The sequence below is a fragment of the Amphibalanus amphitrite genome, unplaced genomic scaffold (assembly GCF_019059575.1).
Source record: "Amphibalanus amphitrite isolate SeventyFive unplaced genomic scaffold, NRLGWU_Aamphi_draft 001487F_arrow, whole genome shotgun sequence".
Taxonomy (NCBI): Eukaryota; Metazoa; Arthropoda; class Thecostraca; order Balanomorpha; family Balanidae; genus Amphibalanus; species Amphibalanus amphitrite.
This window is the reverse complement of record NW_024882980.1, coordinates 1-141,349: the sequence shown is the minus strand read 5'-3', so window position 1 is coordinate 141,349 and position 141,349 is coordinate 1. Positions and strand designations below refer to the sequence as shown.

The 141,349-nt window shown below is 49.1% G+C and overlaps 7 protein-coding genes across 19 annotated transcripts; 3 read left to right on the top strand and 4 right to left on the bottom strand.

Annotated features, from left to right (window-relative positions):
* Nucleotides 1-283: 283 nt before the first annotated feature.
* Nucleotides 284-8,984, bottom strand: LOC122373400 (GPI ethanolamine phosphate transferase 3-like). The gene is made up of 4 exons (XM_043351403.1): nt 6,247-8,984; nt 4,783-5,021; nt 4,247-4,366; nt 284-2,192 (listed from the first exon to the last, which is right to left on the bottom strand). Exons 1-4 carry the CDS (start codon nt 8,594-8,596, stop codon nt 1,992-1,994), a joined length of 2,910 nt encoding a protein of 969 aa, XP_043207338.1. The 5' UTR covers nt 8,597-8,984; the 3' UTR covers nt 284-1,991.
* Nucleotides 8,985-13,128: 4,144 nt separating this feature from the next.
* Nucleotides 13,129-40,720, top strand: LOC122373399 (protein patched homolog 3-like). Its single transcript, XM_043351402.1, has 18 exons — nt 13,129-13,326; nt 18,050-18,246; nt 21,877-22,123; nt 23,899-23,969; nt 25,604-25,954; nt 27,158-27,323; nt 28,270-28,370; nt 29,167-29,287; nt 30,777-31,073; nt 32,312-32,560; nt 34,653-34,806; nt 35,173-35,331; nt 35,739-35,881; nt 37,411-37,519; nt 37,953-38,131; nt 38,499-38,765; nt 39,079-39,274; nt 39,615-40,720. Exons 2-18 carry the CDS (start codon nt 18,143-18,145, stop codon nt 39,674-39,676), a joined length of 2,976 nt encoding a protein of 991 aa, XP_043207337.1. The 5' UTR covers nt 13,129-13,326; nt 18,050-18,142; the 3' UTR covers nt 39,677-40,720.
* Nucleotides 40,721-58,640: 17,920 nt separating this feature from the next.
* On the bottom strand, nt 58,641-128,272 carry LOC122373394 (citramalyl-CoA lyase, mitochondrial-like). 3 transcript variants are annotated; one of them, XR_006255038.1, is made up of 8 exons: nt 128,000-128,255; nt 125,908-126,036; nt 125,376-125,570; nt 124,821-125,013; nt 124,292-124,405; nt 122,147-122,325; nt 121,625-121,786; nt 58,641-58,744 (listed from the first exon to the last, which is right to left on the bottom strand). XR_006255038.1 is itself a non-coding variant. In XM_043351385.1 (7 exons), the coding sequence occupies exons 1-7, from the start codon at nt 128,108-128,110 to the stop codon at nt 121,691-121,693; spliced, it is 1,017 nt and encodes a 338-aa protein (XP_043207320.1). In that variant the 5' UTR covers nt 128,111-128,272; the 3' UTR covers nt 121,182-121,690. The 3 variants fall into 3 exon arrangements, 1 of the variants encoding a protein (XP_043207320.1); XR_006255037.1 differs by lacking the exon at nt 58,641-58,744 and adding an exon at nt 86,205-87,422 and having other exon boundaries at nt 128,000-128,270; XM_043351385.1 differs by lacking the exon at nt 58,641-58,744 and having other exon boundaries at nt 121,182-121,786; nt 128,000-128,272.
* LOC122373396 (procathepsin L-like) lies at nt 62,918-64,926 on the top strand. The gene is made up of 3 exons (XM_043351389.1): nt 62,918-63,423; nt 63,733-64,139; nt 64,378-64,926. The coding sequence occupies exons 1-3, from the start codon at nt 63,343-63,345 to the stop codon at nt 64,853-64,855; spliced, it is 966 nt and encodes a 321-aa protein (XP_043207324.1). The 5' UTR covers nt 62,918-63,342; the 3' UTR covers nt 64,856-64,926.
* LOC122373395 (procathepsin L-like) lies at nt 67,166-72,274 on the bottom strand. Of its 3 annotated transcripts, none has more exons than XM_043351387.1 (4): nt 72,062-72,274; nt 68,920-69,010; nt 68,223-68,629; nt 67,166-67,757 (listed from the first exon to the last, which is right to left on the bottom strand). In XM_043351387.1, the coding sequence occupies exons 2-4, from the start codon at nt 68,998-69,000 to the stop codon at nt 67,274-67,276; spliced, it is 972 nt and encodes a 323-aa protein (XP_043207322.1). In that variant the 5' UTR covers nt 69,001-69,010; nt 72,062-72,274; the 3' UTR covers nt 67,166-67,273. The 3 variants fall into 3 exon arrangements, with proteins under 3 accessions (XP_043207322.1, XP_043207321.1, XP_043207323.1); XM_043351386.1 differs by lacking the exon at nt 72,062-72,274 and adding an exon at nt 72,028-72,052; XM_043351388.1 differs by lacking the exon at nt 72,062-72,274 and adding an exon at nt 71,963-72,039.
* Nucleotides 74,192-119,581, top strand: LOC122373397 (LDL receptor repeat-containing protein egg-1-like). The gene is made up of 5 exons (XM_043351391.1): nt 74,192-74,320; nt 81,587-81,781; nt 102,693-102,864; nt 109,195-109,440; nt 114,266-119,581. The coding sequence occupies exons 1-5, from the start codon at nt 74,263-74,265 to the stop codon at nt 114,471-114,473; spliced, it is 879 nt and encodes a 292-aa protein (XP_043207326.1). The 5' UTR covers nt 74,192-74,262; the 3' UTR covers nt 114,474-119,581.
* Nucleotides 128,273-128,813: 541 nt separating the features above from the next.
* Nucleotides 128,814-130,893, bottom strand: LOC122373398 (growth arrest and DNA damage-inducible proteins-interacting protein 1-like). 9 transcript variants are annotated; one of them, XM_043351395.1, is made up of 2 exons: nt 130,835-130,893; nt 128,814-129,750 (listed from the first exon to the last, which is right to left on the bottom strand). In XM_043351395.1, exon 2 carries the CDS (start codon nt 129,654-129,656, stop codon nt 128,904-128,906), a length of 753 nt encoding a protein of 250 aa, XP_043207330.1. In that variant the 5' UTR covers nt 129,657-129,750; nt 130,835-130,893; the 3' UTR covers nt 128,814-128,903. The 9 variants fall into 9 exon arrangements, with proteins under 9 accessions (XP_043207330.1, XP_043207327.1, XP_043207336.1 ...); XM_043351392.1 differs by having other exon boundaries at nt 130,769-130,839; XM_043351401.1 differs by lacking the exon at nt 130,835-130,893 and adding an exon at nt 130,748-130,817.
* Between the last annotated feature and the right edge of the window lie 10,456 nt (nt 130,894-141,349).

The following is a 141,349-nucleotide window of genomic DNA, read 5'->3' as shown; positions in this document are numbered from 1 at the left end:
AGGTGGGTGGTAACATATGCCCCCCCCCCCCCCCACCCCACTAGGGCGAAGTTGGCTGAGACCGCCACTGGGGCGCGGGTTAAAGTGGTTTCCTACGTGTATTAGGTGAAAAGTAACTCATGAAAATCGAGCATCGTTTGCAGTGAAACTTAGCGTCGGACTCCCTGTCCACCCCACGGTAGGCATTCTTTATAGTATCTATGTAGATGTATTTTTTACACCCTTCAAGGAAAGTTTTGCGATGCGTTTGGTTCGTGTTTATCCAGACAATAACACACGGATATAGAGTAACTAAAAAGTGTATTCGGTGTAAAACATCCATTCATCTATAACACGCAACAATAGCATCCACACTTCTAAGCAGCCACTACGGCCCCGGCGCAAACGCCTGGGGAGTGCACAAACTACAGAGATTACTCGCATGTGAACGGCTGGCAGACACGTATTCCTTGCTGAAGGTAGGAATCATGTGTCAGTGCCGTCCTATTCACATCGTATTGCCTTCTGCTAAGACACATTGAGCAGTATCTGCGTTAGACAGTCCCACTATCGTTCAGTCCGTAATGGCGAAGACTGGGGCAGTGAGCACAGCCTTTCCACTGCAATGCTAGGGGCAAGAGACGGGCTCATATTTCTGCTAGAATGTATCTAGATTTGAACACAGATAGCCTCTACGGAAAGATGCTGCATCAGTGACCAGCATGTGCAACGAACAAGACCATGAAGCGTTCAGGGGCAAACTGATCTCGAACTTTATCATTTCACATGAATTAACGTTAACAAAAGTTGAGTCCATCTCGGGCAGAAGTATTGAGCAAACATAAGGTTCTCATCGAATACATCAATCGTGTTCACATGGCACCTGAAACGGCAGAACACAAGCTCCACACATAGCCTCAATGGCACAATCAAATCCTGCACTACATATGATGAGCGGCTCGTTTCTGAAATGTGCAACGAACCAGGCGCAAAACAAACCAAACAGCGCAAACGCAAACTGATATGACACAAGCTCATGGGTGACGTCTCGCAATGGGTTTACGCACGTACGCACGTAACAAGACGTAGCATTCATGAAGTGAATGTGCAATTACACTTTTCAACGCAGCGCGGCAGCATGCCCATTGCCAGCTATCACTCGGGGACCACTAACAATGGGAGCCAAATCGCGACGAGCGACAAAATTATCTCGTAACCTTTTCCACTCTCGATTGGTTCTAAGCGCCGATCCTTTCAGAAGCTAAGCTGCGAGTGAATCAAAGGGTTACCCCTCTCGTTGATTTGCTTCCAAGCTTCACGACCAGCTCGCTGAGTTAGCGATACAATATTGCACGGACAAAGAGAAGCTCATGTGACCGCTATCTGGGGTCTCTGTCCCTACAACACCCCTGAAATCTGCGGTCGGAGACTAGGCAATAGTGCACAGTAGGGCAGTGCACACGGGTCAAATGGCCACGGCATACCACGCCTGCAAACAGGGTCAAATTACTAAACCAAACCAGCAGGCAGAGGCCTGAGAGTTGGCCGTACTCCCAACAAATGATGACGCCATCGGAGGCAACCCACGTTACCTAAACGCCGCTCCAACCATTGGCCAATTATCTGAGCTCCCATTCCTGAAAGTCGAAAGGCAGAGGTGTGCTCCACAAAACTGTACTAGCCCGTGTAGCTGAGACCGTATACGGCCGAGTGATCTGCCTCCTCCCTCATCACACCAGGATCAGGCTAGATCACTCGATTCGCCATCCGTCCCGGTTACTCTGGCCTGACGAGGACAAACCAACTCCACATCTCTCACACCTGCCAAGTGCCATGTCGTCTAATGAGACTTTCCACCTTGGAGACCACTTCCTTGGAGACCACTCGCAAGACCACTTTCCACTTTCTGACCACTTTCTGGCGAGCTTCTACAGTTACCACGCAGACAATTCCGGTCACACGATCTCATTACCGGCGAGTTGCGGTACCCACTCCACCGGCGGTCGCCTCCGTTACAAGATCTCCTTGCTGGCGAGCTGTTCCAGCCAGCCGCCGGCGTGGCGGACCACGCGTAGCATAAACGCGTGCGTGAGCAGCACCCCGGTACCCGCTACCAGAAACGAGGCGCCCTCGAACAGCACTTTAGGCGCGAATATCTTCCACACCATCAGGTGACGGCGCAGTATGGCCGCCGCCAGGCAGCAGAGGATCAGCTGAAAAGAAAGAGAAAGGACATCAGCATCGTGTCATAACGGATTAGTTCCATCGACGGCCAGCAACGATACCTTGAAAGTCACCCAAAGATGCCAGTGACTGAAAGTATCCCGAGGATGTCAGTGACCTATGACAGCCGAGCGGTCATACCAACTGGGGACAGCGACCACGGTAGCTGGTCCGGGAGGCGACCGGACTGACCCAACAGGCGGCGAGGGTCCGCCCATGACACCACAGCGGCATCGGCCGGCCAGCGGTCCATCAGGGATTAGCGACGGATGGTGATGGGCGGCCGGCACGCCACCGGTCCGGCCTCATTAACCGGGAAGGGGGGGGGGGCTGACAGGGACTCACTAAGCTGACGGGGACGCACCGCCACATTTGGGACTGATAGGGAGCTAGGGATGCAGTGTTACTCGGGGCTGACGGGGCCATACTGTCACACTGGGAACTGGGAGGGAGAAGCGACGCTCAGTCTGCCATACTGAGATATTATAGGGACGGATTGTCACACTGCGCTAGGGAATCAGTCTTCGGTGGGGGTCCAATTAGTCATCAGAGGCCAGAGTGCGGAGCAGGAGAAGAATCTGGTGCAGTGATGGTTTAGGCTAATAGGTATTGGATTGGATATAATAAAATAAGAAAAGGTCTGCACATGTCGCCATGATAATTAATGAACAAAAAGGGCTTCAACGAAACAGCTAATACATATTTTACAATTAATACAAGCTAGCAGAATAACGGCACATGTCATGTGGCTGTCAGCTAATTTCTTCGTGCAGCACAATTCCGTGCAACAGCGACAGTATACGCAGTAACGGATGGCATTGCACAGTATGTTGGGTCATGCATAAATGCATGGTGAATTTCTAGGGTCGAAATGATGCATGGAATCAACATATTTAGCGGCCGCTTTAATGAGACCCGGCCGATGTTGAAGCCAGCAGTGCCTACAAATGGCTATTGTTACTGTGTGGGCGCGTGGCTCGTAGTGTCACACAAGTGCCTGCTGTCATCAGGTCTGATATATGCTCATCCGCCCACCAGAGGCATATGAATCCGCCTTCCGTGAGGACCAACACCACACAGCCGGGGCCATAAACTGGGCCATCCGCTGCCAACAGACTGGCAATCAATGGCCTCGATCCAAGCCTGACACGCTACCGCCACGAACACAAACCAGCCACTTAGAAGTCCAGCGCGGACCGCAACTTGGGACAAACTTTGAAAATAAACACGGCTTCATAACTGGGTAGCACAGGGGCCAATTAACGACTTTATAGTGAGGCTATGTTCGGAACAAAGTTCTTGCCATTAAAAAGAAACCGAACTGAATTATAAAAGAATTGGAAATGTTTCACGGTATCATAATTACTTGAATAAGAAGTGGATGTCTTTTTTGTGTGATAATGGGCCTGTGTCGATATCACAACCAAGGCAGAGGAAATGATTCGCAATTTTAGTCCTTCCAACAACTGGAAAGACCATAAAACCACACCTCGTATGGCACAGTAATGCTTTCCCTAAGTCGCTTCAGAGAAAGAGAAAGCATGTGGGACTACATAATAAGTCTCCTGCACCAAAAGAACACAAGGAAGGGTGACAAAACCCAATGAACGAGAAAGCGCAAACAAAAACCTCATCTCCAGCGTTATCGCCCAATCACCGACCGTCCCCGGAGAAAGGAGGCGATGTCATAAAAGGAGTCACATCACGCAACCCTCGTGACCCAGCAGGTACGGGTCAGTGTCGAATACCTATGTCAACTTGGAATGGGGCGTGAGTGTGATGAAAACCAACTGAAAATAATAAATCAAACGTGAAACATCATCAATTTCTCGGAAACAATATTTTGCCTTCAATCATTCCATGTTCTGCTAATGACAAGTAACATGTCTGTCTTAATTTTTAATTTCCCACAACCATCCAGGTTTTCAGGTTGAGCTACCGGAACCACGAAATGCAAGCTAAAATGGAGTTCCAAGACAAGACAATCTTACAACCCGGATCAGACCCAGGTCTGCGCCGGCCGCCGCCGGGAGCCTCCACCTACCTTCACCGCCTTGGCCACCATGTAGAGCATATTGAGCGAGAGCAGTCGCTGCATGGTGGTGTCCGGATCGAGCAGCAGGGCGAGCTCGCCGCGCGAGCCGGTCGCCCGCTCCGTCAACACCTGGCGGCACGGGACAGGCGTGACTCACCACCGTCACGCAGCACGGGACAGCCGGCGGCCCACAAACAGCTACGCACACGACGCTGCGTGCCGGCGGGTCTCCGCAGAGGGCCCTTCACAGTTTCACACACGACAGTCAACAGCCAGAAACGGGTGTTTGCTTCTAATTAGGTCAAAAAAGCAAATCTTGGGTGGCATAGCCTTGTAACACAACGCAGGAAAAATAGTTCTCGGACGTTCTCGCACATACACGTTCTAGCACGCGATATGACGAGAAACTCGCACGTCTTAGGTTTATAATTTTCTTCATTCCAGCACCCGAAATCTTACCAGCCACCTAACCACCCTCCGCCCAGCACAATCTCAGCAGTCATCCAAAAATCATTATCCCCAGCCGGCCCTCACCCGGCACCTACCTTGAACAGGTGCGGCGCACAGAGCACCAGCGGCAGGGTAACAGCGGCCACCAGTTCTCCAGCGAACGTGGAGAGGAGCACACACAGACCGGGCAGCAGGGTGCCCTCCGGCGCCATCTGCAGTCCTGTCACGGCGGCGTCCCACTGAATGGACGGAAACGTCGCCTGGTGGCCGGTGGCGAAGAACTGGAACGACGCGAGCTCAGCCCACAAGACCGCTGCCGACCAGTCGCCGCCGGCTGAAAACGGGAACGGGAGGGAGGGTGAGCGTGACGGGACTCAACATTACGGGGAGGTAACATGACGAATGATGTGATGTAAAGAAAGTGTAGCTGAAGCAAAGACAAAAAACTGAGCACATGAGAAGTATTGACTGGTCGAGCTGATAGGGCGTGTCCATTGCCCAACAAATACAAACAAGATATACATATGATGAAGTACACAATACACATCCTTGTGATGTGTGTTTACCCAGGAATGATGAAAAATAAGTCGAACGAAGGCACAATGAGCCATATCGTGACAAGAATCCATTACAGTTGATGGTTTAATACATTAACCATTAAGATGATATCCACAAGGAATTAACGATCGCGAAATAGCTTTTCCACAACAATGCGCCATTAATAGCGCTTACATCTTTTCATCAGTGATGCATGGTGGAAAACATGCAACACAATTCACTGCCAGCAGCGGGCAGCGAATAGCGATCAAACATTCGAAAAGGTCACGTTCCATGGAGCGTGAGCGATCATACAGTCGAGCAAACCTTCAGAATGTAAGGTGATAACCAGGGCTGCGGAGTCGATGGATTTTCGGCGACTCCGACCCCGACTCCGACTCCGGCTTTCAAAAACCAGCTCCGACTCCGACTCCGACTCCGGGCAGAATTGTCGACTCCGACCGACTCCAACTCCCGACTCCGACTCCGCAGACCTAGCAGGGCTGCGGAGTCGACAGATTTTCGGTGACTCCGACTCCGACTCCGGCTCGGGTTTCTAAAATCGACTCCGACTCCGATTCCGACTCCGGTCACAACTGTCGACTCCGACCGACTCCGACTCCGACTCCGACTCCGACTCCGCAGCCCTGGTGATAACGATTGGTATTTTAGGGCACCCGAACTTCAAAGGTCGTTACTGAATGACGCCCAAGAAATAGGTACCAGGCGATTATTTCCAAGACAACAGCTGCTGCTGATGGCAGCTGCCGTTAGGAGATGTTCGGTAATATCCTCGTCAATCACCACGTTTCCATGACACGTCTAAATTGATTTAGCGAAATTTCACGTGCGTTTTTCTCGGAAACTATTTACCTTATCCAAAAAATAAACCTAGATATTATTTTAGCTAGCACCTAATCCTATATTTACGTTTTTTAATTATGCCTAAATGCTATGATAGAGAAAATCCATTTTTCAAAATCGGCTTAGCTTGTGCCATGGTAACGTAGCTAATATCTCACCTGTGACTCCATCAGCGCCGACCAGCACAGCTGCCAGCGCGGTGAGCGCCAGCCCCAGCGCGGCGGCCGGCGTGCGCCCGTCGCCCAGCAGCAGCACCAGCGGCAGCCAGCCGGCCAGCAGGGCCGTCAGCAGCGCCGCGCTGACCGCCGAGCCCAGCCCGAACACGCGCAGCTCGCCGGGAGCGCCGCTCAGCTGGTGCCGCAGCCGGTGGAACACGCGCGTCACCAGCCGCTGTCCGGCCAGCTCGGGCCGCACGTACACCAGCAGCGGCCGCGCCACCAGCACAGTCAGCGCCAGGCCGGCGGCGCCCAGCGCCAGCAGCACCGGCAGCCGGCGCTGGGCGGGCGCCAGCAGCGCCACAGCCGCCGGCTCGATGGCCTGCAGCGCCCAGCAGCCGAGCAGGCCGGCGGCCGACAGCCAGCCGCACCAGCGCGCCACCAGCTCCGTCACAGAGAAACCGTTCAGGTTGCCGCAGTGGCGCAGGAACGCCCGGTGCGCCAGCAGCACGAGCAGCAGGCTGGCGGCCGCCATCGACAGGCGTCCGTTCCGGTAGCTGTTGTCCTGGAGACTGGCCAGCGGCCGGTGCACCAGGCCCGGCTCGCACCACCACTGCTCCTCGCGACAGGCGAACCCGAGCCAGCCGAGCCGCACCAGCAGACCACTGCTGAACGCCGCCACCAGCTGCGGCAGTGAGCGCGCCACGCGCACACCGCCGGCCACCGGCAGCAGGTGCGCCAACAGAGCCGTCACCGTCACAAAGGCCGTCACGCGGTCCTCGCTGACGGTGAAGCTGTTGGAGAAGAAACTGGCCCCGTGTACCAACAGCAGCAGGGATGCGACCACGCCGCGCGGGCCTGGCCGTGGCCACCCGCGCCGTCCGACCAGCGCCACCACCGCACTGCGCAGACGCAGCGCGCACACGCCGACCGTGGCCGTGACGGCGGCGGCGGCCAGCAGCAGCGCCAGCACCGGCGCCGCCGCCTCCAGCTGCCAGCCGACGGCCAGCACCGGCGCCGCCAGCAGCGGCGTGACCAGCAGCACGCCGCGCTGGGCGCTCAGCACTGTCTCGGCCGGCAGCGCGGGCGCCAGCAGCGCCAGAGCAGCAGCCAGCAGCGCCGCCAGCGCCAACAGCACCACGCCAGCCGCCATCAGCCCAGTGTCGAATGTAGCCCATACCTGGGCGCAGCGGCGCCGCGCCTCGGCCAGGAACTGCTCGGCGACCGGCGGCGGCGCGGCGGCATCCGGAGCCGCCGGCGGCTGCGGCCACTCCAGGCGGCGCAGGTAGGCGTCCACTTGACGGACGTTGGCCGCCAGCGCCGGCGCGCGCAGTGCTGCCGGCAGCAGCTCCGCGCGCACCGTGCCCAGGTTGGAGAAGGGAATTGGCAGGCCGAGCAGCGCCGACAGTGTGGGCACCAGGTCCACCTGCGGGATGGCGTCGGGCCGGGCGGCGGCGGCAGCCGGCAGCGGGCGGCCAGAGACCACCAGGAGACCGGCGTCCACCTCCGCGGCACTATCACCACCGTGGTCTCCGGTACGCGTCATGCCGTGGTCGCCGAGCACGAACAGGATGGTGTCGTTGTCCAGCTGGTGGGTGATGTTCCGTACCAACAGGTCCACCTCAGCCAGCTTCCTGGCCATCTGCGGGTGGTCCGGTCCGAACGTATGACCGCAGTGGTCCACGCCCAGCATGTGACCGATCAGCAGCGTCCAGTCGCGACGCGGCAGCTCGCGCGCCAGCTCACGCTCCACGCCACGGTCCACTGTATCCAGATCACTTATGTCGAATGAGGGAAACGGCGCCGCGCGCGCGAACGCGCTCGGAAACAGTTGCATCCAGGTATCGTCGCCGGCGAACACGGCCCGTCCGCCGGCGGCGCCCGCCTGCCACAGCCACGTGTCTTCGGTGATCTCGTAGCTGGCGAAGTTGTCGCCGACGTCGACGAAAGTGGGCAGGGAGCCGGTGGTGAGCCCCTTCAGCCGCTGCATGGTGGTGGTCGGCGCATCCGCCACAAACCGATAGCGCGCCGTGTGGTTGGGCCGCTCTGTCAGCAGCGCGTGCACGTGCGGCATCTTGTTCTGGTGCGGAGCCGCGGCGGCCGCCGGCAGCGACTCGTTGTACACGAGGAAGTCGTGCCGCAGGGCGTCAACGATCAGCAGCACCGAGCGCCGGTAGGTGGCCGGCACGGCGCATGGGTCGGCGCCGTCACTGCCGGCCGACTCGCAGCGGCGCGCCCGGTCGGAGAAGGCATTCCGCCGCAGCAGGAAGCCGCTCAGGAACACGTACAGGCCAAGTGACAGCACCAGCACCGTGTACAGCAGGGCCGGCAGCGAGGCAGACGAAGGCCGCATCGCCGGGCCGCCCCCGCTACCGCCGGCTGGCTGGCACAGTCACCGAGTCAACTGTAAATCAGAGTAAGGATCAGCACTGGCTGACCATTCTTGCCCGACATGGTCTCGTGAGAGGAATCACAATGCACAAGTCAAAGATAATCAAAGTCTAAGGTCAGTGTCATGAGTTTCCATGGAAGTCTAAAATGCCTGTGGTTTAACGGCAGGTACTGAAGTCTGAAAGCATATTAGTTATCACTGACTTTAAATGCAAGCTATTCAGGAAAAATGAATGTTCCCTTTAAACCACTTCCCCTTATAGGTACCTTAGTTATAAGTGTGAGAAGTAAGGGATTCTTTAACCCCAGGAATGTTTTTTATAATGTGGATAAGGAAATCAACTTCAAACATCAGGGATATGGATATAGGAAGGTATTTTTCTGGTGATTGCTGGTGTGAGTTAAGGCCAAGGTAAGGCATGATGTAAACTAGGCCAATTTTACAAATAAAGCTTATTACAACCAGACATGCGCATGGATCTGAGAAAATGGCTCTGGGATTTGATCCCATGGTCCACGGATCCTGATCTCAGATCCGAGGGGATCATAGATCCAGCTCTTTGATTTGTCAAGAGATCCTTATTCCTTGGGGTTCATAGATCTAAGTCTAATTTTTTTGCTTAGAATCTATTGAGACAGATCCTCACTTGTTTTTTACCAACACAGAAATCCCAAAAAAAATCACGTTGCAGCTCACAAAATCCTGTTTAGTGATTGTATGTGATTGCACGTCAAAATCCATAGTTTTGACTTTTATTGGCTTAGAAACACTTGTAAACCTGGTTCCAAATGTTTTGCGTGGTGGACTGGTGGGATCCACTCAGATCAAAGATCCATTCCAAGTTCTTGGTTTACCGTCAGATCCCAATCCTATGAGATAGATCCATAGATCTAAGATACATTTTCACGCCGGATCCGGTGTCCTAGCCCGCAGTTTGCTCCGAGATCCAGTCAGATCCATGCACTCGGATCCATGCGGTATGCACCAGGCTGTCTGATAACAACTCCTTAAAAGTTCTCTACATACCGTGATACTAACAATATGACGGGACTGAATAAAAAACCATACCAACGACCACCAACGACAGCAAATTTCAATCAAATTTTTTGTCCGCCCCTTTCAAAGCCAGTTTGCATTTTTGTGGCTCAAGAAACCCATATATCAACACACCCAGTTGAACCCAAAGATTTTAAATGACGTATCAAGTATGCCTCATTTTGGATCATAATTGGGTAATTTTCGATCTTCTTCGTTTCCATTTGTGATATTTCTTATTTTCTATGACGTCATCAAGTCTTCAATTTTACCAAACTGTCCTAGTTCATTAGTGGCGCAGATGAGACAAAAGTTTTCAACACATTTGACGAAATATCAAATATACTTTGAAAATGCATAAGCATTGGTATTCAACTTATCTTTTATTGAAATAAAATTGGTATTTTGATAGATACTTTGGTCATTCGCCTTGGGAGTCATTTTCATAAAGGTAACTATTTAGTTACTTATTAAATCATTTCATTGTTGACTCAAAAGTGAAAATGATCGCTTCTTATTCCATGGGTTTGGCAAATTGGCATAGAACTTAGAAGTGTCAAAATATAGATTGTAGGTAGGAAGATCAGTTTTTTTATGAAATTTGGTGAAGAAAAATGACATCAATAACAAATTTGGATCCGGTTCTGTGACCTGTCTGTCTCGTAGATTGGTCGGTAGTCATAAAGCAGGCGTCACACTTCCGTGTTAAAGGAAATAGTTCACTTTTTAACATGGGTTTTGAACTGGAATAGCAGTTCCGTAGCCTGGGCTGAGACGAGCATAAATCAGGAGCTTTTACAGCCCAACGATCACCCTAGGCAAAGATATTCTATTTCTCGTCCCGAAAAAGGTGTCTTGCGTTGAGGATGTGTGCCTTGCATATATTCCAATCCAGTATGAAAAGAGCATGGGTACCGAAAATTCTTCAGAAACTAGAGAAATTATCTACGAGAACTCTAGAGAAATTCTCGTACTGATCAATAAGGACATTCAGCAGCAGCAGATCGCCCAAATGCCGGTGGCCGCGATAATTTCTCTAGTTTCTGAAGAATTTTCGGAACCCATGCTCTTTTCATACTGGATCGCCTGTGCCTTACAGAAACTGAAAAGTTCTTCTTATATCAAAATATAGAAAATAATCTTTTGTTATAAATAGGTTTTATTTTCTTTGCTGATCATTTTGAACATAAAAAATCATAAATCCATTGCAAAAAAAATAATTTCGTGAAAGTGAACTATTTCCTTTAACGGCCGGAGGTCCGGTGACGGGCTGTGGCCTTGAGACGGCCGCCGGTTTATTACGTCACAAACGTACTATCGATGCAGAGTTTTCTATCGATGTGAGAGCTTTGATTTACGGAGCGGGGAGATGAAAATGACCAGCGCACAGCGGACGCAGGGAGAGGAAAGGATAAAAAAAAACTTGGTCACAGCAGCGGACTCGCTTCGAATCCGAAGGTCACCGGTTCGAATCCCACCATGCCGTTCGATCAGCGGCTGACAGTCGCGAACTTTTTTGGATGTATGCGTGTTTGTTTTTTTTTTTTTGGTGTAGAGGGCTGGGATCGGCAGTGTTGAGGGTGCTAGAGCTCACTGACTCGACCCCAATGCAGAGATCCTGGGTTCGAATCCCACCACGGCGTTACCTAAGCGGCCACTTTATCCTAGGCACTTTTTTAGTTTTATAGGATTGGGATCGGCAGTGCTGAGGGTGCTAGAGCTTACTGACTCGACTCCAATGCAGAGGTCCCGGGTTCGAATCCCACCATGGCGTTGCCTCAGCGGCCACTTTATCGTACTAGAAAGAGAACGCTAAAGTCAGCTGCTGAGCCAACGCCATGGCGGGATTCGAACCCAGGACCTCTGCATTGAAGTCGAGTCAGTGAGCTCTAGCACCCTCAGCACTGCCGATCCCAATCCTATAAAACTAAAGAAGTACGATAAAGTGGCCGCTTCGGTAACGCCGTGGTGGGACTCGAACCCAGGACCTCTGCATTGGAGTCGAGTCAGTGAGCTCTAGCACCCTCCTCAGCACTGCCGATCCCAGCCCTCTAAAACTTAAAAAGTACGATAAAGTGGCCGCTGTGGCAACGCCATGGTGGGATTCGAACCCGGGACCTCTGCATTGGAGTCGAGTCAGTAAGCTCTAGCACCCTCAGCACTGCCGATCCCAATCCTATAAAACTAAAAAAGTACCTACGATAAAGTGGCCGCTTAGGTAACGCCGTGGTGGGATTCGAACCCAGGATCTCTGCATTGGGGTCAAGTCAGTTAGCTCTAGCACCCTCAACACTGGCACTGCCGATCCCAGCCCTCTACACACAAAAAACACGCACACACCCAAAAAAGTTCGCGACTGTCGGCCGCTGATCGAACGGCATGGTGGGAACTGGGATTCGAACCGGTGACCTTCGGATTCGAAGCGAGTCCGCAAATCAAAGCTCTCACATCGATAGAAAACTCTGCATCGATAGTACGTTTGTGACGTAATAAACCGGCGGCCGTCTCAAGGCCACAGCCCGTCACCGGACCTCCGGCCGTGAACACGGAAGTGTGACGCCTGCTTTATGACTACCGATTGGTCCAGTGTTTTTATATACCTTGGATTGGTCTTGTATTTTGATCTGCATACCTACATTTCTGTAATCTGTATTAATTAATATTTGGTCAGGTTGAGGTGGCAATTAGCAATTTAAGGTCTCAAGTTTTAACTACTTATGAAATATTGTCAATAAATGATGCTGCCAATGCAGCCAAACAGTATGAATGGCTGTTCGCAAAAAAGTGCATGCTTGGATGGGGCAGGGCAGGGTGGCCGCTGGGCCTCCGCGCCACCCGCCGGCCGCTGTGGGGAGCATATAGTTGCTCCCCCTTCACTTCTGCGACGATATCGTCGCAACTTGAGGAGATAGAGAAGTGAAACTTTGCACACATCTTCCTGAATACCTAGCTGAAGTTGTGTCCAAATTTGGTGTCAATCCCATTTGAAATGATGTCACAGTGACATCATAAGTCAAATTATAGATTTGCGACTCTCAGTTTCCTCATGATATATCTGACATATGAGACCAAATATAAAGGACCGATTATTCGTCAGGAACTAGTTGGAAGTGTACTTAGATGTTTTAGGATGACAGCAGGTGCTGTCTGGTTCATTTGCAGTAAGTTTCATGCTCAGCGACATCAGAAACAGTCCGTATCGGAAAACGACAAAACTTTCTGACGTTACTGTGACGTCATCTTAAGTGCTACAACCACCAAACTTTCCTCAAACATTGCCTAGGTATTCAGTTGAAGCTATGCCACGTTTCACGTTTGTAGCTCCTCAGGTTTCGGAGATATTCCACAAAACGTAATGGGGGGGCAACTTTATGCCCCCCCCCCCCGCGGCTCGTCGGTTAAGTGTGACAAATGTATGGCTGAGGTGCTACCTACTGGTTTCATGGGTCTGCAGTTGCATGCCTGACAAGTTGAAATGGATGTCAGATTCAGTGGTTTGCAGGCCTGACAGAAAGTGTTTAAAGTTGAATCTTGTATGCCATGCACAAGCACAACAAAATTGAGCATCTTAGCAATGCAAGCTTGGCAACATTGAAGAGTTTTCAGCAAGATGAAGAGACGCACTCAAAGTCAGCCAGCCAGCAAAGTTTTTGAAGGTAACTTAACCCTCACACCTACATCCAGACAAGGGGTTGGATAGACTTACTTGGTTATTGACCTTGGTTGACTTTAAGTTTTATAACCTACTATTAGGGTAGCTTTAGGAGTTGATAACGAACCTACATAAAATGTGGCAGAGACATCATATTTTGTGGTAAACACTGACCAAGAACATCTGTCAAGACACATGATGGCTGAGCTGAATTGACCACGCCTATCTCAAATCCAAAAACACATCATTTTCAAAAAAAAAAACTTGTGTGAAATTCAAAATCAGGACCTCAAAATACCACAGAGGCGGTTCACTTCAAGAAGTTTTAAGTAAATCCCGATATTCCAAAATTAAAGGCATTGACCTCACCTTGAAAGTTGGCAGATGAACAAATACCTTAAAATTGGGTACCTTTGGCTTCCTCTGGTCACGAGCAATATGCCTGCTTTTTCTGCGAAGCACTACCTCGATCAGGGCTCAAACGGCTGAGAGAAGGCCGACTGGTCCTCTACAGCAATTTTCAGCAAATCGGCGCACAGCTCGGAAACTAATAAAGCTATAGCGCCGCGGAATAGCGCATTTGATAGCCCTATTCACGCTCTTTCTGAGTAATTCTCTCATATTTGACCTACCGTCAACGGTTTTGCCTGCAGGGGGCAAACACTGCCAAAATAACCGATTTTTTTTCGGAAACCGTTTTTCTGCAATTTCTTTTGACTCAAACCTTGCACGAACTTCCTTTTACCATCATCGTGTTCCTCTCGTCAAGATGCGTCGAATGAACTATCACTTGACCTTGAAGGTCAATTTGAAAATTTGACCTCGGGTCAAGGTCATGAACTGACCGGTAAGGGTCAGGTTGCATATCAGTCGATCCGTATCTTCGAGCCAAACACAACTAAGGTGTTAACCAACTAAGGTCAGATACCATTGGTGACCTGAGATGACCTCAGGGGCATAAAAGGGGTCACGGGTGCCATTTTCATGTTCAGTGTGTCTAAGATACTAGTAATTCAGCATTTTAGAGTGTTTATAATGACTTCAGTCTAAAAAAGGCGACTTTCAGTTTTCTCCCATTGACTGATTATAATGGGAAGGTTGCAAAATTGACCTGACCTTAGCTCATCGATATCAAAATTCCCAGATCTACATTTTGTACATATTTCTGCTCTTATCAATCTCTGAAAGTTTCGAAGCGGTCGATCACTCGGTGTAGCTTTGGCAGACATTGAAACTTTGTATGCAGTGAGGTCTTTTGACCTGACCTAGTGACCTGACCTTTAGTGACCTGGGTCTGAAATTTTCACAACATATGTAGAAAAGATGTATTATAATGTGTACCAAAAACGGCGGCGCTTCCCGCCGCCGTTTTTGCGATATTCGCGAAAAAACATAAGGGGTGCTCAAACACCCCCCCCCCCCCCGCCAGCAGGGCGCGGGTTAATCAAACACTGAAACGGTTGAATAAAGCAAAGAAAATGTGAAAATGTCATCGAGCTGCGACGTTGCAGCTCGATGACCTGACTGTGATCAGGCGTGGCCCTTGGGTCCCTGGGTCGTGTCTTACAAAAGCTGTTTTAGTTTGTTTCGGAAATCAAACAGTAGCGCCCTGAATGGAGGAATTTCCTAATCGTATTCGGAACCAATGCATAGCAGGGTTTGCTGGATGGATTCTAGTCTCCGCTGCCGGACACCTGATCAGAAAAAAGTGTGTTCAATGTCCATGTTGAATGCTTAACGAAGCACACGGAACGGAGCAGTCCCCCGACCGCCTCACTCGTAGATTTCACCTGCGACCACTGTCACTGACCGCGGGTCATGCCCGCCAGGAGCAAAAAGTGGGCGCTGCAGGTTTCAAACCGGGCTCTCGGCCACCTTCAACTCAAGAGCTGAGGGAACTGTTCGAATCGAGATACTGGAGCTGACATAGATTTGGCCTTTGGGTTATGAACGACAAAGGACAAGCTACTCAGTAGCGACGGAACACCTTCAATTAAGGGGGGGGGGGGGGCACTGCCGACTTTTGGTCCCATTCTTTCCATGCAACGCCCATAGGGCTAATGTTAAAATGCCAAAATCAAGGGGGCACGGTATCGCGGTGCCCTCCCCGTTCCGCCGCCTATGAAGCTACTCACATTCATTGTTCCTGATCGTTATTTATTTTTCCAAGGTCGATATTTAGGGCGTCGGCACTCGGCAAAGCTGAATAGCTGCCATAGCCTGCATCGCTCGGCAGGCCTCTGGTCTTATGTGGCCTCTGCCGACCGGTACTGAACGGGTCTGTAGCATATTTATGGAACGTAGGTATGATTAATGATGCTTAAAAATAGATAGTCGTTTTGACAGTTCAGTACCTATGCGCGATGTTAGGTATCTCAGTTGCCATAGCCCATGAGCCAGGATCGCACAGCGCGCGACCACAAGCCAATCCCGTTGGGATGGCCTGTCTATCTCTACATACCAGCAGGGCAGCAGCAGGCTGTGGTCTTTTCTCGACCGACATACTGTGCTGAGCACGAGCCACGCTCGCTGCCGCTCATCCGTTTCCGCGGACACCCGCTGCATGGTCACACTGATATCTGCAAAAAAAAAAACGTTGACAACTCTGCCGTTGCATGGGCCACCGCCAAACCGACCACCGCGTGGAACGTGGCCTAGTATGCCGCTGGACTTTGCCTTCTTCGCCGTCGGCCCGCCGGAACGTGCGAGGGCTGCTGGTTGTCGCCAGGTCTACGGACTACGATTGATCCATCCGTGTACTGGACGATGCCCCACCCAGGCTGCGACGACGCGTGTTTCGTGTTTAGTCACAGACCCGCGGCAGCGTTACTGGAGTCTGCAGCCGGCGGCAGCGGCACGGATGGTTAGGCCAGCCGCCGCGGTGACCGGAGGGCACTGACAGTGACCGTCCGTCGCCCGGTCTCGACTGCCGCTGTCGACTTTGAGATATGCAGCCCTATGAACGACTTCTACAGACAGCGGCCGACCTGAGGCGTCCGTTCTGGTCTGAGTCGGCGCCGGTGGTAGCGTTCTGTAACTGTCGGCGGCTGGCCGGCACGGCACGGACAGTGGGAGGCAGAAGAGAACGTCTCAGGCTGCATTCGGATAGTCACCTCCTTAGTTGTAATTGGCTGCTCAGGATAGCTACTTCTTTATATGCAACTGGCTGGTCAGATAGACATGAGCAATATTATTACGAGACAGTACAGTCAGATCCTCGGATGGACATTGGATGTAAAATATAGCGAAACTTGTGTGAAGGGACATTGCTTTTTCATATTGTGTATTTCCCATGCTAGTCACGGTTTGCTAGTATCATCACAGTGCCTGTTTCAGAGAGATTTGTATTGGTTATCATGTGCATGTCACGTTCAAGAGGCATGCGATTGAAAACCGAAGTGACTTGGCAGCGTGGGACCTGAATGCATTGTGGAATAGATTATCTTTGCTGTGTAGCGTTACTTTGCATTGAACTTTTTACTGTTCCGGATGTCTTGTACTTGCGGGCTGCGATGTCCTTTGAAGTTGAAGCACTTGATTATGACGTCAATACTGCGTTAACAATAACAGCGTTTTTTAGTTGTTATTGCAATAAGTTTATGAATCACTTGCCGCTTTGTTTGGTCACAGCACGAAAGGTTTCACTTCAGTCAATGATATTATTGCAAAGCATGTAAGAAAATGGGAGATGATGTAGGCCATTAGAGAACCATGGGATCGCGTGTAATTGTATACGTACGGCTCTCGGTAGGTTTTGCCCTTTTACATTTCCGGCTATATCTCAGAAACTAATCGGCGATCAACGATGAAGCCATTTTAAACGATCATGGCAGGCTTGTGAACGAACAAGTCTATTGCATCTTCAACACTCAAAAGCTTAAGACGACCAAGATATAGCCTGAAGTATACTAAATTTCATAGGTGCAAAACCTGCCGCTAAAACCCGCGAGACCTGTACATGTAGACTGCTCGAACCCAACTCATGGTTTTGCGGCTGGTTGAGACTACAGCTGCAGAATGGCTAGAGGGGTGTAGAGAGTGAGGCATGTTAGTTATAGTTATTTGCGTCTTGGTTGTGTCCGTCCGTAGGAAAGCTGTGATATGCTTTGCGATTATTTGTTTGTGTGTTTTGTTGGGTTGCGCTCTTTCGGCCTCACGAGACTTTTGCAAAGCCAGACAGATGATAGGAATTATAAGGGAGACATTGGTCTGGGCGGGCACCCTGGTGAACCGTCGGGGCTGAGCCCATCACGAGGACAGGCCACCCAGCCTCCTGACAGTTACCGCACCCGACTACAGCTGCCTGCTCCTAGGGTGGAGCTAGACGCATGGGATAAAGTTGACCGCCCAGCCCGGAACGTGTGGGTGGTTGAGGGGCGGATGAGAAGGATTTGACTATCCTGAGGATGGAAACGACGGGACGGATGACTGCGATGAGCTAAGCGATCTTAGTTGACCTGAGCGAGAAAAGCTGAATTAGGGCTGGAGCTAGATAGTGGGACGCTTGCGACCTGCTTACAGACACTTTCAACGCCCAATTTTATAAACTACATATATCACGTGCGCTAAGAACTGAACAATCGGAGCAGAACGTAACACCATGTCCTCTCCTCGTGTCCTCTCCTCGCTAGGAACTGGACAATCGGGGCGGAACGTGATACAGTGTCCTCTGCTCGTGCCAAAGATGCTCGTGCCGGCCTACCTGCAACTCCCCGTCCCTCCGGCAGATGGCAGCCGCGCGGCCACCTCTCAAAGTCGGCGGCCGCCGCTGCGTGTAGTGCAGTGGGCGTCGGATCGCGTCAGGGGCAGGTGGTGAGCGGATGGCGCTCGAGAAGGCCGGTGCCAACCCCGAGATGAAGTCGCCCGGTCTACTGCGGAGAGTCTCGTCCCGGTTCATCGGCGGCTTCGAGTACCTCTTCTACCAGTGAGTGCCAGACGCCGGGGCGACTGTGCCAGACTCGTTTTATCGGTGTGAGGGACTCGCATTAGTTATCCGGTTTTTGTGAGCTGGGAGTTTCGTAAACATTCACTGACCCTGACCTCACCTGAGCCGTTTAACCTCCGCTGGAGTACGCGTCCACCGGAATGTTGTGTGATTACGAGCGAGCGCTAAGCGAGTCTTTTCAGTATGACTGAAAACGGCCCGGCCGGTCTGTAAAGCCTTTGAGAAGCTTATATCTTTGTAACCGCAAGTACGTCTGACAAGCGGTCTTCTCTGCTCCCTGGGAAGCTTCATCACTTCTAACCCGATATAGACAACTCTCGATGCATCCAGGTGACCGTCGCGGCACGTGCCACGTGTCAAGTCAGGGATATCAAAACTGTTCCGGTTACGTAACGATTTGGGGAGGCTCATATCTTCACAACTGAACATCGGTTTGACCAACGGTCTGCTCTGTTTGGAAGCCTCATCCTTCTTATCCCGATGTTGATCTCTCTAGATGCATCTAGGCTAGCGTCGTTGCACATACCACGTTCTAAATCAGGATTGTCAGAATTGTTCCGCGTATACAATAACTCCGTAATGGTCGGAGCGGTTGCGACGAAACTTGGTCGATCGGATGGCATCCACCGGGTAATGCATTTCCATGTGTCCAGGTTGGGGTTTCACTGTTTACTGTTTGTTACTGTGTGTTACTGAACACAGATTTACTGTTGGACTATGTGTGGGCCTATAATGTTCCCTTCCCATGGCCGCCTGTGTTTCATTGAATGGATTGCAATGCTTCCGCAAGCTAGGCTGGCTCGCGGATTTTCTTCCATGACAAAGGGAATCTAAGTAAGAACTACCTTTGCTTTCGTCATCTCTACCAACCCGTGCGTGATCATATTCCGTGTTGCTGGCTGTCTATAACCCACCAGACAACCGGTGAAGCCCCAGAGCTCAGCTCCGGGGGGAGGGGGGCGGAGGGGGGGAGGGGGTAGCGACTGGGTGGCTGTTCTACCGAGACACTCCTTTCCCAATGGGATGGACTCAGCCACTGCGGCGCACGCCACTGCAGTCGGTAGTCGAATTAACCCAATATCTCACCTCCCTTTGATATGAATCTTAGCTGGTATCAATGTCTAAAAGCCTGCCGAACCTCCATCTCTCTGAAAAATTGGCATAACAGGGACAATTATAAACTATACCTATCGGTGCACAGCTATCGTAACACTTTTGCTATTGATTCGAGGACCCACAAGCACGCACGTCTGATTACGGGCCAGCGCGATATTCTAAACGAGTGAAAGGGAGCGGTTGTCGTCACGTTTTGAAAGATTATGTCACGGCAGCCGCGATGAAATTGACTTCCGATATCGTACACTGGTTAGCTCCATTCATTCCCTTCCACCACAGATTCTAGCCCTGATGCATCTAGATGAGCTTCAAAACATTCGTAACGTGCGCCCTGCCAGTTCAAGGCCATTCGAGTTTTTTCCCGCCTACAATATAGCCCCGCAATGGCTAGGCACCGATTACGTTTGAGCTCTTATCTCGCTATCTTTGGACAGCGGGCTCTCATCGGGCGATGCATTCACATATGTCACGGCAGGGCTGCTACTGCAGCCTGCACGTGCACACGTGCAGTTGCACGTGCAGTAGGGGTAGGGTGTTCTACGAGTGCATCTAAAGAACGGCTGAGCTGACTGCGCTCAAAGTTTGTACCAATTAGAGGCCGTCTTAGTGGATGGCCGCACAAGTCAGTAAGGCAGTAGAGACCCATTTAGCACGAGCTCACGTGCACACAATACCACATGAGTGAATCTTGCGTGAATAAACTCTATGGCGTTTTTCAGTTGATCACCTAAAAGTCATCTCACTACTTATCAGTGCGTTATTTGTAACATGTGACCTACAATTACATGTTACATAACAAGCGCATGAAGTGCAACTGATTCACCGGCTAAGTAGGTATTAGTCTTCCTAATCTGTCATGGTCAACTAAAACACCGGTCCTGCACTCCTAACCAGGCCTATCTCTTCGAAACTAGACTGCAGTATTGTTGCGCCATCGCCGGCCTCCGATCAGCGATGACGTCATCGGTGGGAGCGTTCCAGCCATGCGCGTAAACTGTGCTAACTGCCTGTCAGGCCAGCCGGCCGGCGCGCGGCCGCCGGGCCAGCCAGGGAGCTCTCATAAAGCGTGCGCACGTCGCTCGACTACGGGGGTGAGCTACGCTGGGGAAGGCGGCGGCACGTGAATCACAGTACTGAGAGGTCCCTGAGAAGTAGCACGTGCGTCATACTGTTCATGATATGGAGCATGGCTCACGCACAGTGTATGTAAATAGGTTAACGATTCGTGACTTTAGGAGACGGTAGCTGGTGAGGGCTGTCGCTAAGTGCCTGACCTTTGGGTATGGTCCATAGCTGAATGGGACTCACGGCTTTCTATTGTTACCCTGTGGATGGGGAAGGTGTCTGTCCTTAAAGCGGGCGATCAACCGTTTGCCAAATATCTCCCCTCCCCCAAGGCGTATTGCGTCTCCGCTCCATTTGTGCTTAACGTAAGCGCCGCCCAGCTGTGCCCCAGTGCCATCTCATGAGCTGCGTTCCAGTCCCCAGCGTAGATCTGTTTGACCTTGAGGCGGTGGTATTTAGCCCGAGACAAGTCTAGCCAGCTTTACGCAAGCACCAGGATTAGCTTTGTATCTCGCGTGTGTCGGTTAGCTTGGAACCGGTTGCATTAAATACGAATATTGACGAGGCTGGTATTTATGGCACTGGAATTGACACCAATGACTTAAAGCATTATTTTTTTTTTTTTAACTCGTCCGTCAATGTCTGTGAAACATCATACTAAATCTCTTCATCGGGATATGACGTGTCTCAGAGGGCACTTACTCTTGCTTACTCCCCCAGATAATGCATTAAAGTGAATGTAATGCAATTAAACACAATCATGACTCACTTGTTAACACGTCTTTAGATATCCGTACCTATGAGACACTCGTGATAACCGTTTTTTTTTTTACTCTTTACAAGTAAATTTGCTCGTCACCCGAGTATATACCCGGTCGGTATCCATACCAATAGACCGTGTTTTTGCTATATACCAGACACTCGTACCCATACTTGGTACCCAAACTCACACCTGGTACCCATACTCACATACGGCACCCGCACGTATATCCGGCACCCGTTACCCGTACCTGCAACCAGGGGCGGAGCTTCCTATAGGTACAGTTGGTGGGGCGGCTGCCCCACCAACTTACCATTTTGCCCCACCAATAAGCGTTTTTCCCCACCAACTTTAGCTGATTTGCAGGACTTTGTTGCTTTACAATCAATGTTTTTTTTTTGCATTGAGGAGCTTTGAAATATCTGTGTAATGCAAAATGTTGTCTCGGTAATGAAGTGAATTGATTCAGTGTTGCATTTTATTAAACTTAACAATTGGTCATTTTAGGCTTGACGACTTTTTGCCCCACCAACTTCCCTGGAAAAACTCCACCCATGCCTGCAACCCGTACCTGCATCTCACTGTCACCCTCCCTGTACCCCACCCACACACTAAATCCGGCTTGTACCTAGTATGTACCCCGCTGACACCCCCTCCGTACCCGGCAGGCACGGGTACACGGTATGCCGACACCCATACCTCTACATCGTCTCGGTTCTGGCCATTACCGTGGCCTGCGGAATCGGCCTGCTCAACTTCCACCAGGAGAACCGGCCGTTCAAACTCTGGATACCGCAAGACTCGGACTTTGTCAAAACGTACGACTGGATGCAGGACAATTATCCGAGAGAGTTCCGTTTCGAGAACGCTATCGTCACGGCTGAGAATGTTCTGGAGCCGGCAGTGATACAAGAGGTATGAGTTGGGGGGGGGGGTGAGAGTAACACGGCTAGACTGACTTCCGATGGGAGGGGTGGCGGTGCTCTTGGGAACAGCGGGTGGAGAGGGGTGTCTGGTTTGACTATCTGAAGTGGCCGATAATGACTAGAAACTTCGATCCGGGAGATGACTTGGTTGTTTGATAAGCTGTAACAACAGGTGATTCGGTACACACTTCGCAGGATTACACGTTGTGGGAATGAGGATAGTTCGATAGAGAGATAATACCAGATATCGACAGGGAATATGTATTAGACACTAATACGCGATGTGAAGTGAGCAGCTTATGTACATTTAGGTGTGAAGAGCCTAATGGGCTGCATAAATGTGATATTCATCGGACATGATCTATAGCTCAAGCACAGATCCCAGCGAGCATTGACTGAGGAGTCATATGGGTCTCTATGTCATCTCTTAACCCATGTGTGCGTCACGTTTACTCTATACTGTTTACTTTGTTTACCCCACGAGCGATGGATCTACTTACACCGTTTCCTGGAGCTCATCTGCTGGTGACATTGGAGCGCCGGTGGTGCAATAACCCCCATATCAAAACCGCTGCGTCACAGTGCTCTGCTCAGCTGCTCAGGGTCCCGCTGCTGAAAGTAGCGCGTCATTCGGACACTTCGTACCAGCGTGGTGTCTCGTGCACCAAGGGCTCATATTATTATTTATATCCGATCATGGTCGAACTCTGGAACCTTCCAGCCGGGGGCTCGGTGCCATAACGAGCTTACCGGCATTCCATAAATATATCTTATCTTTCCAGTTGGTCTTGCAGGCCGTTCGTTGCTGACCTATCACCGGCTTTTCTCGTTGCGGCCGCTCCAAACATTAATAGCAGCCACTCACGTCAACATGCCTGTCGGCAGGGATGCAGACGGCTAAATGAACTGGCCGGCGCCGGCTGTGCCGGCGCTGCATGTTGGCGGCCGTAACCGCGTCATATCTCTCAACTGCCGGTGATAAACGATGCTTGTTTCTGGCCGCCGGCTGACCTGTTTATGAACCCATGGGTGCAATCAAACTGTTTGTTTGTACCTAGTACCTTGTACCCATGCATTGCCGTTTTGGAAGTATCTCCCTGAGTTTAAAGTGACCATCCCACCTTAATATTAGTTTTGAGTTGAAATAGCCAAATTGGTGGCCAATATGGCCTGAAAATACCCGTTTGGGCACTCACAGCATCGAAAAATGCTTTAATTCGGAGATATGGAATTTTAAACTTGTAGTTTTCGGATTCTAAGGGGCTAATGCATTGGAATGCCCTCTTAGACTTTGTGACGTCAACGCAGATATAACGATTTTAAATCTTTTACTAAAACGTTTGGTAGCACGCGGTGGTATATGCCGCTTTGCGCACAACAAGTGCCGCACTTTCAAATAAAGTCGCTAGGAACAGCGGAGATCCCAAAAAGTAAACAAATGTAAAAATCTTATATCTTGAAAACCGGTGAATATTTTTCGATGAAATTTGGTAGATATTCGTTTTCGCTCTTTCTGAACCGAGCGACATCACTTTCATGGCAATTCATTAACTTTTTTGAAGGTGGGAGGGTCCCTTTAATCAGTGCTAGTTGGCTATTGGTTCTCCCATGCTCCGTATAAAAACGCTCGTCCGTTCTCTCGTCTGTGCTCTCATACGGGAGAATGTTGCGGCAGCACCAGTAGGTGTGTGCTGTAAACCGTGGATCGGTCCGGCGCCTCTACCGTATCCTTACCGTGGCCTTGCCTCTGCTCTTCTCTCGCAGATGCTGCGGGTGCATCAGCGGGTGTCGGCAGTCCCCGGTGCTGGCCCGGCGTGGTCGGACGTCTGTGCACGGTAAGTACCAAAGTAATCTGTTCCACTGTCGAAACACGGTCTCTGCGTATACTCGGTTCCAATGCCCTGACTCGCTCCCCCTATTAGTAAAGTTTTCTTGCCCCTCCCCCCCTCCCCCTTCCATCCGCACGAACCACCCGGTTTCTCTGACGGCTTCTCGGAATGGTGTCACTACCAGTGAGTCTGTAGTCAGTCCGGTATCGTCTCTGATTCTCACCATCCGCTTGTTTCATGTCAAGTTGTTTTGGACCTTTCCTCTCCTCACTTGAATGTGATCGCTTTTTGTTTTCGTGTTTTGTGGCTTTGTTAGGGGTGTCTTAATTGTTTTTATCCTCTGTGTTTAACCACCTTATCATCATACCTGCACATTGTTTTTCGTTGGTCTCCAATTCCTCGATTCCCTCTTATCGGCTGAAAAGTCTTCTGAGAGATGTGCTCCCGCGTCTGGTGTCCGCGTGATAGGCCATGGAATCTTCCAAATAGTTGACAACTTTGACAGTGTCCAGTTATTCGCTACACTTTCGATCCAAAACGATATCGAACGAGTCCACTGATAAAGTGTCGACTTTGATCCTGCTGACTGATTATTAGACACTACTTCTTATGGATTACGAGTCACTGACCCCTTGTTGGCACGAGATCGACGAGTCATAGGCTACATTGCTGAGGGATATAGTAACCACTCGTTGGACAAATTTGTTTACAAATGGGAATGACATCGGCTGAGTAGAGCTCTCATGCCGTGGTAACGACTTATGGTGATTCGGGGCTTCATCAATCCGCATTGCGGTAGCCAGGTTGTATGGTCAGCTAGGAAAATTCGATAGCTTTGTTCGTCGTTCCTCATTACACCCGGACGGCACGCTGTATATGAATCAGGTATAGCCTGGGTCTGATACACCCTTCCTCTTTTAGTCTGTCGGAATTTGATCATATCCTAGTTTTGCTTGTCGTTAGGTATATTTATTGGGCTGTTAGCATTTTGCAGCTTGAAATGGTCTTGCAAGTCGAATTTTGGCCCGTGAAATTAGCACGTGCCGCAAATAACACCATGATCGGATCAAAGCAGACCCAAACAAGCCCGATGCCGTCTCCTTCTACAGTCATCTAACGAGCCAATAACTCTGGTTTATCTCGTAAAGCAACAAGCACCAAACATAATTTATAATCTATGCAGATGCGTCGTTGTCTTCTTTGTATTGAGCGTAATGGGCTGTTTTTGTTTTACGAGAGCCGGTAAGAAAGCAGCCAGATCGTCTGAAGGCCCCGCCCTCGGGACTTGTCTTCATGTTTGTCTGGTGTGAGCACCATACTTCGTGCTGGGTTGTGAAGGCTCCAGACAAGGAGAAACCAGGCATAAAATGAAGTTTTTATTTCATAAAATATAAATTTACTGTTGTTTTACTGGAGGGTAATGCCTTAGTGCCAACGTATTGCGAAGGCCCATTGCCTCTATTTTGTTTTTACCATGCCGCCTGTCCCTTGACCCCTGAATATCCCTCCTGTCCGCCATCTCGCGTTTTACTCTCTCCCGTGACCGTTTTCCCATCAGCCCCTGCCTGTCCAACCTTGCCATCCAGCCCCGCCCTGTTCGTCCGCTCGCATCCCTAATCGCCCAGCCCCGCTGTCCACAGACTACCATCCCTGGCTGCGCCCGAGGACGAGGTCTATGAGACAGAGGACGAAGTCCCGGACCCATCTCTAGTCTCTGAGGACAGCCAGACCGACTCAGCAGTGTCCGAAACGCGCCGCCGCCGCCGCCGCCGCCGTCAGGCCAGTCAGCGGCCCGAGTTTGATGTCTCGGGGTACGACGACTTCGACCCGTCGGTCAGCCTGCCAACCAGCCTGCACTGTATGCTGGTGGAGGGCATGGAGCGCCCCTGCTGGGAGGCCAGTCTGCTCGAGCTGTGGCGCTTTAACGAGCGGCGCATCGCCAACCTCACCAGGGAGCAGGTGCTCACTGCTGTCAACACTGCCGCCTATAGGTGAGGACGAGAGGAAAAATGTCGAGAACAAAATGGTTGGTAGCATGCTCCAGAGGATGTTTTAACGATTGTTACGTTTTCAGGCTATGGTATAATGGCTTAGAGGTCCGGAGTGTCTGTCTTTCTAGAAACGCTCTCTGGATGGTGATAAACTTCTAATTTTCTTTGATTATTCTGTCTTGCTTCTTTTTTCCTTTATTGATTTCCGTGCCGGTTTCGTCACCAATGCCGCTCCGCTCTCGTTTCACTGAGGGCGATCCGGCCAGTGTTTGCTGCCAGTCAGCTGCGGCCTTTGTGTCGTGTTTGACCTTGACGCTCCAGGCGGTCGTCGTCTGACGGCTGTTTGCGGTCCCCGGCGGCCCGTACTGGCCCGGGCGCGGTCCGTCACGGCACGGCTGTCTCTAAGTGTGAAGGTTGTGAGAGCCAGGTTCACCGAACAGCAGTGCTGTGGTATCGAAATCGGTGGTGGTCGCTGCTGACCATGCTCGTTCAGTATTTCTACGCCGGCCCTCTCGGCCGTTGGACACAGTCTTGGCGTACAGTCGACCACGCTCCAAAGGCGCTGCACGATGGACTATTTCTCAATGCGACTGAACTTCCGAGTCGGTCCCTGCCCCCTTCGGGTCAATTGGCACCATTGTACGGAACTAACGAGTCCTGAATGGACGACGGCTGTGTGCCTACAAATGACAGCACACGACTGCAATGTTGTGCTAAAATTTGCTTCCTTCGCTTGCATAAGTTTCTAGCTGCATTTCTTTTGAGATATGTAGGCACTGAATATCGTCCCTATATCCATTTACGCAGAATGGCTGCTCGCTTATATAACTAACTCTGGCGTTTCTACGGCGGGTTTCTTCTGTGATCAAATGTTTCACTGGATAGCTATTTTAGTAAGCATTATATCTTCATTTCCAAATGTGAGTGTTCATTTCGCCTTCCCAGAAACATCGCGGCCGCACATGTAATAATATTTTGACATCGAGCACCGGATATCCTAGTCATAACCTAAACCAGTGCCTATACATAAATTACGTAACAAATATCATATTCACTCGCTCTGTAAAATAACGGTACACTTGTGCCAATGTGCATCCGTCTGTGACGTAATGTGCTCAAACGTGATAATCGACACCATCCTGTCGCCAATTCACGTGACTCTGCCCTATCGCTGGTGCTGACCTCACGTCACCCTGTCTCCAGCCCTGTGTTCGGGTACCGGTTCAACGTCTCCCGCTACCTGGGCGGCGTTCAGCGCAACAGTACGGGTCACGTGATCTCCGCCAGCGCCGCGTTTTTCGCCTGGGCAGTTCGAAGGGACCCGGACGCCGAAAATGTCATCGTCAGCGACACAGGAACGGGCGAGCCGGTGAGAATTGGCGGTGGGGAGCGGGGATGGGTGTAACTTGTGTTGGGAAGAGGGGTGGGCTATCGGTCGTGATAGATGGAGATGTGCTGCCTGGAGGGTTGGGAGTTTCGGGAATATGTAGTAGCTGATGTTATTGGAAGGGGTGGATGTTACCTGTGATGAGGGTCGTGTGTTACTTGGGAGTAATAGTGTTACTTGGGAGTCTGGAGGGATGACCCCTGAAAGGGAGTGGTCGGTCCCCTGAGGAGAGAGGTGGGTGCAATTGAGCGCAAGAGTGGCATTTAGTGAACGTATATCTAAACATCACGGACTGAATGTATATGGTGTGGTCTAATATTTCCTTGTGTATGAATCGTGGACAGTCAAGTGGACAGTACGGTCCAGTAAAGTCAGCGATGTCTTGGAGGTGAAAAATGTATCTGGCGTATACAAAGACCCAGCCAGTCTCGTACGAAATTGAGGTCAATTACCTGAGTCAGCTGTATGTGTTAAGCATGTTATACCTTCTATCTGAATAGCTTTGTCTCTTATCTTACTTATCGCGGAGGTCGTTGTAAATGTTGCTAGAGTTTTAAACCGTCTAGCTGCGTAGGAACTGTAAGAACGTAGTGTTGCGTCAGCCTACTCAAGAAACAGATCAGGCTATTATTTACCGCCGATAATAGTCCGGCTAAATATGACTGACTTTTCTGATGGCTGGGCATTGGGCCTCATTTAGCGTGCTTGCGCCGCTCACTGTGTTCGGTGAAGGTAAATCTCATCTGTGCTGCTAGTTTTTAGACTGCCGGGTGAACCATTAATCAGCAGGTGTGTGTTTTGGATGACCACTTTCGCGCTATCTGCGTTAGAGGTGGAGGTAGCCTAAGTTTTTTTTTTCGTATCAGTAATGCATGACAGTTTGACGTGTGTATGTAACTCCGTATAACACGGATATGCCTGTTTTCAGGTGGACGAGAACACTCTACTGTTTGAGAACCACTTTCTGTCCGTTCTTAGCTCTGCGCCTTCACTTCACGGAGTCACATGGTACTACAGCGCCGGAAAAAGGTGAGTCACGTGACATTACATCGCCGATAGTAGATGAGTCACGTGGTACTGTATCGCCGATTATGGGTTTTGGATCAGTCACGTAATATCAGCTGACCTTTTACGAGGGAATACCGTCTAGCCGCACAAGGTTTGCTCACCTACACTGTTCACCGCACTGTAGCCCTGCAGTTTCAGTTTTCTGTCCTCGCCAGGTGACACTCACTATTTCCGTTCCCTCCAGAGTTTGCGGCATGCTGAGGATAAGTTACAGTATCAGAATTAGCGACTTTGTTCAGTTAAATACCGGCCTGCTCTAGGTTGTTACCCGGTGTCCAGCCGTATAGTTGCTGCATCTGCCGGTAGGCTGGTCTGAACTTTTTCATCTCCAGTCAGAAACGACAAAAACGTCATGGTCTGACTGACATTTGTTGGCTCCCTCGGGAGTCTCGTTTACACTGCCAGCGGTGTTTTCGTCATGTGTGCTGCATACTTGCCGTTTGAGGCAATCGCACTGTTGCTGGGCAGTTGGGAGACTTGTCATTTAATCCGATCCAGTTGGTCGAGCAGGGGCACCGGCCGCTATAGGTTATGAATGTTTGAATACTGTGGTCAGCTGTGCATCCCTAAATGATCAACAATGAAAACATTCTGGGTACGCAAAATTTTATTGCTATAATATTTTAACGCCACGTGTGTTTATGCTCTATGTCCGATGTCCATGTGACAGTATTTCCAAATATTGATCATGTTCGAAGTACCGGCACCCTTGCCCTCTGGCGTGGCCACTGACACGTGTGTCTGTATTTGTGTCCAGTTTCGGAGAGATCAGCAACTCGACCATCTTCGGCGACGTCAAGTACCTGGTGCTGGGATACGTGGTGATGTTCATCTACATCCAGCTGATGCTGGGTCGCTGCAACATGGTCGAACACAGGGTGAGCGTAGCTCCCCGGAGCCCCTCGCCCCCCCCCCCCCATCCTCTCCCTGGACCGGCTCGTAATTCCGCCTTGACAATGCATTGCATCGCGCCTGTCTGTGAAACGTTGCAAAGCTGCGCGACCCGTGGGCCGGATCTGGCTCACAAAAATATAGTGCACGCTGCGCAAAAACTGGTTTTCGTCTGCTGATGCAGTCTGTTTAAGAGCGTATATTTCACTGTATGACGCATCACAGCACAGTAATTGATCTATCAAAATTAAGCATTCCATTTATTACGTTTTCATTTTTGACAAGTGTTTCATGCGATTGCCGAATACAGTAAATGATGTTAATGACATGACCATAATTGGTCCGGCCTCTTGGTTTCATTGGGCCCGTGCCCAAAAATAAGATTGCCGACCCGTCTTATTTAAGATCAAGGCGTATCCACTTACAAAACGACGTCCTGTCGGTGTACGCTCCTCTCCTCATGGGCGGACTGTGGTCATGTGGCCATTGGTGGCTCACATATCCTGTTTGTGTTCTAGCAATGAGATATGCGTCCGTGTGCGGCCCCGCCGCGGCCTCCAGAGCCTCTGTCGTTGCGTGTCCCCCATGACCCCTCGGCCCGTCCGCGCGGCGTGCCAGCGGGCGGGCGGTTATCACTCGAGGGTCCACCACAGCGGCCGGATGGGCGGCCAACGGCCGCACGTGTCTGTGACGCAGTGAAGGTCACGTGACGCGGCGTGACGTCATCACACCGTGACGGGTGGAGATGTGCGACACGGTCGTGACGGCGAACCGTGACGAGTGACGTCACTTTACGGAATCTGAATGCCGAGATGCGCTGATAGTTTAGGGGTGGCGCAACTGACTCCTGAGTTTGTGCAGTCCGTGCAGCCTACAGTCGAAGTAACGTCATTTGGACTTTGAGCACGTGGCTGCTTCGCTGTTGTAGCTTTTTATGTCATGTCCGTGCAGCGAGCACTACGGCCATCTATTATTTTGTGCACATAAAAGACAATGCAAAAACTTGTGGTCGTGGCCCGTGGGTATTCATTTCTGTCTTGCAGTGCTGTTTTGCTAACTACAGATAGTGAGTTGCATAACTGACATAGTAAATAAAGTAATTTGGTAATTAATTGTGAGTATCGATTTCTTCATGATGCTATCGCCGGTTCATTGGCCTGGTGATTCACGGTCTTCGAAAATGACCATGACAAGCGATCTTGATTACATTTGTCCTCTCATGTTTGCCGTATGTAATTTCTGAGTGGAGTCGTAGAAGGAGCCCGGACCGGAATGCGTCATTATTTGGAAAGCTATCATGTTTATGTGTCTTTGCGTTCGGCTACTTAGCTCTCATGGCTGGCTCGAGTAAGCCTATTCAACACTGCCCCCTTAGGCTTATCATGTACACGACTGGCGTGTCATTCTACAGACGATCCACTGAGCTCCCCCTCTCACACTCCGCCAGTAACACCTGTCTGCTCTCTCCCTCCCCAGACATACCTCTCGATAATCGGCGTGGCCAGCGTGGGCCTGGCGGTGGTGATCTCGTTAGGCCTCTGCTCGGCACTGGGCGTGTTCTTCGGGCCGGTGCACAACATCCTACCGCTGCTGCTGCTCGGTCTGGGCGTGGATGACATGTTCGTAGTCCTGCAGTGCTGGGAAACTCTGCCGGCCGCCGACCGGCACCGACCGCTCCCCGAGCGGGTCGGCCGAGCCCTGCAGCACGCCGGTGTGTCCATCACCGTCACCAGTCTCACCGACTTTGTGGCGTTCGGCATCGGCGCGTCCACGGTGAGTGGGTGCGCTCGACGGGTGGTGCCAGGGAAAACGCCCGCGTTTTCACCAAAGGGCCGTGTGGGGTCGGATGGGTGGTCTACATTTTGAGATAGTTCATTCGCCGTCAAATCGCGTCTGCTTGGTGCTATTATTAGATGTAATGATTCTTCATAAACAAGATTCGACGGCGCTTAGTTGATGCGTTCGTTTTAATCAAATCTGTAAGCCAAGTGTATAATCTTACCCACACATCCCAGTGTTCAGTGAATTGGGGCCAGTAGGTATCAGACATTGAACAGTCGCCGTTTTTGTCGCATCATTCTGTGAATGCGGCGCTGGGGGCGCATCTCCAGTGCCACTCCCGTGCCACTCCCGTCCTACGCTGAAGGTATTTTTTGGACCACTTTTTACCCTTCGCCCGACTGCGTGATACAGCGAGTATGGTTTTTATATGGTTGGTTTATTTGCCAGGCTTGATTTGGGTGCAAGGTTCAATTCTGATGGTTTGAGTGCTACGTTTAGCTTTCGACTAGTCATTCGTGGCATGTGTTTGATTAGGACTGTCACTTCGATAAAAAGAGGTCCAAAGGTTTACGAATGCGCGTGGCGTATGTTCCGTGCGAGAGAGGCGGCCTGGTTACTGAATAGGGAGTGCACTACTTACGGACACTTCTTTGGCGGTTTGATAGTGTATAAGAGCTCTTATGATAAAATGACTGGCACGAATTGTATGAGACAGTATTTTTGTGATACCAATAGCGTGACAAAGCTCGAATCTGACTAACGTGTGTATAGATTATTTATTTGAAGTTGAACGTTGAAGAGAGGAAGATTTTTCTCACAAAGAGTTATAAATAAATGGAATTTGTTAAGCTCTCACATCAAGATGGCAAAAACATCTAACCAATTTAAGTCAAGATACGACAAACATCGGGCAGACAGATAAGACTGACCCAAGAGAAATCAAACTGATGAAGAACATGTGATTAAAAAAAGAAATGGGCTACATCATAGACCTCGACGTCTTCTTCCAGAGCCCAAACAACCTTGATTCTTGATTCTATTAACGTCAGAATTCGAAGCAATTGATGCAAGAAAAAATTGAAATAGTTAAGCAGTTAGTTTGCAGGGTAGTTCTCATTTGTCATATTCCGGTTTGTATCCATATCGTACGGGTCGTTCATGTCTGACTATCCCGTGTTTCTCTCATCACACCCTTCGTCGCTGTGACACCGCTCGTTCTCTCCGTGCAGGTGCTTCCCTCGCTGCAGTCGTTCTGCATCTACGCGGCGGTCGGCATCATGGCCGTCTACTTCATCCAGGCCACCTGGTTCGTAGCCTGGTTTACCCTGGACCAGCGGCGCATTGAGGCGCGGCGCGACGGCCTGGTGCCCTGCTATACCCACCGCAACTGGGTGCCGAACACATGCAGTCAGCGCAACTACTTCCAGAACTTTTTCAGCAGAGTGTACGCGCCGGCAGTGCTCAGTGTCCCCGGAAAGGTGAGGGGAGAGAGGGAGGGAGGGGAGAGAGGGAGGGAGGGGAGAGAGAGAGAGAGAGAGAGAGAGAGAGAGAGAGAGAGAGAGAGAGAGAGAGAGAGAGAGAGAGAGAGAGAGAGAGAGAGAGAGAGAGAGAGAGAGAGAGAGAGAGAGAGAGAGACCCAGAATGTACGGCACTTTCTCTTCTTTTTTCGTGGCCGGCGACTGGCGAGTGCCGTGGCTAATATCTTAGCGTTAAAGGGAGATAATGAGCTTTCTTTTTTCTTAAATAAAAATTACTCGACATCTATACTATTTCTACTGTAGTTTCTATAAAATATGAAAATTTCCTAGCACATTTTCGTATGTGAGAAAGGTTTTTATTTTTGCAAAAAAGAAGCAGTACTTGCAGTACTTGTAACACCCACCGAAATGCGTTGTCCTTCTCTATAAAAAAGTCGCAGTATATGGCGCTTTTGTTTCAAACAGCGACGCTTGGGTTTTTGTTTATGTTATCACGTTGTCGTTGCTTGGTTGTAAGGATTCTAATTTGAATTAGAGTTAATTCGGTTTAGAATTAATTAGATTCTAATTCGGGGGTACATAGTGCCTACTCTTCTTTGTTTCCAAGTATTATTTTGCGCCACAAATGAACGGCATGCGCCAGAAACGCAGCCAAATCTTGCGATTGCGACTACGAAATTCATTATTTTGGCGTCAGAGCCTGAAGCGAAAAATACAAGCATATTTATTTCAAAAAGACTTCAGGTTTGTCGAACGGTGTTATGAGAATTTTGATAACAGTACTGCATAAGTTTTTCAGTGATGCCGCAAAAGTGTTGTATCTATCTTCTTTTATTGTGCAGTCGGCGGGTCCGATTCAAAATTGAGTCGTTGCTACTAAAATAGCAGCATATGGCGTCAGATGATGAACGGGAAAAATAGTTGCGTAAATTTAGACACAAACCACCCCCAAACCATGAATATCTTTTGAAGGAACTATAGACGACCATTAACTAACTAGATGTGATGAAGATCAAATGTAAGGAATACGCTCATTTTACAAAATTACATGCAAGTACCAAAAAGTGATGTAAGTACTTATTCAACGGTCATTTTCAGCGCTCCCCGCTAACGTGACTTCAAGTTGAGATATTTGCGGCAAGGTACCGAATAGAGCAAAATGGTTTTAATTTACATTATAACTTATTGTGTTTTGTCAGAAAATGGTCCTAACTCAGATTTTGTGGAAAAAGGTCATTATCTCCCTGCGTATATACAGTTAGCATATGTAAATATAATGTCAGCTAAGTCGCCCTAATCCAGCCCTCTCGACATGCAGCAGTGTTTGCACTTCTTCCTGCTAGTGGGCCTCATGTCTGCGGTTCCGCACGCGCGCCTAGGCAGGGCCTTATCTGATAAGGCTATCGGAATAGATTGATCTTCGCAGATCATGCAGATAATGCTTTACTGCCGATCATCGTTGTGGACTTCCCTTGGACCTTGTTTGCCGAGCCATCGACCTCTGCCGACGCCGGCGCTATCGTAACATCAGTACTATTATAAGTTGCAGGGTGGCTCGCGTAAGCGCAGCCGATCGGCGGTCGGATGAGAGGTCAAATATTGTATGTGATTGAGCTGCCTATCGTTAACCGGCATGGCCTTATGCTTCTCCTCTGCAGTGTCCTTCGGCTGGCGTCCTTGGTCTGTGAGGACGATGACCGCGCCGGGGGCGTGCTAGGCCGGTCCGTGCTGCGGTCTGGTACTATGGGGATGCTTTTCGATCATATGTCGATCTTAGTTTCTACTCTCAGTACTCCGCCGGTCGTGTCCTTAGGTGTGTCCTCGTGTTCGTCACTGCCAAAGCCTATCGCAATTTCCAGCCAATCGTTTGCTTTTCGATTTTCAGCATCGTTCAAAGTCGCGACCACTCCCCCGTCAGTTTCTCTTCCTCCCTATCCCATCCTTCCTACCTCTCCCCTCTTTTCACCTCATAACCTCACTCTCTACCTCGCGTCTGATCCGGTTCTCTATGTCACCTCTCCCTCCCTCTCATTTTCCCCACCTCTCGCCCATCTGTCCTCTACCTCACGCTCCCACCTTTCTCTCTCTTCAGGTGATTGTTCTGGTGGTCACCTGCGCGCTGCTGGCCGTCAACTCGTGGGGCCTGTCGGAGCTACGGCAGGAGTTCAACCCGCTCTGGTTCCTGCCCACTGACTCGTACCTGTCCATGTATCACAGAAACGTCGAGCGCTTCTTCCCCAATGAAGGTCAGCGCACAGTGGTGGGGTTTTGTGGTAGCGCCTCTCAGCTCATGGTATTGCATATTACGTGCAATATTGCTGTGAGGGCTGTTCAAAGCGTTGCATGAGATAGATATCATAGCCGCCAGCAGCGATTGAGATTTTTGCAAAGCGTAACATGTATGTGAAATGTGGCATGTTCCTGGAAGAGTCCGTCTGGACTCTGCCGGAGTCTTTGTTTCATTTAAGTGTATTTTTTATAATTACTGTAACAAATGGTCACCACCTTTTCTTTTGAGGGGCTCCCTCGTTTGATGCGTCAGCTCGACGGTCGCTCGCCTACGACACTCAGACCATTACTCTCTCTGAACGTCCTAATTGACTGTTCAACAGGTCACGAAGGCGTCGTGTTCCTGAGCGGGCTCCACCTGGCAGACAACCTGCCGCAGATGGCTCTGCTCTCGCAGAAGCTGCGCGCTGAACCCAGCATTGAGCACGTGGACTCGTGGTACGACGAGTTTCAGTTCTATGTCAACTACAACGAGTACGGAGGTGAGATTTGATGCTGACCGGCTGGATGCTGTGAGTTACTGGTTGTAGATCTGATGGGCGCTGTGATGTATATGCCCGTACTTCGGCATCACGGACGCAGACACACTGCAGTGATGTGCTGCTCTTTTTCCAAAAGCCTTGCTGTCTCCTACGTTTTTTCTTCTTCTTTTTTTCGTCGTTCGAAGTTACACGCGCTCAATGTTCCGCTATTTTAGATATCACTTTTCACTGAAGGAGAATCAGAAGAATTCTATGAGTTCCAATCACTTTAGCTGTTTTCGTTAGCAGAGTTTCGCCTTTTCCAAGTTTTCCACCATCGCTGACCTCTGGCCCCTGACTTCCGATCCGTGACCTCTGACCTGCTGACCTGCTGACCCGTGACCTCTGACCTCTGACCCGGCCCGCAGAGCTGCCGGAGCGGTTCGCCGACGGCTACGAGTTTCTGCCGCTGCTGGGCCAGTTTATGTTCAGCCCGCGCGGAGGCAAATACCAGAGTTTCATCCAGTTCAACGGCACACTGACCTGCGGCGAGCCGGCGCCTCCGATCACGGTAAGGGACCCGGGCTCTGATCGGCGGCCGGCTAGTACTCTTGCCCGCGCTCACATACGTGCACGTTACCCCGGCAACGGGCTATTGACCAATGAGAAGCGAGAAAAGTGTTACGTCACTGCGATTTTTCATATACCTGTGCCCCCCGGACGTGACGTAGTGTGCTCGCGCGCGTGCAGGGTCTCTGCGATCGAAAAAGAGCGCTAGCAGCGCGCCACTCGACGCCGCAATTGTCAAAAGCGGCGTGTTAGTATGCTTTATTATGAATGATGTGTGTAAAAGTGAGTTTTTATGTTGTTTATTTGGAGGAAATGGTTGGAATAAATTAAGTTATTTTTATTTCTGTTGGTTGGAGTTTTTATTCAAAAGATTTCGGTCTATACCATTGATATTTACTGAAAATACCTTCGCTTGAATAAATTGCAGATATTTGGCAACTGAAGTGTTAGGTAAGCCTAAATGATATGTAAAAAGGTAAGAGACACCCTGATTATCATTTGAGAAACGAAAATATATGAATTTTCCTTATAAGACTCGCTCAATATGCTACTCCGCGGTTTATGCCCCGAGGGTGTCCGAGGGTTCCCGTTAGTTTGTCGTTGGCGCTCGGCTCGCGCGCGAGCCGACGTCACCGCCTATGACGTCGGCTCGCGAAATACGTCATACCCTGCACACAAAATAGCCGGCTGCCGAACAGCGCTCCGGTCACCATCCTCCTGGTTTTGCGGAGGGTGGGGTGGGGGGGGGGGGAGTAATGGAGCACTGGCGAGGAGGCTCACGGTAGATTCTGCGGAGTAAGGGCTCACGGGCTGGGAAGTGGGAAGTCTATGTCAGTTCGAAAGATTCGTCTGATTCTGTGCAGCGAATATGTTGTATTGTTAATGATAAGCTCGCGCACGTGTAGTTTTCACCCCACGAGGCCTTTCGCTCGTTTCAGTTTCGTCACTTTTTACGGTTTATTGCAATCAGGTCGGCAGTACTCTGTGGGTGCAAAGTGGAAGTGGAGCGTTAACTGCGTGTAATATCATTGTGAAATTCATGTAAGGCTGGGGCTCTGCATCTCATCCAAGTACCGATGCTCTCATTGTCAACAGCTGAGATCGTTTGTCATTGTAGTCGAGCCGTGAAGTTCACAATGACATAATCGTTCGCGAACTAAGAATGATCATAGCGTCTCACGTGTGAGCCACGTGCGCCGCCGCTGCCCAAAGTCGCGGCTTATATAAGAGAAATGCAAAAAGGCTATCTCTATGGATATATGAAAAACGTTTAAACATAGCCTGATGCTCATAATATATCGAAAAGTTTTAAATCCTCAGACTTGACTAAAACTTTTTTCTTATATCTATACTTTGAAAAGTACTCAGCGATAGCACCTCCATCCTTGAAAAATGTTCTTTGTTTATCCCCTCTGGTGATTATTTCACTGACTTTCTTACTATCGATTGATACAAACTCTGTGTCTGGAGCGTACACGTATTTCATTTGTCGCCTCCGCTTGTAACCGCTCCACTGTGCTGTTTCCGCAGGCCTCGATGATCACATTCACGCACCGCCTGATGGACGGGCCACGGGAGCAGATCCCTGCTATGGTGCGCGTCAAAGAGCTGGTCAACTCCGTCAACTTCACCGGCGAAGGTAGGACTCAAGGAGGGGAGGCATGGTGGCACGGGGAGGGTAGGAGGCGGAGAGTTATGGTACATGGAGGGTAGGAGGCAATGTGGGGTGGCGCAGGTAGACGCGAGAAACCCTACGGCGTCGGGAAAGTAAGGAAAGAGTGGTGGACATCTTAGGAAGGCAGGAGGCAATGATGCATGCCGTTTTAGGTGACCGCAAAACAACGGTGCTACTGATTCGTTGACGTTTTTTTACGAATGACGTCTTTTGACGCAGTGCTTGATGTTTGGTAATCAACCATGAACTGGATGTTATGAACTAAAATGTATCTTAGTTGATAGAATTAAAGTGAGGGAATGGACATCCATCAAACCTGTTTTACGGGGTCTCCTGAACCGCCCACCACACCCTAACACCACCTCGTTCCCCCTGTCACCTGTGTGCCGTTTCACAGCACCGCTGGTCCAGCCGCTGGCTGAGGCCTACGCCAGCTGGGAGACGGACCAGGTGATCGAATACGAGCTGTACCGCAACATGGGCCTGGCCATGGTGTGCGTGTTCGTGATGGTGCTGCTGCTGATCGCCAATCTCACCGTCTGTCTGCTGGTGCTCACCTGTGTTCTCGTCACGCTGGTGAGAAAGATGGATGGGAGAGTGAGAGAGAGAGAGAGAGAGAGAGAGAGAGAGAGAGAGAGAGAGAGAGAGAGAGAGAGAGAGAGAGAGAGAGAGAGAGAGAGAGAGAAGAGAGAGAGAGAGAGAGATAAAGAGAGAGGGAGGAGGGGTGGTGATCACACACTGGTAAGAGAGGGAAGAGGTGAGAAGGCTGGTGCGCACTGCTCACGCTGGTAAGCGGCGGGAAGAGGTTCTTGTCTGTTTTGCTTTGATAACACCTGAGAGGTCTATCACTGTACCGACCTCTGTACTTCCTGCACTGAATGCGATACCACTCTGCACCACTTAATTCATTCACGGTGACGCCCTCCCTCCCGTGCCCCGGCAGGTGGACGTGGGCGGTCTGATGCACTTCTGGGGTCTGACTATCGACACCGTCTCCTGTATTGACGTGGTGCTGGCCATCGGTCTGTGTGTCGACTACGCCGCCCACGTGGGGCACACGTTCCTAACGGAGCGGGGCGACCGTCGCCAGCGGGCCGCCGACACGCTGCGAGACATCGGACCGGCCGTCTTCAACGGAGGCTTCAGCACGTTCATCGCCTTCGTCTTCCTGGCCACCTCCACGTCGCACGTGTTTGTGACGTTCTTCAAGGTGAGGCGGGGTAGCGGGGGTCGGTGGATGAATGGAGACTGAGCGAAGCTAATGTTTGCTGCTGGTCAACAGATTACGTAACTCGTTTATTCATATTTTCTTCTTGTTAGCGTCAGATATACGTTATTCCTTCTAGGCTCGTGCTCCTCCTGCAATTTCTTTTATTAGAATGGGTAGTGTGCGTTAGATGAACAATATTCATTAGACTTTCTGGGGCTTACCGATTCACTCCTCTTTCCACGCCGTCTCGAGCTGCGCGTCTCGGAACTGTAATTTCTCCCCCCACTGACCAGATGTCGCTGTGTATCGCCAGGTGTTTTTCGGCGTCACCGTGTATGGCCTGTTCCACGGCCTCGTTCTTCTACCAGTGCTGCTGAGCCTGGTCGGACCGGAGCCCTACCTGCCGGCGCGTACAGACATGGAGCTGGTCTCTGGGGAGGAGAAGAGGGCAGCGCCGCAGGAGGGGGACGCCGTCCGAGAGGAGGATGGGACGCGGCCGGCACAGACGGGTAGGCATTGGTGACCGGGGGACATAGGGGCCTGCGTGGGTTGGAAGGGTGTGAGGCTCTGGGCTGAGGGTTGATGGAGTACAAGCGGTGTGCTACCTGTGGGATTACTGCAGACCTGCAGTCACCTGTGACGAGTCTGGAATCATGGGAGTCCCATTTGTAACATAACGTTGAAAATGTTGTCCTGTGACTTGTTATATCATGACTGTTTGTCATTCTTATGCGCTTTTAATGGTAAGAACGCCTGCTTTTGAGTATCTGGATTTTCATGTAACAGAAGACAGCCGCCAGTATGCTACACTCCATCTGCCGTGTCTAAAGCACCGCCTCTGCATTTCAGATATATCCGATGTGAAGTACGCACCAGCCGTGGCCGATGCACACATCACAGCGATGGCATAGCCTCAGTCATGTTCCTCATTAGATCAGATACCTCAGCGTGCGAGAGTGTATGTCAGACTTCCATGGGCGCCGGGGGTAGGGTGTTTGACCGCTGCGGCCCCTACTGGAGCTGATAGACTTTGAGAGTGGTTGTGTAATGACGGTTAGACCGTGTAACCGACGATCTCGGTGTTTGATTGAATGAAACTGTGAGACAAGTCCTGACGAGGAAGGAGAGGATGAGATGTGATAGAGGTATAAGTGAATGTGTTGGAGCTGTGACGACTTTGTTCGATAACATCGCACAGTCCTGAAGGGCACAGATGGAGCTGGCTGTGGCAAATGTCTAATTGCCGCCGTGTGGGTTTGTCTTGGGATTTGTTTGGGTAGGCCCCGTGTGACGGGGATCTCCACTCTGCCGCCGTCCAGCGGTGGAGCGGACAGTGATATGGCTGGTGCCAGCGCAGACCGGATATTTCTTCATGTGATGATCGTGCCAGGTACGGTGATCCTTGTCATTGGTTGGCGAGCGAGCGAGTGAGTTTGTCTGTGGTTTAACGGAAAATCTCAGTATGAGCGGGCTGACCCGTAGCGCCATGCCGACCATAGCGTCGATAGTGATGAAACCGTTTGTGGCAGTGGCTGGTCGCAATCTATTAAGTACGCCGTGGGCTTCGCTCTCTGTGTGTCCTACCCTCATTCGACCTGACCTCCCTGGACCTCCCAGTGAGGCATCGATCAGGATCAGACTTGCCGGGATGGGGTAGGATCCTGGCTAGTCCAGACTGGCTGGCCGGGCTGCCTGCGGCTAGTTTTGATATGTTTCCAAAGCCATCACTGTTATGAAAAAGTTATGTCTTACTCTTCGAATCAGAACTTTCTGCATTTGAGTGGAATTTGCTTGTTCTTACTCGTGAGACCACTCAAATCTGGCTAAAAACAAATAACGGGAGGCCCGTCTAGAAAAGCTCTGCAGTCACTTGCCTATATGTTTGCCTTGATCTTCTTGTATTGTGTGTGCTCTGATACTCGTATCGTATCCCCAAGACGTTCCAGATTAACGTCGCTGTATGGTGTCTTGAAAAGTAGCGACGTTTTACACAGTTTTCTGTCAGTAGGGGAGAGTGGGGTAAGATGCCCAGGGTGGGAAAGACGCCCCACCCCCTCTAGCGGCGAAACAAAGAATCGAACCTGGAAATTAATGTTCTTAGCGTAAAGCGGAAGCCTGCCTTGTTAACTGCACAAAAATTTGCGAGGTTCAGTTGGGCAGCGGCTGGCTGGTGATTGCATGTTTTTTATTTGCTGCTTTCAAAAAATATTTTGGTGTCAAAACATTGTAAATATCAAAGAAGGTAGATAATTTTTGCGTTCCTTGCTATAGTCGTGATAAATTAACATGCGTGTACTGTGTCCCAAACAGTTCGTTTCAGGGTGTAGTTTTATGGCTAACAAATTGTACTGATTTAATGTTACCTCGGTACCTTGGGGTAAGATGCCCCCTGTCCTGATGGGGAAAGACGCCCCCCTAAATCCGTAGGCTGTCCTTCAAGCAGCCCGTCAAATTATTTATTACATACCTGTAATGAGAGACAAAAGCCGATCTGGGACTATTGAGAGTCCAGTACGGTCGGGTGCTCCCCATGCCGGTCTCTCGGCCCACACAGCGACTTTTGGGCGGCATCTGACTCTGAGAGCCCTTACGAAGGCCTCTGTGGGCCACATTATTGGCTCCAGGGCCCCTCACGACATCCTTTGAGGGCTCCCACGTTGGCTCCACGGGCCGCGCTGGCATCTGAGGTCCCCACGATGGGCTCGAGGGCCCTCAAGCATCATGAAGACCTATAAGGGCCCCACAGTGGTCTCCGAACGCCACCACGGAGGCTTGTTTGGCCGCGCTGGACTATGATGGCCCTAACGATGACCTCTGAAGCCCCCTACGACTACTTTTGAGGGCCCTTACGATGACGTTTGGTGTCTACTGCAGGCCCGAAGGGACTACTGATTCGTTCAGGCGATTCACGTGCCCATTTATGTCACTTATAGTGCAGGGGGCATCTTACCCAACACCAGGGGGCGTCTTTCCCACCCTGTGGGGTAAGATGCCCCCTTTCACTTCTTCAGGAAAATGCTTAATAGCAAAAAAAGTTATCATATTTCAAGCACGAAAGTGTGATATTTTTGGAGAAAAATGATGTCGGCTTCCGTTGAAACTACAAGTTTTTGCTTTCCGATCGTCATTTTCGAATAATATATGACATAGTAAAACCCTGGGCATCTTTCCCCACTCTCCCCTACGTGTAATGGAATTTTGTGAACGTGTTTTTTTTTTCGGAAATATGTCTTTACGTGTGACTAACTCAGTTGTGAGCTGATTCAAAGGAAACACAAATTAAATATGCAAAAGCGTCGTTTCGCAATAAGCACAGTGCCCGCGCTAAAATAGTAAAATGTTTGAGTCCCCTAAGCGCACCTGTCCTGCACTATATGAGCCAACATGGCTTGTGCGACTTTATATTTGTATAATGCTAAGTCCTTGTGTTTGGAATCCATTGTCATTTTACATGCACCTGGCTGCCTTGCCACCACATTGTGTGAACTGTACGTTAAACTCGTGATTTCTATTTACCTCGAGCAATAACTGTAACGCACATGTGCACTGTGCAATGTGCGTTGTAGAAGCTCCATTCGTATCTCTTACCTCAGATATATGAGCAAGGCAAACGCGCATTTACTTGTTCATGTGTCTGGGATAACATGTCACTGGTTAGACCAGTGAGTTTTCGCTCTGTACGCGTGTTATATGGAAGCCGCTCACGTGTGTCTGTTCAGTGACATAAGATAGCGGTGCCAGAACTGTAAATAGATACAGCGTAGTCATTATTTCTTTGAGATAACCTATGTGCAAGCTGCCGATTTGCGGAAGTTCGCCGTGAGTGTTTGGAGGTGCATGATTCGTGAACCAGTGTTTTTTTTCGGAGGCTTGAGCGTGGGGCGTGCAGGTCACACCACTAGTCGATTTTTTTTTTCGTTGCCCCACTTGCAGGTGCCTAGCGCCATGTCGACTTCACGAGGGACGATTGTTTGTTTTGTAGCATGTGTTTGAAGTGTAATACAACAGTGAATAGTTACATTCTTTGTTGAGGGATGGGTGGTGCCTGACGATCGTGGTTCACAGATTCCTTGTGAAACAGCTACGTTTAAGATCTAAGGATTCGCAGGCTTTCAGGCTGCTTTCAGAGACAAGGCATACACATGGCTAATTGGAGATGATTAGCAATAGAAATGGCTAAACGGATTTCGCTTTAGTCGTTCGATGGCTATTCCGTCTTTCTTTGTCCGTTCGGGTTAGCTGGGGACGGATGCGAAAGGCACGGCTTCTTTTACCGCCTCACATTCGATGCGATACAGCAGGGTTCGCGAGGGGGAGGGTGTCTGGGTAACCGACTCCCGTCTCGAACCAGCGCTGGTGTACGTACGTATGTACTAGTACTTACGCCTGGGGTGGGACTCATACGCGTGAGGGGATGACGGCGAGTGTCCATTTCCTTCCCCCCTCCACGGCTGTCCCCCCCCCCCCCCCTCCTGCGGTTCCAGTTCGTTCTCCTTTCGTCACGGTGCTCGCCACAAGAGTTCTGCGCGGTCGTACATTTTTACTACACGGCTTTACTATCGACTCCATGAATACGCGATCGGGTCCGGGCGTCGATGATCGCCGGCGGACTGCAGCGTGGTAGTAACGACGAGCGAGGGACCCCACCGTAACCAGTAGGTAACCACCCCTCCTTCCTGGCTCCCTTAGCCTGGTACAGGGTAGTTAACTGATGCCGCTGAAGCCTAAAGTCGTGTCCGATGATGTTGGCTCACAGCCACCGTTGTCTGAGGAATGACGATTCGCATTTCTTCGTCGGACGTCAAAATCTAGCAGTAATTCTCTGAGCCTGTCTTTTTTATTCAAAACCGTACTCATCCGAAGATTGAACTTGAATGGGTCTCACGGTCGCAATTTTTTGGCGATAAGACAGGGTTTGTTGGGTGCTAGTTGTCGGTTCTCCGCATTTTGTCGCCACTGGAATAATGTCTTGGTTAGATCCCTGGTCAGCCTGGCGGGGAGGGACGATGAACGTTCCACCACCCACCCCATCCCGCCCCTGCCGGCCCCGTGTCAGCCTGTCGCGGTGCAGACTGGCCGTCAAAGTACCGCTGTCCGGCGCTGATAAAGCTCACGATCCCACGGTATGGCCGCGCTAAACTGGGCGTTACCCAGAGCCTGTGATCGTCCCGGAGAGCATTACCAAATGACGACCGATTGAGGGCGAAAGTAGCCGCTGCACGCTGAGCTTTCAATAAAAACGTGGCAACCCCGATATCCAATACCTAGTTGGTGTTTTGGCAATTGCCAATTGGCTGCTTCCGAATTATTCGAGAATGCTGATGAACGGAGAAAGCTTTTGTGGCAAATTTACGTTCCTTGTTCGCTTATGCTTTCAGCTATGTCTGTAGGTACTTACGAGTTACGATTTACTAGCAATAAGCATTGATAAGAATAACCTCTGTTCTAACCAACATCGTGCCTTTAATAGGTGTAATAGAAGGTTAGAGGTAGATGGTAGGTATGTTAGGCACTGTCACACGCGCGGTTTCTCATGACATTGAAGCCTCAAAGCCAATCATGTTGCGGTTATGTAACATGCTTCCCAGTTCCCACAGTATACAAGGTAGCTACTTTTACAGGCCGCATCATTCACGTCGATTATCCCCGCAGCTCTGTGGCAGCATGTGTATTAACTCTCAGCATATCGTAGATAAGTGTAACTTGTAACCTGGCTAGTCATTGTTCAAATTCCGGCTATATTTAGACCCTAATGCAGTTTTTTTTTTTGCGCTCAGGATAAGCTGACTCAGGCTTTGACTTCAAAAGGTCACCCTTAATCCTTATTGATTTTTGTTTTGCAATAGGTACCTATGCTCTTTTCAGACGGAGGCTGGGCGCCGAAGGCGCGGGGCTAGATTGCAACAACCGATTGCAAATGGTCTTGGGTCATGCATTGCTTATTTATGAATGTTGTGAGTATATGAATTATGAATGTTACTACCTAGGCTTTTCATTGTTATTCGGATATGTCTTGCGACCTAAAAGTATCTACTTATTGGACTGGGGTCCTGGATTTCCATGCCCTGCTAGGGGGCGTTTGAACCCCCCCCCCCTATAACTCGGCTCCTGGGCCATGTAGCGATACGCGGAAGGCAGCGTTCGAAACAGCGCCAAAAATAAGGACGAAATCACTTCGGTCAATTTTTTGATCAGGTCAAAGGTCAGGTCATCAGAGGCAAAATTTCGCCGATTTTCAGGTCGAATGTCGACAATTTCCAAGAAGCCAACGCATAACTCGGGAACCAATAGAGTTACAGCGCCGCGGAAAAGCGCATTCGATAGCCTTGTTAATGCCCTTTCTGAATAATCCTCTCAGATTTGCCCTAACATCAACGGTTTTGCGTGTAGTGGGCAAAAACTGCAAAAATAACCAATTTTTCGGAAACAGTTTTTAAGCAATAACTTTTGACCCAAGGCATGAGGTTACTTTTACCGACATCGTATTCCTCTCGCCAAGACGCATCGAATTAACTATAACTTAACCTTCAAAGGTCAACTTGAAAATTTTACCTCAGGTCAAAGTCATGACCTGAACGAAAATGGCCATGTTGCATATTACTTATCAGTCGATCCGTATCGTCGAGCTGAACACATATAAGGCGTTTTCATCGCTCTAGCTTGCCTCTATCAAACGTTATTTGCGAAAAAACTGTTAGATACCATTCGTGACCTGAGATGACCTCAGAGGCATAAACGGGGGTTACGGACACCATTTTCATGTTCAGTGTGTCTAAGTTACTTGTAATTCAGTGTTTGGGAGCGTTTATAATGGCTTTCGTCCAAAAGCGGCGCATTTCAGTTTTCTCCCATTGACTTATAATGGGGAGGTCGCAAAATTGACGTGATCTTAGGTCATCGATATCAAAATTCTAAGATAGGTTTTGATCTAAGATAGATCAAAATTCTATGATAAAAATTCCTATACATTTTGTACATGCTATTGCTCGTACACTGAAAACAATTTAACCCAAGGCCCGCGAGTAAACCGGTGTTTTGCGGGTGCCCCTATCCGCAACCATTTTTAACCACCCTCCCAGGAGTAGTGCTAGATCCCATTGCGGTGTAGTCGTACTTGCTCTGACCGGATATAACCGCTCTCAGCGAACATGTCCGCTGAGAGCAGGGACGACTACACCGCAATGGGATCTAGCACTACTCCTGGGAGGGTGGTTAAAAATGGTTGCGGATAGGGGTACCCGTAAAACACCGGTTTACTCGCCAGCCTTGGGTTAAATTGTTTTCAGTGTAGCAATCGCTGAAAGTTTCAAAGCGATCGGTCACTCGATGTAGCTATGGCAAACATTGAAACTTTTTATTAGGTGATGCTACTTCAAGTGACCGTGACTTGACCTTGAACGACCTTGGTCTGAAATTTTCACAACATGTGTAGAATGGATTATAATAAGGTGTCGTTTTTTAGATATTCGCGAAAAAACGCAATGGGGTGTTCAAAAATGTGGGTAGTCAGCAGGGCGCGCGTAAGTGATAAAATCAAGATTAAACTAGATTTTGAAATTGTTATTTCGCTCAATTGTACATTAATCAATATCTGCACCCTACGAATTGCTTATTAGATCTATGAAAGGTTGTGTCTTCCTTCCTTTGACCGAAGGGTTGGATTTTAGACGGCAGGAGAAGGCATCAAATAACAAATTATTACGAGCTACACCCGTCGCTAGCATAACCGTTTTATGACACAAATAAAACGTGGCACAGCCGCGTAACATTATAATCCAGCGCAGAGCTGCGCAGATATTAGTATTAATATCCACATAAAAGATGACATCGGCTGCCTCGAATGTGCCGTTATATCATTAGCGTCGCCACGGGGGGGCAAGCGGGGCAGCTTGCCCCCCAACCTCGGACCGGGCACCCCCTGAGATCGATACAGATCCGATGAGATTTTGGAGTCGGGGAAAAATGGGGGTACCTTTCTGAGAATGCCTGTGAGGTCAGACTCTGTTGGAGCGTGCAGTTCAAACCAAAGTCAGAGTCGCAGTCGCCAAAATCTTCAAGACTCCGACTCCAGACTCAGAAATGTCAATGCCATGATTCATGCCATGTTCCTAGTTGGTTCTTTATTACATTTTGTAGCTGATTTTCATAAGTTTTGGAGTGCTGACACATAATTTTCGTTCAAAGCGTGACACGAAATCTTCGGGGCCTTTCTCAACTCTCGTCAAATGTCTGCGACAGGCACAAGTACCGTTCAAGTGCCGCAGGGCTCATGAGCTTGCTTTTCACACAGGCTCCTAAGGAGCTCCACTGAGCTCTAAGAAGCTTTCGGAGGGCCCAAACCGGCCTCTGAGAGTCCCACTGGTGTCCATGTTCTCTAGAGGGCCCATACAGGGATCTTTGCGGACATTATACATACGTAGACCTCTGAAGGGCCACACGAATCTTTGAGGATGCCTTCGAAAATTTCTAAAACCTCAACTGGCCTATGATAGTTCAGCCGAACTTTTGAGGCGACAGACTTTACTAACCCCAACCCGGCATCTAAGGGGTCACAACTCACGTGTCCCTCTGAGGGCCGCAACACATGTTTCTTATGTCCCTACCAACGTAGGGTCCTTAAGGATTCGACACAGACCCCGACGGTTCACACTGTTATTCGAGGGCTCCAGGCTCACCCTGGGCCTAGTCTCTTTGCGCCCGCCGCCCACACTGGCTTCTGAAAGCTCGTGTGCCCTAAAGGGCTTTCCGGGCCCACCTTAGGCTCGGAAAGCCCTAAAGCACCACATACACGTAAATATTTGGGGTGACCCACGCCGATCTCCGGGATCCTAAACAGGCTTCTGAGAGTCCACACTGACCCTGAGCGGCCTGAAATGGCCTGGAAGTCGCAATCCTATCACTAAGGGATCCCTTGCCGCTATGCCGTGCGTAACTTTTGGTTCCGTTAAATATTTTTGGTCGCGTTTGCAGCGCTTCCATTCACTCGAAAAAAAAAAAACAGAAACTTTTTGTTCACACTCGAGTGAACAAAACACTTCTTCTCACTGCAGCAAGGATGAATGATGTACTTCCGATTCACACTTCCGACATTCTCTCTCAGTCTCCGCCGAATGCCCAATTCTTAGCTACAATCGGCGGCTGGGATAAGCCCTATGCATTTCACGTAAAACCTCGGCATGCATGCGTGAATGGAGGTTTTAGCGAGGTGATACGATTCAAATGGAGCGTTTTTCACCTTCTTCTGGGTAATTTGTCCGGAAATTTCAAAATTTTGATTTTTTTGTAAAAAATACATGCTATAGCTAGAAGGAAAACTTTGTCACCATCGGATTCCTCGCACCATTGCGCGTCGAATGATATGTAAAACGAGTGAGTAACGGCTGGGGAAAGGCAAGATTTAACCATAGGCGCGGGAGCCGGGGGGGGGGCAGTGGGGGCAGCTTGCCCCCCCCCCCCCCCAACTCTGGGGCCGTGGGGGCGGTGCCCCCACAGCTTTGAGACGGAATACCACACTTTTTTTTGCAAATGTTTTCTTTTTTTGTTGAAAAAGCCGAGGGGTGAAAAATAAGTGGCCTAAAACCGGTGAGAAAACTAGATTTGGGGGTACCCTAGGTTAATCTCTATTATGGTGTGCCCCCCTCCCCCCCAGTCGGAAAGTAGTTCCCGCGCCCCTGGATTTAACACAAAACTTGATTTTGCCCCCCCCCCCCCAACCGAAAATGTCTGGCGACGCCTATGCGTTATATTGTTCAGAATTTCGGAAAGTTTGTCCTGGGGAAGCGGCTGCGGTTCTATTGTGCGTGACAGCTGAGGGTGGGACGCTTCAGCAAGAACAGTTGACAAGATGGTTTTTGTCAGCGGATTGGTTGGGAGGCCACATTTCACGGACTTGCTGCACATACAGCGGAGACCGCTTTAGTGCTCGGGGGCCAGGCTAAGTGCATATCTAAAGGCCAATAAGCTTCGAGCTCACCGTGTTTTATTTTGTACGCCAGACCTGTCTAACGTCTAGCTTTGTACCTTCTACTGCTGAACACTTGCATGGATCTAAACGATACCTACGTATAACGGCTTTCTCTCATGCAAATATGCTCTTTCGTTTCTGAAGTTGTTACGCATACCTACCTACCATGACCGAATGTTCTGCATGCACCGCACATAAGCACGCCACCAAAGCCCTTCTCTTCCGGACAACATCGCAGCCAAGTTATCACCCACTCGAAGCCATCACCGACGCCGCCTGATACACTGAAAACAATTTAACCCAAGGCCCGCGAGTAAACCGGTGTTTTGCGGGTGCCCCTATCCGCAACCATTTTTAACCACCCTCCCAGGAGTAGTGCTAGATCCCATTGCGGTGTAGTCGTACTTGCTCTGACCGGATATAACCGCTCTCAGCGAACATGTCCGCTGAGAGCAGGGACGACTACACCGCAATGGGATCTAGCACTACTCCTGGGAGGGTGGTTATAAATGGTTGCGGATAGGGGTACCCGTAAAACACCGGTTTACTCGCCAGCCTTGGGTTAAATTGTTTTCAGTGTAGGCAGCCAATTTTCCGGCAATTTTCCCGTGGTGGCCAGCTGGGCAGGTCGGTAACCAATCAGCAATTAAACCGGACACATCCAGCGGAGGTGCGCGGTGCGCGCTGGTCACGGTTTGTTTCATTTTCTGTCGCCGGAACCGCCGGTCGTAACTGTCGCTCACTGTGGTGCGATGGCATCTGTCGGTGGCCCCCAGTTTAGTTACTGCCACTGGAGGGGCAGTTAAAGAGGGTCGCCCTTTCACGTGCCCGCGCGGTGCGTGTTGGAGACGGTGGGATGGCCATGTCTTGCTCGTACTCCATCCTCAGAGCTGGTGTCCCTGCTGCGGCGCAGCGTCTCGTTAAGTAGCTTCTGCTACGTGTGTGGTGGATTCGCTAGCCGTATGCACTGTGCAGTGATTACTAACCGGAGTCCTAGCTGACTCGTCCGCCGAGCAATTTGTCAAAAACATGCTGAAATGTAGCGTTGAAGGGCTCGGTAGTGGGTCCATTAAAAAAAAGATAAATACCTACTAGATCTATCCACAGTCTTATCAGTGTGACCAATGACTTCGAATCTGAAGTTACTTGGTATGCACTAACTAGGTACCGTAACAATCGAAGATCGAAAGTTATAGTTAGGGTAATAAATTCTGCCATAGAACCGGAATTGCGCGATCGGAGGGAAGAGGGTAGGGTCAGCGCAACAAGCTTCGCTTAGCGGAGGCTCTGTCCTTCTGAATCCTTCCAATCAAAAGGTTCGGACAAAAAATAATAATTTAAGCGATGCATAGTACATGCGTATGGTTCTCCTGATATCGATTTCGGGTGATCTGGTTCAGTTTGCAGCTTTCTTTGTAATACAGAGCACCGCAAGTCACGATGTGAGATTCATTTTTGAATTCAGTGGCAGTCGCATTCTTATCGCCAAGTGGCCGAGCTATGCGGCACAGTATGAATTCAGGCGCTCGCCGCTTCCGCCATCTATCGTCAGCCTTTTGTAACTGATGAGCCGTGCAGGCGATTCACTAGCACTACATCAAAGCTTTCCGTACTTCATTGTTAACTATATGAAAGTATTGTTGAGCATTATGAAAGCATTGCAACGTTCATGGAAGTATTACATCCTTGTTTAATATACCATTTGTCATTTACCATAAGGCAAACCAGTGCGATTTACCCTCGGCCAAAGTACCTACACACAAAAATGAATGGCCGCCTAAGTGGTTCCGGTCCCGGACAGGTAAACACTGCGCTTCCACCCACGCTGACAGCGGACCGCAAAGTACTGCCTCTCGCAGCGCTTAGAACAAAGTCGGTGTGCGTCCCTGTCACCGATTGAGGGGTTTAGTTTGGCGCTCGGGCGGCAGCGTCGCTTTGACCTGTCGCATCCTCGGCTCCACTCGAGAGAAAATCCCACTCTGAACGGCCGGCCCGCCGAGCCGATGGTAAAAGTTGGATCCTGTCACCATTTGTGTCTATAATACAACATTAGGCCGAGTGAGTGGCCAAGTTGCGCCGTCTATTTGCATAACTGCGACACCGGCGCGGCCGCCTGCGGCGCGGCTCCCAGCAATAAAACCTGCCCGGCCGGGGGGCGGACAGCAGCGCTCAATAGCAGCGCCTCTCGACAGTCCGGCATTGGTCCTGCCTGCAGTCCGAGCATGCAGTGCTGTGGCAAAGGCGTAGTGCCACCGGCGACACCGAGAGGTGGGAAGACATCCAGATAGGCCGAGAAACATGCAAGTTACAAACAGACAGACAGACAAACAGACAGACAGACAGCCAGACAGACAGACAAGCCGGAACATGCATTGAAGATCATGAGTGCAGTTGCCATGCTGTTATGCATACTCGTAAATATTGATTCCAATGTATTTTACAGATTTGTGGGACTAGAAAACGGCAATTCAAAGTCTAACGAATGAAAATTGAACGTCGTGCTCGATGCAATTTGATCACACTAACATAAGTTGTCCCGGAAAACAGCAATCAGTGTAATATTGCTTGCATAAAATAGCAAGCACGGATTGTGAGTTTCAACCAACACTTCTGCAATGATTGGCTAAAGCTTGCGACACATTGCGAAGTGAAAGGGTCTGTTTAGAGACTGTGTTGATCCCTCTGGAGCCATTCGCCGCCCTAACTGATTATCCGTTATGAGGCATTTACGGAAATCAGGAGCCATTGATTCTCATTCTGACACTCTCCAGGGGCTCGTAGAAGTTCTACAGACATTACGTTTAAGTGACGCTCTTAAGCACACATAAGTGGATGATGCCCCGAGTCAGGGACGCGGCAAGACTATGTTTAGTAAGAATCTTGGTTTTGGTCACCAGGTAGAAGGTAGAACGGTTGAGGAGAAAAGTTAGAAATACTTAAGTTATGCTTTGCAACATTCTAAGACCGAGAAAGCGAGCATTATAAGGAAGGTTATCAACATCCAGGGTGTGTCAACTGTCGAGCATTGCATCCTTAGGTAAAATTATCCGAAATTCTGAAATTATTAGAAAATACCTTGTTACCCCACAACCAAACTAAAACCCCAATGCTGCTCTTACCACGCTATAGCGATCTGATCTCACAGGCGCCACAGTACTAAATTTGGAACAAAAGCGTCAAGGATTAGCGGCTTATTGCAATTCATTAGGTCTTGAATCACCATCAAGCGGTATGTTCTATCCACTGGGTATATCACAAACAAGTTTCATTTTGATAATGATGCGTTATAATTGATGCAGCAGCAACAGAACATCTGTCTCTGTGGCATGCTTCATGCCTGACAAAAAAAAAAAAATATATTTCCAACCCGAACTCCGTAGGTACCGTTTTACTAGCCTATAATCCTTTGGGTACGGCCCTCTCATTGCTTGAGTGAGCCGTTTGTGGGATAATTTTGGCTCCAGGTATCCAGCATGGTATTGTCCTAGCTTGAGCTCGTCAAAACTATAAGAGCCTAACTGTCAAAAGAGAGATAGTGCTAGCCTTATCGCCTTTTATACGTTAGCCTGTACAGCGGTACACCAGAGGTCTATGGTGTACAGTGGTCTAGCCACGCCTTGTCCTTCGACGGCACAAGGGGGGGGGGTTGCCCCCTTGCGTTTGCCCCCACCCCCACCCATCGAGCTAGAGCTTCGCGGAAAAAAACGAGCGTGTTGCCCGTGACGAGAGGAAGCCGATGATACCTAATTTCAAGGTCCTAGGTCATCGGTTGACCTTCCAGGTCAGGTCAATGACCCAAAAGTCGGGAAAATCGATACCTGTTAGAAAGTCGTGAGGCGTGGCTGCTATGGGTTTTTCGGGGTGCTGATCACGATTATCATGTAAGTTTTGATCACAGATGATGTCTTCATGCATTAAAGGGACTATCCAACCTTCTAAAATGTTTTTAAACCAGTTAAATTGTGCCCCACTTTATAGATTGGATGACCAGGAACACGGTTCTGGCATTTATTTTTCATTAAACATCTTAGGCTTCCCATATTCCAAACACAAACTTTCAAATATGTGACGTCACAGCCCAAAATTACCTCCTTCCCCAGGCCACATTACTGTCATAAAGCTGATTCTTTTTACTCTGTAGGCACCACAACAAAGTTCAGACCAAGTATTCAGCGATTTTTCAACGAACAAACCCATTTAAATCAGAATGACTAAACGAGGTGACGTCACGCTAACGGTCGCTCCATGTTGAAGATAGGGCCTTGCACAAGGCCCATTTTCAAATGAAGGGAACGAATTTCTTCAACACCAAGAGGCCGCGGGGGTTGCAACCTAGATAGATAGTGGTTTCTGAACCTCGCCGCAAACTTGGCTATCTCAACTCAAACCCCATGTTAAAGGTGGGATAGTCCCTTTAACCCTATTCCTGGCGGGCTCCGCCGGGACAAGAAACTGGCGGGGGGGCCGATTCGGCCCCCCTTCAGATCTCAAAAACTACACATCGCAGCGACAAACGGTAAACGGCATCGGATACGCACGGTCAAGATCTACAATTTTTACTAAGGTCATTATCAGGTCAGGTCAAAGATGACGTCACAGGGGTCGAAAAAGTCAAAATGGCGGCGCTAGATATGGAGAGAGTTTTTCTCGAATAACTTTCGAATTAGTCAAGATAGGAACAAACTAAGGGCATCATCGTGATCCTCTCGTCAATCCGCATCGAATGATATATATATTGACCTCGAAAGGTCAAGGTCAAAGGTTGACCTCAGGTCACGTGACCTCGAGGTCATCATGTATATCATTCGATGCGTCTTGACGAGCTGAACACAATGAGACCATCCACGCGTCTGTATCTTGTTCCTGTACGGAGTTATTGGCCAAAAACCTTTGGTGACCTTTGATGACGTCACATGACCTCACAGCTGCCCAACAGCAAAACAGACCTCAAGGTAGTGAAGGTTGATTGTATATGAAGTCATGTATGGTATATGGGGCCATTCCGACCCGTTTTAGTGGTAAAAACAGGGAGATGATTTTTCCCCCATTGACTTATAATGGGGAGGTCGCGAAACTGACTTGACCTTAGGTCACCGATATCAAAATTCCGAGATATACAAATTGCACACACTGGTACCCTAACTAAAGCCTGAAGAGAAGAAATTGATCGGTCAAAAACTCTAGCTCTGGCGTGATTGCAAACTTTTCTGAGGTAGGGTCACCAAACCGCCTCTGGTGACCTGACCTGAGGTCAGATCAACTCAAAATTTTCAGACATGTTGCGTAGAAGCCTTTTAGGAAAAGTCAGAAAATTTGAGCTTCCTAGCTCAACGCGTTTGGGAGAAATAACCAAAAAACCTCAGGGGGGGGGCTCCTGAGGCCCCCCCCCCCCGCCAGGAATAGGGTTAAGGCCAGGTCTGGTCAGGTAAGGTCAGGTCAACCAATAAGGGTATTCGTCATAGGTGGCAACCGCCTCTGACAGCTTCCTTCGTAACATGTTACGAAGGCACCAAAACTACATCGTAAATGTTCAAATGGTTGCTAAATTCGAATTCAGCTCCAAAAACCAGCCTAGAAACATTTAAAACTCGAAAAAGTGAATCGAGGTCACCAAAGGTCAGTGACCTGACCTGACTTTCCGGTGACCTTGACACCCACCCTAATGCATGGGGGCAGCATCATATCCCATGTTCGAACGCTTAAAACCACGAAAAGACCGCAAACGCGCGGCTAATGCGAGCCTACATACGCCGAATCGTGATTCCGGCCAAACATGGTCTCAAAAAGTAGGTCACAGGTCAAAGGTCATAAGGGTCAGGGTCATGAAATTTTCAGGGTAGGTGTAAAATTGATCAACGCGAGAATACTGAAAGTTTCGTCGCGATCGGCTGCTTTTTACGCGAGTTATTCGCGAAAACCCAGGGGAAGTCCGTTCGACCCCCCCCCCCCAATACGGGCGAGGGTTAAGGTCTAAGGTCATCGGTTGACCTTCCAGGTCAGGTCAATGACCCAAAAGTCGAGAAAATCGGGACCTGTTAGAAAGTCGTAAAGTGTGGCTGCTATATTTTTTTTTGGGGGGGGGGTGCTGATCACGAATATCGTGTTATTTTTTATCACAGATGATGTCGTTTAGCATTTAAACCAGGTCGGGTCAGGTCAGGTCAGGGTCGTGACGGGTATTCGTAGTACGTGTCAACCGCCTCGGACAGCTTCGTAACATGTTACGAAGGCACCAAAACTACTTCTTAAATGTTCAAATGGCTACTAAATTCGAATTCAGTTCCAAAAACTAGCTTAGAAACATGTAAAACTCGAAAAAGTGAACCGAGGTCACAAAAGACTGCAAACGCGCGGCTAATGCGAGCCGACATACGCCGAATCGCGATTCCGGCCAAATATGGTCTGGGATAGAAGTCACAAGTCAAAGGTCATTTGGGTCAGGGACAGGGTCATGAAATTTTCAGAGTAGGTATAACATTGATTGATACGAGGGTTCTGAAAGTTTCGTTGCGATCGGCCGCTTTTCACGCGAGTTATTCGCGAAAAACCTTGGGAAGTGCATCACCCCCTGTGCCGGCGAGGATTAACATATCATAATCCATGAACCAAATATCATTTAACCCGCGCACCGACGGGGGTCTGCGCCAACTTAGTACCGACGGGGGGGGGCGGATGACCGCCCCCCCCCTGAGATCTCGAGAACGAAGCAAGATAGCGACAAGCGGTAAACGGCATCGGATACGCACGGACAAGGTCTACAATTTTTACTAAGGTCATTTTCAGGTCAGGTCAAAGATGACGTCACAGGGGTCGAAAAAGTCAAAATGGCGGCGCTAGATATGGAGAGGGTTTTTCTCGAATAACTTTCGAAGTAGTCAAGATAGGAACAAACTAAGGGCATCATCGTGATCCTCTCGTCAATCCGCATCGAATGATATATATGTTGACCTCGAAAGGTCAAGGTCAAAGGTTGACCTCAGGTCACGTGACCTCGAGGTCATCATGTATATCATTCGATGCGTCTTGACGAGCTGAACACAATGAGACCATCCGCGCGGCTGTATCTTGTTCCTGTAAGGAGTTATTGGCAAAAAACCTTTGGTGACCTTTGATGACGTCACATGACCTTACAGCTGCCCAACAGCAAAACAGACCTCAAGGTAGTGAAGGTTGATCGTATGTGAAGTCATGTATGGTATATGGGGCCATTCCGACCCGTTTTAGTGGTAAAAACAGGGAGTTGATTTTTCCCCCATTGACTTATAATGGGGAGGTCGCGAAATTGACCTGACCTTAGGTCACCGACATCAAAATTCCGAGATATACAAATTGTAGCTACTAATGACCTAATAACATCCTGCGACTTTCAAAGGCCTCCGACATCTACTGTAGCTCTGGCACGGTGACAAAGTTGCAAAAAAGTGACTTGAGGTTGGGTCATTCAAAGTGACCTGGTGACCTGACCTTAAAAGTTAGGAGGTTCAAACTTGCACACCATGTGTAAAATTGATGAGAGAATAGTCATACCAAATTTCGCGGCGCTACGCGCCGCGGTTTTCCCGCTATCCGCGAAAAACCTCAGGGGGGGGCGGATATCCGCCCCCCCCCGTCGGTGCGCGGGTTAAGCATGTTGGCACGTTTCTGACAACACAACGTTTCGAAACACACGGATTACCTACTTAACCCTCGCACGACCAGGCCATTTCTCATAACACGAACGACCAGGGGGGGGGGGGGGTTGTTACGACCCCCCCCCCCTGGCGTTTCGAAACGGAAGGTCGTAGAGCTTAGCGGAAAAAACCAACGGATTGCTCTCAACGAGATCTCGCGATTGGTGGTATATTTTTTGGTCCTAGGTCCACATTTGACCTACTTATGACCGGTCAAAGGTCAAATTTTCCGAAAAAAAATCAAACTTTTTCAACTTTCCGCGGCGATTGCGGCAAAACGGTGGGCGATATCGACTTGAAATCTTCACTACCGTGTTCCTTGATCAATTCTTTATCGTTTGGTATGTATTTCGTTTCCCTAGCTCTAAAAATGGCGCGTTGGGAGCGCCGGAAGTCGGCAAGGTCACAGTCGGCGGCAGAAATTCGAAAAATCAAAATTTAAATTTTTGAAACCTGATTGTATTTTTGGATTTGGGAGGTCCATTTGCTCCCTATAGAAGCTAATATTGCTGCATATTCCCATTGAGGTGACAAGAATTAGCAAAATAGTGGTTCGGGCGCTTTTCAAAAATAGTACCGGACGCTGTTCCTCTTGTGACGTCATAGCTCCGTGACCTGACCTGACCCGGTCAATTTTCTTACACCACACGATAGCCAATGCTTGCCCCAACATGCATGGGAAGTTTCATCATGATCCATCAAACAATGTGGGTATTACCGGCAGAAAACCTAGGGATTCGGCGCACACGTTTGGTAACTGTCGGCCGGAGGCTGTACCTCTTATGACGTCATAACTCCGTGACCTGACATGACCCGATCAATTTTTTTTCGACAAAAGATGCGCAAAGGCTGCCCCAGAGGGTATTGAAAATTTCAGCCCGCTACGACAAGCCGTTTAGCGTGCACTTCGAAAAAACCTCAGGGGGGGGGGGGTTGATACAAAGTCTTAACCCTAGGCGTTCTAGGGTTAAGACTTTAGGTATTTGGCCAAATAGCGCCAAATGTGATCAATAATGTGCCAGGTAATCGTCGCGAAAACCACTAATTTCAACCCATGAACCTATATACCTTAGGTTTCCTATGCCGCTAATCCATGATAGATACCATAGGTTACCATAGGTTTCCTACTCTTAAGTCGAATAAGGATTAAGAAACATGAACAGTTCGAGAACGAGCACGCTACTCTTCATAAGAGGAATAATTGTGCTCATTTTTATAAACGCTTTGACACTGATCATGCTACCACCAGGCACCACTAGATATGTTAGACCGAAAAGGTCCAGTTCAACCAGTTCAGCACACACAACAGCAGCCGGCTCTCCCAGCAAAGTAGTGGCCGGCGATAGCGGAGCGGATCGAGCACCCGCCGGCAGTTGAAATGCGCTCGGGTCGTCGCGAATCAGCGCTTGCATTCGGTCCATCCCAGTAACAGCGGCCGCCGGCGATAAAATCGCGGCCAGGTCGCTCTGTTCCGGCACAAACGGGCTGCTGGGGTGGCGGGAGGGGTGGGGGAGGGATTGAGGGCTGACCTCCCCTTTGTCAGCCTGAGCCGCTCGGTAGCAGGCGGCGGCCGGAAGGTAATCATCATAGGCGCCCATAGACGACAGTCGCTGCGGAGATTGGCTGCCATCGCAGTCTGCCGGCTCATGAGAGACTGCGTTATGTTTTGTTCATGCCTCTCAGCCATCATTGCCAGTGGCGACCAGGTCTCGCTCACCCAGTTCTTTGTCGGGCAGGGCGACTGGCCAAGCGCCAAAGTCTGGAGTCCAGTCAACCTCATGGCGTGACACTGAGAGGGCTGTCGATAGGAGGGCCGTGACGCCGCTGATGGCGGCGTCACGGAGTAACGGCGGCACCTTCATGAATGGCCGAGGTCACCGCCGCGCCGGCCGGCGCTCAGACTCGCCTCCGCCCAGACAAACTAATCGCGCTCAGGGCTGATTCACGTCGGCCACTCGGGCACTTTATTACAATTGTTTCCAGAAAGGGCGTCTCCTTTCCGAGAGGCGCAGGCAGAGCCGCAGTCGGCGGCAGGCCCAGCTCGCCGATCGATGAGGCTCATGATTGGTCAGCAGGAGGGCGGAGGCGTGGCTAGTCATGCGCTGGCCGGCCTGGCGACCAATCGCGGCTCGAGCTGCGCGCACAGCCCTAATGAGATTCCCATCATAAAACTAGCATAACCCCGAGCGGCTCCCGGCAACGCCGCTCAACATAAGGCGCTCCCATAATAAAATTGTAATTCGAAACTTCCATTTGCGTTGCGCTTCATTTGGATCGATGCTCAGATTCGCTGAAGGCTTCAAGTCTTTCGGCTTGGAGTCTGGAGATGTCTGAAACTGGAATCCCTGGAAGAAGACAGAAGTTTGGTTGTGTGCTTGAAAAGTGGATCAACAGCTTACGTGCACGCTGACGTCATAATGCACAATTATAGCAGCACGCTCCTTCGGCTGACTTATTCTAATCCGGATTGAAGTGAATTGAATCACTGTTCCCGGGCTTGTGTTGGTAGTTGCCGTTAAGAACAGCAGGACGCGGGGGAGAGTGGGGAAACTTGGCCGGTTGGGTAGATCCCCCTGCCCCCCCCCCTCCTTCCACGATGATTACCTGCCGCAAGTGAATGAAGTGAGTTAACTTAGCCGAGTTAACTAAATATTTAAAAAACTAAAAAAAAAACTAAATATAAAAAAGCCGAGTAGATATTTGTCATTTCTGAGGAACTGCGCGGAAAAGTGTCAACATTCTGTCTCTCGTATTTTTTTTTCAAAATCGATAAAACGCATGTAAAACCTATATTATGCATGAAGTTGGACGAAAATGGAGACCTTTACTTCCATCGAGAGAGCTGTAGCCTGTATAGCATGAAATGATTAGATTTTTAAAAAAATCTAACATCGTGGCGTCATGCGTTCGTGGGTTTTTCATATACAAAAACAAGTTAACCCTATTCCTGGCGGGGGGGGGCCTCAGGAGCCCCCCCCCCTGAGGTTTTTTGGTTATTTCTCCCAAACGCGTTGAGCTAGGAAGCTCAAATTTTCTGACTTTTCCTAAAAGGCTTCTACGCAACATGTCTGAAAATTTTGAGTTGATCTGACCTCAGGTCAGGTCACCAGAGGCGGTTTGGTGACCCTACCTCAGAAAAGTTTGCAATCACGCCAGAGCTAGAGTTTTTGACCGATCAATTTCTTCTCTTCAGGCTTTAGTTAGGGTACCAGTGTGTGCAATTTGTATATCTCGGAATTTTGATATCGGTGACCTAAGGTCAGGTCAGTTTCGCGACCTCCCCATTATAAGTCAATGGGGGAAAAATCAACTCCCTGTTTTTACCACTAAAACGGGTCGGAATGGCCCCATATACCATACATGACTTCATATACGATCAACCTTCACTACCTTGAGGTCTGTTTTGCTGTTGGGCAGCTGAGAGGTCATGTGACGTCATCAAAGGTCACCAAAGGTTTTTGGCCAATAACTCCGTACAGGAACAAGATACAGACGCGTGGATGGTCTCATTGTGTTCAGCTCGTCAAGACGCATCGAATGATATACATGATGACCTCGAGGTCACGTGACCTGAGGTCAACCTTTGACCTTGACCTTGCGAGGTCAACATATATATCATTCGATGCGGATTGACGATAGGATCACGATGATGCCCTTAGTTTGTTCCTGTCTTGACTAATTCGAAAGTTATTCGAGAAAAACTCTCCATATCTAGCGCCACCATTTTGACTTTTTCGACCCCTGTGACGTCATCTTTGACCTGACCTGAAAATGACCTTAGTAAAAATTGTAGATCTTGACCGTGCGTATCCGATGCCGTTTACCGTTTGTCGCTATCTTGCTTCGTTCTCGAGATCTCAGGGGGGGGCCGAATCGGCCCCCCCCCCCGCCAGTTTCTTGTCCCGGCGGAGCCCGCCAGGAATAGGGTTAATGCCTTTTCCAAGAAACGTGACAATTATAGAAAGAAAGAAAAACTGTTGACAAAATGTCAATGTGGGGCTATTGGACCGGTTCAACCGGCTTTACTTGGCTGGGGCCTTCACGGCCACTTTACTGGAAAAAGGAAACTGAAACCTTTACAGGAACTTTTCCTGGAAACACCCAGTTTCTAAGAGCGTGTATCGGTCTAGGTAAGTTCATAGCTAACCGCAGTGGTACTGCGGCACGGTCTACCTTCAAGGGAGTGATCTACGCCCTCAGAACCTCTGCAGACCTGAGATTAGCTGCCTGGTTGTGGTCGCCTGACCTAAAGGCGTCAGGCGACTGGCGAGGTCAAATGCTTTATGCTATGAAAGGGGATGATGATCAGTGGTCTACAAAATGTAAAAATTGCTTAGAGTTGTTTTAAGCTTATGCAATATCCGTCGGCCCGTAGAAACTATGCATCCGCACAGCCTGCTCCCTGATCGAATCATCGCGCCTGCATCCGGCGGCGGCAGCAGAGCGTCGGGACATTGAGAAGTCGTGCGGTGCAGTCTACCTCACAGGACGTGTGTAGTGCGGCACAGCCTATCACGCAGAAGAGACGCACTTCTTTCGTAAATGTAGATTAGCCCATACTGATGTGGTTAATGAGTAAAATGCGTAATGATGTTCTGTTTTGCTCCATATCAATCAGTGCATATATGAATGCATGGTATAAGAGGCAGAAAGTGGCCGAGCTCATACGTAGTATGAAGTGTTACGTCACACGTAAATACGTGTATACAGCCTAGCCTAGATTATCCTTCTTGAGCTAACCTTTGGCACGTGCGGCTTCGATGATGGCTCAATTAGCGCAACTTCTAGCGTATTTACTCCGCAGATTTCGGCGAAGAGTGTTCCAATCGTATCGCAGTTGCCATGCCTACCTACACATACACAATGCTCGCTGCTGCACTGTGTCTTTTTGGAATAACATTTTTATGAATTAAACTGTTTATGTTTTAGGAGAGGGCAAGGAGGGCAAAAACCGATATATACCTATCTTTTTTGTCATTCCATCTTATCTTAGCAACTGGCTTAAACAAAGTTTCAAAGTCATCAAGGAAAGATTCTGAAACCGTGCATCAATATAACATCAAATAAAGCTGTTTGGAGAAATCGAAACGTCTATTGCTCATTTCTATTCATTTTCGCTGTTTTTACTGCTAGGCTCATTAGTCGTTATGCTCATACGAGTGAATCTCTTATGTAAGTTATATGAAACGTTACTGCATTATTTTTTTTTATATTTCTTAAAGCCATGTAAGATACCTATAACCTGATTAACGCTCAATGACTTGGGAAATCTCCTATTTAAAAAATGTCAAAGAAAGTTGATGGTGAGCTCATTAACGTAAAATTGATGCGTTAGTATGAATGCTAATTGCTAAAGAAAAATATTCCCAAATAAAGACTCAAACATAGTTATAGAAGACAATAATTGAACATCAGCTATTACTTTATTTAATGCGAGCTTTCGAAAGCTATGCAGCTTTCTATACCTACTACTATTAAATCATTCCGATTAATGTCGTTTACCATTTAAATTCGTTTCAAAATGAACAAGTGAAATGTTACAGGGACCCTCCCACCTTCAAAAAAGTTAATGAATTGGCATGGAAGTGATGTCGCTCGGTTCAGAAAGAGCGAAAAGGAATATCTACCAAATTTCACCGAAAAGTATTCACCGGTTTTCAAGATATCAGACTATTACTTTTGTTCACTTTTTGGGATCTCCGCTGTTCCTAGCGACTTTATTTGGAAGCAATACATAGTTTGGCAGCTGCGGCACTTGTTGCGCGCAAAGCAGCATCTACCACCGCGTGCTACCAAACGTTTAAGTAAAAGATTTAAAATCGTCAGCTCTGCGCTGACGTCACACCTTCAGAGTGGGCATTCAAATGCATTAGCCCCTCTGAATCCAAAGTGCTGCAACTTTGAATTGAGATAATTCGATTTGAGGCGTTTTGCGATGTTGTGAATGCTCAAAGCCGTAAGTGTAAGCCAGGGACCCCATTTTGGCTATCTCAACTCAAAACTAATGTAAAGGTGGGATGGTCACTTTAAACCATGAGATTGAAAGAGGTCAACAAAATCTCAAAAACAAAAGTCATTCATGCTTAGTAACTATGCAGAAAGTATCTTCTGAAATATGTGGACATTTTACCAATGAAAATGCCTTGCCAGCTAAAAAGCGCAGTTAATGATAATAGGCAGTGGCCGCCATGCACGCACTGAACGCCGATTCAGAGCACTGGCAATGTGTTCGCCCACAACATTATGCTTGTCACCCTGAACAGTGCGATCTGGTCCGGACCGGAACGCCCCGGTGTCGTCAGCTGACCCGTCTCCCAGTCGTCTCGAGGTCAGCCACCTCCCCAGCTGGCAGGTCACAGCGCCCGGGGCGCTTATCAGCCGCGCTGCGCAGCCAGGAGCCTGCCTACCAGTGCGCCTGTCTCTCATGGCGTGAGAGGCGCCCTTGGCGGCCCACCTGGCCCCGCTGATACGAGCCGCTGCACTGTTCGCTATATAAGCCACGCGTTTATCCAAATGGCATCTTCGGATCCCTGCAAGGTGAGAGGAGTGTACTGAGAGCTGACGTTTTCAATGGGAGATGGATGAAAACTATTTCAAATGTAGTTAAACCTATTTCAACGCAAAACTTTAAATCTCAGAACGTCGCTGATGACTGATGAGTCCACTCAGTTTTCAGCACAAAGGTGGACATTGGACGATATATGAGAACGTAAATAAGAATGATGTGAAATGTTACTGAATTGGTACTCCACATTGCCTGACTACTTCCAACAAACAAATTAAGAGGAAGAAAAAAAAAACTACGAAAATTAAGCGATCCTGATCACGCATGTGCCCCTAGAAAGTGATTCTATAAAAATAGCATGTTAAACCGAAATGAATAAGTGTCTGTTTGGCCAATGATGTGCAACACATTTGAACTCTGAATTTCAGGCTCGGAATCATGAAGGTGCTGTTGGTGTTGGCTCTGGCTCAGCTGGCCGTCGGCTTTGAGCTGACCGACCCCGAGTGGGTCGCCTTCAAGGTCAGTAGCTGGACGTAAAAGCCATCCAGCAATGGGTTAGTTCTGGGTAGAGCCGAACTGAAACTTATTTTTCCTGTTCCTGAAGCAACTTTTGTGTGAAGGACAGACTACAAAATGTTAACTATCTACGTTACTGTCCAACAATGCAGTGTACAGTGTACACCGTCAAAATATGTCTTTATTCATGGACAATGCCATTGATGATCTTGCATATTTCGATAGTAATAAGAGCAGCGGACATGGGTAATGAGCCATTTAGGCAAAGCCAACCTATGAAAAGCAGTTAATGTTTCCCCTTCCTTTCTTCAGAGCGCCCATGGCAAGACGTACTCGCACCCTAGCGAGGAGGCCGTCCGCCTGGCCATCTTCAAGGACAACCAGCGCCTGATCGCCGAGCACAACGCCGGCAACCACTCCTTCAAGCTGGGCGTCAACAAGTTCGCCGACCTCACCAACGCCGAGTACCGCCAGCTGCTCGGATACAAGACGGCCGCTGAGCGTGGCGTCCGCATGTCCCGCAAGCACATCTCGAACGGCGTCAGCGCCGCCACTAAGGACTGGCGTGACGCCGGCGCCGTCACCGCCGTCAAGGACCAGGGCCAGTGCGGCTCGTGCTGGGCGTTCTCCACCACCGGTGCCATGGAGGGCATGTGGGCCCTCGCTGGAAACCCCCTCGTCTCGCTCAGCGAGCAGCAGCTCATGGACTGCTCCCTGATGTGAGTTCTTAGCGCAAAGTACTCGAATAATCCGTGGAAGTAGTTTCCTCAAAAGTTTTAAATGCTTCTCTTTATGAGCGTCTTTGGATAGGTACAAGTTTTTATTTAACCCGATGCCTAACTACTTCTTCAGGCATTTACTCTTTCCTCATGCCTAAAAGTCCCATTCTTTTGATCGAATCTATTATTTATCCTTTCTCAACGTTCAGCTGATCAATCATATCTGTTCTGCTTTCAGGTACGGCAACCTGGGCTGCGGCGGTGGCCTCCAGTCGAGCTCCTACAACTACCTGATGGACCACGGCGGCCTCATGTCCGAGGCCAGCTACCCGTACGAGGAGGCGTCCCACTTCAACTGCCGCTTCGACTCGTCTCAGATCGCGGCCACCATGTCCTCCTGGGTGGAGATCAGCAAGCACGACGAGGGCGACATGGAGAACGCCGTCAGCAACGTCGGACCCGTCTCGATCGGCATCGACGCCTCGCACTTCTCGTTCCAGCTGTACTCGAGCGGCGTGTACGACGAGCCCAACTGCAGCAGCCGAAACCTGGACCACGGCGTGCTGGCCGTCGGCTACGGCACTGAGAACGGCCAGGACTACTGGATCGTCAAGAACTCTTGGGGCACCAGCTGGGGCATGGACGGCTACATCAAGATGACCAAGGGCAGCAACCAGTGCGGCGTGGCCACCGACTCCAACTACCCTGTCCTGTAAGCTCGCTTCAGCAAGGTGCAGATCATCGGTGAACTGTGTTGAGGGATCAAAATACACAAACCACGATGAGATGTGTTTTAGTTTTAATTATGTTTCTGGCTCACAGGCTGTGAGAAAGAGGATGTGTCTCAAAATATAGGATGATGATTCAAAACAAGACATTTGCTCTTCAGGCGTAGGTGGGCTTTGGAAGAAACCGGTGAACCCATGCGTAGGTATCGTGATCTAAATCCAAACATACCAAATGGTCCTTAAATATTCATCATCAGTGTTAAGTAATAGCTGCACTTTCAGCCTTATTATAAATGTGCTTACATAATTAAATGCTGGTCCCTCCACCAAGGGCAGTCACGAATTGTTCTTTAAAAAAAGTTGAAAAAAAATATAACCAAAGCTCAGCACTCACTCGATTCGTCCAGCATTTTTTTTTTGTATTGCCCTCAAACTCAGCATAACACCCACCAAGCGGACACTCTTTCAAAATCTGCGCCTTGTGCTGATCTATCTACATACTTCTGTGAGTTCCGTACCTTCCCGCCACCAATCCCTTCCGAGTAGGCAGACCTCAGTAGGCAGACGTTTGGACTGAGGGGTCCGCCCTCCCACTGCAGTACCCCCCAGGGAGGCTGAGGCGACGCGAGCTCACTCAAACTGATTATGAGTGCTGGGGAGCGCCCACACTGCCGGAGAAACCCAACGTCGGATGATCACTTACGTCGATCGTACAGCTCTAACTAGGAGCTGGCGTGTTCAGGCACTGGTTTAATCGGCGGACGAAAGCACTGTTGATCCATTTAGTGACGAGGTAGTGTGCTGTATGCATACTGCTGTTGGTTAGACATTTAGTCACATGGTTGCTTGTTTTGAACGCAAGTCTGTAGCTGATTCGTTTTGAATGGCTGGCACTCTGATGATATTGAAAATTGAATAGCGCCATGGGCTCTGGAATTTTGAAATATGCTCAAATTTTAATCATTCACCTTTAACTATCCGAACATTTGACTCAACGTCATGCAAGGTCAACAATGCAAAAGCTCAGCAACGGAGATTGCAACTTGCAAGGAATGTATGAAATCCCGATTTCATGTGCTTGAGATGGTCTTAGAACTTTTCCTGTGTCAAAATAACTTTTCCTACATTTCCCGTTTTGACAAACAATGGTGAGATTTTGTGACTGATCAGGCCTTATTTTCTCTTTATGAATAATCCTATATAGAAGAGTTTTGATTATTTTGAAGCAGGACATAGCCATGGCTATGTGCTGTGAGCTTCATCTCCCTGCAAAATGTAAAAGAATCCCCATAGGCGCGGGAGCCGGGGGGGGGGGGGGGGCAGTGCTTGCCCTCTCAACTCTGGGGCCGTGGGGGCGATGCCCCCACAGCTTTGAGACGGAATACCACACTTTTTTGCAAATGTTTTCTTTTTTGAGGATTATCAATAGACAGGTGTGACATATTATAGTGCATGTATGGCCTAAACTTTTGAATTCATTTTAAAAGGGGAAAAAACGCAAGAAATTACCCAACGTTTCGCATTTATTGCTTCTTAGTCATGGGTCTTCGAGGCACTCGAAGACCCATGACTAAGCAATAAATGCGAAACGTTGGGTAATTTCTTGCGTTTTTTCCCCTTTTAAAATGAATTCAAAAGTTTAGGCCATACATGCACTATAATATGTTTTCTTTTTCGTTGAAAAAGCCAAGGGATGAAAAATAAGTGGCCTAAAACCGGTGAGAAAATTAGATTTGGGGGTACCCCAGGTTAATCTCTATTATGGTGTGCCCCCCCCCCCCCCAGTCTGAACGTAGTTCCCGCGCCCCTGAAAATCCCTGTAGATAGGTACTGGGGCGTTGATGGCGTTGATGCGAAGTTGCGAGTTGCGACATTTTGGGACAGTGCTGAGGCCATTTATGACTTCAAAGGTCAGTGATTGAACCTGACCTGAAAAAGCAGTTAGTGTCACAAGATTCGGCTTGAATCATAGGTCAGCCATTCAGCTTTCAACTTTCTATCACCAGCATGCTTTCAACAATCGTGGAAAAAGTGTCGGGTGGGCGGGGTCAAGATTCTTACAGAGGCGGGGTACCCTCTCGATCAGGGACGGATGAGCAATTGGTCATCGCTTTATGGCTATTCTGTTATTCTGTTACATTGGGTCAATTCATACTTTTTTCAAAGTAGCAGCGCCAGTGAAGTTGTTGGACAATCGATCAATGTAGGTATGACGCTTCATGTAGGCCAAGACATGGCGGGGTAATGTGCTGGAGTAGAGATTGGATTCCTTCTTCTCGGGGATTTGATGGGCGAGCGTGAAGTGAACTCATTTATTGGTGGCATATCGCTTACATACAGGTCAAAGGCACACGCGAATCAAATCGTTGAACTTTATTTTTTGCACTTCTTTGCTAGCAGAAGTGTTCAGGGAAGAGGGTAGTTGGAGTCGGTGGCCACGCCGCACTGGTTGCTGCCCTTGGTCATCTTGATGTAGCCGTCCATGCCCCAGCTGGCGCCCCAAGAGTTCTTGACGAGCCAGTAGTCCTGGCCGTTCTCGGTGCCGTAGCCGACGGCCAGCACGCCGTGGTCCAGGTCGTTGTAAGCGCTCAGGCAGCGAGGCTCGTCGTACACGCCGCTCGAGTACAGCTGGAACGAAAAGTGAGAGGCGTCGATGCCGATGGCGACGGGCCCGATGTTGGCGACGGCGTCCTCCATCTCAGTCTCGTCGGCCTCGGAGATCTCCACCCAGGAGGAGATTTTGGCGGCCGACTGGGCCGGGTCGTAGCTGCATTGCAGGTGCGACGACATGGTGTACGGGTAGTCGGCCTCGGACATGATGCCGCCCTCGTCCACCAGGTAGTCGAAGGCGCTAGACTGGAGGCCACCGCTGCAGGCAAAGTTGCCGTACCTGTCGGACGAATATTGTTTTTGGTCATGCAAGGGTCATGTGTGGATATCAGCAGAGCCTTGGCCAGGCATTACGAATGATTCAAAAAGATTGAGGGGGGCTGGGGTCGCCCTGAGCCCCTGAACATAACCAATGTGAGCCGGGATAACAGATATCTGTGATTCTCTTTCATTATTTAGTTTTTTTTCGAGCCGCACCATTGCACTCCAGTAAATGAACGAGAAAATAGCGATAACCGTCAGTTATCAAATGAAGCAAACTCATTCTTGTTTCTTTCGATGCTACGACAGCTCTTCTTGAAGAATTTGGTATAAATCCCGGCACATTGGGGAACTACTCCCTAAGCCTTAACTACCGTATTAGCGAAAGAATGCGTGACATTTAAGCACCGCCGTAAATTGCACCTGATCAAGCATGCTTCCTCAAAGGTAGTCATGTTTTATGAATGGTGCAGTGGAAACTCACGCGTAAGAGCAGTCCATGAGCTGCTGCTCGCTGAGCGAGACGAGGGGGTTTCCAGCGATAGCCCACATGCCCTCCACAGCACCGGTGGTCGAGAACGCCCAGCACGAGCCGCACTGGCCCTGGTCCTTGACGGCGGTGACGGCGCCGGCGTCACGCCAGTCCTTGGTGGCCACAGTGACACCCCTCTTCATGTGCTTGCCGGACCTCTTCAGGCCTCGCTTCTCGGCCGTCTTGTAGCCGAGCAGCTGGCGGTACTCGGCGTTGGTGAGGTCGGCGAACTTGTTGACGCCCAGCTTGAAGGAGTGGTTGCCAGCGTTGTGCTCGGCGATCAGGCGCTGGTTGTCCTTGAAGATGGCCAGACGAGCGGCCTCCTCGGCGGGGTGCGAGTAGGACTTGCCATGGGCGCTCTGAAAAGGAAGTGGTGCTCACAGCCTTACATTCTGCATTGCGGCTTGCAAGCAAAGTTGATCCGTACTCTGACATTATATCACGCAGTGAAGCATTGCTGGGTGTCGCTCCAAATCTTCCCGAGTAACTTAGGAGCCTGTTATTCTGAGCCTTTCATAACAACTCTGAAACACGAAACGCCAAAGGTTGATGTTTTTACATCGTATAAGATAACTATCGGCAATCGTTTGGCAGTACATACAAATAACTGCTGGCTAGATCGGTGGCCTCTGGTGCGGTAGGTACTGACCTTGAAGGCGACCCAGTCGGGGTCGGTCAGCTCAAAGCCGACGGCCAGCTGAGCCAGAGCCAACACCAAAAGCACCTTCATGATTCCGGGTCTGTGTGGAGATAGGGCATGTCTCATACACTCACTGTAGTGTCACTTTAGGGCAATGTTAAACTCAACATCCGTACACTAGCAGTAGCACCAGTTCCTGAAGTCACTTCGTATAAAAAGGGAAGTTTGAAAAGAGCATGAGGATATCTGAACTCTGAAGGCAGGAAAGTGCTCATCACGTAACCAGGTAACCAGAATATCAACCGAAAGTTGTTCAAGCTTATGATTGCTTGAGAGCTGTATCTGAAATGTGTCACAATAAAGTATTCCATCCCAACGCATCACGACCTTATACTAAATAAACTGACACTTCTTGAACATTTGGCAATATGTTAAAAATAATTGACACAAAAATAGGTGTGTCAATAGGAAATCGGCCCATATCTCAGCTGAGAGAAGAGACGCTTCCAGAATTGAATCAGATTCATGACTTATTTCCGAAATACTTTTGGAGAACAGCTTTTAGTGTCCTTTTTCTAGTTTATTTCATAGCAGACACTCTATTTTTGAGGTCACCATTGGGTATCCTTCGCCTGATAAATTTCATTGTCACTCCTCTACCAACAACCTCACAATAGCCGTTTTCACGACGGGCTACCCTGCGAATGCACCTTATCCCGCGCCCGGCTGGGGGTCCTGGATTTCCACGCCCTGCTGGGGGGGGGGGTGTTTGAACACCCCCCCTTGTAACTCGGCTCCTGGGCCACGTAGCGATACGCGGAAGGCGGCGTTCGAAAGAGCGTCAAAAATAATGACGAAATCACTTCGGTCAATTTTTTGGTCAGGTCAAAGGTCAGGTCACCAGAGGTCATTGAAGGCAAAATTTCGCCGATTTCCAGGTCGAATGTCGAAAATTTCCAAGAAGCCAATGCATAACTCGAGAACCAATAGAGTTACAGCGCCGCGGAAAAGAGCATTCGATAGCCCTATTAAAGCCCTTTCTGAGTAATTCTCTCAGATTTGACCTAACGTCAACGGTTTTGCCTGCAGGGGGCAAAAATTGCAAAAATAGCCGATTTTTTCGGAAACAGTTTTTCTGCAATAACTTTTGACTCAAGCCTTGTACGAGCTTACTTTTACCGGCATTGTGTTCCTCTCGTCAAGACGCATCGAATGAACTATAAGTTGACCTTGAAAGGTCAACTTGAAAATTTGACCTCAGGTCAAGGTCATGACCTGACCGGAAAGGGTCATGTTGCATATCAGTCGATCCGTATCGTCAAGCTGAACACATCTAAGGCGTTTTCATCGCTCTAGCATGCCTCTATCAAAAGTTATTCGCGAAAAACTGTTAGATACCATTCGTGACCTAAGATGACCTCAGGGCATAAACAAGGGTCACTGACACCATTTTCATGTTCAGTGTGTCTGAACCACTTGTAATTCGGTGTTTGGGAGTGTTTATAATGTCTTTTGTCCAAAAGAGGCGCATTTCAATTTTCTCCCATTGACTTATAATGGGGAGGTCGCAAAATTGACCTGACCTTAGGTCATCGATATCAAAATTCTGAGATATACATTTTGTACATGCTATTGCTCTTAGCAATCGCTGAAAGTTTCAAAGCGATCGGTCACTCGGTGTAGCTACCCAGCCAGCCTTCTCAAGTGGGGCCCACATGGGCCCCAAGTGGGCTCCAAACTGGGACCCATCTGGGCTGCCCACCTTGGACCCAGATGGGAATGTCATGGGCGTCCAACTGGGTCCCATCTGGGCACCCCAGACGGGGCCCATGTGGGACCCATCTGGGGCCCGTATTGAGCCCGCATATGGGCTTTCCCAGTTGGGACCCACATGGGCAGCCCAAGTGGGGCCCATATGGGACCCAGCTGGGATATATGCATATATATGGGTCCCACACGGGCTTTCCCAGTTGGGACTCAGACGGACACATGCAAAAAGCGCACATGGAATTTAATTGGGATTTGGTACCTAGCTTATGTCGTCCACTATTTCCGCGTGAATCCCAAAAAGCAATGTGTTCACACGTGGGAGAACCGCGTACCCTTTGCCTCTCACTAGATCCCCAGAGATTCGAACTTAAGACCTATGGAACATGATGCGGGGACCCTAACCACTACACTACGCTACCACTGCAGGAAGGCGGCAGGCGGCTGGTAGAGAACGGAAGCGTGGATGCGTACCTATTGTGAAAAGTGGGAAGAGTTTGTAACGATAGTGATAGAGGCCCGAGCGGTCCGTCAGCGCCGTATTGCGTCTATTTATAGTCACCAACTGCCGGCGGGGCGGCCGCGCCACCACACAACGAACGCCGGCGACACAGTATCAGCGACCTCGCAGGGACACGGGCAGGGGTGTGCCCAGGCGGCTGTCAGATCAGGAGTCTGGCAGTGTAGCGGCACAGTGGAGGCGCTGGCCAAGTCCAGCACGTAAAGTTAGCACATCTAGCCCATCTGGGACCCAGTTGGACGCCCATGACATACCCAGATGTAGCCCAGCCCACATTCGCCCAGATGCCCCACTTCCAGCCCATGTGGGCCCCATTTGGGATGGCTGGCTGGGAATGACAGACATTGAAACTTTTTATGAGGTGAGGTCACTTCAAGTGACCTGGTGACCTGACCTTGAATGACCTTGGTCTGAAATTTTCACAACATGTGTAGAATTGATGTACGATAAGGTGTACCAAAAACGGCGGCGCTCCGCGCCGCCGTTTTGGAGATATTCGCGAAAAACCACAAGGGGGGTGTTCAAACACCCCCCCAGCAGGGCGCGGGTTATTTGACCAAATCTGCACCTAATCTCTTTTACAGCAAATATATTCATTTTATGAACTTATTTCAGTGTTTTAATCTATTATACTCTCTGATAATATGACAAAGCAGGCATATAAGCAATTAGTGCAAACCTAGCTGATAGCTGCTAAGAGATACACTGAACCTAATTTGACCAAATCTGCACCTAATCTGCACCAAACGTGCACCAAATCTGTACCAGATGGCCGTCGTGAAAACGGCTAATATCAACGCGTTGCCCACAGAGCAGAGACGATACCACACCAAAAAAGTCACAATTTTCACGGCGTAGGCTCACCTTTAAAACTGGTAGACGCGAGGGCACCGATAGGGCCTCCCTATATAGCTGAATAGCAGCTCGCTATCGCTGAACCCAGGTGGTCAGATGAAGTTCGTTCCCACCAACACGTGTGCACATAATGACCTGCGGAACGCGGACCTCGCCCCACCTACTCTGCACCTTACATGACCCAAACGGGAAAACGAGTCGTAGAGGATGTTAGTTCAGTGCTACTATAACATCAATGCTACTATATATAACACCTCGTCACAAGCATTCCGAAGAACTATGAGTCATAGATGCTCATACCAGATAATATCGTAAATAATGGAAAAGTGGTGCAATAACCTGTCACCAATGAGCGCGGCTTGAACAGAAGAAGAAAGATGAAAAAGGAGAAGAAAAGAGAGAGGAAGCGGAGAGAGAGCTGGAGATATACCTATAGATAGAGAGAGGGAGAGAGAGAGGGAGAGAGAGAGAGAGAGAGAGAGAGAGAGGGAGGGAGAGAGAGAGAGAGAGAGAGAGAGAGAGAGAGAGAGAGAGAGAGAGAGAGAGAGAGAGAGAGAGAGAGAAGCTAGAGATTAACCATTGTAGTATTTAGCTGTTAGCAGTGAAATTCAACATTGCTCGACAAAGGACTCAGCAGAGCAAAGGAGTGCTGTCAGCTGTGTAAGGTAAGAATCCGTATAAAGAAAAGGTACGATAGCCTTTATACAACTGCGGAAATTGCATCAAGAGAAAGAAAGGAACGTATTTTATAAATATTTTTGGGTTTATGCTGAGTGGAATGGTTGAGGTTGACCATGATCGACCTGGATGACAGGCTTTTGGAGACCACCCTTCTCCTGTTGAAGGTTTCGTTTGCAATGAAATGTGCTAGGCAATATTCCGTCACATTTCGAGCATCACAGATCAAAAACATGTCTTCACTGATCCGGACAGTCGTTACCTACCATGCAGTTATATTTGGCTCGACCTGTCATAAGGTTGAACCAATCACCGTAAACTGCAGCAGCTGAGTTCTAGCGTAGCTGAAAAGGTCCCCTAATATAATTTTTATTGTTGATTAGGCATGAATTATTGCGCAGGGCGCCGTTTTATTCGTGCCTCTTCGGTTCGTGACGCTGACGGTTTATGAGAAATCAATACTGACATGACGGAACTCAGTGCAGGAACAGGCATGCTTTCGTGCAAGGAAAAATATTTTAAAGAGCATGTCATAGAGTGATGGCATTCTTAGAGCTCGTCGATTCAACTCACCACAAGAATTGGAAAAAGATGATGCGATAAGAGACCCGTGACCGATTGCATATCTAATCAGCATCTCAGCCAGCAATATATTCAACATTGAATGCGGTTGGACATCTCCATGTCTTTCAATATTTCGCCTTCAGATCGACTCTCTCTCTCTCTCTCTCTCTCTCTCTCTCTCTCTCTCTCTCTCTCTCTCTCTCTCTCTCTCTCTCTCTCTCTCTCTCTCTCTCTCTCTCTCTCTCTCTCTCTCTCTCTCTCCTGATTTTCATTTAGGTATCTTTTATTGAACTTGCCTCTCTTTCTCCACTCACTCTAACCCTTTCCCATTTCTTCCACATATCTGTGGACCTCATCCAAAACCCTACTGTGCTCTGTCACGCTCTTGGCATTCCCCACTGCCCCACTCAAATGGAATCAAATCTCCGCATCCACTTCATTTCTCCGGCCGTCGATTCCCCCGGCACCGGGCTGTCGGCCGACGGGGCCCGGCTGAGCCGCTCCCAAACCGGAATTTAAGCCGTTCCACGATCGCCAGAACACCACGCCCCTGTCGTGACCGAATTAAGCCCCTCACCAAACACCGGGCAGAGGCCGGGAATCGCCGTGACGGCGGCGACGCCCGCGCGACGACGCGTCGTCGGTCCCGAGAGGTCGCCGTCGGTCTCGACGAGAATCTCAATTTGTCTTTGTGGAGCGGCTGCAGAGCGGGGGTCCGCGCTGTCTGCCGATCGGTCTGCAGTTGGGCACACGGCGCCCGCCGGGCTCCCGTGCGGCGGTCGGTCCGTGTCGGTCGCCTCCTGGACGCCCCATTCGTCGGGCGCGAGGAGGGCACGGCGACGCCGGGCAGCCAATCGCAGCGCGCGGCGACGGCGGCGGCGGCGGCGGCGGCGGGTCAGGAGCGCTCCGCCGGGGCGGCAGTCAGATGAGCGTTCCCCCCTGTCCGACTGAGGCCGTGCCCGGTGACGATGACGGCCAGCCTCTCCACCAGCCTCGTAGCGCCGCTGCTGCTGCTGCTAGTCTCAGGTGAGTCGCAGTGCCACGACCGAAAACACCTGCCAGGCAAGGCTCGCGCTCATCCCATTGTGCATATCGTTGGTATAATTTTCACAAGCTAAAAACTTGACCTACAAAAGCGATCCCATCTCCCGCCAGCATTTCTGCAGCTCCGCGTTCCGTCCCAGCAGCTTGTCGGAGCTCGTTTTCCCACGCATCCGTCATCTCTCCCACGCTATCACACCGACGAAGGTCGTGCGTCGCCCCGGCCGAGGGTGCGGCGGGAGCGACGCAACAGGCGTGCCGGCCGGGCCGACGGACGAGCGAGAACGCTGCGACCCTCTCTGCCCTCGAGCTGTGGCGACGCCGATCGGCGGAGGCGCCGGGCCTGGGACGGCCGCAGCTGGCGCAGCAGTGTCGGACCGGCGACCCCAGAAAAGGCGGCTTTGTGGTACCACTGTGCTGGGTACAACAACTGTAGCTATATAATATTCAAATGTATTCGGCACGACTAAAACCATTCACAATATTGTTTAGTTGTAGGCTGGCAGTGGCGCTATTAGGTTTTTGGCAGCGATGGCCGATGGCGATGGACTTCTTAATTCAAATGCTGATAATCAAATGGAGCCTTTATGTATGATGATCCAAATCTTTTTGGTAATTTTCAAATTTGACGCTTAAAGTTTCAAAACATGCTGAAGCCTATAACTGAAATAGAATAGATTCTGTCTATGAGCAGAAAGACGTCGAGCAGGGCCGTTGCTTTTCACAATGTAACTATGTCATAAAATGCGGCCGTCAACTTGTACGGGACATACACATTCGCTGTCGCATCGGGAAACAGCCATGAAACTACTAACGGCTTATTCCAAGGATAGGGTCCTGCGGCTCTGCTGGATTCTAGGAGCCAGCTCCGCGGGAGACAACTAACCTCGGCATTGACGCTGTGCAGCGCACTTAAAAGCGCACGTGTGCTTTTATGGCCGTGTTTTGCATTGCTGGGACTTCCGGTTGAGCTAGACTTACATTGAAGACTGCAGCGTTACGAGCTTATTCTGTGCGATCATTGCCCGATCATGGTCTTTTTCTAGTAAGCTGCCCGTGAAATCCCCCCCCCCGTCCTCTTCGGATCTGAGACCCCCTCATCTGTCCGGGTGTGGGACCCCTGGTCCTGTCCAAGTGGAACCTCCCATAATGTTCGGGCGTGGGACCCCCGAGTGGATTCTCCAGACCCGCCTAGGCGTGAGGCCTCCGTGAGTCCTGTCCTGTGACCCGTGCGGGTGAGGCCTTGGGTCCTGTGCGGTTGTAAGACCTCCGATCCTGTGCGGGTGTGGAACCCTAACCTGTCTAGATGTGCGACCTCCGTGTGAGACATCTGGTCATGTCTGTACGGCGCCTCAGGCTATTGTCCGGGTGTGGGTGTCCTGTCCCGTCTGCAAGGTCCAGTCGCAGCAGACGGTGTCCGTCAAACACAGGCTTGTCAGACTTTTATTAACAGTCGGGCTTTGAATAACAGTTTGATGATAAAGAAACGCAAAATTATCATCATCAAAATTAAAAAGCGCTATTATTTTCGTGTCATCACAATGAATCCAATCGAATCATTTAAAAAAGCGCCTAGCAAGCACTTTGCTGTTTGTTCAAAGACTTTTGCAGATTCTGTGCTCGTCCAGGAACTCTTCTTCGCTGTACATTTTTGACTCAATAGCTGAAAGTAAATTAACGCAGAAGGGTTACGATAACCTATATTTATATGGAAAGCATGCATTTTTGCACAATCGAGAATTTTTCCAAGAGGTGGTGTAACGACCTGTAACGACCTGTAACCTAGGGATCTGAAGGCAATCAGAGGCGGATCCAGCTCAGAGGTTTGGGGGGGGGGCAAACCATAACAATTTATCGATTCTTTCCATGCATCGTCCATAGGCGTAATGTTAAAATTATGCCGTTTGGGGGGGGGCAAATGCCCATTTTGCCCCCCCCCCCTGGATCCGCCACTGAAGGCAATTGACAGTTCAAAACGCCATTTTCTTTTAATACTATAAGCAGCTTTCATGCTGGCTTGTATTCCCCATTGCACTCTGAAAAACTTCTTCATTGTGTGATGTCGCCGCCGTCATATTCCTCCAACGTCGATAGACTTTTTCAGTCTGCTAAAGAGCATAATTAGTTAGGGTGATACAATAACATACAACTTGTAATATACAGTATTAGAAATCGAAAGTTATAGACAAAAAATCCCTACGAATTCCTTCCCTGATAGAGCGACGATAGTTGTCCCATCCTCGTAACATTCGGAGTTCACGGCCTCAAGAAAACAATTCTCTTTTTGTGAACTCCAGTAGCCTTTACAGCATTTACTCAATGAACGGGACATGCCTCTCTTTGAATTGGCAACGAATTACCAATAATACAGTCGTTTTTTATTTAAGGGCCTCAATAAGATATTATGGCGCATTTTAATGCTTTTTTGTTTGACTGTTCCTCTCTTCCCCTCTCTTCCCCTCTCTTTCTGTCTGTCTCTCTCTCTCTCTCTCTCTCTCTCTCTCTCTCTCTCTCTCTCTCTCTCTCTCTCTCTCTCTCTCTCTCTCTCTCTCTCTCTCTCTCTCTCTCTCTCTCTCTCTCTCTCTCTCTCTCTCCCTCTCTCTCTCTCCCTCTCTCTCTCTCTCCCTCTCTCTCTCTCTCTCCCTCTCTCTCTCTCTCTCTGTCTCTCTCTCTGTCTCTCTCTCTCTCTCTCTCTTTCTCTCTCTCTCTCTCTCTCTCTCTCTCTCTCTCTCTCTCTCTCTCTCTCTCTCTCTCTCTCTCTCCTCTCTCTCTCTCTCTCTCTCTCTCTCTCTCTCTCTCTCTCTCTCTCTCTCTCTCAGTTATCAGAAGCTATCAGTTGACTGGAACGCTAAGTTGTGCCGTTTATCACGCACTAAGCGTGTCTTTTGTGAGCATTGGGCCACAGCATTGAACTGTGATCTCAGTTAGTTTGATGCGGCACAGCCTATCCTCCCAGGAAACTAATTGTGAAAAGTGAAGCATCATTCTGTAGTCAACTGTATGTACTACAAAGAATGAATAGAGGCTCGTCAATTTTAATGCCTTCAGACTGTGCTAATTTGAAACGTTTTTTGTGTGTGTGTGTGTGTGTGCAAATATTTGCCTATTGGAGCATGGGGCAAGTAATTGAATGACCTCAATGACTCCAATTCCAATTGTTGTCTATTGTCAAAGTCTATGACAAATCAATGTCAAGTCTATGACAGTCTATTGTGAAATATTTTGTGGTGAATTATGGTTATATTTTATTTCTAAACTTGGGCAATTAAATTGGAAAACTAAATGTATCAATGATATATAAGATGGTAAGTAAAGATCAATGTTTTTTTTTTTTAATTTTTATCAATGTTATGAGCCAAATTCAGGAGCTCAGATCCATGGCACACTGCAAGGTCAGGTCGTGTCTGGCCTGGTCTAGCCATTCTTCTTATGGCATGCTTTCAAATTTAAACGTACATATTTAGAAACTTCCGTTTGGCATGATTTTCTGGCCCTTCATTTTCCGCACCTGCATGTTGTTTCATTTGTTTGCACGTTTGTTTGGCGACCTGACATTCCTCTTACCTCATACTCAGTGTTTAAACATCACAACACAAACGCTCACCTTACCACTTTTAAGCATCTCCTATCATCTCTCAACTCTTGCGAAACGTTTTACTTCGTCTTTCCTGTTCCCTGGTTAAAGCACTCGCACAATATACCGGCGCGACATGCCTCCCTGAAATTCAGCGGACCGATCATAAAGGGTTCCTCGCAAGGTCCGGTAGTCATGAGATGTCCTATGGAGCTAAATTCCACCGGACACGTGATCTCTGTTCGGGGTCCCGGTGACCAGCCGACTGGCCGTGACCGGCTGACCCCGGTCACCCGGTGACCTCTAAGACGGCACTGTGTTCAGACCAGACTACACATCGGATCGGGCGCAGCCTCAGCCGATCGCAGATGGAGCGGGTTGGCCGTGACGTGTTAGGTTTGTGTTCATTTATAGCTATTTACCAGTACTTTTAGGAAGTAGTTTACGATATAGTAGTTACGTAGTTCGCTACACTTGCAAATCATTGTGGTACCCGGCATAAAGAGATGCGCTATTTTGCAGTGAGCACCGGCTTTCATATAGCTCAATAGTGCATCGTTTTATGCAATTGTCTGCAAACATATTTATCTTAATGTCAGCTTCATTTGAAATGGCTTTCGCCGGAGCTATCAGTTTTCTGCACGTTGTAGAGGCCGGGGGGAGATGAGCCATCTTGACGTTTCGCCCCTAACTGAGCTAAGGATTTGCGAGTGGCGAGCGTTTTGCGCCATTACAAGACACAGCGATTATGTAGTGTCCAATTTTTAGGTGTCAGGTCAACCGATGCCCTATGAGATCAGTTCAAATGGCGCGGGGGGGACGGATTATAGTAGTCTTCCACTTGGTATAAAGCACATCTGCTAATGTGTGAACGGGAAATCACCATAGCTTATACCTTGCACCTCTAAATAGTTCAGACTACAGGTGCCTGCACTCGGTACTTACACTCTGTTTGAACAGCAAACTTCCCTTCTGGAAAGGGTTAATAACAGAAATGCCTTCGTGTGCACAGACAGACGCACTGTGGTCTAGCTTAGATGAATTTTAAGGAGTCATTGGTTTATTCTGGTGCAATCATGAAACTGTGTCGCCTGAGGACATTCGAATATTGCGCTTTACATCGGTGAGTCTTCTCAACTAACTTCCCAAATAAGTTAGTTAATTTTCATCGCAAATAAATGATACCTAGCTTTTAGATATAGCACGAAAGCTTCCGGGTCCTAAATAACGTTGTAAGTATGTAACCATTGACTTGTGAATCAATGCGTAAATGGAGAATGTTCGTCAGGGGACAAGATAAGCGAAACCAGCCATGTAATGCAAGTCAAACGCCGTCGGGCGCGCTTCACAACTGGCTGTATCTCCATAATAGATTCACATCGGTCAGTGGCTCCCAATACGCCTCTCACACACCACTCTGGGATGTTGTTTTTCGTCCCACCCAAGTACCGATCAAGCGCCACTGTTGTTTCGCATCTCCAATAGTTCGGGTAGGCACTGACCGACCTGAGGTGGTCGAAATCTTTTTCGGGCACAGTGAATGAACTCGACTCAAACTTGGAAATGATATAAATAGCTACCTATATTGAAGCACATGTCATCTGATGGTACGCAAAAGCAAAAGGTCAAAAGGTAATCAAGCATCAGTAAACGGGATTGAAAAAAACGATGCTTTTTCACGGTTTCTTTTGGTATCCGATGAAGCAATGAAACTAGAAAACGTCTGTTTTATCAACATCTCATCATTTAGGTCCTAAGAACCATATCGCCAATCTCGTTGGTTTTTAACACGAATCTACCCATATTTAAGAACATAAAAGCAAATGCACGCGCCCATTCTCAACCGCTGCCCAAATCAAGGGGTAGTGGTCGGTCTCAGCACCGCGTCAGGGGCCCATGGCCGCCCCGCCTTAGCCCTGCGACGGCAGCCACGGTCCCGCACCTTAGGTCCGTGACGGCAGCCCCTACCCCGCCTCAGCCCTGCGACAGCAGCCCCGGCCCCGTCTTAGACCTGTGACGGCAGCCCATGCCACGGTTCAGCCCCACGGCAACCCGGTCCGTCCGCCACCCCAGAGCCCCCTGCCCATTGTTCTAAGACAGAATATGCCTGGCGAAGCAGGCCGCCGCTGACCACAGCCCTGCCGCCGGGTTTGGCTCGGCACCACGTCCCAGTAACGACCTGCTGCCTTTGCACAAACTGGGCAGCGCCGTGCACAGGCACCGTGCACGGGAGGGACTGGCGGAGGGCAAAGTTAGCTCCACCGGAGTGAGTAACACCGGGAAGAACCGCCAGATGACCAGCGGTCCCGTCGTAAAGCCCAGGCCCCACTTCTTTGTGGTTGTCAGATAAACCGACAAGTAAATAATGAGCAATTAATAAAGCATTATGCTGACACTACAGTGTCCGTGTCCGAACCACCTTGCTGAATGCTGATACTATGATGACACGGACTGCGTAAGGTCCTTCATACCTACCTTCCAGTACCTACCGGCTCCTCCGCCGCCGCCGCCTCGACCCTTCCTCCGCCGCCGCCGCCGACCAGCGCTGTGACCGCTGAGCTGGCAGTTTGTGGGGGCGGCGCTGCTGGCCCAGTTGTGTTGAGCTCAGCCAGCCCGCGAGCTCAGCCTCGGCTGCACAGGAAGAGAGGCTCAAAACAACCCCCAGTAGCACCCCGGGCCCCATTCCTCCGGAGTGACGTACCGGGTCGTATCACGTTCATGGGGGAGACTAGAAACGTTGACGAGCTCCGGACCGGAAGCATGTAGCTAAAGCGGTATGCCTGATAAGAACATATTCGCATTGACGTAAATATCTATGAATTTAATTAAGCTTAACTGAAGCTTCCAGGGCACCTTATTAAGTTCGAATCGTATTTATTTCTATCCCTTGTTCCTTACACGATAAGCCAATTACGAGCATAATTAGTTAAACTTAAAATTCAATCACATGGTTATGGTGAGCATTTTGACGGAATGTTCGGAAACATATAGATGACGTATTAGCTAAGCTGTTTCAAATAAATCTACGCCTTTGATCGCCCAAACATTATTCATATCAACATTTTGAACCGAAATAATGTTCATGCTTTCAAGTTTCAACAACTTCAGCCATACCCAGTGGCGGATCCAGGGGGGGGGCTGCGGGGGCTGGCAGCCCCCACCCAAGGAAAACTGGCGCCACTGCGCCGAAGGCGCAGTGGCGCCAATTTTCAATTCGCAACTCATCGGAGTGCCGCATACTAGGACTAGGATGCAAAAATCAGTCGAATAACGTCGTTTCAGTACGCTCCGCACCGATATTTCCAATCGTGTGGTGTCACTGTACATACTGATCCTGGGCGCCTCTTGTCAGGGCCACTGGGCGCCAATATTTCAGCGCCAATACGATGCGACTATGGCGCCCATCCGGGGCGTGGCGCCCAATTATGACCTGCAGCCCCTCCCCAGTGAAAATCCTGGATCCGCCACTGGCCATACCCTCTTTAATTTCGAGCTATTTTCCAAGCTATCAGGCCTGAGCCTGAGCAAATGATTATTACCTATTCACATTATTACACTATGTTGATGTGCATGTAGCATTTCTATTGCTGCTGCTCGGCACAGAGCGTCGCCACCTTGCAGCGGTATTCGTTTCGCCCCTCTCCGTTTCGCTGACTCGGACCTGTCTTCTATTTCAGACTGGCAGCTGCCGACCGCAGAGGGTTCCTACAGCTCGCTGTCGACCTCCTCTAACATCACTCACGTGGGCGGCGAGCAGTTCTTCTGCGAGGGCGCCGACCGGCGTCCCGTGCCACATAATCAGATCTGTGACGGCGTCAACGACTGTGAAGGCCGAGAGGACGAGACCAACTGCCACGAGTGCAAGAGCACAGGTGAGTCGGTGGGACTCCGGACTCAGCTCGAAGGGTGGGCCCAGCTACTCGAAGTGATTCCATTTTTACGGAGCGTGTCAAAATCGAGTAAAAATGTCACCGTTTGAGGGGATGACCACCAATCACAGAATCAGATTCAACATATAGCTCAGGTGGGACTTTTCAGGTGTAACTATTGATGTAATATAACTATGTTAATGTCGAAATTAAAAAAAGAAATATTCTTACCAGGCATGGTTACAGGGCTTGGGTTATGAGATCAAATTTGTAATTGGGGCTCTAGCCCCGCCAAATAACACCTGTGGTTCTATAAATAGCGTCCATATAGTTCTGCAAAATTTATAGTTTCTATGGTCTCAGCTGCCTGTTGATATCTCGCACCGCCAGCGTTTATTACAATGAACATCTGGTTGCAGCTGTGTTTTGCTGCTAATTAGCATATTGATGTATGTGCTGCATAGGCAAAGCTGCAAACGAAGGGCTGCATATGCGAGAGATGCTTTTTAATTGTTCCTTTGTTGCATTCGAGTATTTTGAATTTCCTTTATTGCCACATTACGACTAAAAATGGCAACTTGTTAAAATGACATTTACGTTAAAAAATCCCTGTCACCAATGACGCTGGCAGCTCAGACGGCAGTCCTGACGAGCTCAGACGGAGCCCCGTGATAATTGCTGACACTCGATAGTCTACATACCTTCACATCAGCGATCGTCCGGTCCGGAAACAGGGCCAAGGCACTGGACAACGAATATGACGACAGAGTCATGGGGTTCAAGAAATAAGTCATCGCTAATAATATTCCATTGGTGACTCAGCCGATAGCCTGCATTAAACAATTGACTAAAAGTGTTCGAGTCACACTTCAACACGCATCGGCATGGCTCAATGTGTAGATAATTCACATACAATAGGTAATGGTGAACTAAATGAAGCTAACAGGTACTTGTGAGTAAGACTAACCATGCAATTGGATCTGCTGAAATGTGTGTGTGTCCGCGGTAGAAATCAGACGACAGACTTTTTCTTACAGAGGGAGCAAAACCTTTATGACATTGTTCACTCGCCGGTTCCCGGTACCAAATAATCCCCGTTGCACCGCGCCGGTCCGCGGCTCGCGCCATGCTCTGAGCTCGGCTGCTGTGCCGGTAGATCAGCCGCCCTGATCGTGCAGCTAGAGCCAGGTGGCAGTGGGGGACAGGTGACGCCGGCACAGCGTGCAGCCACCACGTGGCCGAACCAGCACCATCAAACAGCCGCTCATGACGGGCCCCGGGCTGCCCTCTGAGGGACCGTCCTATCCGGCCGGCACGGAGGGGAGGGGCGCTATCCTCCGCTGCACCATGCAGCGGAGAGCTTCAATGGCTGCGACAGCTGGCGCGCGCCCCCTTCATCGGCGGGTCGGCAGACCCAGCTGCCGCCGCCCAGCTGGCGTGTCAGGAAAAATGAGCTTTATGCCCCCTGTTTGTCGTTTGTTTTGCTGCTATGCTATCCGCCTAGGTGGGCTGCAATTTGTTGTTTATATTGCCGTGCCGTGCACGAGATAGGAACATACCTTCCGGTGTGGTATGTAACTATATGAACTTCCTCCCTGTGTTTGACTATTTCAGCCTTCGTTGCCTGATATTGCTGGCATGGGTAGGTCAGGTGCTGGTGTGCATACTAGATTGTAATCCACATCACATTATTTCACTTGGTAATTGGACATGAATCACTAAAATAAAACGTTTTATTTTGTGATGAATACGTAAGCGATATGGGGAGCGTAGGTTCAAATTCATGATTGATTTAATGTCTGCTTAGTGCACCTCGCTCACCGTTAAAAACGGTCTCGTTAAATAAGCTGTTTCCGTTTATAGTAAATGCATACGTATGAATGTCAATGAACACATCAATAAATGCACATTAATGAATGCATTTAAGCATTACACACGAATGCGCATTACATATTCCTCTTGATACCTGAGTTACGTGGGTTGAAGCTAACAAAGAGCCTTTGAGTTATCGTATGGTGATATTCCGTTTCATTCTTCCCAGGTTCCGTATGTCCGAATGAAATGATAGCTAGGCTTGGCGATACTAATTTGTTGCTTGATCCTCTAGGCTCCCTAAAACGTCCAGCCAGGCTCAGTGTTTTCCTTTGTTCTTTGACAGCGTCCGGGCAGCACGTCTGCCACACATCACATCATGGAAGTCCCATACGTACTTCTGCGAATGAGCCCGTTCTGTCCACCTATGCCGATTCGGATATATGACCTGGGATAACTGGCGTCTGTCGGCTTCCGGGCGGCGATCCCCGGCAGTCCAGCCACTCTGTTTTATTCATTCAATTTTGCAAAGATCGGCCGAAGATCCAGGGCTTCTGTTCCATTTGCTTTAACTGGTGAGTGGAGGGTCGAGCCGAAGGTAGTAACTCGCGGCGGCGGCACCGGCGCGCCCGAGCCGCCTCCAAATGCCTGCTAACCGACCCCCGTGTGCCGCTCCCCAGCCGGGGAGGGCTGCATTGCCCGCTGTCGATCTCAGCCGAGAGTTTTCGGCGAACAAAGGTGATATGCCGACGGGACTAGCCTCGGTAGGCCAACGGATCAGCGGTGGAAGCCCTCAGTCAGCCCGAATGGTGGTAAAGTTAATGGGAAACAGGCAATTTGTAGGACTAATCTGTCAGTAAAAGCATCAGATAGAGAGAACGGTTGAAGTTTCAACGAGGGATGCCAAATTAAAAACCAAGAAAGAGAACTGTTTAGGGAATTGTAACTTATTCAGTATCCACAGCGATGCGGTACTGTTTTACAAATAGCGCACTAGTCAGGTTTCTTTCGATTATCTGCAAATACGCGACTTCCTATACATTATACGATTTATATGTCATTTGAGAGATCATGGGAGCTTCAGCAACAGTTTTAGACGATAATTTCTAATTTGGCGCGAGTGTCCACCGTCCACCGCCCCCCGTCCACCGTCCACCGTCCACCTTCCACCACCCACCTCCTGCTGGGAAGCTGCTGACGCGCTCTGCGCCTAATCAGCTGTGTGTACGTGATTATCGCCCGGTCCATAACTCGCCGGTCTCTCGGCGCTCTCCATTGTTTGGCCGGCGCGTGAGCCGCCTCCCGGGCGTGGTTCGAGCCCGGTCGGCTCACACGGGGCTGCAGGGATGCAGAGGGGGCCTGCCGGCTGCAGCGCGCGTCTCAGCCGCCCGCCGCGCGTGTCGACAGGCCGCCGGACGCCGAATTTATGCGTCCATAGGCCATTAGAACGGTTCCGGTGCGATATCTCGGCGGCTGCGGCGGCGGTCGGCACGTCGCTTCTCCCCCCCCCCCCCCCCCGCCCCCAGTCGCTGCTAGCATGCCGCCCCTCCCGCGCCCGGGGCCGCGGCCTCCTTTGTGGCGCGCGCTACGATCGTCTCGACGGCGCCACTTTTGTCGCCAGCCGGCCACAGTCGTTCATAACTGCGACGTACGCTCGTCGAATGACTTGATTAGCCGCCGCTCCTAAATCTGAGCGGTTCTTTAGCGCCGATTCAGCGGAAAAGGGCGGTGTGGGGCGGCCGCATTTCAACTGTTGCCCGAAGTCGGTTCCAATGAAGCGGTGACGGCGCGCGGGAGATGGCCGTTTTGGCGGGAGCTACTGGACGTGAATGTGACAGTATTGGTGATGGAACCAAATTGGGCTCGCAAAAAGGAAATGTGGTGTCGATTAGTTGATATGAAGCGTAAGAATGACGGTTCGTGTCGCCGTGGGACATTTGACAGTCGGCCACACTACGAAGAATGGCTCGTCACGGCGGCTGTCATGTGACAGACTTGGTGGTCCGTGGCTCAGTCTCGGACCTCGGTGATCCTGTGACAGATCTGATGGTCCTGTGGCAGACCTGGAGGTCCTGTGACTCAGACTCGGTGGTCCTCTGACTCAAACTGGAGACTGGAGACTGAGTCAGCTACTCGACAGAAGCCTGGATCGTAAATCAGTCCCGTGAAACAGCTCAGGGCCTGCAGCTTGCATAGCACACACACGCGCGCCTGCCGCGCATAAAGGCACACATGCGCGCCTCGGCCTCCCCCGCCGCCACACCGCCGCCGCTGCGCCATCAAACTGGGCTGTAAACGGACCCGGAGGGGCGCTGCTACCGCCCCTTCCCCGTCCAGGAGGGGCCCGGGGTCACGCACTGCCGCAGGGGTGCCGGGGGCCTGACGGGAGCTCCGCTCTCCTGCAGGCCTCGCGGTGTTGAAGGAAGATGAATTTCGCATGATGTAATGTGTTGGGGCGTTTTCAGCGAATTGTTTGGTTTGATCCATGTTTCTTGGCGAAAATCTATATAGAGTCGATTCACTCATTCATTCATTCATACCGATAGCTGATGTTGCTTAGCTATCAAATAATTGATAAAATCAAAGCTTAGTCGGAACAATATAAGGCTTTATCCAATTTTTGCTATGTTACCATGCTCTTTTATTCAGGAAGACTCCAATTGCGTCGCATGACATTTCATTCATCAGACCTAGGAACTGTCACTTTATGAGCATCATCTGTGACGCAGGACAGTACGTAAGTAGGTAAATATTTGGTCAATCACTTGAAATACATAAATGCATTGTGACAAAGCCGGCAGCAGCGAATGTTACGTCACCGCGGTCCGCGCAATCACAAGCTGTAGGATTAAATATCAAAATGATTCTTAGGTAACACCTTCCAGAACGAATGGTATGTAATCTTGCAAGACATCCAAGCGGTGTACGACATTCAAGCAGTCAGCGAGCATCTGTATGGGGCACGATTGGGCGCCAGAAAGGCTTTTGGCGCCCATCATAAGGCATACAATAATGAACCTTATGGAGCGCCAAAATCCTTGCTGGCGTCCGAGGCCTTCGCCCTCCGAAGACACGACCTATCAGCGCCGCAGAAGATGGCGACGGACCAGCGCCGCAGAAGAGCATGACGGATTAATTTCTGAGGGGCCCTTGTTGAGCCAGTAACGAAGGCCGTGCCGGGGTGAGTGGAAAATAAATCGCGTTTAGGGTTGGGAATTGGGATCATAGCTACCAAGTAACATGAGTTCTGGCGTGTCCGTCTGTAGAAGAAAGATGTGCATATAATTTCCATGCACAGTTTGCACAGGTAAGGCGATATAATAAGGTACAGGTGCTTTCGGCGACAAAATCAAGTGCACAACGGGCTCGACAATCGTCAAACCGTGCTTCGTTGACTGAATTACTTTAACTGACCATCACGGGCATCACATCCTTGGCTGCATACACACAGTGCACTACACCGCAGGCAGGTAAAAAATTACTTTTGTCCCGGGCGAAAGGCACAATGCACACTGCACGGACAACTATAAAACGCACAAATATCACTGACGCAACCCATACAGGAAAAAGTCAGCCAGTCGGTTCCTCTCTGCCTTCAAACTTAACACAGCGAAGTCGATGTCTGCTATCTCTCGCACACAGGTCTAAGCCTTGAGTTATAGCTAGGGATGGAAACAAAACCCATTCAAGGCATACCACCTCGTCACGATTTATAGCCCTCGTACGTAGTCATTGGTCGCGCATACCGGTGTCAGTCGTCACCGGTACCCCACGCGGAGCGGCGCGCTGTCCTCGGCCGCCTGGCTTGCGAGAGGCGAGAGCGCCTGCAGACCTGCAGATTACCATGGGCCTCAGGTGATCTCGGATAGCGCACAGCTGCGCTGGCAACACGTGCTGCCGTAACCGCACCCTGCTGCCCTGCCCGGCCGACCGGCGAGACAAACAGACACACGAACAGAGACAGACAGGCGCTGGATCGTTACCAAACAGATGCCGTGCAGTCGAACCTGATAACGGCTCTGTGGAGACTGCAGAGACGGCGCCCCGTTTCATTAGTTCAATCATAAAGCCGGGTAAGCCGAGTTAAGTGCGGCCATAACGCCGACCGGGTGCCGCGTGGCGAATTGACGGACGGCTGGGCGGCACGGGGCGGCCGCCTGGTGCTGGTAACACGGGTGACGCAGCCCCCACAGACCCGGCAGCCCGCCGCCAGGTCACCTGGCTCTGCTGTGGCTGAGGTCATAGGTCAGCGTGCAGCGATTGTTACATCATATGAGGTGATGAAGTGGAGAGTTTTACGCCGTTCACGCCATCGGATGAAACCGTGCGGTTTTTTTCGTTTTTTTTTTTGGCGGGGGGAGGGGGGCATAGGTCTTGACTAGCGCTAAAAGTCGCAAAATGTACAAAAAAGTTCGACAGTTCGTTCCAAATTCCAAAAAAAAAAACTTTTGGTTGAATCTGGAAGCAAGTGATTTGTGTTTTATTTTATTCATGGCCGAAAATTTATTAAATGAAATTGTCGATTTAGAACTGAGATCGAAGTACCCAAATTCTTTATTATTGTCAGCATAATAATTACCTAGGTTCCTCCCATCTGATTAAATGTTATTGGAATACGTATCACCTGTGACATGGGCTCCACATATGCACTGAGCACAGGGTTGATTGTTGCTATGTACAGCCCACCGCTAAAGTAATGTAGGGTTTTATCAATGTCAACGGTTGGCTTTGACTGGCGATTGTTAAATGCGAAGTGATCGAAAAGAAGATGTCAATAGCTAGAGTTGCAGCTGCAAGGGTGACGATACATATAAGCTACATTCAAAGTTTCATTGTAGTCTGGCTAATCGTTCCTAAGCTTCAGAAGCAGAACATACCCATGACTGAAACCCCACATTACTTCTGCTGTGGACTGTACATTGTCGTTTGTTTCGCCGCTCTCAACGGTTCTCTCGAACGCATTCGGAGGGCGAAACAGAAGTGCCATCTACAGAGGACTGCTCGCAGCTCGAGCCACGGCTAAGTCGCACTCCCCATTAGCCGTTTACTGCCGGGGGCAGCCCGCTCACCGAAGGCGGCCTAGGGAACACTTCCCCCGGCCATTTACCGTCTGAAGCGGCGTCAAATGGAGATTGGAGGTGGATGGATGGGGCGCGGCCCGTGGCCGGTCGCACGGGGGCGGGCCGGCCGGCCGATTTACCGACGTGCCCTGGCCGCTCAGAGGGCGCAGCTATAACCGGCAGACGCGCCGGCTGATTTCTCGGAATGACTAGTGGGACGGGCCGTGACAGTATCGGAATCATTCGCTTATGAAACGAGTCATGATGGCGCGCTGCAGGGATTTCAACTGGACTTTATGTACCGGTGCAGCGCAGTTCTAGAATATAGGAGACTCGGGCCCCGTGATATACGCTGATGCTTTCAATTTGGTGTGGCCATGTCTCAGGTGACCGGATAACTCGTCATTCCTGAGTCAGTGTCCCTGAATTTGTTGTCCAGTCCAGACGGTTCGGTGAGACGCCCGCTCAGTCGGCTTACATTACCGAGACGTCATTTCGTCCTCTGTTCGTCCTCCTGATATCACTCACACTGCGGACCCATGGCTAGGGCGCTTCCGTTCCGCCCCTGTCGGGACCGTGTACCTCCTCTGGGGAAGGAAGTGGGGAGAGGGAGGCCGTGATATTCCACTGACACATCGTGACCGGTATATACGAGTATCTGTGGACCTTCGAGTCAGCAGCGTTTGCTCTAAAAGCGTCCAGAGATATTTCCTGACTTGGGCGTCTGGTATCGTGGTCATATCCTCCTAGCACCAACCTCAAATAGGCACTAGGCATCACGGGCCGGAGGTTAAGAGGGGACTATAACACGATAGAAACCAGCCTTAAACGAAAAGAATGCTGCATCCATCCTGGATGATCTTTTCCTTTGTAATTCATCTTCATTGCAAGAGCATGAAATCTAACTGGCCACTCTGTTTCTGAACCCACTCGTTTCAAACTCACAGCCATCTTTGTCTGTCATGTCATTTCGCCCAAATTGCCGCCCGCACCGCCCAGTTTCTTCGTCCTTGCCATCCTCACTGTTACGCCGTTACGGCGGCAGCGCAGAGCTGCGTCCCACCCACCGATACCGAACAAGACCTGTCACTGGCTGCCCTGTGTTCCACCGTTACCGAACATTTCCCGTCACCGCTCTGCACAGCGGATTCCGACACAAGCCAGTCCGCGTGTGTCTGCCGCCTCCACAACTCATAGCCACCGCAGACATTCTGCAGACATCGCAGACAACAGGCAGACACAACGCAGAAAACGGCAACGGGCCTACAATCCACCGATCGTGACGAGCGCTGACGGTTAACGAGCGTCGAAAGCGTCGGCTCCGATCCTGCCCCTGAGGGCGTATGAGCGTCTAAGGGGCGAGGTGCGTCACTGACAAAATGGTCTGGGTAGTTGCTCTAACCTATACGCATAACATAAATGATAAACAAAATTCACAGTTAGGTAAGAACAGTTAATTTAATTGCTAGTGGCATCGCACACTGATGCATACAAAATTAGAGCAAGCTGCATTCGGCGCAATTGACGCCAAATAATGATATAATTGGTTATAGGCGATAACTTCGGAACTTCGGAACCAAAGCGGTTGAATCAATTATCAGTTGTGCATTTAGAATTCCGCTTCAGAAATGGAAATGTGTGTGCTTGTGTGTGTGTGTGTTCGTCACCGCGCGGTTCCCTAGCGCAGGTCCACTACCAATTACCATAAATACTGGGTCCAGCCGGCGCCGCGACAGTCAGTAAGGTCGTAAATCGCAGGAAATGCTAGCAGCGTGTCGCCCCTAGCCGACGACCGTTCGTCGCTCCCATCGCGGAGACATGCAGGGTCCTACATCGCTTCTGTTCTGAGAGTTTCGGTCAGGAATGCACCGCAGCTCACGTTTGGATAGCGACAGTGTCCTTCAGAGAACGGACGATCGATTCTCAGAAAAGTCGAAGTCTGAAGCCACAAATGCGACTCTGCGATGCGCAAAGTACATTTTGTGGGGAACACTAATAAGAAAAAAAAATCAAACTAATAAAACCGGAAAGGGTTCAGAAAACAGGCCAGTTGGAGACGACGGTAAAGCATGTACTGGTTAGCATTTTAGACTAATGTATTTCAAATGAATCACTAGAGCGTTGGGTCGTTCACCAAAAACGTCGGGAACAAAATAGCTACATAGCTAAAATGAATATACCTCCGCTGGAGACCGGGCGAAGCAAATCAATATGAGCCGCAATATCCGAAAAAGGATTTTGATATTCAATTATTTCTTACATTTCAAAGGGACTTGAGACAATCAGATGTGCTTATGGAACACTGAATGTACGCTATACTTTTGCAGCGTTACCAACTATAAAATCAGGTTCCTGCCCCACGTCCCAAACCAGGAACCAGCCTATTGTTCAGTCAGATTCACGCACAAAGGTTTTCGATTGTAGTTACACGATGGAGCCGCCGACAGGACTTTGGATATAAATATGCTAATGACTGGTATAACGCTCGTCTTTAGTCGCCGGAAATTCTGATGAGCCTGAGCACTGATTACTCCCGAATCCATAGGGGGAGACCGAACAAATCCCTGTGGAATTACCAGGAAGTCACTGGATGCCTAGCAGTATAAAACGCAGGATTCTTTCCGAGGAACACTTGGCTTCCCGCTAAATGCTGAAATAAGAAATTCGTCTTGAGGGCTACTCTTGACATTTTAACCCTCGCCGGCACAGGGGGGTTGATGCACCCCCCCCCCCTAAGGTTTTTCGCAAATAACTCGCGTAAAAAGCGGCCGATCGCGACGAAACTTTCAGTACCCTCGCATTGATCAACTTTACACCTACCCTGAAAATTTCATGACCCTGACCCAAATGACCTTTGACCTGTGACCTCTTTTCCGAGACCATGTTTGGCCGGAATCGCGATTCGGCGTATGTCGGCTCGCATTAGCCGCGCGTTTGCAAGCTTTTCGTGGTTTCAAACGTTCAAACATGTGATTTGATGTTGCTCCCATACATTAAGGTGGGTGTCAAGGTCACCTGAAGGTCAGGTCAGGTCATTGACCTTTGGTGACCTCGGGTGACCTCGGTTCACTTTTTCGAGTTTTACATGTTTCTAGGCTAGTTTTTGGAGCTGAATTCGAATTTAGCAACCATTTGAACATTTACGAAGTAGTTTTGGTGCCTTCGTAACATGTTACGAAGCTGTCAGAGGCGGTTGACACGTATTACGAATGCCCGTCACAACCCCTACCGGTTGACCTGACCTGACCTGACCCGACCTGGTCTAAGTGCTTAAAGACATCATCTCTGGATCAAAACTAACACGATATTCGTGATCAGCACCCCGGAAAACTACAAAACAGCTACACTGTTAATTCCCTGGAGGGATCTTCTGGTACTGCTAATTATAAATATATAGTTTCTTTATACTTTCTTGTAGTCGGAGTCTTCTTGAGTCATAGAGAAAGAAAGGACATCTTCTACGGGGTTTATTGCTTGAGTGACACTCTCATAGGCGGTATCTTAACGCAAAACATTACCGTTTCAATCGCGGTCACCAGCAATTTCTTATCGTAATATGCACTGTCTACATTATATGAATATTTCTCTTAAATGTTTCACATTTGCTATTTCCTTAATATTTTCCCCCCGTTACGAAGTTTTTGTCCTCCTTACTAACTAACTAAAAACCTTGACCTTTCTTCAATCAAAATATTTACAACAATTAAAACACTTGGCTCGCGTGATCATTTCCGGGAGCGCTCTCGTTAGAATATTCAACACCCTCCCCTTGAAAGAACTCTTTCAACATTTACATTCGCAAGGTACCTACGACATGACATACACAGTAGTCATACACAGCACTTATTACATTTTCACAAGTTTGGTAATCGGACGCTGCACTGTAACACCTCTGATGTTCAGAGTCACCGATCTCACTAAGCCGTCCTTTGACATCTTGACTGACTCGACCCTACCGATGGGCCATTGGCCCCGTGGCACACTGTCGTCAACCATCAATACCAAATCGCCCACAGCCAGGTTTTGTCTGGCCGTAGCGGTGCTGGTGGACCGTTGCTGGAGCAGTGGAACGTACTCTCGACGCCAGCGCTTCCAGAACACATCTGCCATATAGGTCGCCTGTTTCCACATTTTCCGTTTGTCATTGTCAGATGCAGAGAAGACATTCAAGGGTGTCGTTCCAGAACTGGCCCCGAGTAAGAGTATGTCGTTCGGAGTGAGGGGCGGAGCGTCGAGGGGGTCACTCGATGGCGAGACCAGAGGCCGGCTGTTCACTATCGCCTCGGCTTCACACAAGAACGTTTGCAGCGTCTCATTCTTCAGTGTTTTCGCGTGGAGCATCGTGTCCAGAATCCGTCTAACTGTTCTAATCATTCGTTCCCAGGCTCCACCATGATGAGACGCTCCTGGAGTGTTGAACTTCCAGTCAATGTCGTTGGCTAGCATCTCCTTTGCCACCCACTCTTCCTTTTCCTCCAGCCGCTTCAGCTCTTCACGTAGTTCTCTGTGGGCTCCAACAAAGTTTGTTGCTCGATCTGATCTCAGGGTCTTGACGTTCCCTCTTCTAGCTACAAATCTTTTCAGCGCACAGATGAACGAGTCCGATGACAGATCCTCAGCCACTTCAATATGTATGCAGCGCACTGATAGGCAGGTGAAAATAACGCCATATCGCTTAACTTGTCCTCGACCTTGGCTGACGTAGAAGGGTCCAAAGTAGTCTACCCCAGTTCTTGTAAACGGTCGCTCCCCCGCTGTGATCCTGTCGCCTGGAAGATTTGCCATCTTTTGTTTTTCCGTTTTCGCACGTAGCCGCTTGCAGGTGAAGCACGATTTAAGCACTCTCTTGACAGCCGATGTGCTCTTCAAAATCCAGAACCTCTTCCTTAGTTCTGCCAAAACATGCTGTCGGCCTGCATGTCCTGTTCGTCTGTGGACGTCATCGACAAGTAGCTTCACATAGCTCGCATGACTCGGGAGAATGACTGGATGCTTAGCATCATATTCAAGAGCTGAATGTTGCAGTCTTCCGCCGACTCGGATGATGCCGTCTTCAAGGAAGGGGCTAAGTTTGCTGAGCTTGCTCGTTGCACGAATGTCTTTGCCTGAGTTCAAGGCCACCACCTCCTCTGGAAACGCAGCGGACTGTACGCTCATCATAATAGCTCTCTCTGCTTCTCGGATGTCTTGAGTTTCCAGCAAAATCGTCTTCCTTTGCGTCGTGACTCCTTCCTCCTTACTTCGACGAATCAACTCCTGTTTCACCTTCAAGATCCACGCTACTGCTCGGAGAAGCCTGTGCCTGTCGCTGTAGTGTGCAGTGAGTTTCAGCAGTGGGTTTTGAAGATCATCTTCTTGAGTCGCATCATAAGCCTTCGCTGCACACACAGTCATCTTCTTGACCTCCAGGTCATCTGTCGTGTCTTGTAACGCTTGAGGCGTTTCTGGCCACTGAGTTTCGTTTTTCCAGAGGTATTCTGGCCCTGTCAGCCACCTGTCACTCTGAGTTCCTCTTGACACGTCGTCCGCCGGATTTTGAGAGCTGGGCACATGCCTCCACTGAGCAGGGTGTGACCCGTCATGTATGATTGCCAGCCTGTTCGCAACGAATGTGTGAAATCTTGTTTTGCGGTTGTTGATGTATCTCAACACCGTAGTGCTGTCTGTCCAGAAAAACTCTTCTACTTCAACCGACAAGCGCTCCAACTGGATCTTCAATGCACCCAGGATCAGTGCACTGAGTCTCACGCCTGTCACAGCGGCCATCAGTTCGAGTCGTGGGATTGTTACCATTTTCAGGGGAGCCAGATGTGCCTTCCCTTTCAGAAAGCTCACCTGAACGGCACCGGAAGCGTTCGCCAGCCTGATGTATGACACAGCGCCGTAAGCTGCCTCGCTCGCGTCGACGAACGTGTGTATCTGACAAGTGGTGATACTCCCAAAGTCCCTAGGCATTATGCATCGCGGGATGCTCAGACTGTCCAAGCCTTCCAGAGTCGAAAGCCAGCCATTCCAAGCTAGTTTGTCCTCTTCTTCCAGTTCAGTGTCCCAGTCCATCTGCTTCCGGGTCAACTCTTGCAGGAGACGACGTCCCTGTATCACGGTCGGTTCAGCCATACCTAGCGGGTCATATACCGAGCTCACCATAGAAAGCAAACCGCGTCTTGAGCAGGTCTTCACCTTCGCGCTCTTTATTTGTGGAGACAGCTTCAGAAGATCATGTTCTGGGTGCCATATCACCCCGAGCACCCTCTCGGTCGGCAGCTCATCCCAGAGGCCAGACCATTTCTTCATTTCAGTCGATCTGTCTTCGTTTTCGATGGCTTCTACCACCGCTGGGCTGTTCGATGCGAATTTAGTCAGATTGAACCCTCCCCGTTTGCACAGGTCCTTTAGTTCATTTGCTAGAGTGATGGCCTCTTCGTCTGTCGGAACTGATCGTAGCACGTCATCTACATAAAAGTTTTCATTGACAGTTGTCACGCACTCTTGCGAGAAGTCGTCACCCGCGTCGGCTGCAGTCTTTCTTAAAGCATAGCATGCTACGCTGGGTGAGCTTGTGGCCCCAAATAAGTGGACCGTCATTCGATAGTGACGAGCGCGACCACTGATGTCTCCGTTCTCAAACCAGAGGAATCTGATGAGATCTCGATCGGCTCCATCGACCTTCACTTGGTTAAACATTCCTTCAACGTCGGCTGTGACCGCCACCCGTTCTAGCCTGAATCGCAGCAGCACGTCCACCAATGAATTCGTCTGATCTGGACCAGTCAGGAGCATGTCGTTGAGTGATACGCCATTGTATCTTGCTGCGCAATCAAAGACAACGCGTATCTTGTCAGGTTTTGTCGGGTGATACACTGCGTGATGTGGCAGGTACCACACTCGTCCATCTGCTCTTCTCTGTTCTTCTTCCGGCACTTCTTCTGCATACCCCTTGTTGATCATTTCTTCCATAAAGCCTTTATAGTCCTCAGCAAGTTTTGCATCCTTTCGCAGTCGTGATCGGAGATGCTCCAGTCGGTTTTCGGCCATCTTCACATTCGCTGGCATCTTCTCTTCTGGCGTTTTTGTTGGCAAAACAGCGCTGTAATGGCCTTCTTGCATCTCCATTGAGGATTCAATTTTTTGAACCCATTCTTTGTCTTCCACTGATAGGCCTCTTCTTGTGCAGTGCAGTTTCTCCTCATATTCGCTGTCGTACATGTTACGCACCATTTCTTCGATGGACGCTCTCTCGTCTTTCACAGCCGCTCTACACACTGTGGTGTGCGACTTTCGTGATGGTGAATCAAGACCACTGACCACCCAACCAAATCTAGTCAGCACCGCGTATGGGCTTCCGTCTACACTTGGAATCACTCTCACTGGTTCCATGGCTAGGAACGCATTTGCTCCCAAGAGCAATCCAACTTCACTTATCTCGGGCTCTGGTAGCTCTAAATATCTGAGGTGATCCCATCTTCTTACATCGTCTGTCTTGGGGTAGTCGCTTGGGTCGGCAGGTATATTCTCCATGCTGAAGAGCTTTGGTAAGTCCATTTTGTTATCTCCGCACAGGTCCGTGATGTGAAGTCCTTCCACTTCCCGTGTTGGAATGCTGATGTCCTCCTGAGCCACAGTCGTGATGGTCAGGTGCCTGCTGGGCTGTTGTTTAATGCCGAGTTGATCCATCAAGCTTTCAGTAGCGAACGAATGGGTAGACCCACTGTCGAGGAATGCGAATGTCTTAATCTTTATGTTGCCGTTACAGACGATGACTGGGACCAGGGGTAGTGTGGGCCGATCTGAGTTTTCCGCTCCTGCGGTTCCGCAAACTGTCGCACCAGTAGTACCGGTCCTCTCTTGTGGTGGCTGAACTGTCTCTCTCGGTGGTCCAGTTTCATGGCCACGACTTTGAATGGCGAGTTCATGACGTCCTTGGTCTCGGTTCTCTCTCTGTGGGCGTCCCAGATGCATCGCAGTCGGATGACGCCTTTTGCATATTCTGCACTCAGCTCGTCTTCGGCAATCGGCGCTCATGTGACCTTGTCTTAGGCAAGAGAAACACAGGGACCTGCTCATTGCGAACGCCTTTCTCTGCTCCGGTTGAGTAGCTCGAAGCTGCTCACAGTCGGCTGTGACGTGCCCTATAACGTCACAGAACACGCAGGCTGCCTGATTCTGGGTTTGGGCGGCTGCAACAACGGGCCTGGTGCGCCTCACACTGCTGCTGCCTGCTCTGCCTTGGGAGGGGAGCACTGCGCTGTTGTCGCGACTGTACATGAGACGACCGTAGGTGGGATTGGCTGCTATCCTAGCCTCATCTCCAACAAACTTCACGACGTCTTCAAACTTCACTTCACGTCCCTGCCTCTCTTCAATGTCATCGGCATGTCTCCTCCAACTGTTCAGCATAGTCTCCGGTAACTTGCTGGTCAAAGATCGCATTGTTCTGGGATCTCCCATCATGTGCGAGGAAGAGCCGAGGGCATTTTTGCAGCTGAGCAGCAACAGCGCAAATCGGTCGAGCGCCTCGACATCATTCGCCTTAATCGTACTGAACGAGTTAATACGATCCATGAATGCTGATGCTATATGGCTAGGCTGGCCGTACCTCTTATTCAGCATCCTTATAGCCTCTTGGTACCCGTTCTCCAGATACATGCAACTTGTCACTATAGCGTGCGGTTTGCTGCCCGGTGTCATGTGCTGTTCAAGATAATAAAGCTTCTCTTGTGCGCAATCCAGCTTTGAGGCTATCTTGAGCTGGAAACCCTTCATGAACTGAGCGAACTCGGTCACGTCTCCTCCGAATTTCTTCATCTCTATGATCGGTAAGCGCATCAGTGAGGCAGTTCGCTCGCGCTCTTGGGTCAGCTGTCTGTTGTCCGGCTCGGGGTTATCTGACGCGCCGTCGTCCCTGGCGAAGCTCACCCTGTTTGATGACGTGGCGGGCTGGTCATCGATGACAACCGCGCTCGTTGACTTGTCTCCACCGACACCAGACTCGGCGGTCGGCACTGGACAACGGTGAGATCCTTGCGAGGTATTACATTCGTTGACTGCGGCACCTGCCATTTCTTGATCCTGGAAACATTTAATAGCCTGCTCTCTAGCGGACACTTCTGCTATCTTGGCTTCCAAATCTAGCAGTTCCTCTTTACGTTTAAGCTCGGCAACCTGTCTTTCTATTTCTTGTTTTTCCTTAACGGCCTTCAAACGTGCCAGCAGTCCAGCTCTGGCGGCAGCTTCATCTGCCTGTCGCAAAGTCAGAGACTCTGACGTCGTTGCTCTTGTACCTGCTTGGGATACGCTGTCATTTGGCTCTACGTTGTCATGTTCTTCTAGAGCCTCTGCCAATCTAAGCGTAAGCTTTTCCTTATTTCCCTGGCATGACAAACCTCGTGCCTTTAACTCGCGCTTCAAGTCCTTGACGTTCATATTTAGCAGCATCTTGCAGCTGGTCTTATAGCATCATGACACGAAACGAATAGCAATAAAAGGACATGAATAAGATTCATAAATTACCTTGTAGGAGCGCTGATCCATCCGCATCACATCAAAATTGAGTACCTTGTGATGCTTGAATAGGTAGATTTTACGTGGTCATATCGTTCGTATTTAATATAATGAAACTATTCCTTTGTTATGAGCAAGAATAAACTTCGTAACTGTTAATTCCCTGGAGGGATCTTCTGGTACTGCTAATTATAAATATATAGTTTCTTTATACTTTCTTGTAGTCGGAGTCTTCTTGAGTCATAGAGAAAGAAAGGACATCTTCTACGGGGTTTATTGCTTGAGTGACACTCTCATAGGCGGTATCTTAACGCAAAACATTACCGTTTCAATCGCGGTCACCAGCAATTTCTTATCGTAATATGCACTGTCTACATTATATGAATATTTCTCTTAAATGTTTCACATTTGCTATTTCCTTAATATTTTCCCCCCGTTACGAAGTTTTTGTCCTCCTTACTAACTAACTAAAAACCTTGACCTTTCTTCAATCAAAATATTTACAACAATTAAAACACTTGGCTCGCGTGATCATTTCCGGGAGCGCTCTCGTTAGAATATTCAACATACACTTTACGACTTTCTAACAGGTCCCGATTTTCCCAGTTTTCGGGTCATTGACCTGACCTGGAAGGTCACCCAATGACCTAGGACCTTAAAATTGGGTAGCATCGGCTTCCTCTCGTGACGGGCAACACGCTCGTTATTTCCGCGAAGCTCTAGCTCGATCAGGGGCCAAACGCGAGGGGGGTCGTACCACCCCCCCCCCCCCTTGTGCCGTCGAAGGACGCAAAATGGCCTGTGCCGGCAAGGGTTAAATGCCACTTTTCTGTGACTCTTTGTGTGACCTGAGTAAATCGCAAGGGCGCACACAAGGGGGGGGGCACACGGGCCCGTGCCCCCCCCCATTCGAGTTGGGGGGCCCAACTCGAAGGAAGGGGCCCATTTGAGGCGGCCGAAGGCCGCCTCAAATGGGCCTCTAACTAATCCTTAGACCACCGAAGACCGTGTACAAAGGGCCCTCAAATGGCCTTAAAGGACCCTCAGATGGTCTCAAAAGGCCCTCAGGTGGCCTCGAAGGGCCCTCACTTAGCGTCATAGGACCCTCATCTGGTGTCAAAGGGCCCTTAGATGGTGTCAAAGGGCCCTCAGATGGCCTTAAGGAGCCCTCAGATGACCTCAAAGGACTCTCAGATGGCCTTAAAGGGCCCTCAGATAGCGCCTCAAAGGGCCCTCAGCTAACGTCAAACGGACGTCAGAAGGCCTTAAAGGGTGTCAAAGGTCCCTGAGCTGGCGTCAGAGGGCCATGCCCTTGCGTCGAACGGCTCTCCGAAGGCTCTAAAGAGTCCTTTGCTGGTGACAGAGGGCCCCCAGCTGGTGCCAGATGGCCCCCAGCTGGCGCCAAATGGCCATCAGAAGGTCTCAAACGGTCCTCAGCTGGCGTCAAGCGGCCCTCAAAAAGCCTCAAGGGGCCCTTAGAAAACCTCAAGGGCCCTTAGAAAACCTCAAGGGGCCATTAGAAAACCTCAAGGGGCCCTTAGAAGACCTCAAGGGCCCTCAGAAGGCCTTAAAGAGCGTCAAAGGGTCTTGAGCTAGCGTCAGAGGACCCCCCAGCTAATGCCAGAGGGCCCTGAGCTAGCGTCAAACTTAAAGTGCCCTTAGCTGGTGTCAGAGGGCCCCAGTTGGTATCAGAGGGTCATCCATTGGCGTCTAATGGCCATCAGAGGGCCCATAAACACGATCCTCAGCTGGCGTCCAACGGTCCTCAGCTGACGTCAAGAGGCCCTCAAAAGGCCTCAAAGGCCCCTCGACTGCTCAAAGGGCCCTTAGAAGGCCTCAATGGGAACTCAAGAGACGTTAAACGGCCCTCAAAAGGCTTGAAAGGGCCCCCTGCTGATGGCAAAGGGCTCGCACCTGAGTCAATAAGAGCCTTGTCAAAAAACGGACCTGAGAAACCTTGCCGGCTCTTCTGCGGGACTCCCACACTTACCTGAGTGGCCCCCGTTTACTGAGGGGCCCTGGTTATTGATGGGGTTCCTCGTTACTTAACGCCTGGTTACCAGAGGGGCCCATGGTTACCTGGTGGGCCCCTGATCAATTGAAAACCCCTGGTCATCTGAAACGCCCCTGATTACCTAAAGGGCCCCTAATCACTTGGATTCAGTGACATAGCAAGGGAGCGAGGGGGTACGTGCCCGTTCTCGGGTTTAGGGTTCCTTCAAAACCGAGGGGCCCTGCGGCGCCAGTGGGTAGCAGAGGGTTCGCGCTGGCCGCACTTCAACTCGGAAGGACACCACAGGGCTTGTGGGGGCACGTTATTGCTCCTATGTAGCCACAATTATCTTCATAAAGGCCCAATGCCGGTTTCTGAGAGACCTCGCCGGCCGCTCAGGGCCCTAGTAACGGCCAACGAGGGATTGGCTGCTATGGCTCCACATCCGTCTGTGATAGACACACGGTCCACACCAGTGTTTCTAAAGGCACCCACAACGGCAACTGCGAGGCCCCTCGCCCCACCTCCAAGGGACCCCCACCAGCGCATCTTAAGGGCCTACATCGGCGGCTCTGAGAGTTCCCACACCGACGCCTCTGAGGGCCACGTACCAGTGACTCTGAGGGCCTCTTACCAGCCTCCGAGTGTCCTTGCCAGCCTATGACGGGCCACTTTCCACTTGCAGGCCATTTTGCAGGGCCACACACATGCCAATGATGGCCCCACCAGTGTCTCTAAGCCCTAAGACCCCGCAACGGCGCCTGTGAGGACCCAACACCAGCGCATCTGACGGCCTTTCACTGGCACCTCTGAGCGCGCCACACACCGGTGACTCTGAGGAGCTCGCTCGCTTCGCTCGCTCGTAAAATAAATACCATGTAAATTAGGCATTAGTGTACATTAGGCACACTCCTCGGACATAAATGATACTTTTGCTTGCCGATTTTCCACATTTTCTCATGCAAAGACCGTTTTAAAGAGACCCGTCTGCCAGTGAGACTGGACCCACCGTGCCTTCCTCCTCCCATCGAAAGGTCCTGGATACATCCTTGCCTGAGCTGACCCCGGGCCACCGGGTGACTCGCGGGCCCGGGGTCCGCGAAAAAAAATGCTAAAAAAACATGCTAGCGTAAAAATATATATGTTTTGAAAATTAAGCTGGTACCGAAATAATTGTTTTACCTACCATGCATTGACAAACCAATTGCTCAAGCTTCAAACCAACCGAAATATAGCCCCGTGGGCCGTATTTTTTTTTTGGGGGGGGGCCCTTCGGCATGGGGGGCCCAGTTCGAAGGTCGTGCCCCCCCCCCATTCAAAAATCCTGTGTGCGCGCCTGCAGTAAATGGAACGACTTGAAGTTACGCCGAGTAATCCTTGATGAACTGAGTGATTTTGACTAGCACTCTTGACTAGATTTTGACAGTAGAGAAGTAAAGGAGTTTCTATCTAGTCTGAGGAAACCCTGAATGAATCGGAATACAGTTGTACCCCGAGATTGTGCTAGTGGATCTGAGATTCTTGATGTGTGATCAACGGAGGCTTTGGCCAAAGGATTCAAAACACCTGAGGCTTTGATCGTTTAGGTTACTTTCAGCGGCTATCGCAGCTTAGCGAGGCCTCGGCTGTGCAAGGGGTCCCGATGCTCTGACCTAAGGGCCTTCGAGGCTCGGAGCGCCCCCGAGGATGCCAAACGGCTCCCGCCTAATTTGATGGCGCTGGAATTAATATGCGGGTTCATAACGCCAGGTCGAGGGCCGGCAGTAACTTTTACATTTCTCATTAGCCCCGGCTCGCGGCCCGATGAGTGCGCTGGTGAAGAGGTCCGCTTATTAACCGCCACTGTCGCAGCCCGGTCGGATGCCGCTCTGTGCGGGGCCGGCGGGGAGGAAACGCTCCAACACGGTGTAATCATAAGCCCAGAGAGCACCATGAGCCGCTTGCTTAGCGGTGATATTTGAAACGGTATTCAAACGGAGCAGCATGGCATGAATAACAATGAACACAAAGCGGCCGCAGGGATGTCTGAGGAAAAGGGGTGACACGGTAAATGAGTGGTATGTGGCTGGCATTGCGCTGTAACGGCTTAAATGTAATTTTATTGATTTTATGGAAAATAGGCTGAGCGTAATTGAAAGACTGAGCCTGACATTTACATTGTAAATTGCATTTGGACGAAGAGAGGAACATTAATCAAAGGTCTTTTCCTTATCAATTCATTTTTGTTTTGTTTTTCTTTCTTCAATTAACTTAAGCACAGAACTAAAAAGCTATTCGCTGAAGCTCATTCTCTAATCAGTCTTGCTTCTCACGTTTTGCCCACATAAGTGCTCAGCGGACCCCTATGAAAAAGGGGACATCACAATTAGTTGTCCTTCCTGTAGCGTCCGTAATAGATGAACTTGTGCTTTTTACTCGCCTAAGAAGACTCGTTAAACATCGAAAGCATTATTCTTGAACTTCAGATATTGACACCTGTCCTCATAGCCCGGCCCGGCTCCCCTGGGTCCACCCGCGAGTCACGTGCCTTACGGCTGTGTGCCGGCAGGCTGGCGGTGCCTCACCAGTCACGAGTGTGTCTCGGCGCTCAACAAGTGTGACGGCGTCACCCACTGCCCGGACGGCAGTGATGAGGACCGGCGCGACTGTATGCTCGAGCCGTGCCACGGCAAGAACCGCTTCAAGTGCGCCAACGGCATCTGCGTCAACGCAGAGGAGAGGTAGGGCACCGTCTTCACGGGGGTGGAGCAAGGGTGGAACAGTACAGAGGAACAGTATCTCCTCATAGGCGGCGGAACGGGGGGGCACCGGGGCACCGTGCCCCCTTGAATTCTGCAAGGGGGCACCAATAGCAAGGTGCCCCCCTTAAATTTGATGTATTAGTACTAGGGGCGGATTCGGGAAAACTCCAAGGGGAGGGTCATGAATCGAAGTGGTGCCCCTACCTGTACCCAAAATTAAAACCTCAACGGATTTCGGCCACTTAATTTTGGTGGTGCCCTATTTTCAGTTCTTTATTTTCTTTATTTTTGGTTTGTCGTGTGATGACTGGTGCCCCTGGAAAGACTGTGGTACCTACCTACCCTGCCTGCTGACAAGCCTACGGTGGGCCCTGCACATGACTTAGGTGCCCATGGGCCCTGACAGGCCCGTGGTGTCCCTGACAGGCCTGTGGTGTCCCTGGGCCTTGGCGGGTCTGTGGTGCCCCTGGCGAGCCTGTGGTGCCCCTGTTAGAACGCAGGTGCCCTTGACAGGTTTGTGGTGCCCCTGACAATCCTAAAGTGCCAACGACAGGCTTGTGGTGCCCTTGACAGGCCCATGGTGCCCTTGCGAGGCCGGTGGTTCCCCTGCGAAGCCGATAGTGCCCCTGGCAAGCCTCTGGTGCCCCTGGCAGGTCTGTGGTGCCCCTGGAAGACCTGTAGTGCTTTTGCTAGGACGATGGTGCTCCTGACAGGCCTGTGGTGCCACTGACAGGCCCGTGGTGCCCCTGCTAGGCCTGTGGTACCCCTGGCGGGCCTGTGGTGCCCCTATCGGCTGTCAGGCCTGTGGTGCTCCTGGCAAGCATGTGGTGACCCCAGGCCCCAAAGTCATGACCCATGTGACCTCCCCCCGGGATTCGCCACTGATTAGTACTGCGATGGCTTCTTGGTAATTTGATACATGTAGGATTAATGGAATATGTCAAACGAGAATAAGGAAGAGACAAGCACATAGGTACTAGAGGATCAGCTTAAAGTTAACCACACATATGGGGGTGAACTGCCATTTTCGTTTGGTAAAAAAAATCATCGTGTCAGGGCTGTGACGAAAAATAAGTGGCCTAAATCCGATGAGAAAACAGGATTTGGGGGTACCCTAGCCCGCGCCCCGCTGGGCTATTCAGCCATACGCGCCCTGCTGGGGGGGGGGGGGGCAGCAGATTCTGCCCCCCTGTCTAACTTCCGAACCGAGGGTCGTAGAAAGACGGGGAAAACGGCAATCGAAAGCTCTCAACAAGGCGGATCTTAAGAGCCCAAATTTTTTTGCTTAAGTAGGTCAGAGGTCAGGTCAAGGTCAGGTCAAGGGTACAAAATGCAAGTTTCTACATTATCGGCCCTGCACCGTAGTTGCCGTAGAATGGACTGAGACTGATTGCCCAAAACGTGTGCTTAGACTGCCAAGACAATATTCGTTGCATACAATGTCATTCAAAGGTCAAGGTCAAGGCCAGGTCAGGTCAGGTCAGGTCACCAAAAACAAAATATAGAAAAGGGCATGTGCGACACATGTTTCATGGGCCATTTTACTCATAGAATTTAATAGGCACACTCAATAAGTGATATGGACCACCTCTGGATGAATTTCAGGTCGAGGTCAGGTCAAGGTCAGGTCAAGTGAGGTCAAATTTTGAAGTTGGTTGTTAAGGCCTAAAAAGGTGTCTATCTGATGCAGTTTTTCACGGCGAATCGAATGGTGCTATTTTTGTTTCCGTACGAGGTCTAGAACTTCCAAAAAAAAAAATCATTTTTCAAAAATTTTGTGTATCGTGACGTCATAAAATTTTGAATAACTCCCACGTTTTTGAACCGATTCTTCTAAAAATTGGTATGCAGGTGCACATAGACCACTTCTCTGACATATATTCCGGTTTTTTCGATACACTCAAAAATTTGGATTTTATTATTATTTTCCCAAAAAAGTCAGTTTTTTTAGAAAAAAAAAATTGGGCCAAAATCCAAAATTTTCAAAAAACCGAGATAGCCATTCGATAGACAAAGTAGAATCACGTATAACCTTTTTTGTTACGTCTTGATTCCTTTAAAAATGAAGATGTTAGCGGCGTTTGAAATTTTGCCGTTTTTGAGGCGAAAATGGCGAACATGACGTCACTAAAACGTCAATTTCTCAAAAAAAAAAAAATCCGACGGATTTCGCTCAAATTTTCAGGGAACGTGTCAAATTGATGTATGATAAGGTACTGAAAGTTTGACGTCGCTGGCGTAACGCGTTTATAAGTTATTGGCGAAAAACGGGAGGGGGCAGATTCTGCCCCCCCCCCCCAGCGGGGCGCGGGCTAAGTTTGGCTCCTTGAGCTGGTGCCCCCCTTGTCTCAAATCGTTCCGCCGCCTATGTCTCCTTGGCGCTTTTGTTGGTCCTTCAGTTACTTTCCACGGAGGAGGTAGTGCACGCACTGCTGGATATAATATATCGATTTGTTTGTGCATCTACCTACTTTTTAGCTGCTATGCTTATATTCTGATAAACTGGCAACGTGAAACATCTGAACATTGGTAAAGACGCAATACATATAGCACATCACTTTGTCGGTCACATGTGAAAGCTAATCCCATTTGCAACTTATAACACCGTAACCATACGCAATTCGCATGCTGAGCAAACATAAGTAATTAATCCGGTAGATAATAGGCGTACCGTCTCTGTAAAATGTGCCTAAAAAACTTTCAGTAAAAAAGGGTACCACGGAAAACTTTTTTCACTCTGTTTACTGTCAAAGGTACAAGAAAACTTTATGCTAATGCCCTTTAATTTACATCAGGAAATATCTAAAATGACAGTTTCAAACTACTTCGCCACTTTCCAGTAGCTGAGCCCTAGGGTGCTCACGAGTTGATGGGCTATTAACCATCTCGTCTTGTTCCCCATTTGTAAGTGGAAAGGAGGCGATAGACGAACGCGTAAATCGGTCATAAAAGGAGCATAAAATGCAAACAAATCTGCCAAAGTGTCGCTCTACGCTCAGTAAGTAAATTGCAACCATTACTGCTCAACCTACCCGCCGCGAAGGGATCGACAGTATATAGAGGAAGCACAGTAGCAAAAACGTGCATAAAAACTGCAAAAAAGTGACTCCAATCATCGAGGACATTTCAAATTTTTTCAAGCCGCTTTCGCTGATGAGGGGGTTGAGTCAGGCTTGCATGCGAGAAAAAAAAACTGATTACACGACAATCATCACAATTTTGCGACAGATAACTTGGCAATAAATTTACCAGATTCACAACAGCTTTTACAATGTTACGATTTTCACATCTATTTATTCAAATTTATTTCATTTTTTTAGGTACAAATACCATTCAGAAAATAGGCATAAAGGCAACATATAATGGAAATCAGTGCCATAGTGATATGTCATAGGACCAACAAAAGTGCCTAAAAGTACCCTCCGATCGGCCATTGCTTCACACAATGGGCTCGAGGGGATGGAGCGGGACCGCCGCAACACTGGCTCGATGCTGGTGTGATGACCGCCTTGGTACCGCGTGAAATGTCTGCCACGGGGCTGGCACGGCACTGCCGTGGGGCCTGGCTGGACCGAGCACTGTGCAATGTGGTGAAACGTCAGCGATCCTGTGCCTTGTTTTCAGCATTGCCGCTGCAGTGGCCAAGGTGCCGGCATACCTATACAGCGAACGCCGTGCCGCCGCGGCTCAACTAGGGGTTGCCGCAAGGCTGTAGCACAGTTCCAATCCAATGCTAAGAACAAGAACTGCAGTGAGCACAGTGCCTACACCATATTGACACACGGGAAATGGATCACTTTGTCATTGATTTATTATTGCAGCTCTGTAGGAATGCAGTTGTAAGCATGCTTAGCCAGGAGTGGCAGAAGAGGGGGTGCAGGGGTGCAGCTCTCAGTGACTGGTTTGCGGCCAATGGGTTGAAAGTCAATGCCACCAAGACTGAATTGATTGCGTTTGGCAGCCGGCAGAGCATGCGCAACCTGCCTGACATAAATGTAAGATTTAGAGACGCCGTCTTGAAACCGTGTCAAAAGGTCAAGAATCTGGGCGTGACCTTCGATTCTTACCTCACCTGGGATGACCATGTTGCTGCCATTGTTGGTAAATGTTTCGGAGCGCTGATAGGATTGAGCCAGGTGCGCCACTACATACCAGAGGAAACGATTGTGACGCTTGTGACTGCTCTTGTTCTCTCACATGTGCGGTACTGCCTGCCCGTTTACGGGAACTGCTCGAAAGGGAACCTCGCACGACTTGATAAGGTCATTAATTTTGCCGCAAGGGTTGTGTCTGGCCGTCGCAAATATGACCACGTGGCTGATGTAAGGGACGCGCTGGGGTGGCTCTCGGCTGGTGACCTATCGTCGTACGATACGCTGGTGCTACTGCACAAGGTTATCCGAACGGGCGAGCCAGCTGACATTGCCGCTATGTTTCGCCGAAATGAGGAGATGCGCGAGCGAGCGACTAGACGGGATAGCAGGCTGTGGCTACCTGGCATCCACACAGAGGCGGGGCGTCGAAGGTTCAGCTACCGTGCAGCCATGCAGTACAACGCTCTGCCCAGTGATTTTCCGGACATGTCAACAAACAAGTTCAAATCATCGCTCAAACGTCGCTTTCAACACTGATTTAGGCTTATGCATATGGGTTGCATGTATGTCAGCTGAAATCTATTCATGCATAGCCATGCGTTTTGGTGAGTTTTGTGTGATATGTTGAGTGTGATGTCTTTTTGTTCCATTCTCATATGACGCGGGAGCGTAATAGCCACAACTACCTGTGGATGCCCCCCAGATGTTAAATACAATACAATACACAATACAGCTGTACCCCATCCAAAAACATGGGGTGCAAAAAACGTAGAAACCGCCCATCGAGCCATTCAAACTTTTCCTCCTGAAAGCTAGTGATCGGGAAACGAAAGGCGATATGAGACCATCGAAAGTCCATTTAAAGGGACTATCCCACCTTTAACATGGGGTTTGAGTTGAGATAGCCAAGTTTGCGGCGAGGTTCAGAAACCACTATCTATCTAGGTTGCAACCCCCGCGGCCTCTTGGTGTTGAAAAAAATTCGTTCCCTTCATTTGAAAATGGGCCTTGTACAAGGCCCTATCTTCAACATGGAGCGACCGTTAGTGTGACGTCACCTCGTTTAGTCATTCTGATTTAAATGGGTTTGTTCGTTGAAAAATCGCTTAAAACTTGGTCTGAATGTGGTGCCTACAGAGTAAAAAGAATCAGCTTTATGACAGTAATGTGGCCTGGGGAAGGTGGTAATTTTGGGCTGTGACGTCACATATTTGAAAGTTTGTGTTTGGAATATGGGAAGCCTAAGATGTTTAACGAAAAATCAATGCCAAAACCGTGTTCCTGGTCATCCAATCTATAAAGTCGGGCATAATTGAACTGGTTTTAACAACATTTTAGAAAGTGGGATAGTCCCTTTAAGAGCGGGAGCGTCAAGAGCGCGAGCGCCCTCCATCGGTCTTTGGGGCTCCCACAGGCCACAATGCTTCTGTGGCCCCGAGTCGCGTTTGATGCCTAGGGCTGGACCGGACCTAGAGTATTTGGACGACCTGGGCACCAGTCACCACTTGCCGTTCCAGATCTTAGTGACAACGATGTGGTGCCTGGTGTCTGGTATAAACGTGCACTATGTAGTGTCAATAATGGCACTGGAGCAGTGGCCTGTAAAACGACGAAATGTTGACTTGATGCGCCTCTTGCGATGAATGTAGGACGCTGTTAAATGCCTAGTGCCGCACTCAAAGCTTACCAATAACTCAACAGAGACAGGAATTAATGCATTCCTGGCATCACAATTTTAACGTTTATATGCTGCAATAAATGCGATGCTTAATGGCATCCAACGGGCTTCGCAAAATATGACATTGTCGCCAAAATATTCTTACGACATTGTTGTTGATAGGTAACGTGCAGAAAAGATGTAAAAATATTCCAGCGTATATCTCATACTTAATGCGCCGATCAATTGAATACCAAATATATGATATGGGCGGTTCGAAACCGATAACGTTTTGATATTTAATCCATGTTTTTTAAAGATTTTATAACTTTTAAGAGGCTCAACTTATGTAATTGTACCAGCAAGGCCATAAAACAGCTAGACCAATAAAAACGAGCGAGCGCAAAAGTGACTCGTACAGGTGCGGAGCTGAGATACTCCCAACTCATCTCTCGCCCCGTGTGCACCCGCGAGTCCGTGCCGCCCGTGTAACCCGCCGCGTCCTGTGCCCCCCCCCCGCTCCGTGCCGACCCCGTGCTCCCTGTGTTCTGTCCGCAGGTGCGACTGCCACCCGGTGTGTTCAGACGGCTCAGACGAGTGGAACTGTGGCACCGAGCGGCGCTCCTGCCGACCACACGAGTTCAGTTGCACGCTCTCCGGGCCGCCGCGGCTCTGCCTGAAAAGGTGTAACGTGTGTGACGGCCACATGGACTGCCCGCACGGAGAGGATGAGAAGATCTGCCGCGAGTGCCGGCACGGCGCCTTCCACTGCCGATCGGACGTCTGCATCGAGCAGTTCAGAAGGTGGGCAGCAGCGGCGGCCGTAGCGCCTGTGTGGGGCGCTAGCGCGGGGAGTGGTGGTTAGTTTCTGGTTTGACAAAACAAAAACAGTCCATAGATAGTATTGTAGTTATTATGAAATGGTACCTACTACCTAGAAAGTAAATACACCATTTTATTTGCACACAACTATGTCAGGAACTTTGTTTACAAAACCATAAAATATCTTTCGTTTTGGCTCACTGACCACACCTGGAATTGGAAAAGTATATTCGCATGCTTTTTGCAATATGCCTGTCGCCACACAGTTCCTTACATGAGGATGTGTCCACCTTGCCTTTATTTACTGCCACCGAGGATTGGCCCGATCGGTAGCCCCCTCCACCACCCTACCCAGCCCCCCCCCCCTTTCCCATTTCGGTGGCGCGACGGCGGCGACGCGTCTGGCGCACCGGCGATGGCCAGATACGCCGTTATGGGTCCATTCTGGGCGGCTCTGTGCCGTCGGCGCCGCCGCCAAATCCCCATAATTGTTTATCGAGTCCGTTATTTACCGGGTGGCGGCGCGTCGCTCCTTATCACCGCCATTGGGAGGGCCGGTCGGGCGCGCGGGGCGATCGCCGTCCAGCCGGGACACCGCTGATGTGGCGTCGTTTGATCGACAGCTCCGGCGCGCCGATTCGATACAGATAGAGGCGTTCAATTGCAGCCGGTAGCCGGCGGCGCGGAGGCGGCGGATTTTCATTAACCGGCCCGAGATGGGTCTTTGTTTGAGGCCGACTGCGAACTTCGCCAGGAGCCGGCTAAGGTCACCGAGGGTCGCCAGGTCACCAGGCGCCGCGCCGTTTCAGCAGCCAAAGATCAAGTCGTGCCGAACTGCCCGAGGCGCAGTCACCTGGAGACTGGCCGAGATATAAAGGCACTTAGCTGCAGCATCACGCCAGGTTTCCGGACACACCTTCGGGCGGCGCCAGCAACAACACCCTGACGACGACATCCTCCCGGTAGTGACGTCACACCGCCAGATCCGCCGGTGACGTCACACCGACACGCAACAGGTCCGCGACTCCGCCGCCCCCGACGCGCACAAAGAGTCGTGTCTGGCGGCAATAACGAGCCCGCGGCGTCGACGACACCGACGGAGACCGCCGAGCCCTGAGAATAAAATACGGCCGCCCGGCAGCAATAGAAAACATCGCCGTCCGCTGCTGGGCCGAGGGGAGCCCGGCAACCGTCCAGTCTTCGCGGTGGAACGGGAGTGGGGGTTGGGGGAGGGCAATAGGACATGAACGTCCCGATTTGATCTGACCCATACTGGTAACGTCCCAGCGAAACCAGGCACCGTCCTGCCACGCCGCCCGCGCCGCCTGTGCCAATAAAACTGTCGCAACTAGAATATTCAAACAGGCCAAATAATAAAATTTCTCGGCGGCCACGGGGAGAGATTTACTGCGGGTTTTAACGCCGGATTTGATATTTCATAGCGCCGGAGGGCGTTTGGGGCCGCGCGGAGAGTCGGCAGTCGTCAGCCGGCGTGAGCGGCCCTCTTTGTTGCGGCTCCGGTTGCGTGTCACCGTGTGACTGGGGGGCGGTCGGCCGCCGGGCCAACTTGGGCAATATCAGTGGCGGCCTCACCGGGCGGACACGTGAACGGAGATGAAATGGAGCCGCGCTCTCTGTGTGGAGGCGGGCGCGCAGATTTGAGAGGGCGAGTCATCAGAGGAATGGCACCGGCCGGTCGTCCAACAACTTTGGGAAATGCTCCGCGACGGGAAGTGGGGAGCGGACGGGCGGTGCAGGTAGAAGGGCAGCTATTTTCCACCGGCGGAGATCGATGACAATGCGCCGAATTGAGCCGACGGCGTCCGAGTGTGCTATTGGTACAAATGTGAACAGAAAGGCGCAACAACATTGTCGCTGCGTTCCTCCATGCTTATATGCTTTTCGACAAACTTTCTTGACGACCAGAGTACTTTGTATTGGTATTGGCGGATGAATAGGAAAATGCAGATTATGATTGATGATACGGAATGGATCGAAAGCCGTTTGCCAAAGTAAGAGTCTCCAAAGTACAGTCTGTCTTGAAAGTACCGCAGCATGGGCTGCGGCGGCCCGGCGAACTAAAGGTCGGGAGCTCGGTGGTTTGAGAGCCCCAGAGCACGTGACGGCAGTGAGCCAGGAGAGAGTGACCGGGCAGGTCGCGTGGGGTGCCGCTCTCCCTTACTCTTTCCACCCCGCTGCGGCGCCTGTCGCCCGGGGGCACGGGCCGTCTGCGAGCACGAGTGGAGAGCTTGACCGGCTCGGCCGATCCCCCGGTGGCCGGTTCACCCTTGGAACCGTTTTATTCTCGACGAAAAGACAGACGTAGCCAATCTAAAGGATGAGCGCGACTACTTGCATTGTTATCAGAACATGACACATATTGAACACTATGAACAATACTTTACGATCATGGAACGGAACAGAATAAATGTAATAAAACTGAAATAACAATGTGAATAACAACACAGAACAATGTCAACGCAGTAGTTTGTCGAAAATCTCAGATTAACTATGGGTTTAAATCTGATCGATTGATCCAGTAACTTAGGATAAAGTAATTTGTTTCGTATTTATTTATGCGAGATAAAAAGTAAAAAAACTCCCATTCTCACCGCCCTTGTTGAGATTGAAACAAAATAGTATTTAAGCGAAAGCCAATGGAAGTAAGATGGAATGGTAACCTTTTGCTCATAACTAAAGGAAGCCAAAGCAAATCCTACACTTGTGTGTTTTTGTCTTCCTTTGGTTATGTGCCAAAGATTACTATTCCATCTTATTAGAAGTATAATCATTATCATGCAAAAAAAAAAAACACTATAGAAGGCAAATGGCTGCTACATAAAAAAAACTTCACAAAATAACTAACACATTATGCTCCGTATTTCCTATACATAAAAGTTATAGGCAAATGTTTTCATTTTACGATCGGCTGGCCAAGCAATTGTTCGCAGCGCCTACTTCTAGGTAGAGGATTGATAATCGTATACCAAATACGGGGTATGCAGATTTATGCCGAAAGGTCACTGAGATTATGGGTATTAACAGGTAGCGGCAAATTAATCTTCAGTTCCTGAGTGCTCACTGTTCACTGTTCAGTTCAAGAATCAAGATGAGAGTTGAGATCATACGAGGCTGTATGGTGTGAATTTTATTCGTTTAATGATCTATCAAAGCTCCCCCCCCCCTCTCTCTCTCTCTCTCTCTCTCTCTCTCTCTCTCTCTCTCCCTCTCTCTCTCTCTCTCCCTCTCTCTCTCTCTAGTCTCTATCTCTCTCCCTCTCCCTCCACAAGATGCTGAAAATTTTACCGGACTCCAACAAATGTTGCAGAGTCTAAAATAGCTACCAAAAGCAGTCCGGAAGAGTTGCGTCAATCCCCGTACCGGCAAGTGATACGTTTATGCTTATGGCAGTGCACTGGTCCGGAGTCAGAGTCGGAGTCGGAGCCGATCAGCAGGCCGAAGTCAGATTTGGAGTTGCAGTCGGAACAGCGCCGTCGCGACTCAGAACCCTTTTTCTTTATATTTTCGGCTTCAAAGTAGCTGGCTAGATTTATTGCTTCACAAAGCAGGCTCTCTGCACACTGCTGCGTTGGGGGGAAGGGGGGGGGGGCTGCAACTTCCCTCCACACATACCTGATATTGCATCTTTTTTAAACACTTTGATCATTGATGGCGGAATGAATCAGACCCAGATCTTTTAAGGTCGGGTCATTAGGTTACATTATAGTGTTCTAGCCTCAGGAAAATTTATAATGCTCGCCGGCTCTAAAGAATGCTCGAGAGATCACCGGTTGACCTGAGATCTTAACCTTCACACTTACAGGAGGAGGTTCCTCACGGCTTTTTCACGAATAACTCGCGTAAAATACGACCGACCGACCGACCACGACAAAACTTTCAATATCCTCGAATTGATCAATGTTATATCTTTCCTGAAAATGACCCTGAACCCAATGGTCTTTGACCCGTAAATTCCTTCTCGACACCATGTCAGGCCAAAATGCCGATTCCATGCATGTCAGCGCATATTATCTACGCGTTTCCAGGCATTTTGTGATTGAAACATCAGGTCCCAGCACGTGAAATGATCAGGGCCGACCTGATCATTTCACATGTCCGATCAGGAGCCGAACGGCTGTAAGGCGGGTTCCTACGGACCATTTCTATCAGTGGACGCTATAAAGCAGCCAATACTCTCAATGTGTGTCTCGTAACCACGCACACAACTTTCTGGAAGCCCTAGCTGAATCTGAGCGAAACGACGGAGGCTGCACCCGCTGCCTTCTGGCCGGATTACAAGTGTAACACGCTAATGTCTGGCGAGGCTCGAAAGGGAAGCTTCACTTTCCATTTATCAAAACTTTCATGTCAGGAAGAGAATTACTACGCTTAGCTCGTGTCTCTGTATAACGTATTCATAAAACAGCGCCTTGTCTGCCGCACTGGCAGCACCGAGAGCCCGCTCACTCGCGCCCACCCCTCTCCTCCCTCCCTCCCTTCCCTTCCCCCCAAGGGTCAGGCGATCCAGTGGCCCTCAAACCTGACCGCCCTCCGCTGCGCCGGCCCACCAGCGCCACCCTGCCATGCTGCGGTACTTTCAAGACAGACTGTACACCGTGTGCGCTCATTGGCCATGCGGCACAACCCTTCCTTCCCGAAACATGTTATGTAGCCGAGGAAATGACCATATGGTGGAGAAGACGGTGGCGATGGGGATGGAAGATGCGAAGGGCTGTGACTCCGCACTATCACGGTGCGGAGGGCTGTGGATGTGAGCACTGGACTGTGACGATGCTCCCGTCCACAGGTGTAACGGGGTGGAGGACTGTGACGGCGGCGAGGACGAGCTCGACTGTCCCGAGGAGCCGCGCTCGCCGGTGAGCGCCGGCCGGCGGCCGCGGCACCCGGAGGCCGGGGGTCGCGCCGGCGCCGCCGGGCCAGCCGCGCTGCTCGGCGCCGGCCTGCCGCCGACACTGCTGACGCTGCTGCTGCTGACGCTGCTAACGCTCCGCTGAACACACCTCTCTGCGCCAGCCGCCGCCGCCGGCCGGCGTGGGACCGGACTGAGGCAGACCCATCGTATCTCTCACAGCAGACAGCGGCATCAGCTTCAGCCATTCATTCACCATGCGGTCATGTTGATTGGTTATCTCCGCAATCAGCAAGTGACCGGCTGGGTAAAAGAACGGATTCATATCCGAATTTCGGTGCCAATTTTGTACAGGGTGGTTTCCAACATGGCTCAAAGATGGAATCTCAACCATTAAATATTTATTTAAAACAGAGCAGCTTGTAGATATCAAAATGCGACATGGACCCCTTCTTGGTCTGAAGGGCTATTTGTAATTATGGTCGGATCGCCGCCGAACCTGACCACTGTGCGCTGCGGTCTCGCCGGGATCACCATTTACAGCCCTACCGAGTCGTCTCGCTGGGGATTTTGTATGGAGCGCGCCCAGTGGGGGGTTGTATGTAGTGCATGGTAATTGTATTGTACACTAGTATAAGCAGCGGGAGTTGCACAGCAATGGCGGGGTCCGAAACGACCTGGTTTAAGCAGCCGAAGGTCAGAAGGCCAGAGTGCCCCAACAGGCAGCGTTCGTTTTCAGTAAGACACCGCCCTCACACTCCGACCCGTCTGATTCCAGCCAGCCAGTCAGCAGAAATTCCAGGCGATAAATTATCGCGTCGGTCTATGGCTCATCTATCGACCCGGCCGATGTCGCTGGGTCAGTTCGATTTTCGGCGGCTACTGTTCCAGGTCACCGGTCATGGCGGGCTGGGAGCCAAGGCCTTGCATTGCCTTGTAATTTGCGTACCCTCGCTTCCCCTTTTCCTTAATCCTTTCATTCCCCGACACCCACCATCTCCTTGGCGGCTCTGGGCTCCGCACCGCGCCGGCTCCTGGCCACGGGCCGCGATCGCGACACAAATTAATTGTAAGTACAACAGCGAGGCCACTCGTCGCTCCCCAACGGGCCCAAGCAGCCGGTGGCAGCTAATGCTATAGCGGGTATGACGGCCAGCGCAATGGTCGAGAGCTTTGCGAGACATCTTTTTATACGTCTATGTGAAGTGCTATCGAAGTTGGGCGCTTCACCGAATCTCGATAGAGCTGAAGTTTATTTTTATTTATTTACACTGGTCCATGTAGGTATTAGTAAAGTAATCTTGCATGTAGGATGTAGGTGCGTGTAGCGACATACTGAAGTACCTCCGTCGGTCGCACGTCAGTAGGTTTACAAGAGATTCCTGGGTCATTAAATTAAATGAATGACATTTGATTGTGTTTGGGTATTGTACTGAAGTATGTTACGTGCCATGATTTGAGATTGCAAACATTTTCGTCATTTGCATTAATTTTAGGGCCGTCTAATCTTTTTACAAGCCTTCCCATGGAATTAAATGAGGTACTCGTTGCCTTATACGATTCCCGCGCAGCCTTCAAAATAATCAAAAAGCAATGTAAAGTTTTTCGCAATCTTCATCTGCTGTTATATTTACTAAGGTTGTATTTTTATATTACCGTTATTTAAAGAACTGCAGGCTCCGCCTTACTTTTGTACTAGTGTACACCTGTATTTGTTACTGTTCCTGGACTCTGTTTTTTTTTTTCAGACATTATTCGTGGATGGCTTGCAAATAGGTAGGGTAGCTACTTAATCATGTCGTGGAGGTGTGTAAATATGAATGTCTGTGTGTTTGTGTGCATATAAAAGTTATTTTGTAGGTATTTAATGTGGCACACGACGATGCATGAATGGTTTATACTTATAGATACTAAGCAGTAAGCACCATCGTTTCCGTTTTCTGAGGCACACAATACAGAAACATAGCAGATAGGCCGAACAATTTAAAGTTGCTGAAAACGCGTAAACTCAGTTTATGTCAGCCTTCTCCGTGCTTGCTCTCATTTATCATTTCTAAGCATCCGCTGCAATCTTGCCTCTGCCTCAACACTCAATTTAGGATATTGTTCAAGCCGACGAGCACTAATACCGAGCCATGACAAGTTGTCAAGGACAGTAAAGACAGGCGAAACTTCTACGGATTACCGAAAACCTGAGCAACAAACCAATCGGGGTACTATTTTCTCGACCACAACATGTTATAAATCACGAAAGTGCAGCACACAAGACGTTCACCGATAGCTCCTCGCGGGGTGTGCATTCAGTTTAGCCAATGTGCATAAGGAGAACGGGAGAAAGGGGAAAGAAGGGATTGAGAAGAGGGAGGGGAGGATCAAGGGCCGGACTGATGCAAGTACAAAGCGCCCCAGCGCGTGGAGAGGTGAGGTGGGGAGGAGCAAGTGGGGAGCAGGGAGGGGGGTTCGTCAACGAAACAAGTGGACTAAGGAATAATGAAGGGAGAGAGAGAGAGAGAGAGAGAGAGAGAGAGAGAGAGAGAGAGAGAGAGAGAGAGAGAGAGAGAGAGAGAGAGAGAGAGAGAGAGAGAGAGAGAGAGAGAGAGAGAGAGAGAGAGAGAGAGGACGAGAGAGAGAGAGAGAGAGAGAGAGAGAGAGAGAGAGAGAGAGAGAGAGAGAGAGAGAGAGAGAGAGAGAGAGAGAGAGAGAGAGAGAGAGAGAGAGAGAGAGAGAGAGAGAGAGAGGCGATCGTTTAGACGGTCAGATAGACTGATTAGGGAGGCTGATATGGGGAATGTACTGTAAGGGTCGTTCAAATCGTCCAGTGGAATAAAGGGAGGAATGGCAGATACTTTGCATAGATAACTAGAAACTAAGGATGATGGCAGCAGCACAATGTTTAGTCAATGTAGGTAAGGTGGACTGAGCAGCAAATCAGAATATATTTTAAAGTCTGGAGGAGGAGGGAGCATCTTCAGCCGATGGCTGCACGAGTTAGTGAAAACGGGCTCAGAGAGCTGGAACCTCTCTGCACGTGAATGGATGGATGAATGACTTGCTGCGCTAGTTGCTAACAAAATTTAGAGTACAAAAAGGGGAGAGATGAAAAATAACTTATTGTTTAAATCGTACGATGTCATGTCTACAACCGTTTAGTAAAGAGACATCCACAAATTCAAATGATATCATGATCAGTTTTTTTTTCTGTAAAAGTACATTACTTTTATTTCCTTGCCAAGTTTCGTAAGACGTGCCAAATGCAGTCACTGGGGTAAGACAAGAAAATTTCTAAGAAACTACGGCACAGGCGAAAAGCGCAGACAATGTTCATTGTTCATGTCATTACCGAGCGTACTTATTCTTAATCGAAAAAGGTCAAAATTCATACTAAAATGTCAGTGGCGTGCGTTCTCGCAACAGCAAAATTTGCCCCTTTCAATGCAGCAAAGCTCCAATATTCGGTTCGAAGAAACTTGCCAGCTTCACAGGAAGTGTCCATTTCCGACGAAAGAATGTGCGCGCGCTAAGTGACCTGATTGCGAGGGGCCAATATTTCACGATATGGTGTTTGAATAACTTTGAACACTGGTGGATATTGAAGCTGAAATGGAGCATGGTGCGGTTGATGGAGATAAGCGTGCAACGTGTGAGGAGATATGGTAGATTCTAAGAGTGGGAGATAACTTAAAATATGTTCATGAGGAGCAGTGCACTGTCGAGCTGAGGAAAGTCGCAGGTTAGTCGCTGGCGGTTGAAAAGATCGAGAGGGTCTAGACATTTCTTAGAAACAGTAGCGAACATGTAGACTGTAGACTAGAGTTGGCAGCCATGCCTGGTAGGGTGCGCTGACTGGAAGTGATCAGAAACGCAGACGGAAGGAAAGTCCATCATAGTCACTGAACTTCCCACTTATGGCTAAATTGGTATGGAGTACCAACAAATGTCAATGGGGCTTAGTTTTCCTGGAATTGGCATCTCTGACGAGGCTCATCTGGCTGTGGTGTGAATGATTTGTGGCGCCGCCCTGCAAAAGGGCAGAATGCTGACAGCTTCGCGAGACAGCACACGAACTCGAATGAATATGCTTGTGAAATGTAGATCACGGTAGAAAACAGTAGAAACTTTCGGAAAAGTAAGCAAATTAGTAGAATACTGGTGAGCAGTAGGGCTTGACGGAATACGACGGACGAGAATGGCTAGCTTTTGAAGGCTAGTGCAGAAATGCATTCGGAGTTGCCTTTGAATGAGTGATGGGATAGTGCGAGAGCTTGAGAGAGTGCAATGTTCGAGCGAGCAATGGAAGAATCAATACGGCTGTGTGCTTATATTGATAAGACCGGAGACAGTCAGTGGGGAGAGAACGATTTACACTTGCAGTCCGAGACTGATAGGCCGGCTATCCTGATTTATATTTATGCTTATTTTCCACCATCCTTGCTGACGCAATGGACTCACCGCACTAAGGCTTAGATACGAGACGAATGATGTGTTCGATGAAATTGTGTAGTGTCATACAAAAGCCAGCTTGTCCATGTTTGCGCCCAAGGGCGAAGGCGATAACAGATTGGTTGACTGTTGCCTCCCCTTTCCACCAACTGTGCGTCAGTTTCAAGAAGAACGTCAGTAACGTCAGTTTCACTTTATAGATCCACCCGTTCAGATAACGTTGTGTACAATTAACTATGCAGTAAAAGTCATCCAATAGCTTGAAGGTTTAGCATCGAACCCTAAAACCTGCACACTGACTATCGCCATCTCGGCGACATCTGGCCCATTTTTGGACGTGATGTGCCATCAGTTGGTACAAATATAAATCATGCCGGCCGTTTCGCAGCACCAGAATACATGCATACCAGTACACATGATCGTATTTTGTATTCGTTACGGGTCGATATGCTTGTTATCTGTATGTGATAGTCCATTGTCTGTGAATGTGCTATGTAAGCGCGCTTAGAGTAAGGACGTCGCTTAGAACTAGGTGTACAAAGCAGTGCTTGTATGTATGCCAGCTGTACTGTTGTGGTCTTGATGTGTTCGTGGCGCTCTGTGACTTAGACTAGACGCATATTTAAGCGGTAAGGTCCATTTGGGACCAGCCACGCCTACCGTGGTCCGACCAAGTGAACGCAGCCATGTCTGACGAGGCCTAAAGGCGGTGTTTTCAGACTGCTGCTTTGTATTACATACAATTGTATTTAGAGCGTAGACCGGTAGACATCATGTGTGTAAGCTTTTCGTAATAAATATAGTGTGTAGAAAGGGTTTTTGTCTGCGCATATGTAGTTGATTCACGTAGCAAATGAATGACAAACACTGACTCACGGTTACTCTAAAATTGAAATTTAACTGGAGACGAGACCCATACAGCCACACCAGAAAATTTGCATCGATGAAGCCACGAAGAGCCCGTCACTGGAAACTATGCTTATATATTCGCACGTACATAGAAAATACACTAGCATGGCCTACCCGGGGGTACAGACAGACTCCTTTCTTATCCTCCAAGGACACATTGCACCTGACTGGTGGTCTCACAGACATTGTCGGCGGCTCCTGGACTGACCATTGACTCCAACCACCGATCACTGACTCAATTCACCGACTCCACCCATAGACTTTTGACTTCACCAATTGACTCGACTAATGATTAACCCTAGAACGCCTAGGGGGGGGGGGTGTATCAACCCCCCCCCCTGAGGATTTTTCGAAGTGCACGCTAAACGGCTTGTCGTAGCGGGCTGAAATTTTCAATACCCTCTGGGGCAACCTTTGCGCATCTTTTGCCGAAAAAAATTGATCGGGTCATGTCAGGTCACGGAGTTATGACGTCATAAGAGGTACAGCCTCCGGCCGACAGTTACCAAACGTGTGCGCCGAATCCCTAGGTTTTCTGCCGGTGATACCCACATTGTTTGATGGATCATGATGAAACTCCCCATGCATGTTGGGGCAAGCATTGGCTATCGTGTGGTGCAAGAAAATTGACCGGGTCAGGTCAGGTCACGGAGCTATGACGTCACAAGAGGAACAGCATCCGGTACTATTTTTGAAAAGCGCCCGAACCACTATTTTGCTAATTCTTGTCACCTCAATGGGAATATGCAGCAATATTAGCTTCTATAGGGAGCAAATGGACCTCCCAAATCCAAAAATACAATCAGATTTCAAAAATTTAAATTTTGATTTTTCGAATTTCTGCCGCCGACTGTGACCTTGCCGACTTCCGGCGCTCCCAACGCGCCATTTTTAGAGCTAGGGAAACGAAATACATACCAAACGATAGAGAATTGATCAAGGAACACGATAGTGAAGGTTTCAAGTCGATATCTCCCACCGTTTTGCCGCAATCGCCGCGGAAAGTTGAAAAAGTTTGATTTTTTCGGAAAATTTGACCTTTGACCGGTCATAAGTAGGTCAAATGTTGACCTAGGACCAAAAAATATACCACCAATCGCGAGATCTCGTTGAGAGCAATCCGTTGGTTTTTTCCGCTAAGCTCTACGACCTTCCGTTTCGAAACGCCAGGGGGGGGGGTCGTAACAACCCCCCCCCCCTGGTCGTTCGTGTTATGAGAAATGGCCTGGTCGTGCAAGGGTTAATGACCTTACCCTCGTAGTTTGAAAAAGTTAGATCAAAACACTTGTTTATTAATAATTTCGAGCACAGCTCTTCATCAGAATACAAAGCTTAAAATGTCACGATAAAAATCCAATCTTTAGCTCGAAATCAATCTTGTGCTCGAAATTATTAATAAACAAGTGTTTTGATCTAACTTTTTCAAACTACGAGGGTAAGGTCATTAATCATTAATCAAAATGCATTAATATGATCCTCGCACAAGCACTGAGAAACTTAAAGAAAATTGACTCGACTCATATACTCCAACCACTGAACAATGCTGAGCGGCCAGACCTCAAACAACACTCTAGCCATACCTGGCGTAAATTCCGAACAGCAACAAAATAAAGGGCAGCGATTAAGTTTCGAGGTAGCTGCCCTTATAAATTCACAATCTTAACGAAAAATGTGCTTCAGCGACGCTGAAAGGTCATAAGAAAGCATCACGCAAACAGTATCTATGCAAAATAAATCCATACAATTATATCAGTACAAAAACAATCGCTGATATCCAAAACACTGCGTCATACTAAGCTCTATTACTTTCTGGCCAACCAGCCTACTTCCGAGCTTCGTCAACTCACTACAATTCATTCACTTCTTCGCATCACAAATAACCACCAATGGTATCACCGAACAAGCAGATAAGGTCGAATCGAGTTCCCTTCCCAGCAGGGCGCCTACCTGGGGTGGACAGCTGAGCGATGTCATTGGTCAGTGAGCGAGTGACGTCACTGGCCCGAGGTCGGCTCAGCTGGCCTCTGAGCGAGTCTGCATTCGCAGCACGTTGTGCGCCTGCAGCAGCAGCGGTCGGTCGATCATGTGGCCGCCGAACGTGAAGGCGCCCTGCAAAACACGGAAGAACGTTACTGAATGGATGGATAAACCAAAGCAGGGTTACAGTGGATATTCAATTTCTGAACATCGTTTAAAACATGACTGAGAAATCTAGCAGAGAAATAAGAAATCCCTCCCGGTGCAATATACCCACTACCCAGGATGGTCAGCTACATTCAATTTCATTTTCTTAATATGTAGCTTATCATACATTCTAACGTATTCTCCTATTTGGAAGGTATGCCGAATATCACATAAAATCAAATACAACATTCAAAACGTAATACTAAAGTAGATCCACATCCGGCCCACGCCCGGGAAGACCCCACCACCGCGGCCCGGCTCCCGTCTCGCGCGCCGTTGGCCCACCTTTCCGGAGGTCTGGTGTTTCTCGAACGCCTCCACCAGGCGGGCGGCCCACTCTGCCCGCTCGGGGGAGGGTGAGAAGGCACTCTGCACCACCGGTACCTGGCCCGGGTGGATCACCTGCTTCCCCGTGAAGCCGAACTGGGCGCCCTCCTCCGACTGGCACCGTAGTCCCTCGAGGTCTGCCGAGAGATGGGAGGGGACGAGGATAGTCAGCACGATACACGGTCAGTTAGGGCGAGGCACAGTAAGTTGGTGGGAAGAGTCATGGTAGGACGAGACTCGGCCTATCTGCGGTACGAAGCACGACCAGTCAGTGGTACAAGGCACGGCCAGTCTGTGGGAAAAGACACGGCCTGTGGGACAAGGAACGGCCAGTCAGTGGTACAAGGCACGGCCAGTCGGTGGGACGAAACACGGTCAATGTCGGAGACAGGACATCTACGAGCCCATCTTACAAAACACTCTCAGTTGGCACCCTGCCGGACCCTCGCCGGCTGCCGTGCCGGCCTCAGGGGTCACCTGCCGGCGTCAGCCAGGTCTCACGGGTCAGACACGAGGCACGGCGACCTTGAGTGGCGCGGCCGGGGTGGCCCAGCCACAACACAGCTCAGCTGTCCGTCCGACTGCAACGCAGTGGATGCCTACTACCGGGCCCGTGCCGCACCCGACACCGACCCCCGGTACGGGGTCAGCGCCGGAGGGTGGCGGTGGTCAGCGCGGGAGGGGGGCGGTGGTCAGCGCGGGAGGGGGGCGGTGGTCAGCGCGGGAGGGCGGCGGTGGTCAGCGCGGGAGGGTGGCGGCGGTCAGCGAGAGGGCCAGGGCGGCGGTGGTCAGCGGGAGGGCCAGGGCGGTACTGGTCAGCGCGGGAGGGTGGCAGTGGTCAGCGCGGGCCAGGGCGGCAGTGGTCAGCGCGGGAGGGTGGCAGTGGTCAGCGGGAGGGAGGCAGTGGTCAGCGGGAGGGTGGCAGTGGTCAGCGCGGGAGGGTGGCAGTGGTCAGCGCGGGAGGGGAGCGGTAGCCAGCGGGAGGGCCAAGGCAGCGGTCAGCGGGAGGGTCAGGGTGGCGGTGGTCAGCGTGGGAGGGTGGCAGTGGTCAGCGCGGGAGGGGAGCGGTAGCCAGCGGGAGGGCGGCACCAGCCAGCGGGAGGGCGATACCGTGGGAGATCTGTAGGCACTGGCCCTTCTGAGCGTGAAGACTGAAGAGGATATGAGACACAACGGGGGTGGGGGGTGGGGGGGGGGAATACAATACACTACCCAGACCAAAAAGTGTCCGACCTTGTACCTTAAAGTACACATATCACTGAGATTGTTTGCCAACTTCGAGCTTGATTCTTGCGGCTTTTCATGTTTTACCCTAAGTGTTTTCACCTCCTGACCTGATTTTTTTGGAACAAGATCGCAAATTTTGGATCGGGTAGAAAATGTAGAAGATGTAGCATCTACAGCCTAAAATGATTATAAGATGATGAATGGTAGGAAAATCATGATAAGAAAACCAAATTGAAAATAGTTTTGAAGCTAAAGATTTCAGTGCTTATAAATAAGTCTGCACAATATCGTATAAGATGTCTGGTCTGTATCAGGCTTACGGTCGAAGTTCATTCGGTAGTCCTCTTTTTCAATTATTTGCGCCTTTAAATATAAAAACTATACGTTCAGAAATAACGTACTGCTTTTTGTCGCAATGCGATCGCAAGCTCTGAAGCCTGCAAGCTTGATATGGAACAGACTATATGTAATCGCGTGCACAATTTATAAACAGCACTACACAAGAAACAAGCATATGCTCAACTACCCTGGGTTGCACACGTCCAACAGTACAAATACCAGTCGGCCAGTTCTCAGTTCACATTTCGGCGGGCCTCTCAGGAGTGAAAACCTGCTGGCTGCTCCTCTTCACGTCTCCTCTACCTAACTTTCCTCTCCCTGGTCTCCCAGCCAGCTCCCTCTTCCTCTTCTCCCCGACAAGCCCCTCCACCTCCCCCATCCCTCCCCCGGTCTGCCGTCAGCCGTCCCACAAGTGTCACCTTTGCCGCCGCAGCGCCAAGTTACGCAGATTGCCTGCGGCCATTTCGTGCCGCCCATGTCTCAATAAAGACCGATTTCACTTTTAAGTTAGCTGGCCTTTCGCACTATATAACCCACCTTTATAATCGATGTACACGACGTCTATGGCTTGCAGTTTGAACGCCTTGGCGATCATGACGAAGTTTTGTCGCGCGAACAGTAGTTCCCGCGCCTCCGAAGTGCGCGTGGCGCCTGCCAGAGGTCCGGTAGTGTCAGACCAGGGGTGAAATAAGGTCGCGTGACGACAGCTTGGTAACACAGTGAGCTATAAAATGGTAGCGGGTAGGCGTGGGATTGGGGGAGCGACACACAAAGAAGGGCGATGGGCGGGCAGGGAGGGGCGGGGAAGGAGGGAGGGGAGTCACAGGAGAGATGATCACCGCAAGAGGTGTGCATTTTGTTGGTTAACTTTTCGATTAATCCTCACCCGTAGCCGTATAGGAATATCGTAATAGGACGATTACAACCTACTACTTGTAACTTGTACAAACTTTTTGCCTGTACAGCAAATATAGCTCGAATGGAGCGATGGTGCAAAGCAGTGGTTCCAGGGTAATAAAAAGATACACCAACGCCAGGCCATACAACACCAACGCTGCCCGCTCACCGATGTCAGCACAGAAGTCGTCGGAGCCGAATACGAGGCCATCTAGCGAGAGTGGCAGGTCAGACGTTAGTTCCAGCGTCCGCTCACAGATGGCTCTGAGGTTCAGCATTCCCAGAGCCGACTCAGTGAACAAAATGAGATTCATCGGAGTTTTCATGTCTGCTGGCATGTGCTTTCGAAGCCGGTCGACAAACTGAAAGAAAAAAGATGACTTACAAACGAAATCATCACTTCTATTTCACTTGTAGACTGCATCAACGCGATTGCTCAGGCTAAGCTAGTAAGACAAAACAAGCAGCTGTACAATAGGGAGTTTTTTATTAACTTGCGTACAGCTCTCTCATATATGGACACTTGATGTTTCTCAGACTTTCATAGGTGAACACTGAGCAGCTTGTCCCTTGTGCAGCAAATTTGCTCCTGGTCACTTAGTGTGTTTTCGTGAGCGAGCAAATCTTTGACCGAGGCGACTGCAGTTCTCAAACCGTGTCCTATTCACGGCGCGCATGACGCCAATAGGTGCGGCCTGTTACCAGTCTGCCGTCATCAACTCACCCAGGTCACGTGCTCCACGGTGTCCACCTTGGGCAGGTGGAGCGTGTCGGGCAGGCGGCGCGCCGACAGCACGTGCTCCAGGTCCGTCTCGCAGTGGCCACTCTCCACGCAGTTGACACGCACCGAGCAGTCCTTCCCGGAGAAGCTGACGCTGCCCGTGTGCAGCACCTCGCGAATGGTGCGTCGCGCCTCCTCCTGAGCGACCGAGGAGGGGATAGAGGGGCAGGGTCAGCGACATGAAGACAGAGAGGAAGGCTAAGGCACACCCAGACGGGCGATAAGCTCATGTGAAATACTGATGACTTTTAAAAGATGAAATGGAGGACAATTACTACAAAGTAAAAAGAACTGTTAAAACCAAAGTATAAAACATTCATGGGATATCAAAATGTTTACAACTAGACCTAGGCCTAAGCACATGACAAGGACACAAGTTTAACGACCAAAACAACTTCAAATTAGCATTAGCCACCTGTTCATGCACACTATCCCCCAATCACTGGCAGCGGTAATACTGCGCGGTCGTACCCACCTTCCGGTTGAGCGCCACTCCATCCTCGCAGTCGAGCACGATGCAGTCGGCGTCCAGCGAGGCAGTCTTGTCGATCTTCCTGCGGTCGCTGCCAGGCACGTACAGCACCGCCCGCCGCGGGGTGTACGGCTACCGGCGGCGGGATCGTCTCAGAAATAGTGATACGGCGGGGGGGGGGGGGGGGGGGGGAGCAGCTCCGCGGAAAAACGAGCCTGTTGCCCCATGAGGAGAGGAAGCTGATGTTGCATTATTTGAAGGTCCTAGGTCATTGGTTGACTGTCCAGATCAATGACACAGAAGTCACGAAAATCGGGGTCTACTAGAACTTCTCCAAATTATGTTACTGTAACAAACTGTTTCTGATTTTTTGGCCTTCAGTGTCCTGATTTTAAATTTCAAGCCAATTTCGATCAAACATAATGTTTTCATGCACTTGAGGTAGGTATAGGTCAGATCAGGTCAGGTCAAGTTCCCGGCCAGTAGCCATCCTGCAAGTGCCAGCTATCCACAATAGTTAAAAACCACCACTGACAGCTTTATATTTTATAACATGTTGCATATTCACCAAAGCTTGAGCTAGTTCTCAAATGTTCAACTGGGTGCCGAAATTGAAATCAGCCCCCACCCAAGAAGAAAAAAAATACACTGAAAAAACTATACATGTAAGACTTGAAAAAGTTAACCAAGGGCATCTAGGATCAATGACCTTGACCTGACCCTTATGTGGCCTTAACACTGCCCATAATGCATGGGATAGCTTTCACATGTTGGCATATTTATAATTACAAAAGTTGGAAATGCTTATGCATGCCAACTGCCAACATACCATCAAATGCCAAATCACTATAGCAGACATGATCAGTTGGGCAAACTAGACTTTTGGAATCAAAATATGGAGGCATCAATAATTTGATTCTGGTGGGAGGAGCCTTGACCAAATATGGGCATGGAATCAATTTTTTGATTCATTTGGGTACACTTTTGACTTCAAATGTATCGTTACGGTTGAAAAAAGGCCCATGACGGTGAGATTTTTTTTTAAAAAGGTAGAAAAATGTGGTAGGTTTCCAAAAAGTGTTACCTCAACACTAAGAAATTGTCCCTTTGGCCTTGTGAATGGGAAAAAGACAGAGCCACTGTCCATCACGTAAAAGCTGTTTTGAGGAAATCACACTGTATGTTATTTTTGTATCATGAATCACATACTAAACAATCAGTATTTGTGTAAAATGGCAAAATGAAATTTTCTAACCCCTAATTATCATTGTTCTAGTGCTTTTATATTTATTATATGGTTTTTACCTGTTGCTTCAGTTTTTGTATTCTTGACATTTAAAAATTGTGAATTGTTATCAAATGTAGTGAAGGTTAAGTACAACAATGCTATAGGTATCTGTTGTGGTGCTGAGGATACCACTGAATGAGAACAATAGCAAGATAAATGATGTATTCCTGCAAGTCATTGTTGCCTATCTCTTAACATTACCTGTGAATCAAAATAATGATTAGCCAGCTGATGGGGAATCAATATTATGATTATCTGTTTAAAGTGAATCAATTCCTTGATTGCCTTTCACTACCTATATAATTCAAATTGTTATGATAGGAGCAATATTATTTTGCTTAGGAGATAGTTCCAACATTTCTGTTCAAGATCAGGCATGCTCCTTCTTGAAACACTCTCTTATATTTATGTGATTGGTAAGTTAGAAATGGTCTGCATTTATGCCCAAATATGGTCATAAGGAATCAATCTTTTGATGCCTCCATATTTTGATTCCAAAGGTCTAGTTTGCCCAACTGTGATCATGAGAAACAGGTCATAAGTCAAAAGTCATCAGGGCAGGGTCATATTGTTTCCAAGATGTGGAAAATTGAATAATCCAAGGGTACCTAATGGAAGTTTCAGGAAAAAAATCAGCCACCTTTTTATCTAATTATTAATGACAAACAGAGGGGAGCAGTCCCTCCTACCCCCTAAAGTGTGCGGGTTGAACTAGCTAAATGCTGACCAAATGCATCTGTACATCAATATCACTTGATGTCTTTATTCTACCGAACCTAAAAAATGAAAACTAAAAGCAAGACAAACCTTCAGTTGATCTTGCAACGAAGTTGAAGTTGAAATGAAATGTCGCTGAAACAAATGACTTGCTGGCTTGTCCCAAAGACATCTTACACTCTTGGAAATGCAACGCATCATATTCACAACAGTAATGTTATAAATCTTCAACTTCGTTTTGCCCTCTCTACCTCTAAAAAAAATGTCTTCCACACTTGTTCCAGTTCCACACAAATGTTTTCCAAAAACCGCCCCGCCGCCTACAATGCCAATGGCTTGGACAATGCTGAAGCATCTTGCTGTATTTTGTAGCAGTCGCGCAGTTTTTGAGTCGTCACTCTTTGAGAAGCAACAAGCAATTAAAAACTTTCGAAGGGTCTTCCTAGCTGTGATATTAGTAAGGCATACAAGCTGCGATATTCGTAAGATATTCAAACTATTCGCTGCATCCCAGTTCCCACCCTAATAAATGTACACTTTTCTCGAAAAAAGAATCTTGCTTTATTCGCCTATGTTTGATCCAGGATGAAATAGTTATCAAAGCCATGGTTCTCAAACGATGAAAACTGGACCAGGTGTTCCGAGCGCAGTTTTTCCGCTAGCCGAAGTAGCGTCGAGTACATACCTACATTTGGAACCGTCGCATCAATAAGCTTGTAATTGGAGATCGCAAATGATCAAAATAACTGAAAGATGGTACTTTATTTCCAAGCAGCATGAATCCAATGCCCTAAAGGCCAATTAGACTAGATATATTTGACAAGAAGCTTGCGCAAGGTGTAAATTTAAACCAAAATGAACCAAAATAAAACCACAAAACCAATAAAAACCAAGAAGCCGAAACTTTACCTACTTCACCATCATTTATTTACACCACAATGCATATGTAGTAACGAAACGGTAGTGGATACACTCATACGGCATACCGATTTTCTTATTCTTTTTCAGCAGGCATTTCCTTCTCCATCATCTCATTAGTCATTTGTCGCAGCTTAGCAAGAGCCTTGGCTTGTTTCTCCTTCTTCTTAGCTTCTTTAGCACGCTTCTTTTCCTCCAGTTCTTTCTTCTCTAATATCTCTTTGAATCGCGGGTCTTTTGAGTCCACTTTGAATCCGAGATATTCCTTGACTTCTTCAATCAGCCTATCGTGCTTCTCCTTCGCTGCTTGCAACTCCCTTTCCTTCTTCCGCTTTTTCTCCAAAATTTCTCTTTTCCACTTCTCCAAGTTCTCCATTTTTGCATCGATGGCATCCATCCTCTCCTTAATCGCCTCCTCCTTAGCCCGTTTCTCTGCTTCATGCTTTTGGACCATTTCCTGCAAAGTGTCTGGATAGGCAAGGGACTCATACTCCATCTTATCCTCCCACTCTTTCTTCACAGGCCACCCGACGGCCGGACTGATCCCAGTCTTGGTGCCGTACAGGGCCCAGATCCTCCGCTGGGCACGCAGACTTCTCATGTGCGCGGTCTCCTCGTCTACCACCGGCTGCTTGCCGTGGTACTTGCGGTAGTGCCAGTCTCGCAGGCCGGACACGTTGGTGTTGACGGGCGGCGCTGGCAGGCCGGCCGTCACCGCCGGCTGGTCGTCCTGGTCGGCCGCCGTGGAGACTGGACGAGAGGCGAGCCTCAGAGCCCGCCCGCACAGCCTCGGCACGCCACCAGCACGCACAATGCCCACGGGCACCATAACCGAGTTACTGGTACAACAGTCCGCAAATCAAGTCACAAAGTGACTAGTTCTCACCCAGCCTCAAAAGAAGGACCTTTTCATCAATGGTAGCCTGAAACAGAAAGAGGAAATAGCAGGCCAGTGTTACCAAGGCCATTCTTAACAACAGGAAAAGCACAATGTTGATGACCATGGTAAACCTTTGCAATGCCCTTCCCCATTGCAAATGCCAGAAGTGCTATGTCTTAGGTAAGCTACAGTGTTCTAAAATTGGATTTCGGTTGGGTGTGCCGATGAAGAAAAAAATCCTAGGATGCGAAAAAAGGAATTAAAAAACCGAAGTATATTTGCAAAACGGTGTAATGCCAATTTGTATGCCAACTGCCAAACCAGGATTTCATGTCAGAATCTTGACAGGGCGTGAAACAAAAGGATGTGGGTGCATCAACTGTCAAGTGACATGTAAACTGGCTGTTGGGAATACATGAAACTTTTTTCAGAGATGAAGTAAGTTCGGTCGTTCATATTTTAGGGATGAAAGTATTAAAGTATTTTCCCCATTAGGTGTGATTTGCCACCAAAAAGTCTGAAAAATGGAACACTGGTAACAGGCCCCAGCATGGTACTGTGCTGAGCAACTGTGCCTGTGCAGCAAAGCCTGAAAAATAATATGCACACAGAACACATGACAGGGTCTGCCAGAAAAGATTTTAAGCTATTAGTAGAGCAGACGTCAACTAGGTTTTCCAACCAAGGAGAGGCGCCATACCCGGAGGCCGGGCCGGAGGTGCTTCTTTCAAGGAAAACCTAACCTAACCTACAACCTAAAAACCTACAACTTACAAACTGAAACCAACCTGAACCCTACAACCTACAAACCACGGTATATGCTACAAACCGGTGCTACAAACCTACAGCGCCTCTCCTCGGTATATAGGGCCTTGCTCGGTTGGAAAACCTTCGTGTGACGTCTGCTCTACAAATGCCCTAGATTGTTCAGCCACTACCAACGAGCATATATTATGTGCTGCGGAAAGGCCTTACGCATTTTATCTATTTCTGTATTTAGGGCCTTGTCTATTTCTATCTTCAACAATTTAAACCATTACAATTATGATTACCCTGATTACCCAAGCACAAGCATGTCCTTCGTCACATAGGGGAGTATTCTCTTTGACCAGCAAACTGTCACCCACTTTTCGTCCTCTCATTCGCTGATAGTATAAGCAGGTTTTGTTTGACCAATGAAAGGCCGAGAAACGCTTACAAGCCAGCAGTGCACATCTACAACAGATTATTTGTCTAATATACTTCAATATTGTATTAGTGTTGAGCTTCCAAATGTGCTGCCATATTGCCAGTTTTCCTCCACGTTTCTTTTACGCAAGGAATTCGCAGAACTGAACGAGGGTCCACACGTGGTGCGTGCAGACATTTCATTGTGGGACTGTATAGTTATGTTTAAATGATAAAATTAAATCATTTTTATGCACTCTGCACTTATTCGGTAACAGTTCGCGGGGCTAGTAGGGGATGCGTATGTTTGATGTGTATTGTGTATCAATCCTATGCTGACCTGGGAATTTGGGAACGAATTGGAATGGGAAGGTATATATAGCCTTGGGGAAGGTGCCAATTGCCATTGATATCAACTGATCTCAATCTCACTGACATCTCAATCTCTTGACTCTTCAGCTTTGAAACAAAACATTTTGTCTGGTTAAGTTACATCAACAGCCAAAAGGGTACATATTGCGCTGGCAACAGTCGGGGAAAGTATGGTAAAATCTGCTATTTTTAGCAGTCTGCTATTTTTAGCAGAAATCTGCTAAAAATGGGTACGCATGTGACGTCATCGTACCCAAATATAGCAGATTTGGGTACGGCCCCATACAAAAGCAGATCTGCACCCTAATTAAAGCAAATGCGCATCAAATGCCTGGCAGATTCATGATGAGAATAGTGCTGAGAATGTCCTATGATATTTTTGTTCAGATCCGACTGTTTTCAAATAATGAATTTGAAAATAGTCGGATCTGAACAAAAATAGCAGAGATCACTCTCAGCACTATTCTCATCATGAATCTGCCAGGCATTTGATGCGCATTTGCTTCAATTAGGGTGCAGATCTGCTTTTGTATGGGGCCGTACCCAAATCTGCGAAATTTGGGTACGATGACGTCACATACGTACCCATTTTTAGCAGATTTCTGCTAAAAATAGCAGACTGCTAAAAATAGCAGATTATACCGTAAAATGGGGTGTTAAGGGACAGTGGGGTGTTAAGGGACAGTTGCATGGGAAAAACTTTGAGTCATATTAACTTCCTAATTTGAGAAGGTTCAATAAAAACTTCAGTGTGGTAGTTGACACTGTTTTGCTCTTGACCATAGGAGAAAATGGTATGGTTTTTCATGCAAGTGATTTGGTTCAAAAATGGATTTGAAAATCATGCTACATTTTCACAAAATTGAAACATCTCCAAAACTCTGTGTGTACCACATAAACTAGTGGATGTACAGGGAAAACGAATGCATAGGTGTATTGTCACATGTATTGCACATGTTTCCTGAAAAACTTGTGCAAATCCACCCATTCATTCATCATCCTCTTCCTCTTTTCCGGATACATGCCCATTTTGAGGTGGATGTGGGGTGCTAAGGAACAGGGAAGAAAAAATAAAAAATAAAATCTGAATACAATTTAATTAAGTAGGCATGAAAAACACCAAATTCCACATAAAATGCTGGCAAGTTCATGCTTTTATCTCTAACACATCTTAAGTTATGTAACAAAACATCTCAACACTGTCTTTTACAATGATGGGTCAATGGAGACTGATGTAAGTAAATGTGATGTCATCATAAAAATGCTAAAACAAAGAGGGCAACATAATGACAAGTGACAAGCTTCAACATGGGTTTTTATTGATGACAGAAGATGACTTTTTGGTTCTGTTTACCTTATAATTAGCACATTTTCCACAAGCGTAAACTGCATTACACGTAATTGGCTAAAAAGGTCATTAGTGGTGAATGAACCTGACTTGTTTTGTGACAGAATATGCAAAACATTTCAATAAATAAATTGTGTGCCCTTCCACACCCCAATTGTGGGCATTTGATGACCATTTCTTGGAATAATATAGGTGTCCCTTAACACCCCACTTTGGGGTGCTAAGGGACAGTGATGAAAAATAATAAAAAATAATATGCAGGTATAAATCTTAAAAACTTTAATGTGGCAGGCATGTAAAGTACCAAATTCCACATAAAATGCTGACAATTTGATGCTTCTATCTCCAACCCTTCTTGAGTTATATAACAAAGCACCTCAAAACTGTCCCTTAACACCCCGTTTTACGGTACCATAGTTTCCCCGACTGGCAAGTCTCTGGCTCACACATTTTGATTTCACTATAGTTTTGATGCAGTGTTCTTAATATCATTGAATACTACCAGTATTACGCCTTTTGGGGCGACTAACGGAGCGAGCGAGAGGGTGGGCCTTGCACGTGCAAAATTTCGAGGGGGTACCTCCAACTGACTTGTGCACTGCACCCTACTAACCCGTCTCTAGCGATGTGCCAAATTTGAGCACAATCGGCCCAGCCATTCTCGAGATCTGGAAGCGGCACCCTGCACGTGCGCACATGCAAAGTGGGTACCAACCGACTTGTGCACGGCACCCTACTAACCGGTCCCTAACCGTGTACCAAATTTGAGCGCAATCGGTCCAGCCGTTCTCGAGATCTGGAAACGACCCCTGCACGTGCGCACGTGCAGAAGCACCCCAACTGTGGCACATGGATATGCATTGCCTAGTGGGTGCCTACCTGCATGCCAACTTTCAGCGCAATCGGCCCAGTAGTTACCGATATATTGCAACTATTACAAAAGTGACACCTCTTCGTTTTACACGTGGCACGTGCATAAGGGGTCACCCACATGCATCGAGAATCGTCCAATACTTGGTAGAAGGAATGAAGCTACCCTACAAAAATTACCGCATGTAAATCGGTCAAGTGGTTGCTGAGATATAAGCGTCGCAGAATCGTGACCACGGCCGGCCGGCCGCTCATACTCAGAAATTTCCGTTATTCTACGTAAGACTCCGCTCGCTTCGCTCGCTCCGTAATCATGCTTTTTGGTTGTTACGAAGCCCCATTGGCATGTTTTGTGACATTTTTGGCAGAGCTAGACTTGGAGCCTCACAACAAACTATGTAATTGTAACTGCGGCTTTTGGCATCGTATGCTGGCAAGATCATAGTGTATTTGATATAAGTTCTAATAATTTTGAATGCTTAGCTTAGAAAGTACCTGTTTATTAGCTTATTTAGCATAGGCGTGTTTTTTTCAACGCTCTGCCAATTCTTTGTCATTCAGCAGGTTGCCTATAGAAACTTATAGGGCTACTTAACAAATATATGCTTACTCATGTTGAGTAATTACCTAAGTTTCACTCCATGGGTTGATGCAACACGAAGTCAAGCTCTTTAAGACTGTAAGCAGTTTTATTTTGACTTGTGTACCTGGTTTATATCCCTGCACAAATGCTTGAAACATTTATAATGGGCTGTTATGCTGCTGGCTGCTTTAAATTAGATGGTAGTGAAAGTTATGTGCATGGCACATGATCAGCATCAGCTAGCAAAATGTCAGGTTGAAGCTTTTATGAAGCAAACTCCATGGCATTCAGACCTGACTCTTTTGCTGCTGTTGTTGCTGATGTTGGTTGTTGCTGCTGTTAGTTGTTGCTGTTTTTAAACATCCTTTTGTCTGTCATCCAATTGTCTTGTTCTCATATGAACATTACTTACCTTTTGCAGATTATTTTCTGTTTGTTATGGAAATGGACTCTGCTGCTGCAGCGCCCCTGGCGCCCGACGACAGAACTAATGGAGAGGCAGCGCCTCTGGCGGATGGCGGCGGAAACGTCCCGGATACGGACGGCTACTTCAGCAGCTATGAGAGCTTTGAGGTGAGTGACCACGTCATGCCGCGCTGTGCCGCGCTGAAATTCCCACAACGAACGTCCGACCTGGCCGCGTCGCTGGCGATCCCAGCGTGTGTCGGCCCGGGCTGTGGCCGGCAGCGATTTCAGATCGACGATCGGCAACCGGTCGGAAGTGCGACCTCCCTGGCTTTTCACTAATATATCAAGAAGTAGAAGATCATAGTGCTCATAAAAACACGATTCTTGGCACGATTCTTGAGATGCATGACTATTAACCGCTCGTTTGCCGTAATTCCGGTGTCAAGGTTGCCTGCCCACTGCCCAGTCGTGAATTGTCTGTCTCAACTCACGCTAGTCATGCTATGACAGATCGGATTTTGTGCCGGCCAGAGGCGAGCGTTGAGACGGTTGCTCATTTGGCAAGGTAACTTTTGGTCCAGCAGGCTGTGGTCACGTGGTGTATTGATTCGCACGGAAGTGAAGTGAGAACCTTCGTGTTTTTTTTTTCTCAGTAAGAGTCGTATCGTTTTATTGAAGAGCTGTAAGCCATCTCAGTCACATTTGGGGTTTTAGAAAGTTCGTTTCTTTTCAAATGGTTTCTGAAGAAGTGCGAGACCTATTCGTTTTGTTAACACTCCCCGCTGTCACACCATGCCTTTTCAAGCATTTGAATAACTCGTTGAAAAATTATTGTTGTTGCATTTTTAAGCGTGGCTAAGTGGACATTGCAAATTCTCCTATAGACTGTGCATAGCCCGAATGCTTCTCTGTGGTACAGCAAAACATATGTGCTATCCCATTTTTGCGACCATGTTATTTGGCACTTGTACTTCATTGTAAAATGACTGTTGTTTTTTAGGCTCTTAAAGGCTATAAGCCACATTTCAAAGCGTCAAATGTCGCTGAATTGGGCAATGCGCGAATGTCGACAAGTTGCAGTTAAATTGCCAGCGGGGGCCCGTGCCTTGCACAATTAACGTTTTTTTATTGTAACACGTAATTTTTAACACAATCAGTGAAACACTGTGTGAAACCGAACCCATTTTGTCGGCCGAACATTGCCCGCCTTTGTTGGTTGCGCGCTAGTGCGTGTGTGAGTGGGTGGAGGCTGGAGTGGGGGAATGGTTGCATTCAGACGGCGAACAGAGACTGCCAAGTACGGCCTTGCTGTCAAGGCTACATTCATATGCTTGACACGGAATAGTATAATTTATTTTCCTGACACGTACCACGAAAATTGAGACACTTCCACGTCCGTTGGTGCAAATGGACTCGACTTCAATCGATTTTCGTGCGTGCGATCATGCCACTCCGCCCGCGCACTGATCATCAGCCTCTTTGTCAGCAACAGCGACAACATCAGACAGCTCGGTTTTCACCGGACTCGCTGTCGACAACTCATACTGGAGTAGCGTTTCGCTCGGTGTCGAGGTAGCTGCGGACCCCGACTTCTGTTCCCATGGAGACAAAAGCCATTAGACTGCATAAATTGCCTTCCCAACAACGACAAGTTGGCCACATCTGGGCTGACTGAATGCGTGCCGGCCATTTTTCTCGTCGCGACGCTTCTTCTAGTTAACTCGTCTTTATTTTGCAAGACCATGTGCAATGTTTGGGTCAAAATATTATTCTTTTCTTCTTCCAGATCGGGCGTTTTCCCAAGTCCCACAGGGGAAATGTTCTTTCCTGGGAGCGAGACAGCCATTAGCGATGTCCTGGCAATGGTCGTGTGTTTGAGTGGTGGTGGCTCTTGGCGGCAGAGGGACTAGTTATATTCTGACCATTTACCTCCGTGTTATCTCATAGTCAAAGTCAATGACTTGTTGTGTAAGGAGACTCGTCACTCCAGCTACTAGGACAAAGTTTCGAGCCAAGATAGCTCACCGTCAGTGTACTTGTCATATTGTGTATCAACGAAGTACTTTGCACGAAGTAAAACATTCCATTTGGTATTACTATGTATTACCAAAAGGTATTAGGTACCTTCACCCGCACCCCGTAGGGGGGTGGGGGACGGCCCTTCCTGTCCTTTTCAGTCGATATCTCCTAAACGGCTGCAGATATCGTCACCAAAGGAGACCTCCGGGCATTAATTTTACACATTGTGGCCAAAAAATTCCAGAGGCTATGATAGGTTGGTCGCAAATACAGAGCAGAAAAATGTTCAAGACATAAAAGGTCTAGATTGTAGAATTAACAAGGCTACATGACTGGTATCTCGGATTTTTGTAAAAAAAATATTTTGACCCCTAAAAATAAAGAAAGTAACTTTTTGGATATAATAGCCAAAAAATATCAAAGTTTTTCCGAATTTTGAAAAAACGGAATATATATATATATATATATATATATATATATATATATATATATATATATATATATATATATATATATATATATATATATATATATATATATATATATATATATGTTACAGGCAAAGTGAAAACTCGGGCATTTTGCAAAATGCCTAGGCAATTTGCAAAATGCCTGACCGGCCAGGCATTTTGCAAAATGCCCAGGCAGTTTGCAAACTGCCTGACCCACCAGGCATTTTGCAAACTGCCTGAAATATTTTCCCAGGCATTTTGCAAAATGCCTGGCATCAAACTCGCACTAGCGACGATGTATAGGTGTTGCAGGCACTTTAGAAAATCAGTCATTTTGTAAAATGCCTAGGCATTTTGCAAAATGCCTGATTTTCCAGGCTTTTTGCAAAAAGCCTAGGCATTTTACGAAATGACTGACTCTCCAGTCATTTTGCAAAATGCCTAGGCATTTTACAAAATACCTAGCCATTTTACAAAATGACTGAGCAGCGTGTTGTAGATACGAGTACCTAATTATATACGTTTTGGTAGCGTGTAGGTGGACCGAGGAGTCCAGCATTATGACCAGAGGAGTCCAGCAGTGGGAAGTCCATACCTACCTCTATTTTGAGAAGTGCAGGCCCGCGACATTTCCAACCCCCACGTCAGCGACGCTGCTGGATTTAAAATGATCGATCTGGAGCGTCAACAAACGACTGGCCCTATGCCGGCCTGTATCTGTAAAACTATTAGAGGGATTTTTGAAGTGCTCATGCAGGAAGATGTGCACAGCACGCTGTACGTGCAGGAAGCATGGCCGCCTAACGTGCAGCAGCCGGTGCCATCGCAGTACGCACTGCAATAATAAATAGAACTGACAGCGACGATGTTTCTTAAAATGTGAGGATGAGAGAGAAGGAGTGGGAAATTATAATTAAATTCGAACGTGTTTTTAATGTCCAAATACATAATGCAGTTTTGTCCGTAATGGCACAATCAAACAAAGACTACACTCATTCGTTTACATGTAATTGTACATCAACCGGGCCTGCCTATTGACTAGGGCCGGTCTCCGGCTGGTTTTGTTAGGTCTAGTTTCAGGCAGAACATGAACGGCGTTGATGTACTTGGGATTTTTTACAGCGTTAACTAAACAATGCTTTATAATTATGCTACAGCCGAGTCTGCAACTCAACCTGGTCGTTACTCAGCATTGTCGTCATCACAGAGCTTCAAATCGATCAGCTACAGGCTGAACACGTACCTATAGGGTATAGGAAGACGTCCAAAAACTGTTGGCCATAGTATCTGTAGTGGGATCTACGTTCCATGCTGGTCAGGCATTTTGCAAAATGCCTAGTCATTTTGTAAAATGGCTAGCCATTTTGAAAAAAAGCCTGGTTGCGTTCAGTCATTTTTCAAACAGCCGTCTTTTTGTAAAATGCCTAGGCATTTTACAAAATGACTGATTTTCTAAAGTGCCTGCAACATAGGTAAGCATCATTTGTAACTGCCGCTTACAAAAGTTCATTGCTGTCAATGCGCACCAAGCTAGGGGACACTGCGTTCTCCGGGTAGCGCAGCCGAGTTCAGGTCACTGAGCCCTATCGGCCGTCGGGTGCCGAGCACCGGGCGTGGTTTCGTGGGTAAACATGCGCTCGGTACAATGATTGTACTGTTTCTAAGAGCTCTTGGTGGCTTTTTTAAAAATACTATGGGTGGATATTGATCAGAAAAGAATACTCTTCCAATTTGCGAAAATTTGATTGTTACACGTTTACGTACATTATCAATCGTCTCTGCCGGAACAGTTGCCCACGAGGGCAGAATACTGGACATCGCAGCTTTTATACACACGGCTACAACTCCGTATACCTATACGAAAGGTACGGAGACGGTGGCTCATGTCCATTCAGCGTTGGCTCCATCTCGACAGAATTGACGCAAGACGTAGGTATTCAGAGTGTCACGAACTCGATACGCGGTTGACGCGGTCTTGTCCCTCCATGCCCCTCCTGAGTGCTGAATGGATGTAATTTGAACGGGTCCGGCACCAGGGCATCTAAATCGGCCATCCCCCGGTATCTGAAGATTTTACCATGAAGCTGAAGCCTCTCAACATCAGGCTGCAACCCTGACTTATCGTCATCCATTAGTGGTGCAGCTAGATTTCGACAAAACCCACCAAATCTGGACTATTCAGAACTAGAGATTCAGACTTTTTAATGATGAGGCCGTGAGGCGATATTAGCCGTTTTCACGACGGCCATCTGGTACACATTTGGTTAACATCTGGTGCAGATTAAGTGCATATTTGGTCAAATGAGGTTCAGTGTGTCTCTTAGTAGCTATCAGCTAGGGTTGTAGGTACTAATTGCTTAGATGCCTCCTTTGTCATATTATCAGAGAGCATCATCGGTTAACCCGCGCCCCACTGGGGTCTGTGTATAACACGCCCTACTGGGGGGGGGGGGCTATTCATAGCCCCCCTCCTAACTCCGAAACTACTGGGCCGATCGTCAAAATTAAAACGGCGTCTGATAGCCCCGGAAAAACTGTCGAGCGAAACCTAATTTCATTGACCTCGAGGTCACCGATGACGTCACAGGTCAGGTCAAAGTAAAAATTATTAGCATTTTTGCTTGTTCACATTTTGGGCTCTGGCCGCCGTCTTACAAGTCAGATCAGGCTCATTTTTGGTTTCCACACTCGTGAACAGATGCTCTAGATACCTTGAGGGTACCAAACTTGTACTTTGATTTTCAAGTCAGGGTCAGGTCATCACAGGTCACGAAAATATTATATCATGCGTCGGTCACGTGACACATGTTTTATGGTCCATTTAGGCCATAGATTTTGAATTTGATGTCGTCTGTGTCATTCGAGGTCATTTTGAGTCGAATTTAGCTTAGGTCAGGTCACTTTCAGGTCAAAAAAGGTCAAATTTTGAAGTTAAAATTTTTCAACAAAAAAGGTGTCTATTGGATGCAGTTTGAGCTCAGGAACACGATGGTGCCATTTATATTGGTGTACGATGTCAAATACGTACTGAAAAAATTGATTTGAAAAATTAATAATTGTGAATTTTTTGCAATAATGCGTATAACTTGGCCATTTTTGAAGATATTTAGCTAAAACTTGCTAGAGTTAGTCATAATCATGCATTCTGTCACATATATTCCGGTTTTTTTCGAAAAGTCAAAAACTTTTTGAAAAAAATATAAAAATATAAATTTTGAATATTATTATATACAATTTTCGAAATTTTCAAAATTTTGAAAATCCGAGATGGCAGTTTGATAGCGCGGTCAATTCTGAGTCCTTTCATGCAAAAAAATTGGATCTAGCTTAAAAACTGAGCTCTTGGGAGCGATTGCCGTGTTTCAATGTTTTGCGTCGAAATCGGACGAACATGACGTCACTCTGACGTCATTTCCGGCCGACCTATGGTAGCTACGAAGTTCAAATTTTGACACAAGGTGTCAAATTGATGCAGCCGAAGGTACTAAAAGTTTGGCGTCGATCCGTCAAGCGGTTTGGAAGTTATTGCAGAAAAACGGGAGGGGGGGCTATAAATAGCCCCCCCCAGTGGGGCGCGGGTTAACACGCGCAGTGGAAGGGGGGGCGGATTTCGCCCACCCCTCCTGTTTTTCGCCAATAACTCGCGCCGCAAGCATAACATCAATGTGAAATTTCGGGCTACCTGTCCAGAATTGAATTGCGGATCTTCTCGTGCAAGAAGTAAGAAAATCGGTTCACAACTTCTCTGGTAATAGCGGTGTAAAGTCAAACATCCTGCCGCCGCGGCGGCGCGGCGGCGCGGCGGCCGGCGCTAGCCGTTACGCGCCGCCTGAATTGTAGACTGTGCCGGGGCGGGACGGTTCCGTCTTTACATCGCGCTCCTTACCGCTGATTATATCAGATTCGCGTCAAATTCGGTGAGAAGACTGAGAAATGTACAGGCAATCATATGGTCAAAGAATTTTGAAAATCGGCCGGTAACAACTTGAGTTATGAGTGTGTAACACAAAATTGTGATTGCCGCGTTTCCCGCGTCGGCCGATGCCGCCTCAGCCGGCGATATCTTACCCTTCGCAGGCTTCTAACTGCCATATTTATTGTTGGATTATCTAGAAATTCACCATACATACTCACAAATGTTTGTTCTTTCGTATAGTGAAAGATTAAAAAAAATCGGCCGGTAACTTTTTGAGTTATCGGCGTGTAAACGCAAAAAGTCGCTAATAGGCAGATTTGACCACATTTGACCTCATTTGACCTTGAAGATATTGACCTAGGGTCATGAAATTCACACACAACAGAGTTCCCCATGGCCCCCACCTACCCTCCAAATTTCGTCTTTCTAGCTCTAGTGGGAGCTGAGATCTTAGGGGGGGCGACATCCGCCCCCCCCCCCCTTCCCTGGGCGTAGTACTCGCAACCC

Excerpts from the sequence above, each read along its gene's own strand:
- LOC122373399 (XM_043351402.1), top strand. The coding sequence starts at position 18,143 with ATGGCGCTCGAGAAGGCCGGTGCCAACCCCGAGATGAAGTCGCCCGGT. Across the intron at positions 25,955-27,157 it reads GTCAACACTGCCGCCTATAG|CCCTGTGTTCGGGTACCGGT; the intron begins GTGAGGACGAGA and ends CCCTGTCTCCAG. Across the intron at positions 39,275-39,614 it reads GACGCGGCCGGCACAGACGG|ATATATCCGATGTGAAGTAC; the intron begins GTAGGCATTGGT and ends TCTGCATTTCAG.
- LOC122373396 (XM_043351389.1), top strand. The coding sequence starts at position 63,343 with ATGAAGGTGCTGTTGGTGTTGGCTCTGGCTCAGCTGGCCGTCGGCTTT. Across the intron at positions 63,424-63,732 it reads CCGAGTGGGTCGCCTTCAAG|AGCGCCCATGGCAAGACGTA; the intron begins GTCAGTAGCTGG and ends TCCTTTCTTCAG. Across the intron at positions 64,140-64,377 it reads CTCATGGACTGCTCCCTGAT|GTACGGCAACCTGGGCTGCG; the intron begins GTGAGTTCTTAG and ends TTCTGCTTTCAG.
- LOC122373395 (XM_043351387.1), bottom strand. The coding sequence starts at position 69,000 with ATGAAGGTGCTTTTGGTGTTGGCTCTGGCTCAGCTGGCCGTCGGCTTT. Across the intron at positions 68,630-68,919 it reads CCGACTGGGTCGCCTTCAAG|AGCGCCCATGGCAAGTCCTA; the intron begins GTCAGTACCTAC and ends CTTCCTTTTCAG. Across the intron at positions 67,758-68,222 it reads CTCATGGACTGCTCTTACGC|GTACGGCAACTTTGCCTGCA; the intron begins GTGAGTTTCCAC and ends TTCGTCCGACAG.
- LOC122373398 (XM_043351395.1), bottom strand. The coding sequence starts at position 129,656 with ATGGTGCCCGTGGGCATTGTGCGTGCTGGTGGCGTGCCGAGGCTGTGC.
- LOC122373400 (XM_043351403.1), bottom strand. The coding sequence starts at position 8,596 with ATGCGGCCTTCGTCTGCCTCGCTGCCGGCCCTGCTGTACACGGTGCTG. Across the intron at positions 4,367-4,782 it reads GTGCGCCGCACCTGTTCAAG|GTGTTGACGGAGCGGGCGAC; the intron begins GTAGGTGCCGGG and ends CCGTGCCGCCAG. Across the intron at positions 2,193-4,246 it reads TGGTGGCCAAGGCGGTGAAG|CTGATCCTCTGCTGCCTGGC; the intron begins GTAGGTGGAGGC and ends CTTTCTTTTCAG.
- LOC122373394 (XM_043351385.1), bottom strand. The coding sequence starts at position 128,110 with ATGATGCGTTGCATTTCCAAGAGTGTAAGATGTCTTTGGGACAAGCCA. Across the intron at positions 126,037-127,999 it reads CGTTGCAAGATCAACTGAAG|CCGTACACCCCGCGGCGGGC; the intron begins GTTTGTCTTGCT and ends CGCCGCCGGTAG. Across the intron at positions 121,787-122,146 it reads AACACCAGACCTCCGGAAAG|GGCGCCTTCACGTTCGGCGG; the intron begins GTGGGCCAACGG and ends CGTGTTTTGCAG.
- LOC122373397 (XM_043351391.1), top strand. The coding sequence starts at position 74,263 with ATGACGGCCAGCCTCTCCACCAGCCTCGTAGCGCCGCTGCTGCTGCTG. Across the intron at positions 81,782-102,692 it reads CCACGAGTGCAAGAGCACAG|GCTGGCGGTGCCTCACCAGT; the intron begins GTGAGTCGGTGG and ends GTGTGCCGGCAG. Across the intron at positions 109,441-114,265 it reads TGCATCGAGCAGTTCAGAAG|GTGTAACGGGGTGGAGGACT; the intron begins GTGGGCAGCAGC and ends TCCCGTCCACAG.